Source organism: Falco rusticolus, chromosome 6 (assembly GCF_015220075.1).
Source record: "Falco rusticolus isolate bFalRus1 chromosome 6, bFalRus1.pri, whole genome shotgun sequence".
Lineage (NCBI taxonomy): Eukaryota > Metazoa > Chordata > Aves > Falconiformes > Falconidae > Falco > Falco rusticolus.
Window position 1 is genome coordinate 32,712,791 of NC_051192.1, and position 144,179 is coordinate 32,856,969.

General features: G+C 41.3%; 2 protein-coding genes across 2 annotated transcripts in view; both read left to right on the forward strand.

The window, feature by feature from the left end:
* The window catches only part of NKAIN2 (sodium/potassium transporting ATPase interacting 2), a 573,334-nt gene extending 572,934 nt beyond the window's left edge, over positions 1-400 (forward strand). Inside the window, exon 7 of the mRNA XM_037393060.1 lies at positions 1-400. This exon is cut by the window's left edge and continues 3,856 nt beyond it. The gene's annotated coding sequence lies outside the window, so the exon portion shown is untranslated.
* Positions 401-54,943: 54,543 nt separating this feature from the next.
* RNF217 (ring finger protein 217) lies at positions 54,944-118,449 on the forward strand. The gene is made up of 7 exons (XM_037391776.1): positions 54,944-55,588; positions 87,323-87,556; positions 95,358-95,522; positions 96,157-96,210; positions 102,790-102,991; positions 110,795-110,866; positions 112,868-118,449. The coding sequence occupies exons 1-7, from the start codon at positions 54,944-54,946 to the stop codon at positions 112,939-112,941; spliced, it is 1,446 nt and encodes a 481-aa protein (XP_037247673.1). The 3' UTR covers positions 112,942-118,449.
* Positions 118,450-144,179: the final 25,730 nt, after the last annotated feature.

Consider the following 144,179-nt stretch of genomic DNA (forward strand, 5'->3'; position numbering starts at 1 on the left):
CGGCATGCTGACAAAGGCTAGTGCAGTATGTATTGATCCCTGGATGTCTCCAGACAGGACCGGCTATTAACTTCGTGTCTGAAGGTTTTGATCACTTGCACTCCCACCCTCCATTTGAGCACACTGATAGTAAGCAAAGCAAAACTCCATACACCATGAATCCTTCCAGACTGTAATATTTTCCGGTCCTCTGTTTTATATTTAAATGCAATTACTCAGAGGATGAGGATTTTTCTCACAAAGATGGAAAGCCCTATGAATAGCTTATGTGTATGTTTTGTTTGCTTGCTTTTTACTGATGAGTCTTTTCAACATAGCTGAGACAAAATTGATAGACTTTTTGAGTTTGTTTTCTAGCTAATCTTAATCTGGCTTCTTCCCAGTGCATGTGGATTGCTGACAGACACTAAAGGTAAGCCAGGTTTTACTGAAGAACCAATGCACAGAAATACTGCAGACAGCACTGTGTCCACTACTCCTTGGAGAAAGATCTAGGCAGTTGTTTTGCTAATCAGTCTGCTCCAAGCTATGTGCAATATTAAATGTAATTACCATGTATAAAAGAAACTGCCCTTTAGACTGCAGTTATTCATTCGCTTGGCAATGTTGGGTTAATGGTTGGACTTGATGATCTTAAAGTCTTTGCCAACGTAAATGATTCTATGATTCTAGAGAAGTGACATGGCACAAAATGAGTCAGTAAAAGATATTTCCTTCCTGTAGTCACTAAAAAGCTTAATCCCCAGCCGTGGACTGAAGAAATTGGCTCTGTTCGGTCTTGTGCCCTGACAAGTCTGTCCAGACCGTCACCAAGAGGGGCAATTGCAGCTGGTTGGAGTTGTGACCTTTGCATAGCTGAGTGGGATAAAAAGAAAGATATTATACCAAATGTGGAGTTTTATGTAGCATCATACATGCATCTGTTGTGCATCTTTCTCCATATGTACAAAAGAAGGATCTTTTAAAATGCACTCTTCCTTTATCTCTCAGAAACCAAGTGAGATGGATAATCTCTTTTACAAGCATCTTCCAAATCCTTCCGAGGTTCCTAAAGAGGTTTTTTATCAGGTCCAATCAAAACACCATCTTTTCTGCTCTCTGTTGTGTAGAAGACTTAGCTCTTGAGACTTCCAAATGCCTTGGGATTATTATTTTCGATAGATAGGAGTACTGTGAAGCCTGAGAATTAAAAAAAAAAAATTGCTTGTGGTCATCTCTGATTCAAAATTAAATCTCCTGTACAAAAGCCAGATTTTGCATTCACCAGTGCAAGAGTATCTTTGCTGCCATCTGTTACCTAACCACTTCCTTAGCTTTGCCTTGTCCTGCTGGGAAATAAGTTACATGGAGCTAAACATGAAGAAGCACGTTTATATTCAGCTTGCACTCTTCAACAGTCTTCTGTTCTGCCACACAGAATGCTATTTCATATATATTTCATTTCTTTCTCCCTGTCAGCATCTTCTTGTCCCATTCTAACTCTTCCCCTCTGCCTGAACACAACCCCAAATACTCTCCCAAAATTGTGTACTGCTCTTTGTCTCATCTAGTGTTCCAGACTGTTCACACAATGACAGCGATGGCAGTCATGGAGGACGGCGTCACTGTGGGTATATGCACCACTGGAAGAAGAGGAAGCACAAAGGTTGTGTATACCTTCCAAAGGCCCCAAACACAGGGAGACACTTAACAGAACAGTAAAGGCTGGCAGTGTTACAGAAGCCATGAGGTACAGCAAGCCCTGGTAGGAATCATTTTCAAATGTGCAATTACTTTTGCTAAAGCTATAGTTCAGTGAGTACACAGAGAGTCATAAATATCTGGAGCTACAAGAAGCACAGGTGAACTAGAAGAAAATTCATAGAAAATGTGTTTGTGAACACGTTGGCTGAAACAGATTCACATTTAAGTCTCTTCAAATTTGTCTCAGGTTTGTTGTTTTTTTTTCCTCTGGCAAACATTTGGATGGTTGTTTTCTATGCAAGTGAACTTTTTGTTCCTAGAAGAACACGTAAGTATGTGCGATTGCATTAATTTACTTGTGATACTCAGTATTCATGCATCTATGTGCATTTGTGCTAAATGTTGGCTCATTTCTCTGTCCATACATACATACACACATACATAGTTTTTATGTGAGTGTATGGTGAGGATATAAAAACACACACACGGCCTGTCCCCTTTTCTGCTTAGCTTTTCCTATCCCTCCTCTCAAGACGCTCAAAGTCCCAAGTGTTTATTTTCCAGATGGGCATTCTGTATAAAAAACCTGCAATTTCTGATACTTACTGGATGCAGAAGCATGGTACAATCTAAACACAGTAATAAGACAGTCCTTTCTGCAAAGAGCTTATAGGAGTAAGTAGATGAGAATATTTCAAATTAGAAAAAGAAAAAGAAAAATACAATGTCACAGTTCCACTCTGCTGTTAAAATTTGATAATCAAAAAAGTGCACGGCAAAAAACTTCAGGAAAAGGAGAAGGGCAGGGAAAAGGGAACTTGGAGTACAATTATAAGGTGATACAGTTAGTTTAAGCATGTATCTATGAGAGCTGAGTAAAAGAATCAGCGAATTACATCTCACTAGAGTATCCAATTAATTTATGATAGCTCAATATAGATGTATTATATCACATGCTATATCTTAAAGGCATCTAAAACAGTAGCTATGGAAGAGGAACAACATCGAAGGGATTGCAAATTGATGCCATCACAAAAGGTTGATGAATTGATTCAATTAATCAGTAAGTCATTTCTAAGAGTTCTGCAGGGATTTATTTACCGAACACTTACATTGTTTATTTTGCTCTCTGGAGGGTATGTGTACTGTCGTTTTTCTTCATTATTCTTCCTGTTTCATTCATCAATTTCTTACAAATATTTTCATGCCAATATGTGGCATGTTACGCATGTAAAGGGACCACAGTTACTTGTTTAAAGCCATACACTCCAAGCTTCCAATAGCCAAGAACTTTTGTTTATTTTCCTCAGGCCTTGAGAAATACTAGCCATCTATAATTACTAGCCACCTCGTTTCCTATTTAATCTTTGCTTTCACTGTCTGCTCAACATGACAGGAATGTAAGGTTTTGTCTGGCATAACATAGAGATACCTGCTCAAACTTCAGACAGAAACTTGCTATGAAAAGCATTTTGAACACTGTTGATGCTATATAAAACAACTGTTCCATCTTTGGTTTGGCTTTATATTTTCTAGCTCAAATCCAGGAAAGCAATGCAAGAATGTTTGAAGAATGTCAGCAGTTTCACTATGTTTTCCATAGGATTAGATAACTTTTTTGTCTTAGTATTGTTATAGTATGCCCTTCAAAGCCAATACATAGAAATAGCCAAATTAGATCAAATCACAGATTACAAAATGACAGATGCTGGGCATGACAGAGGTCTGTGAAGGATGAAGAACTGAGACAGAGAGGAAACCATGCTTTGAAAGTATTGTCTCATTTGGACAAATATTTTTAACTATCAGGAACACTGAACCTCAAAATAAAAACAAAGATAAAAAAACATTTCCCATGTGTTCATTGCATACACATATGCAGTGTGGGTGTGATTTTCAGGCATCTTCAGCACTGGCCAAAATCTGACCGCACTTTTAGGTGGCTAGGAGCAACTTCTCAGGAAATGTAAAAGGTGACAGTCCCAGTGACAAGAGCCATGGCAGCCTGAAAGGTGCGACAGCCGTTCCCAGTGGATTTAGAAAACCACCCAATCTGTTAAACTGGAGGGCATCAGAGGGCTGGAGGCAAAAAAAAATGAAAGTACATTTAAAGACTAATGAAGATGTTAGCAGAGTGAAACCATGGTACAAAGCTGACTACAGTCAAAAAGTTTGTGGTGCAAACCACAGTGGGGAGACTGCCAAAACCCAAGGTAAGGTGTCAGAGGAAACTATGTCAGCATGAACGAGGGCTGAGCCCTATACCACATACCCTAGCTGACCTAAAGGTGTAACGCTACCTGGACTACATGAGCAATGATACTGTGCCACTCCTTGTGTCTGCAAAGGTGATCTGGAATCAAGGAAGGCAGCACATGGTCACGTTGTAGGTGATGGTAACACGTAGGCAATGATTTCAGAGCACCATATAACATATGGTCAACACCTTTTGTCTCTATCTTCTCATTTTTCTCTGTCCATCAGTTTTATTCTCTTGGGTTTGTTTCCAATCATGCAAATAGCTGCTAGAATTCTTGTTATTAGCTTAGATTTATTTCATTTTCACATCAACAATCAAAAATCGTTTCCTTCTTCCTATCAAGTTTGAAAATTGTGCCCCCTAAAATAAAATGGGCTGTAGCCTTAGGCACAAATTTTTTTAGTTCTAACCCCAGGTTTGGTTTATGACAGAAGAATGGACAGACGGAGCCAGACATTTCTCAGTGGTACCCAGTAACAGGACCTGAGGCAGTGGGCACACGCTGAAACACAGTAGGTTCCCTCTGAACATCAGGAAACATTTTCTTACTGTGAGGGTGACTGAGCACTGACACAGGTTGCCCAGAGATGTTGTGGGGTCTTCATCCTTGGAGACAGCCAAACCCTGACTGGACATGGCCCTGGGCAACCTGCTGTAGGTGGCCCTGTTTGAGCAGGGTGATTGGACTAAATGATCACCAGAGGCACCTTCCAGCCTCAGCCATTCTCTGATTCCGTGATTCACCTCTCATTTAAACCCCATTTGTTTCCCATTGGAAATATTCCTAGCATCTCAAGAGGATGCAAAAATATTGCTTGTTGTGCTGAGGGAGTCTCAGAATTAACCTTTGTAGTGAAAACAAGAGGTTTATGTATTAAAAAAAAAAAAAAAAGGGTTTCAGGGAAAACATCAGTTTCTAAAATGTTTTGTCTTTTAGTTTTCCTTTCTTTTGAGTCTCCTGCAGTTTGATACCTGGATGAAATCCCAGCTGTTTTAAGGTCAGTAGGAATTTTGCTGTTTGTTTCAATGAGAATTGAGGATTTCATACTGCAATTAAGATGCCTGAATATTTGTTTTGCTTGAAAAACAAAACCCCACAGCAATCGGTCCCATTAATTTTTTAATGCTCTAGAAAATTTCTGGTTTCTTCCCCTTTCATGCTCAGCATTTGCAAAATGCATGGTCTGGTGATATAAAAATTTTACTTATACTCATTTGTGCTGACATACATAAATTGCTCATTGCCACATTTGTGCCAGTAAAATCTTTCTATCATTCCCACTCTTCTGTGTATTTCATTTCATGTGAATGAATATCACTCCAGGGGATTAGCACCCTGGGAGACTCTCTGCAAAACATAAGTATTAAGGAGGAATCAAAAGACATTTGCATAGCTATCTGGCCAATGTGATAGTGGGAATCTGCTACATGACCTCTTTTCCCTTTATAAATAAATTTTAAATATTAGTTGTAACCTACATTTCTCAGTGTAAGTATTTCACATCCTTCTAGCTTCTTGCTCAATTGCACAGAGCTCTTCAGACTTGATAAATTTTCCATTGAGCAAACTAATTCAGCAGCAGGGAAATTTTTGCACATAAACAGAAAGATAAAGCACAGCCTCAAAAGATGGACTAATAATATTCAGTGCTTCTGGAAATCCAATGCTTTTGCCAAAAGCATCACTCAGTCTGCAGTGTCTTCCATGCAAAAATGCTTCTTGTTCACTAATTCACAGCCTGATTTGTAATTCCTGACAAAACTCTATCCAAGTGAGACCTCCACCCTGACAGTCACTGACACGTACAACCTCATATTCTACTCCATGGAAGGAAATATATGAGAAACCAGCACCGCTTCTTCAGGCTGTTACCCTGAGCTTGTCTTTCTCCCACCTGGATGCTTGAGACCGCTGCCCCATGACAGTCTCAGTTCTCGTGGGCATGCTGGGTGGTTAAACTGAACCTCTGGTGAGTCCCACTTAAAATCAAGCAAGGTCTCTATGATCTTAGTGACAAAGCATCCAGTGTGTCAAGTGGTGCTGTGCCACCTGAGCAAGGACAGCTCTAGGCACACATGAAGCAAAGAATTCCTTCAAGCAGGTGCAGCCAGGAACGGCAGCAAGATCTACCTCCCTGCTCTCTGCTTCTGCCACAGCCCCAAACACCCACACCATGCATCGGCTCCATCACCAGCACTACCCAGAGGTGACCAGCAGTACCGTCCAAGAGGCCACATCCTCCTGGCACCAGCAGGAAAAACACATCTGGATCTGCTGAAATCTCTTACCAAGACCCTGATTTAACTCAGATCATCTCTTTCTTGTAGGAGAAGCAGTCAGACTTTTGTCTGGCTTCAGTTTTTTATATTTCAGGTGGCAAAGCCCTGCCTTGCTTCACTCCTCAGAGATTTTGCGCTTGCTAAAGAGTTAGTTCAATCACGGGAGTTATTTGCTTATTTGTACTATTTGCTATGCACTTATTTGCTTTAGTTATTCATTATTTTATAATTCCCCATCAGTGGGGAATGTTTTACATTTAGAAGTACATTTTACATTTAGAAAAATCAAAGGAAGTAGCAGGAAATATTGACATGGAAGTGTCACACAGCACCAGAGGAGTGCCATGGTAACCATCAGGATCAATCTCAAAAGCCACTCCCAAGCTCAGACCTACAGACCGTTTACACTGAAAAAAATCTTCTCAGTCCTGGAAGCCATCCAAATTATGGCCAGAAGCTCTGTTATATTCTGTTTAAATAAGTTGACTGGTCTCTCCCCTAGGTTGTCTTCCAGTCCTATCACCTCTGCTGTAGCTTGCTCTCTAAATGGCACCGGGCTTGTGAAATGGAAGTTCATCATTCAGTTTTGATTCCTGAGTTATTCCTTTTCTACACTTCACTTACCATCTGTATCGTCCGTAACAGAACCTGGAGAGAGAGACCAGAGAGGCACCTGTTGGCACGTAAAACTACAGGACTTTCTGGGGAAATACAGATGGGTATACATGGTCTCTCAGGCTGAGCCTTCTCAAACCTTACAGGGCTGTTTGCAGCTGTAAAGAATTGGACTCAGCAGCCCAAGCCATCCCTTCAGGCACCTTGTTTCTGTGGTGTCCGTGAGGAGAGTTAACTTCAAACCAGACCCCCAGTTCCACTGAAAGTCAGCGGATCTTAAACTCTTCTTGGGTATTTAGCTTCTTAGGCCTTTTTCAAAGCCCCACTGCTGTTTATTTTCATTTTCAAACTCCTCTGAAATGGAACAGAAGGACCTTTGAAAATAAGCACTCTGTGATTAGTCCCTGTGGACAGGTACACTTTGCTCATCAGGCTAAATAAATGCAGTAATTTGATTCAGCCCTTGAGTTTCAGGACTCCACATGTATTACACCCTGCTAATTTCCCTGAGATTTTTCACAGCTTGTATGGAGACAGAAATAGAAACCTCATACACATCTGTGCTGAAATTTTCATTTTGCCACTGGTAATTTTTGTTTGAGCTCCCGATATAACGGATGTATTTCAGTAATAACAAAAATAGCTGATCTGCAACAGCCCACCCACTGCAACAGTTTGTACAATACTTTCTTACCCTCTAACTCCATCTCTCCAGAATCCCTTCCCCTCCCATCTGTCCTAAGCAAGTGGGAGAGGGTTGTTGTTAGAGAATGTATTGTTTTTTCAAAGTACCTCTCTGGAGGATAGCATGACAACTCTGCCTTAAGAAAAATGCTGTTAGCCCTTCCCATGTGCCAGAAGGGAAGCTGCTACTAATTATAACTAAGATCCTGTCAGTTATCTGAATTCACTGATAATTCTCGTAAGATCCTGAAGAAAGTGAGCAAACACATTAACAGGAATGTGCCAGCAGCAAGTCACTATAATTCCCTTCCCAGCTTTCTAAAACCTACTGTGGGCTTACAGCAGTCGCGGCTTTGTGCCGCAGCCCACGAAACACCTGAGGCCGGCGCGGGCAGCCTGATCCAGGCTAGCAGCTGTCTCGAAACAGGCACATCCATAGCAGGAGAGCAGTGTGATAGCTGGTGATTGTTTTGACGTATTTGGAGCATACTGGAGATTTGGACAACAGAAGGGAAAATCTGTCACTCAGGCTTCTTTACCTGAGGAGCTAAGTGGGGAAAAAAAGCTTAAGTAAAACATGGTGTGCATTAAAGTGTCACACTATCATCCCTGGGGGGTTTGGTATAGTCTGTTATACCATGCTCTTTGTAGGATCCAAAAGGACAGAAATCTTCCTGATGGGATGCCTAGATACAGTGAGTGTTTCTGCAGAGCCAAGTCTTCCCCAGGGATTATTCCTGCAAGCCTGGGCACACAGGATATGCTTGTAAATCAGAAAGGATGAAATAATAGCTGTCTTCATTACTGGGACCCTCTCGTACCTCTCTGGAAGTGTAAATGGCCCTTCATGGGAGCAAGAGTTTAAAACACACCCCTCTGAAGGCTCCGGCACTTGCTGAAGAAGCACAAAGGGAGCTTAGTGAAAATGAGCACCTGGCCCAATGCTCAGCAGGAGGGCACGTTAAGCACCCTCCTTCTTCAAAGCTTTTTATTACTATTTATTACTATTCTTAAATAATAACAGGTGCAGAAGGTTGCTTTTTTTAGCCAAAATACACACCAACACATAAATACAACTATCTGGAAAAGGTTTGAAAGATGGGATTTCTCAAGCCTAATGCGACTGTGGAACCTCCCTGCCAGGTGCCGGAGCACGGCAGCTCTCGTACCCTCACCAGAGTTTGATACGATTCACATTCCTGCACAGAGAATTAGGGGAGGCGGGGAAGACCAGCAAAGATTAACAAACAGTGAAGAGTGCAGTATATTCAGTAAAAGCCTAATGAGAGAATCCCATGGTAACCGTCAGGCTTTGGCTTTTGTGCACAGCTCTCTGCAGAACTGCCCCTGGCATGTGTGCCGTTTGCGGCTGACACTTTCTGTTAGAGAAAGATTTTGTGAGAAGATCTGAATCACTCACAGGTTTGGCAACAGGACATAAAGTTAGGGGCATGGCACATGTGTGTGGGCATGTGACAACTACTCTGGTCCTGGAGAAGATGATTTCAAGGTATCAAGTAGTATGTACAAGAGCCATAGTATGGTATGGGCAGTTAAAATGGTAGATAGTGAGCTTAAACTCACTATGGAACTTCCAGCAGGCTTTGGAAGTGAGTACAAAGAGATTAAATGACAGCACACCTTAAAAGTGCTTCATGTGCTGGCTGAGTCTTGAGCTGTGTTGTCCAATTTGCTCAGCTGGCAAAGCTGACGTGACAGCTTCACACTCGTCAGAATTAGGGCCTAATTCCTTAGACAGATCACCTCCCTTGGGTATTGTCTTTCCAAATAAGACCCTAAGCTGATGTAAAAAATCTGCTGCTATATCTTCTTATTCATAAAGAATCCCTTGGACTGGAAATGCATTCCTTCCTTCATCCCATCGCTTGTAATTTTGGTACTTAATTGAAAATTGTGACACCAGCTCTGAAGTTTCTTGTTAATGAAATGCTATCTGTCACAACGTAAACCTCTAATATGTAAAGGAAGTCCAGAAACTCAATGAGAAACAGCCCTGGGCTACCTGCTCTCCGTGTCCCTGCTCAGTTGGGGTTGGACTAGCCCATCTCCAGAGATGCCTTCCTACCTCAGCCCTTCCGTGATTCAGGAAAACATCTTCTTGCTGGGCAGCAGTGGGCATCCTTGTCAGCCAGTAAACAGAACTTTTCATGTAAGATTAGCATGGCCTTTATTACAAACTCAGGGTCTATATACTTCTTTTTACATAAATTTAGGCATACAAAATTGTAAAACGTGCTATGCTTGTAGAGGATTTAAATCAGAATGCAGCTCAGTACCTGCCTTGAATGCACAAATGGTGATCGGAAACCATTCAACCTTTAAGACAGTAAGGTGTCTGGAAGAGGCAGTACCCCAAATCCTGCCTGAGAGATTTGGAGGACCTGATCACAGTGAGTTGCTAGATCTTGAGCTCCTGTGTAAATTAAATTCTCCTAGAAACCCCAAGGAGGCAGCTAGTGCCATTCCAGTTCTTTCTTAAGTGTACCAGAAAGTCATCAACAGCTAAACGATGAAGGCAAGTGCTAGAAAGGAGATGTGTGCATGGCAGAGGAAGATCCTTAAAGAGTGAAAGACTCCTAGAGCAGATGGAAAAGCAGGTGAGCATATATCGAGAAAGAGCCTGGTCAGGTTTTACAAGATCAAAACATGAGTTGCCTCACTACTTATTCAGGTGCAGGTGGATACAACTTTCATCAGTGGATGGGACAGTGAAATTCACTCATTCAATGAGTAACACAAGTTCAGGCATGGGACATTGCATTTAGGAAGCTTGCTGTGTGGAGTAAATAACTCATGTTGTAAGTAAATGCATCTTTGGACTCTGAACAAAAGCTCTGTATACATGCTTTCATAGGGAAGATGAAGCTCAAGGAAACCTCAAGGTCTGAATCAGGGTTAGGATGCTAAGAATTAATGTGGTTGAGCCATGCAGGGGAGGCACTCAGCAGATGCTTGTTGTAGCCCCCCTGGCTTTTAAGTTTGGATTTCCTCCCACGTATGCATCAAGATCTGTTCTGCACATTCTTACATATTAGTCCTAGATCAGCCATGGAGTGTGCAGGCTGTGAGCTGTGTTGCTCATTTTCTCCCAGAGGTAGCTGGGAATCGCCTTCCACATGTAACAGGGCTTGTGTGGTCACCACCTACCACGCTCATATCGATACAAGCAGCTCCTAAGCAACTGCTATTTCACCCAAAGAGGAACCCCTTCTTTGGTTCACTAACACCCACCAAGGGGTGTTCAGTTATCTCACTTCAGTGGCACTGACCCTTATAAACGTCTTTTGGAAGGGGGTTTGTATACTGGCATTTTTATCGTTAATAGTATTTCCACTTTTTTTTCCCCACTCTGTTCATTCAGCTGTTTCATTTCAACTGTTCTAACCCCAGCCAGAAACTAAGTACCACACAGCCACTCAATAACTCCCCCCTGCTCCCAGTGGGATGAGGAGGGAGGAGAATCAGAAAAAAGGTAAAACCCATGGGCTGAGATAAGAACAGTTTAATAATTGAAATAAAATATTATTATAATAATAATAATGATAATAAAAGTAAAAAATAAAAATAAAGATAAAGATAAAAATAAAAATAAAAATAAACATTATGGTGATGATGTAATTAAAAGGGAGGCACCAAAAAGAGAAATAAACTCCAAGACAAACAAGTGATGCCCAATACAATTGCTCACCACCTGCTGACTGATGCCCAGCCAGTCCCTAAGCAACGATTGGTCCCTCCTGGTCAACTCCCCCAGTTTACATACTGAGCATGACATTCTGTGGTGTGGAATACCCCTTTGGCTAGTCTGGGTCAGCTGTCCTGTCTCTGCTCCCTCCTGGCCTCTTGTGCGCCTCCTCATAGGAAGAGCATGGGAAACTTGAAAAGTTCTTGACTCAGAATAAGCACTACTTAGCAACAACTAAAATATCGGTGTTATTAATATTATTATCATACTAAATCCAGAACACAGCACCATACCAATTACTCAGAAGAAAATCAACCCTATTCCATCCAAAACCAGGACATACCCTGACGTGAGGTTTGGAAAGGAAAAGAGTTTTCACAGGGGTTACAGCTTTGCACTTTCTGCTTGCTAGAGCCTGTGAAGATGACATGTTGGACTCCAGAGATGCGTTTTAGCAGCTAAATAAACAAAGACGTAGTAGCAGTCTTGATCACCTTCAACAGTATCAGAATCTGCTTGCTGATCTGCGTGTGCTTCAGCCAGCCCCTGGGACAGTGGGCAGTGCCAGTGGCTGGCTCTGCCTCTCCTCGTCTGTGTATGCCTGCGCATGAATGAAATGCCAGTGCTCTGAAATGTTTTAAATGCTTCTCGTGGTTCATTTTGTGAAGTGAGGTCATTATTGCTGCTTTAGCTGGTGAACGTCACCTTTGTGTCACCCAGTCCAGAGATTAGCAATGCATTGTCTATTGGAGCTACTTCAAAAATACTTTTGTAATAATAATCTAGCATTGGGTTAAGAGTATCCTCTGGATCAGTTGTCCATTGCTCCTGGGCTCTCTAAAGTACATCAGCTGTTAGCATAAGAGTCTTTGCTTCTGACTCTAGTAGTTTCCATAATGGAAATATCTATTAATTCATTAATGCAGATTAGCTTGTTTAAATGTTTCAGATGTTTCTATACACATTTTATTGCCTTATGAAAGAAAAAGGTACAAATTGTCAACATGTCCTACCCATGTCTAATCTTTCGCACACCTTTGGGACTGGTGAAGCATGTTTGATCCTCAGACTTACCATAACATCCTTGTCAGATCCATAAATCTTTTCAGATGTCTGGAACGAGTTTTCTTCAGTGTCACTGCTTTCTTTCTTATCAGTTTCCAGGTTAGCTTTAGGATTTTACACTCCAAAAGTCCTGATAGGCCAGGAGAACTTGGTTTTAGGCAACTCATCCTGACCTTTTGTTTTAAAAGATTCATCACATTAATGCTATTTTCCCTCAGAATTTCTGCTCCTGTGTTTTTGCAGACACCAGTACGTGTTGCTACAGGAATTTCTCTTCTGGGCTTTTATTTCACTTTGAAGCCATGTCTTTGTAGGTTTATGATCACGTGTGAAGTCTAGATGGTGCAGAAGCTTAAGATTTCTCAAGAATATCCCCTAAGGTTTGTGATCTATTTCAGCTATACTGCACAGTATGTACTGACACATCCAATGACAGTGGTAAATTCTTTTGTATTTGAGTATAATTTTCTTGTGATAGTTCTACATTCTCAATCCTTATGCCCCCAAAGTGTCTCCTGCAAAATACTGCTTCATCCACTGTTTACGGAGTATCTGCCTTTGCAGTGTTGTGACCTGAATTTCTGGGAAAATACCCTGGAACACATCCAGTGACTTTGTTGCTGCCATTTATTGTGGTTTTAAAATGATACAGCCCTTGTGTTCTCCAAGTTCCCGTCAAAGTTTCCCAGCAAGATGTACTTTTTTGGTTTTTATTTTGGGCTTCACAGCAAGGATCTGTATTAATCTGTGCTAGGTAAGCTACTGTGATTATTATGGATTCTGATTTCCACCAAGAAGTTGGAGATTTGAAAATGTTTTGCTTTCACTTTGTTTGAACAGTTCCAGCAGTACTTTTTTCCAAGGTCTGATCAAAGTAATTCACACAATACCAATTTTGTTATGATTCAGTTTTAGATGGCACTCCATCTTATGAGAAGTGCTGTTAGGTTTTTGTTGAGTGTGTCTATATGCTAGATGATCAGCAGTGAGGACTCCTACTCCACCTAATATTTCACTGTACCCTTTCTGGACTTGTGCAGCTGCTATATGAGTATGCCAGAAAGCATATTCTGGAAGAGCCATCTTCTAGACAGACGAGCAAGTATACTTCAACTCCTTCATTGTTCAGTCTGGCACAGGGTGCAGAAGCAGACTAATTGCTGAAGAGGGCCTGTAGGTGATGTCCTGTGTGGTGGTTAGACTGCAGCTGGCTGTAGAGAGGAAGAAAATACAAGTGAGACACTTGCCCCAAGGGCCGTGCCTTGTGCTATCACATAGTCTAGCAGAAAAAGGGATGAGAGTGGGAGTTGCACAGTATCTCAGGCTCAGGAGAGACAGTCTCCTTAGTTTTGATGCTGATTTTGGTAGTTACAGAAGGCCCGTGCCCACTTATCTCATGCTAGTGTTGGTAATCTCAGCTTCTGGGTTTTCCCTCTCTTTCAGTTGCGCTCAGCCATGTGGTGCTGTCCCCTGTCACTAATGGCGGTCATTGTGGCACATGTGCTAGTCACACTGTATTTGGAAGTAGCTGAATCCTTGGAGTCTGGGAGGCATCAGTTACCCTTTAAACACACCAAGAAAAGCTTCCTCGATCTTTTCTGATGGAAGATCAGTTCATAGGCATCCCGTAGACTATAAAATTGATATCATGCTTCCTGATGTTAAGGTAGATGTTCCTAGGAGTGACTCTGTTGTCATAGCTATCACACAGGCATCAAGTTTTGTCCAGATACTTACATCTAAACCTGCTTTTCACCAGTATGCCTCATGACATTATCATCCTTGCTGATACAAACTATATGAATGTTGTACATTCTGAGCTGTTCTGCCTATTCTGGCAGGCCAGTTTAGGTAACATAACCATGTGGCATAAGTACATTCCCTCATACTGCATTGCAGCAAAAGTGAAACTGGCTATGCTGTTGCTAAATTCTCCATCCCTGCTCTGCAAGGACCTGGACTGTATTTTTCTCTGTGCCTATGTTGTGCAGAACACTTTGCTCTTACACACTTCATGAATACCCTTATCTGACAACACTGGCATGGCTTTCTTCCTTTATTGACTCTTCCACCTTCCAGAAAAGGATGCATTTGGGCTGGCAGATGTCCTGAAATCCTAGACAAATGGTCACTGTCCACACACAGCGTAGCTTTGTCTCCTCCTAAAGCAAGTCTAACATAACCAAAGTGCATAAAGCCACTGGGCATGTGCTGTCCGATTGATCTGCACATGCACTGCAAATCTGGGCAACCAGTGCATGCATAGCCATTGCACAACACATGCACAATGTGTCAGATGTTTGCTGTTGCTACACTGCATTTGTATGCTTCTTGACTGGGGACTTTTGATCAGAAAAATGCAAGGCCTCTAGCCAACAGCAAATTTATCTGGTCTTGGAACATCAACTGTTTGGCAAGAAGCCCTGCTTGGGACATTTTTCTTTGAATGATGTGGTCTGGCAGATACTACATGCTTACTGTGAGTGTGCTCTGCTACAACCTTTCCTTCAACTGTTTTTCATACCTTGATGTTACCTTCATAGTTTTGGTTTGTTTGTTTGTTTTGGGGGGGTGTCCATTTTTTACATCTGCTTTCTGGCTATATGGCTCTCCATCATATATTTTCCATTAATTATTCTCAAGACCCAGGAAGTCATCTTTGGCTCCTTCACTGTCTTTTTCCATTCATTCATTCATTGTGTCCTACCCTGTCTGAAATTGCTCTTTTTTTTCTCTTAGAGATGTTTCATCTGACTGCTGCAGCAATTGTCGCTTTGCTTCCTCTATACATATTTTCCCATTTAAATTCATCTGGTGCCTGAGAACCACTATCTCTTTGGCTATCTCTTAAATTGTTCCAAGAAGTCTCTTTGCATCACCTTTGGATTATTTCTTTTCTATTTCCTATAGAAAGTATCACCTTGCTTGTATCTGACAAACAACTGGTCTCTTTTCCCATGTTTCAGTTTTTTTGTGTCACCAACGCTCACCTTGGCGAACTCTGACTAGACTTTTATCAGCACCTTTGTACTTTCTTCTATCCTAACCCTTAAGTTTTTTATGGACATCTCCATACTTGGCATCAAGTAGTTTCTTCTACCAAACCCTGCCTCAAATACTTTTGTCCTAGTCCTAATGGTCTAGCCATGAATAGCTAATTAGATTCTTCTTTTTTTAAGGAAATAATTAAAATGTGTCTTTTGACTTATGTAGGTGTCACTTTATGTTATTGTCATTCTCCAGTTTTTCTTCCTTCTCCTTGACTGCACTGCCTTTCATTTGTGCCTGTTTTAGTCTCAGCTCTCTTTCAAAATATTTCTGTAAGAAAGCATTATTTTTTGTATTGGTGGAATTATAGAAAAATCAAAATTACCTACCTGCGTGCATATGCCTTTTCCAAAAGACCACAAGGTAGTGAAATGAAGAGGTAATTTGATGAGCATTATGCAAAGTCAGTTCTCTTTGAACAGTACTTTTGGTCCCTGACAAATCCCAGCTCTTAAATTCAGTGGAAGAGCAGCTCAGACTTCATCCCAAAAGCTCAAATTCATCCTAAAACCATTCATCCTCAGTAAACTTTCCACAGCTACACTGACACTCTACCACCAGTGCAAACAGCGGCTCGGGAGCAGCCTTTGATCCGCAAAGCTGTATGAAGAAAATTCCAAATTCTTTCAAAGCAACTTATTAGGAAACATGAAAGTGTGAGCTGAGCAACTCAACTCTGGAGTACGCTGGTTGCTGTTAGGATGATTTAATGGCAGGAAAATAGCTCAGATTTCCCTGTAACTGTGGTAATACAGTCTGTGCAGCTGATTACCAGGTTGTCATCTTTAATGAAGTTGAAAACATGCTGACAATTCAGTAACGTTTTCTTTTCAGCTCTACAAATGCTGTGGCAACAGATTACAGCTGGATTGTAAGCACTTAACAAGAGCATTACAAAAAGAAAAGAATAATTGGGATGAGACAGGAAAAGAGTGAAATCATGGAACTAAATTAATTTAATGAAAAATAAATACTTTTCATTGCTGTAAGATTAAGAACTTAGCAGAAAAACTAGTTCATGACTTATTCCCTTTACTGTTTTATTTACCAATTTTAAAGCTGTATTTCTGCTTTTTTTTTCTGCTAAGAAAAAAAAGTAGATAACTGCTTCAAACTGTAACTGTTAAATAGAATGGCACACCAAACATTTCACTGGATGAATGTTGGATAAATGTTGCTATTATTCTGAGTTCTAGCATGACCTATAGTACTCTAATTTTGTTACAGTGGTGTGTGCTTTGGAGATCTAAAAGTCTGTCTTGAGGTCAGAAATTCTCATGGGTACAAGCACAAACCCCAGTTCTGACTTGCTGTAGAAATTTAAAGCAAAATTTAGTTAAATCCATTTCTGATTTTGTAATAGGGATATTTTCATCTCAGAAGACTGAATGAAGAAGTTCAGTGCAGGATTCAAAGTAATAACACACCTACACAAAAAGATTTTGAAAATATCTGCAGAAATTGAGTGAATGTCTGTGTTTGTGCATGCATGTGCATGTTTCAGGGGAGACAGTTAATTAATAAAAGTATTATAGATGATTTGTATATCAAGAGTACAATTCATCTCTCATCGCGGTGCTGATCAACATCCAGCCAAGTATACAGAACTTTTAGAAAGTTGGCAAAATGAAGAAGCTTATCCTGAGCATGGAACAAGATATAGATGCACAATCTCTATTCTAGCTCCTGGTATAATATAGATTTTGTCTACAGGAAGGCTTAGGGTACCTACACCAGTTTCTCCACTCCTGCGTTCCTGGTCCCTTGATGATGCCACTGCCCAGAAAGCAATACAGATATCTTCTCCTAGACCTTCCTAGACCACCTCTACCATCGTTGATCTGAGTTGCGGATAGAAAGTGTTCTTGGAAGCAGCTAAGTAGCTCTACAATAGTATATGGCATGTTTGCACCAAACAGAAGAGATCTTTCATTCCAATAGGTAAGAAAAAATGGCCTATAAAAAAACAGTGTATGTCTCTTTTGTCTAAGCTGCTTGAAATAGCTGCCACGCTGTGCTTAAGCAGTTTCTATAAGGACACAAAAAAAAAAAAATTCAAGCCACGTGTGCATCATGTTAGGAGGTTTAATCAGATTCTACATCAACAGTAACATAGCAAATACAGAGAATCCTCCATGCATTTCTGGGCAGTTACAGTACAATAAATAATGAAGTAACTAGTTGTACATATTTCAAAATGTCCTAGATATCTATCAAGGTCATTGAAATGGATATGAAACCATACACATCTAAAACCAAACAACAACAACAACAAAAAAAAAAACACCACAACAACAAACAGGGTAGATGTTGTAACAGGAAATGTTTCCTAGGCTGAAAAGAATGGTCAATTCGGAACATAAATGCAAGGAGTACACAATACAGAAGGCACTTGATTAATGCTGTTTATATAAAAGTTAACAGAAGTTGCTATGCTGTATTTCCCATTTTCTGTTTTAAGAGTGCCAATTGTAAAATATATTTACAGCAGAAAGCTAAATATGCTCCTTCCGTCCAACCACACTAGCAGGCAAATTACCATGCAAGGAGAGTTTGAAGTTCTGGCATGCTGTGATTTGCTATGAATCATACACAGTCTTACTATCTGACACCCTGTAAACAACTGTTTTAAAAACATCATCATCAGTAAATACATTTAATTCCCCAAAGACCCACTACAATTGCTTTGCTTAGTGTCAAGGAGTTTGATTCGCAAAAGAAAAAGTTGGCGCTTAATCTGTAAATCTGTTTAGCAGGAGAAGGCAGGCCACCATTTCGAGACTTGTTTATCAATTTGATATCAGATTTATTCAACTTCTTTGAGTATCGTGGGAGGGAGAAGATGCATTCTTGGGCTTTTCTGAATCATCCATCTACACGGTAAGCACAGGTGACCACAGGACATGCTGGCTCAGTGCCACCCCCCACCAGTCGCTGGAGAGGAGCAGCTCCCATAAGCTGTGGCCAAAGGGACCAGGACCAGGAGCTCAGCGCCGGTGGGGAACAGCCACAGCTGCCTCTGTGCCCAGCGCCACCTTGCAACCAGTTTTCATCACCCCGTCACCTCTTTTCTCCTGGCTAAAGGGAGGACACATGGGGCATGAGTTCAGAGGCCAGTTCAGACTTAGGCTGCTGGGCTTACAGTGCAATGTCACATTTGGTCTGGCATGTGCATTTGCAAGTTTCAAAATAACTGGGACAAGAGTTTATTCTTTTAGGAGTAATCCAAGAGCCTGCCACATGTTCAGGTACTTTGCAATTAGTATCTCTTAATACTCTGTCCCATAATTTGAGCGATGGCTCGCTGCTATTTTATACAAGATTGTTCTATAGTTTAATACAGCCTTTGGAGAACTCCATGTTTAAAGGGCTATGGCACGTATCAGTTGGAAAGAATTGCTGTGTTATGTTGCGGCTCAGGTTAAGCAACGCCAATCAGTCAGATGTCAGACTCAACAGACCTTTGTCATAACCCTTGGCTTTGCATGATTTCTGAATTTTCAGGGCATTTTGCAGGTATCCATAAGCAAACTCTGTCGATGCTGCAAATTGAACAAAGGCTACATAGCTGTGATCTACTGGTAGTTCACCTAATTTGTCTCCCTCAGGCCCTGTTTGCCTGCAGAATCATCTGAGACACGTGCATAGTTAATTTTTGCAGCTTGTGATTATCTTTAACATGCTTACCTCAGAAAACAAGATTTAAGCAATTCTACAGTCTATGTCTAAGTGAGAACTTCTGAATTTGTTTGAAATAAATTGGCCAGAGGGGCTAATTCAATTTGGCATCTCCAATGAAGATAAACACTAAAACCAGGTTTCATCAGTACTTAGAGAACAACTTCTTGGGCCTCTGTGACATTAGACATTATGTGATGCCTGAAAGATACAGCTGGAAACCTTGTGATACAAGGGTGGTAAGCACGTGTTGCAAAATATATTATGTAAGTTTTGCATATCGCTAATGTTTTAGTTTGTGTATTTGTTTCAGCAAAAAGTTGTTGAGGATACTGTTTCCCAAGGATGATTGGACTCTTCACAGCAGTAGTATGACAAGATGATCATAATATCAGGATGAACAACCTGTTCATAAATAACCTCTAGTTATTTATACAATGCCCAAATGTTTTAAACATTTAAAAATATGAGTGTGTTGAACAATGGGATATTCTGCCTAGAATATGCCTTGGTCATTTTATGGAATTATTTGTTTCATAGCTGTACTGTCATATATGTAGCATGAGCTTGTGAGACTCTCAGAGCAGCAGTTTTGCTGTTTGCCATCGCCCGTGGTTCTCTTTCAGTTGTGGTGCTTCCCACATTCCCACTGAATGTGCTTTTTTACACTGTGTCACGCTGAACGTGCTTTACATTGCACCCACCCCCTTCCCCAGTGTCTTACTCTGAATTGTATTTTGATGTTTTCATAGCCTGATCAAACCAAAGGAAGTTAAAAAGATTTAAACAAATGCATGCACACTCCCCATGATCTTCTTTATTTTTATGAATTTGGTTGTTATTACCATTTGCATTGTTTTCTTTATCTTCCTGGGTGTTTGCATTTATTCCCAGTATCTACATATGTCAGCAGTATGCATACTATCAACGTAACCCATTGTTGCATGGAAGATAAAAACTCCCCCGGTACTTCAACTTGCAGAGCAAGCAGATGAGTTGTTTCCAGCCCCCATTTGCAGTTCAGGTTGCATAGCGATCTCATGTTTTAACCCTAGAGTCTCTCTATTCCAGCCCTGAGTTTCAGCCAAGAGATGATTATAACCTTTGCTCCCCACTTGTTGAATTATATCACTCCCCAGGATCACCACGACCCTTTGGGTTTGAATGGGGTACATCTATCTTTGCTATCACCCTTTGTTTATGGTATTGCAGTCAGCTTTCAATCTGCATGACAAGTTTCCCTTTCCAACTCAATTTGAATTAATTTTGAGATTACAATTTTGTGCGACACCGTAATTAAAGGCGGGAGTGCAATCCAAACATAGAGCATCTACAGCTTTTCCTTCACTCATGAATGTTGCAATTCTATTTTTAACAGCAGTTAATGACTGTGGCAAAGTGTAATCCTTCCAAACTAAGGCTGCTTGTTGCTTGTAGCTCTTTTACACAAGAGGAGAAAAGCCAGACCCAGCACGTATAAGCAAAAGAAGGCACCTCCAGATGACTTTTTGATCTCCATCATTCAGATGACACCAGTCATTTAACAGTGTTAAATCATAATGCAGGAACAGTCCCTAGCACATGCTGTAGACAGCAGCAGCTGGAACAAGGAAGAGTTATCTCTCAGCCCAGCCCCGCATGCATTTAGACAGACCAAAATGCCTTGTCTTACTAAAATATTAAGCAAAACACAGAAATGTGAAACTTAGATCTTCCATTTTGAGCTGTTCATTATTTGATTCCAGGTCCTTTTGCACTCAGCATTGTGCTTGTGATCTGACACGCAGTCAGGCTCCAACACTCAGATTAGACTGCCCTAGAGAGCAAAGCGTGTGGGACAGCCTCATCAGAAAATGCAATGCCAGCAGCAACTCCTAGTATTATGTGTTAATCTAGTTTGGGGGAAAGGCAAAATTAAATTTGCCTTAATATTTTTATACACAAAACAAGCCTGCATGGATAAAATAGCTTTGGATCATTAACAGAGTGCTGCATATGCAGTCTGCCGAGGCAGCAGCTGGGTCTAAACAAACAGATTAAACAGCGCTTTGTACCTGTGTATTAGACACAAATAGAAGCTTCTGCTCCCATTGGTCTTATTGCACCTTCTTTGGGGGTTTTGATACACTTTACCTTGATCACATCAAAAAATATTAATCCTGGTCCATACATGTTATTGCACAAGCTGAACGTACAGTATCGGCTCTCCCCTTGCTTTTCTTTTAACAGTCACATAGTAATAGAGTGAATGAGACGTGCTGCAGAGGCATTAGCTACTTTGACCTCATGGAAAAAGCTATGGAGTTACGGGTGAGATTTTATTATCTGTCTCTTTTCAGAAAACCAGTGATATCATGTCTGCCTCACCCTCCTGATTGCATGTGATAGATTCACATTATTCATCAGATCAGTAATTCATGTTATTCCCCTGCTGTTTCTTTTCGTTTCCCCTCTGCTTCTTCATAAGGTGTTTTCCAGTATACACCATTGAACTGGAAAATGTAGCCTGTCAACAGCCTCAAAGTGTTCTTTGCAGCTCAAAACAGTGCTAAGAGGCTTGATCCCTTATTATGGGTATAAAAAAAATACAGGCAAATCAAGATTGGATCAGAGTTTTCACAGTGAAAACTACCCTTGCAGGCCATGTTTCAATCTTAATTAAAGAATCTTCACGCCTACTGTCACTGAGGCTCTTTGTCAGAACTGCCAGCTTCTTGTTACATCTTTTGTCCTTTATAACTTCAGAGACTTTGAAAGAGTGGTAGAATTTGTGAAAATATGATTTTAAGCCATATAAAGTACACGGTAGTGAGTACAGAAACAGTCTACTTACCGATCAAAAATGTCATGAGCAGAGATGGCTCTTGCTAACTGCCTAGTGCCATCTATTGATGAAAGAGAAAAAGTTGAAGGCATTTGTTGCAAAATGTGTGCAATGCAACGACCTTCAGCTAGACAGCACAGGGAGGGGGAACTGGCTGCAAGTCCTCCACGGTACTTCTGCTGAGGTCAGGCTTTATGCCAGTTCCTCTTCCCAGACTTGGAAGATCTCCTGGGAGCTGCAAGAGGCAGGAGCTGTCCTTGTGCTCACCATATGCCTTTGTACAGGCTCGGTATCCAGCCAGTTCCTGGTAGTACTTCTCCCTGACGCTCAATGTCAGTAGGCAACGGAGGGGTCAGCACTCCCCCAGGATCCATGTTGGGTGGCAGGAGGCTGTTCCCATTCCACACAGGAGAGAACTGCAGCCATACAGCTGTGCTTCATTTCTCACTGAGTATTCCCATCATCAGGAAAGAAACATTACAGGTATGAATCAGTTCCGGATTAGGAAAGCTCCTTAAGCCTCTGCATGAGCTACCTATCCATGGAATTCAAGGGTTCAGTACTTTTGCTGAAACATTTGTGCACAGAGTCAAGTAATACACCCAGGAGTGCCCCACTGGCCTCCAGCTGTTCTTCCAGAAAGGCATGGGTTTCTGCAGCTGGTGTGTCGTATCTAACAAACCACTGCAGAAATCTCAAGTGACATTAGACTCCTGTGCTCAGACCACTGAATCAAGGCACTAGACAATACCATCCATGGAGTTTTTTGGTTGATTCTTTGCCCCAGATGAGACACCTGTGTTTGCTCCATTAAGTGACACCCTAAAAGCCTTTGACAGTAGTGTAAGTCTACCTACAAAGCTCATGTGCAGACATTTGAATTCAGACACCTTCATCTGGAACTGAATCTGAGCTTATGGGTCCAAAAACCATCCAGCCACTCAATACAATGCCACTTGTTCGACACCTCCATATAATACTTTCCTTGGCACCTCAGTGTGATTGCTGCTCTGGCTCTGGTCAGAGACAGCAAATACCTCCACTGAACTGCTAAAGCTTCCCATCGGAAAGGTTTCATTTACCTATTAACAAGTGAGAAAAATAAAGTTTTGGAAAGATAAGCATAAAGCCTCTAAGATTTCTGGTGTACGTTTGTAAAACAACATTAGGAGCTATTCAATTCACAGCTCTTCCTGCCTCCATCACATCACAGGACTTGTTTACTGTGCTGGAGGTAGTCAGTGACAGCAGAAGGCTATAGATGGCTAAGCAGTGGCGGCTTTATCTACATGAAGAGATCAAAGGACCAGGCTAGATTTTAAATGACAAATTCCAGAGCAAAGAAACAATTTTTGCCATTACATAAGGCAGTATTCAGGGACTCAGGGCTTTGGGAAGTGAAAGTTGTAAACTAGGGTGAATGTGCATGACTGCATTGCTTTAAGGTCTGTGATTTTGTGTAATAAATAATAATGCAATAACTTTTCTTTCTGAAGCAAAGTTATTGCTCCCAGAGTGTTGCAGGCATGACAAATAAGTTAGACCTCTTGGGTAACCACAGGGGCATAGGAGGCAGCAGTCCAGGGCATGATCTGAGAGCAGTACAAGTCTCCTGTGAGAGAAAGATATTGATAGACATTGTACCGGGAACGCGTTCGGAGTGGCCAAGAAAGATCATGGAGGCAGAGGAAACAAGGCAAGGGCACAGAGTCAGCTGAAACTCTTTCTGCAACAGCCACACCAAGCATCTGTAGAGCAGGAACAGAGCAGCAGATGAGCTCTCCTAGTCCTTCACTAACCCAAGTGATTGAGTAGTTATTAAACTTCTTCAAACTGGTCATATTGTTTTGCTGCCAAAACATGCTGTCTTCTGAACCTTTTCATTCGTAGAGTTAGGTCCTTTCTACTAATTGAAAACCTTAATCTGTTCATGGCTAGCTTATTCCCACCAAATCTGATAGTGTGCAGTAATAAAATACAGTAGATATTTCTTTTCTGAGCTTTTGACTCTGCTTCTGTCTTTGAATTACACTAGAGACTCAGCAGGTATGAGAGTCCCATTGAGCTAGACACTCCACTGGGATCATACATAACAACACTCTGTCTCCAAGTTTCAGTGATGTGCTACACACATTATATATTTCCAGACCAGGGTCAAAATGTGCAGTTGCCAAGGCAGAATTAGTCTGGTTAATGAGGCTTTCATTCCAGGAAAATAAGAGAAAGCAATTCCTTATATCTCTATTTCCATATAATAGCTACTTTTGTATAATGATCAGAGTAGGGTAAAATATTTTTAGTGAATCAGAAGAACAAAGTAATAAAAGGGCTTGAGTAGCTTGGAGGGAAGAGAATGCACTGAACTTTAAAAGATACTTAATGTGCCCATAAATAAGCCAAGATAACATTATATACAGGTCAGGTAGACTCTCATAAGGAGCACTATGAAGTGAATAATAACTCATAAGAAAATAAAAACTAAGAAGGACAAAAATACACCTTTGTTCCCCTCCCCTAAATCTCAGTAAAGATCAGGAGGGTGTCCTAAAACTGTACCCTCCACAAAAACCCTGCAGTACTTATTTGGCAAATGAAGAAGTCTTTAAAATATTCCTAACATTACGTGTCATTGCTATGTGCTTTTTTTTTGTACTAATGAATACTATGATGTCCATAATGTATAATGTATAGAGACATTGTTTTCTTTATATGCATGAATTACTAGTCCAATTGGTTAAAATGTTTAAATGGCACAACAATTTTTGGTTTTGCAATGACATTTCTCTCAAGCAGTGATTTTTTAAAGCAATACTTGAACATCTCCAGCCTCCCAAAATCCAATGCGTTCACTAGAACTGAAATTTGTCCCCTATATATTTTTCCTTCAGTCATCACAGAGAAGAGAAGAAAACATTAGGGGAGGAGGGGAAGAAAAACCAGGAGAAATATGATAGGGATTGATGTTGACAGAGGAATTCCTGGGTTCCCATCTCTCCTCTAAGCACTCTCTATTCATGTCATTCATGCCTACATGCTCCACAGTACGAAGTCAGTGAGCAGTCCTTAGAGCCAAGAAAGGAAACCATGGAGTTATCCTAACTATTCAGCTACAACAATGCTCTCTTCGTCTTCTGTTTCCTGTGCAGCACTTGTTATTTCATGGGAAACAGGGTAACTTCAACAGGAGGGATTTAGGTTGTTACACTGGTACACTACCACTCCACAACCTAGGCCAGATGTTTCTGGAGGGAAGAGTTGTGTTGCTTCAGGCAGAAGAGGGTACTCTTCTGTGTCCCACGGCATCCTTTTAGTACTAGATAAATAAGGATACCCTCTTTTCATTTGTTTTTTAAGGTAAAAGGGGACTAGGCAGTGTACATCCTCTGCAGCCTCACTGGGGATCAGCTATCAGATTAGCTTCACTAGGACAGACCTATGAAGGAGCACCACGTTTGGGGTTTTCCTGAGGTCAGTGGATGAGATGGAAAATTAAAAACTCCATTCCAGAAAACTCAAGAGTTCATGTCTCATTTTTGCTTAAAAATTATTGACTTAAATCACATTCTCCAGAGTAGTTTTGACTCCAAATACTAACACAGAACATCTCTGATCTGCAGTCGGAATTCTCAGGGTGTGTGGTACAGGAGGGGGATGGGGCCTGGGAGGGAGCAGCAGGAGGACCCCCATTCCAGCAGCCTTGTGGCTAGCTGTCCTGCCAGCTACTTGGCAAAGCTGCCTTTGGGGACATGTGTGCTGTAGCTGTGACCAGCAGAAGTGACAAAGCCTCAGTGTCAGGTACCAGCACTGTGGCAGGAGCTCCCAGATCACAGCAGTTTCCTCCTGGCTGCCAACACTGGCTGTTAGCATCGAACCTCATCAGCCTTAGCACTGACCACGGTTTGTCCTCTTTGGCATTTAGGTCCATGCATGGATCAATAGCAGCGGTAATAAACCAGTTACCAATGACAGGCAGTAAATCAGAACTTTTTCATGGCCACAACACAGCTTTTATCTGCCCTGATGCTTTCTTAAAATTAAATGTCACTTTGCAGCTCTTCATATAGATCCACATGTACTGATGGTGCAGTCACTGCTGAGGTGTCCTACACCTAGGCTCAATGTAAGTCAAGACTTCCCTTGTTCAAAGCATGACAGTCTGTTCTTTGCAGTCACGTGTGATGCTGCAGCCCCAGCAGAATGGCACTGCCCTACTCTACCAACAGAAAACAACAAGGAAAATCATGACGGCATGGGCAGACTTAGGACTGTTCTGCTGGTTTTGGCTGGAGTAGAGTCAAAAGCTGCCAAATGGTATGCAACAACTGATATCACCAATGCAATTTTCTTGGTCCCTCTGGCAGCGGAGTGCAGACCACAGTTTGCTTTCACAAGGAGGGGTACCCAGCAGACGTGGAATCGACTGCCCTGGGGTGGAAACACAGCCCTACCATCTGCTGTGGATTGAGGCAGACTGCACTGGAACAAGGTGAAGCTCCCAAACACCTGCAGTATATTGATGACATCATTGTGTGAGGAAACAGTGGAGGAAGGGTTTGAGAAGGAGAGAAGAGTAATCCAGATTCTTTTGGTAGCTCGTTTTGCTATAAACCAAAGCAAGGTCAAAGGACCTGCACAGGAAATCCAGGTTTTAGGAATAAAATGGCAAGATGAGTGTTGTCATATCCCAATGGACACAATCCATAAAATAACAGCTATGTCTCCACCAACTAACAAAAAAGAAACACAAGCTTTCTTAGGTGTCGTGGGTTTTTGGAGAATGCATATTCCAGGTTAGTCTGACTGTAAGCCCTCTCTATCAAGTTACCTAGGAGAACGACTTTGAATGGAGCCCCAAGCAGCAGCAAGCCTTCAAACAAATTAAACGGGGGATAGTTCATGCAGTAGTCCTCGGGCCAGTCCAGAGAGAACAAGACATGAAAAATGTGCTTTACAGCACAGCCAGGGATAACGGCCCCACCTGGGGACTCTGGCAGAAAGTGCCTGGAGAGACTGGAGGTCGACCTCCAGGCTTTTGGAGCTGGGGATATAGGGGCTCTGAAGCCCCTTATGCTCCAACTGACAAAGAAACATTATCAGCATATGAAGGAATTCTTGCTGTTTCAGAAGCAGTTGGTACTGAAGCACAGATCCTTTTTGCACCTCTATTGCCTGTGCTCGGCTGGATGTCCAAAGGGAGGGTCCCCTCTATGCATCGCATCTGATGCTACACGGAGTAAGTGGGTCACACTGATAATGCAGTGGGCTGGAATGGGAAACCCCAACCACCCAGGAATCCTGGAAGTGATCACGGATCGGGCAGAGGGACGAGACTTCAGACAATTGCCAGAGGAGTTGACTCATGCTGAAGAGACCTCTCTGTATAATGAATTACCAGAAAATGAAAAGCAATATGCCCTGTTTACAGATGGATCCTGCCATATCATGGGAAAACATTGAAGGTGGAAAGCTGCTGTCTGGAGTCCTACATGACAAGTTGCAGAAACTGCTGAAGGACAAAGTGACTCAATTTAGTCTGCAGAGGTGAAAGCCACCCAGTTGGCTTCAGATGTTGCTGAAGAAGAAAAATGACCAGTACTGTATCTCTACACTGACTTATGGGTGGTGGCAAATGCTCTGTGGGGGTGGCTACAGCAATGGAAGCAGAACAACTAGAAGTGCAGAGGCAGACCCATGGGGACTGCTGAATTATGGCAATATATTGCTGCTTGGGTAGAGAACCTGGTTGCAAAAGCACATCACATAGATACTCACATACCCAAGAGTCATGCCACTGAGAAACAGTGAAACAGTGAGAAGGTGCACCAGGCTAATAGAATGGAAGTGGCTCAGGCGCATCTGGGTTGAGCTATTTATAACCTGATGGGCCCATGACACATCAGAACATTTAGGAAAGGATGCAACATACAAATAGGCTCGTGATTGAGGGGTGGACTTGACTATTGGTGCCATTGTATAGGTTATCCATGAATGTCAAATGTGCACTATAACCAAATGAGCCAAGTGGCTAAAGGCTTTTTGGTCTAGAGGAAAATGGCTGAAATATCAATATGGGGAAGCCTGGCAGACTAATTATATCACACTACCATGAACCCATCATGGCAAGTGCTACATGCTTAGAGTGGTGGAAGTGACTATTGGATGGTTGGAAATACACCCTATGAGCCACGCCACTGCCCGGAATACTAACTTGGGCCTTGAAAAGCAAGTTTTATGATGACATGGCATCCCAGAAAGAGTTGAGTCAGACAATGGGACTCATTTCTGAAGCAACCTCATAAACACCTGAGCCAAGGAGCATGGCTTTGACTGGGTCTATCACATGCCCTACCATGCACCAGCCTTCAGGAAAATTGAATGATACAATGGACTGCTCAGGACTACACGGAGAGTAACAGGTGCTGGGACATTACAGCACTGGAATATACATTTAGCGGAAGCCACCTGGCCAGTTAACACCAAAGGATCTGCCAGTCAACCTGGCCCTGCTCTATCAAAACCATAGTACGTATAAGGAACTTGTTGGGGAAAACAGTCTGGATTGTTCCTTCCTCAGGAAAGGGTAAACCTAATCATGGGATTGCTTTTGCTCAAGGACCTGGGTGCACTTGGTGTGTAATGCAGAACGATGGGAGAGTCCAACATGTACCTCAAGGTGATTTAATCCTGAGTGAAAATAATCCAAGATTTGAGTCGCATGATATAGGAATTACTATAGCAGGAACCCCTTGTTGCTAGCCAGACTAGGAGCAAGGGGAGGAGTTCACTGCAATATTAAACCCTATGACCTGGCTCAAACAGACCAGGGGTGGAGTTTGTAATGGATATGCCTTTAAATTGTTGTAACCTATGATCTGAGTTGTGTGATGCAGGATTTACTATAGCTGGAACCACCTGAACCAATGGAGGACAAGCCTTACAGGAGCAGTGCAAGTGCAGTGACCTGAGCTGAGCTGGCTTTGGTGCTCAATAACTCCACGCAACACACCACCTCTCCTGTCCTGAGTGACCACCATAACAGATGGAGCCTGAAGTCATGGATTGTTAACTCAATGGACATTTTTTGGACATTTATGGACATTTTACAGATGTTTCAGAGGGGTGGTCCATAGATTAAGGGAATGATATCTGTGTATTGTATCAAAGGATGAGAAGGGCAATGTTGGTTAATGAGGATATATTGGATAGTGTGGGACCTGAGCATGATGTAAATGGTGTGGAATAAGGGGTTGAGAATGTGCTGGGTTTAGATGGAGTAGAGTTAATTTTCTTCATAGTAGCTAGCATGGGGCTATGTTTTGGATTTGTGCTGAAAACTGTGTTGATAATACAAAGATGTTTTCATTATTGCTAAGCAGTGCTTACGCAGGGCCAAGGCCTTTTCTGCTCCTCACCCCACCCCACCAGCGAGGAGGCTGGGGGTGCACAAGAAGTTGTGAGGAGACACAGCCGGGACAGCTGACCCCAGCTGAACAAAAGGATATTCCGTACCGTATGACACCATGCTCAGCATATAAAGCTGGGGGAAGAAGAAGGAAGGGGGTGACATTCAGAGTGATGGCGTTTGTCTTCCCAAGTAACTGTCACACATGCTGGAGCCCTGCCTTCCTGGGGATGGCTGAACACCTGCCTGCCCATGGGAAGTGGTGAATGAATTCCTTGTTTTGCTTTCTTGCATGCGTGGCTTTTGCTTTACCTATTAAAATGTATTTATCCCAACCCACCAGTTTTCTCACTTTTACTTTTCTGGTTCTCTCCCTCATCTCAGCTGGGGGCGGGGGGAGCAGTAACAGAGCAGCTGTGTTGTGCTCAGTTGCCGGCTGGGGGTAAAACTTTGCAAGGAAAAGCCATATTCCGGAGTGCAGCTGGCCCCTCTATTTTAAACTCTATCTGATAGAGTTAGAACGCAAATCCCTTATGGACAAATGCTGAAACTTAATCTCCATTAGTGCTTCTACCATTAATGGTGAAGATAAATGCTTCTGTTTCCCTTTTTTCCTATCAGAGCAACTATTTTTCCAAAGGTGACTTCTTTTTTAACACCTGTGCTGTACAGATGTAGTGTTTTGCAGATGGGTAATTCAGAAAGGCAAGATTATTTGAATTGTGAAATGCAGAGCATTATGTCTAAGAGATAATCTTGTTTTAGACTAGAATAGATATACCTACGAAGTATGCTGTTCTGCAGAAAATGTGCAGTAAGACATGTCAGTCTGCTTGATCAATAGGTACAACATACACCCTCTTGGGCAGCAGGTGAGTACATGGGTGCAGCTCTGCTGATAACACTTGTTGGTTTGTGAAGCCAGTTAAGCAGAGCTGGTGGTATTGGTGTAGCCAGATGTTCCCAAATCTTCCTATCAGAGAGTTTATTTCAGCTGATTAAAGCATTAAGAAACTGTTTAAATTTTCGACCTAGACAATATCTTTTTTTTATGTGTCAAAAAAAATGAACTCAGGTGTCAATGTATTTGTTGGTATTAGAAATGTCTTTACAACTCTTTATTGAGACACTATAGTGATGCTGAGGTCTCAAGTAAAGACTGGTCTCAACATGCAATCTTTGATAATTCATGTGAAAAATTCCTCCAAGCTTGGTCAAATTATAAGACCATCACAAACCCACAAGTACAGCAAAGACTGTTGAGGTTTTAACCAAATAATTTTAATATTCCACCTGCAGCCATTATGTTGTATCTCTTTGTGGCTTTTTCTTACTTACTTTTGATATGCCATGTCCTCAGAATGAAAAATCTTTTCCAGTTTTGGGCTACAGCAACTGTATTATATTTTCTCTGCAGTCCTTCTGCCAGGGTTTTGTAGGATGTAAGAACAGAGAAAAGACATTATTTCACCTCTGTTTTCCATATGTGTTCGTCCACTCCTTTTCCTTTCCACAGAGCTCAGTATAAGGCCAGACCTCTGAGGGCCAGTGCAGTGAAGGGCAGTGGTATCCTGACACACCTGCTGCTGCAGAACTGAAACAGCGTGCAGCGAATGCGGCTGGCGGCTGCAGGAAGGGACAGGGTGGTCTCACAGGAAAGGGAACTGAACATTGTCCCAGTTCTGCCAGCTTCAACGCTGGGAAATGGCTTCTGTGCCACGCTCCATCACAGAGTTTATCCTGACCAGGGCATTTAAACCCAGTTGCTCACTGCTGAACACCCAATGTGCACAGTGTCTTTCTCTTCTTGTTAGTCATGAGACAGCCAAGGCCAGGCTGGCAGAAACACCAAAAGCTAACCTATGATTCTTTCTTCTTCCAACAACACATCACCTCACCCACTGGCACTCTGTTTCTCACTCTCTTTTTTGAACTTCCCATCAACAAGATGGGCCTTTCTGCAGGAATCCTGGATTTAACTTTATTGTAAGGAGTGTATCTAACAGTGGGTTGGCAGTCTGTCAGTCTGGCTGGGGTCACTTTTAGGCTGAGTAATACTGAACAGTGCTAAGTAATGCTGATGCTACCAAGCTAAGAGTTAGGTTAGTGAGGTAGTGCTGTCGACCCAAGCAGTAGTTGCATATAGCATTACAGATATCACTTCTAGCAGTTGTTTGCAAATTGGGACAGCTCCAGACCTGAGAAGGCACATGGCACCAGCTCTGTTGTATGTATCTGCATGTCACACACATAAGCATCCCATGAAAACAATGGCAGAGTAAGTAACGCAGTATATCGGGGTGAATTGAGGTATATATGAGGAGCTTGAGCCAGGGAACAAAAGGCTCCACTGGTTATCAGCCGGCCAGGCATTTGCCACCGTGGTGTTGCCTACTGGGCTGCTGGAGTGAAGGAAGCCACAGTGACAGTATTGGCCAAACTGTGTGTGACAGAGGGGTCAGAATCCCTGGCAGAGGTGGCTTTTGAGGGCAAGCTATCAGTACAGCAAATACAAGTATACAATTGCCTTCAGCTTCAACATAAGGAATGATAGGTTCCTGATTAAATTCCTGGTTTAATCTCTGATTCTACTAGGCCAGTTCTGATCGACTTTGGAGTGACGCTGAAAAAAGAAATCCCGCTGTCAACTAGTTTAATGCCTCCACCAGAGCCCAGACATTCAGCTCTTCTCCAGCAGACTTTCAAAGGTGTTTAGAAGCCCTAGGGTGAAGGCTGGCATTTAGTAGACAGAAAAATAAGCATAAACAGGCTGTAATAAACTCCCTTTGAAAATTAGATACTTAGCACGCTCATGTATTTCTGAATAACCCAGTAGGTGTTGATCCGTATCTTCATAAATTTTTGAAAAAGCGTACCTGCTTCTGTCTTATTTTTAGCTGCTCACTTTAATAGCGCTACCCTAATGCACTGAATTGCAATGGCTATTCATATATAAATAATATAATGGCTATTCAAATATAAAAACTCACTGCTAGCTACAAACTATACAAACCCGGAATAATGAGCAAACTTTTAAGTCCCTATGTACATATGAAAGAAACAAATGCAGAGCTGACCACTGCTGAATGTCTTGCACTGACGATAAATGCCCAGGAGAGGGGGCTATAGGACCAGATAGATTTTCATATAAGAGCCTGGCAAAGCTGAACACATGACGATGGCTAAAGAATGATAGAAAAAACGAGAAAACACCTTGAACTTTAATGTCAGCCATTTTTTAAAGTGTTTCTAAATAGTTATATGTAGCCAAGACATAAGGACTTTAACATCAATGAATTTTCTTAATCTTACCTGTGTGTTCCAATTGCAGAAATATGTCTTACAAAAGATTCTTAACTGCTTTGTGTGACATAAACACCTTCTAGGATTATGAGATCAGTGTGGCATAAGTGTTGGTGAGTGCAGAAGGGGCAGCCAAGTGGAAAACAGGCTTTTGCAACTGCTGAGATAGGTCACCTTGAAAGATGGAACTGGAGAGCCATCAGGATAATTTTACATTCATCCAGTAGAGACTGGGAGTTTAGAGATAAAAAAGAAAAATAAATTTCCTACCTTAATATGTCTGTTCTTGTCTCTTTGTTGGGTGCACAAGGTCTGTTACAGATTGCTTCTCTTTAGACTTTTTAAAACTTAATTTGCAAATAGTGTAGCAGTAACAGTTGCATCCCCCAAAATTTACAACTTTTGTAAGATTATTCCCAATCAGATTACAGTTGCTCAAACATTGCACCATGAGATAACTTTCTAGTTTTCTAAAAATTGAACCAAGGAGGTGGCTTCAGCAGATTTAAAGACAGCTATCCACCATAAATGCTCCCTCAAGTATGATAGAACTAGGAAAAGAAAGCTCCCAGCAACATTTACCAGGAGTACCTATCATGACTTTACAAATAATCTGAACTATTGCCCAAAACTGTAATATACATACTGATATTTTGTTTCCCATATGCAAGGTACTTTGTCTTGTTCAGACACAGCTTGGTTTCTTAAACTGAGCTTTTGGATGCTATGTCTTCTGTAGTGCCTGACTTACAGACACTGATGCAGCCTTGACATTGCATTTCAGTGCCTTTGATGGAATTATCAGAGTTAAACCATATATTACAGATCTATTTTGCTAATATTTATGATGTGCTTGGAATTACAGACATTCTGTCTTAAAAATCAGAGAAGACAGAAATTTAAATGTCTTTTTCCATAGAAAACCAATCCTGTGGAATTGTATTTTTTGCAGGTTTTATCACTTTATCTTCTGTGGTAACAACAAGCTGGTATTCTTGACCGAAGGGCTTGGCCAACAACTAATTCATGGAAGTGTTTTGGCTTTTTTTTTGTATCTCAGAGTGAATACTTCCGGATTTTTTGCATTTTTTCCTAAAGACATGTAATGATTCAGGGTTACTTTTTTCTACCACATTTTTCAGCCTGTGCATACTTCTAAGTTACAGTGCATAACTGTGAGACCATCTGAATAATAGATATTTAGTATCAGTGAAATTCTGCACATAGAAAGGTAGTCCTGGACCTGCTCTAGAGACTGGCAGAAGTGAAGAAAAGTGGGTTTCTCCTACCCCATACCTAAACAGGGACTTAGATGAGGGGATGACTTGCCTTCCTGTTGCAAGGTAGTTACTCCATTGCTTGGAGAATGGCAGGACTAGGAGTAGATTAGATGCTTCCCTTTTAGGTGACCAGTGTTAGATGAAAACAGATGCCTGGTCAGGGCTAAATCAAACCTTGTTTGAACTGAAAAATTTCCTACACATTTTTTTGGTAACCTAGGTAAATTTTGGCTCTTATTTTCCTTCTAAGCCCTGTTATAAGATAAGACATGCTGTGTCCCTGAAGGCTTGACTAAAGCAGATGCCATGGTTATTTTCATTAAAAAATACAGTGGAAGGAGGAACTGTACCCAGATTTTACACAGTAGGTGACTTATTAGATAGCTTCCTCAAGAGGTGGGGGATCCACATCAAAGCAATTCAGAGGGAAACAGAAAAGCAGGCAGCCAAAGCTGCCACCCAGACAGCATGAAGGCTACAAATACAGCTCTGTTAAGCTGTGGTTTTGATGAGGCCAAGTGATGCTAGAGTATGACGAAGACAATCAAATATACCACAAGACAGTCAAAGACACAGATTTTTTTATTAGTGTTTGGTCTTGGACATGACTGAGAACGTTGAAGCTGTTGTGAGCTGTGACTTGCCTTTCTATACCAGGGTGAATAAATCCCTTAATTCCTCCCTGTCTGCATTCCTGCATTTGTAATACGGCTTTGCAAATGTGGGACCATCCTGGCTATGCTTATACTGCTTGAACGAGTGAACTTCAGACAACTAAAGACAGGAGAAGCTGTGGCTCCTTGCCCACCTTTCACAGTCTCTGCACTGCCTGAGACAGCAGCAGCGCACATGAAGCCCACAGACTGCTCACCCCAGGGGGCTCTGGAAGACACACATGCTGGCTGCCCTGAGCCCGAGATGGCCACGACTCTGTCTGAAGGGGAGCCTTAATAATCTCTCTATGACTGGCTACTGGATATACCACATTTTTTGCTGTCAGCTTCTCATCTTAGGTTCCCTATTCTTTATTTTTATGAAGTCCTTGTCATAAAGCCGCCATGAAAACTGTACACAGAAGATGTTTGCAGAAAAAAATTAAATAGTTTTGCAGCATCCAAAAACGGTGCTGAAATCTCTTTCATGCAGTCTCCTGGCTTCTCATCTATAAGATCCCAAACAGATACAAGAAAGTTAAGTGAGGCATCATCTCCTGCACTACACCAGCTGGTAGAGCTGCAGAAAACAACCAAGCTTTCGGGCACAGAAGCCTTTCTTCCCATCTCAGGGAAAAGCTCCTGATTCAGAGCAAAGAAAGGCCTATGTGTCCCAGACAGAGGCATTTGTCCAGGCCTGAAGGAAGGGTTGTGTGCCCAAAGCCACGGCACCTGTGCACCAGCACTGCCCAGTAGGTTTTGCTGCTGTATCAGCCTAACAAAAGGTATTATTTCTTCTTCAAAAATTGCTGCATCTATACCCTCAGACTATCACAATTGCAACAGTGTTGCCATTTGTATAAAAGAAAACCCTAAACTATGCCACTAACAGGGAGTAATTTGTTCTCTGCCTCGGTCGCCTTTTGTCTTTCAGTGAATGTATCCCTGTCCGCTATTGCCTGTGCCTGCACTCCATGGTGCTAAGGGAGCATCACGCGAGACTGAGAATTCCCTTTTGGGAACACTTACCTTCAGTGATCCTGAAAGGTTTGTTTTCATCCCTCCTCCGAATAGCAGCTGTTGAAAATTTTAAAGGTCTGTTTAATTTTCAGCATTTTTACATAATTCTTGCACTAAGGAGGAGGAAAAAGGAAGGCAGGAAGACAGGAAGAATCAGTAAGCACTATGCTACCCATGCTCATGATTTATTTTGTATAATGCTTGCTGTGTAACAGTCTATCTAGCCCATTGTGCTCTTGCCAAAAGTAGTCATAAAAGATCGCTCAGGGAAGGGGAAGAGTAAGAACAGAACAAGTATGTGCAATGGATATCTCTAATGCTCTTCCAGCCATCAATTATGTCCAGCTTGGGGACTTTCAGGGCTAGATATAGCTCCTGTGCATTTAGTAGCTCCTCTATGAACTCGTTCCATCTCCCCTTTTAACATCTACCTCTTTTGGTTGAGAAGTTAGATCCATATCGCACAATGGAAAGAATCACCTCCTTCCTTCACATGTACATACACTGGATTTCATCTGCCATTTTGCTGTCAGCTCGCTCAGTCTTGTGAAGTCTTCCTGCATCCCACAGATTTCTGGATTGTTCTGAACTACATTGGTAAAGTCCTCTTGCCTTCAAGGATTGACTGTTTCTTCCAATCCTGTTTCCTATTCCTAAACAAGTTTTTATCTTTTCTATGGTAGCTACCTAGTTAATGTATATTAGACGTTTGGTCTGCTGCTAAACCAGAATATATATGGCACTCAAATGGCAAAGGGTATACAAGCAGGTATGCAAGCACAGGAGCAAGGTGAGATGACAAGGTTGATGTGATCTCCTAAGCTGTCTCTCCCAGTGCTTTCAAGAATAACTTCTGCAACTTCTGACTGCATCTAGCCTCCTGGAGTCAGAAAAAGCATTCTAGCTTGATTAATGGGAAAGAAACCTTGAGGGTACAATAGTCCTCCACCTTCTGAGGTGGTCTGCACATCCTGTAGGCTTAAGGACTGACAGAAGCCCACATCCACTGAAGCATTCATGAAGCAACCCAGCCTGGCCAGCCTGCATCTGCACCCCAGCACTGACACTGCTCACACACATGCTGAGCTGCTGAGCCTCTTTGTACACTCTGCGTGACAGTAGAGTCCCACTTCCCTGCCACATGCAGTGGCAGGAGAACAGCTGTGCAGAGATGTCCTGCTCACCAGGGCTGAGCCAACATGCTCTTCTCACCAGGGATGGGCTATGGATGGAGTCAGAAGATGCCTTCTCCACACCACCCCGGCAGAGACCTGGCTGGGTAGTGTGGTTGCAATGCCTGGACTTCCCCCTGCTCCTTGCCTTACACACACAGCATCTCTCCTGCCCTCTCCATCCTAAGCTCTCCTCCACTACTGGTGATTGTCAGCTGACAAAATCTCCCAGTAGAGCTGGAAAAGCTCTAGACAATAACATCATTACCCCACTGGCTGGCATTCCACAAGTGTGTGCATCTAACCAATTTTGTCCCCAGGCAGCTCCCTGTTTTCCTTCCCACCCCCAGTCTGAAAGAAAATAAAAGTCATTGGAGCTTATTCTAGACAGCTGGCCACCTTAAAAAGACACCAGACCTGCTTGTAGCCCAGATGCATGAATACTAAAACAGGGACAAATCTAACATCCGTGGTTTTAATCTGGATACAAAATATTGTGTTGTACCCATGCTGCCCCACTCCACTGCCACCAGTGGTAAGTGCCACCTACTATCTATCCTCATCCTCACCACGCTCCTCTTCCTCTGCTGGCCTTTGGCAAGGATCCCAGTCATGGTAAAGTCCTCTTCTCCTGAGCATAACTAGTACACTAGCATTCCTGTGAGTGAGGGAGTCCTCTCAGGCAATCAGTCTTGTTCTGAATAGCAAGGAAGGACATATCAACAATATACAGAGAACTAAGGGATTGCAGGAGAGCAGGTTTTGGACCAGTATTTCTTTCTTGGTTCCATACGTGCTGCTGAAACAGAGACCAGAGCCCTTGCCCTGGGATGCCTTGAGGACAGCATCCCTCTAAACACTCCTTGTAACTGAGGGTATAAAGCTCCTACTGGACCAAAGGAGAAGACAGGGTGGGCCAAGGAGGTCCTTCAGGAGGGGCCACAGACCCTGTTTTCCCCAGGGGACCCTGTGGTGCTGCTGGAGGCAGCTGATGGGGTGGATGCCCAGGCAGAGCTCACCCATGGCTCCTGGGGGCTGACTGGGTGGGCTGGAGGCTGACTGGATGGGCTGGGGCAGAGGAGCATGGCTATCCCTGCAACTGAGGGAGGTTTCTTCAGAGGGCCAAACCTGAAAATGTGCTAAGCCTAAGACCTGCTCTGTTTTCTTGTTAAATGACCCACTTCAGGCTATTCTAGAGCTGCTCAGCAACTCTTTTGTCAAAATCAGCTAGCATGACTTCTGCACCGCCCTGAGGCATGGAGCCTGCAGGAGGTTTCTCTCTGAAGCATCAAGGACAACTTCTTCACCTCAGCCTCTGTGGGAGAAAAGAACAAAGTTATATTGGGAACTGAATAACAACAACAGGTTTTGTCTCTTGCCAGAAATAGTGTGCAGCACTTGTCCCCAAGCAGACTTGCTACCCTGAGGAGAGGAGTTGCACTCAGAGCCCCAACCATCCCACGTTTACCCTGCATGTAAACCCAAGGGAGGTATTCACAGCCACGTTTATTGCACTGGTCATCTCTGGCTGATATATAGGGTATACTGTTAAGTGTGGTACCAGGTAGGGTCCCCAACAACTAAGAGAGAGACCCCGCAGGTCTCTGGTCCTTCGGCTTTCAGGGGGACAGCTAGGTTCACAAAGTGAGCACTCACCACGTGCAAGTACAGACAGATTCTGAGGAAAACTCCTGAGGAAGCAGAACGCCCTGTGCAAGATCCTGTTTCTTCTAACCGGTGCCACAGAAAGGCTGGTACTGGTAGAGGTCAAGCAGAGCCAGTTCTGTAGGTGGCACCTTAGGTTATGGGCTGACCTTGGTGCAGATAAGTGTTTCCCTGTGCTAATTGGACTTTCATGAACCGGGCTGAGAGGAGTATCTGGTAGCCATAACAGCACCGTGACTCCAGCTGGACATTTTAATGCAGCATAAAGGCTGTAGGACAGACATGGATGCTTGGGCCTGGATAGACACAGGCCATGCACAACAGTATTTACCTACACTTACAAAGCAATCTGAGATTTATCGAGAGCTCTTGCATTCAAAGTCTTGAAAAGCAATTACAAAATCACTTTCTTTTCATTTCTAAATAAAATAACAGCACTGCTTAGCAAAATTCTTTTGGGCAATGTACCTAGTGTCAGACTGATCTCTGTGTGACTGTTACAAAGTTAAACATGGCATAAGTCTGACTCTTGGACTCTTTTAGTAAGTTAAGATAAACCATAGCTAGGGTTCTTTCCAATGCTTAAGCAATATAACAATTAAAAATTGTTAGTATTATGTTCCTTCTTTTCCAAGTGTAAAGAAATCAAATTAGGACATTTCTACCTGCTTGCAAATTAAAATAAAATTCAACCATGTTCTTTCCTTCCACTGATGTAGTGATAATTTTTTTTTAAAAAAAAAATGTTACATTAGTTGTTTGGTAAATAAAAACTTAGGCAAACATGCCTGTTTAATAGGTAGCAAGAAAGTCATAATTTCTTCATTGTTCTGCATTGAAGTAGATAAAAAACACTTACGCATGTTTCTCCTTGGCTACCCCATGGCTCTCCATCTTGGCCTTATATTCAAAACATATTCAGTTATTTTTACTACAGATTCATTTATTCTTATTCTGCAGCTAGCAGTACACCACATGTGAGTTTGGTACTACTACTGAATTTCACAGGGAACGGAAAAACAGACAGAAAACTCAGATTACTCACCTATAAATCTTTTCCAAACAATTTAGCAAAAGCATCCCACATTTTCTGCCACAAAACAAACAGAGAGGACAAATGTTTTGAAGTTTCAGTTACTAGGGACCCTCAGTGACCTGAATGTTCCTGGAATGTCATTTGACTGGTTATATCAAATTGAATGTTTTCTTCATCCCTGAATGGAGCTTCTCCTTTAAATAAAATAGTAAACAGTAATCAACGTTACAATTCTTTATAAAATCTTCTAAAATGTAATATTAAGATTTTACTGTCTTGTGTGCTTTTGGGGATGTTTACCTGAATGTACGAAATGGAAAAACTCCTACAAAGCAGAAAACACACCAGGGCCAAAGGGATGCTGAGGACAAATGACTGAAAATCATCTCTCAGATCCTAACTGATAGTCTTTTGTAAAATGAACTTGGAGCAGAAAAATAACCATGGAAACCTCTCCACTCTGATCAAATCTGTAGAAAAACAGGGAAAATACCCTTTAATTGTATCTGCAGCAGGAAAAACAAGTGCAGTACTTGTTGCCTGTGCCAACTGAGCAGTGATTCAGAAACTGATTTACCGGGAAGGCTCCAGACCATCTTTCATACACAGACACACTCTCCCCTGTGGTGCCTATATTGTCTCTTCCGTTACAGAGTGAAGGGTGGTGGTACAGCATCACTCTGCTCCCCATTCAGATCCTGGCTTGCTCTGCTCCCGTACCTGGGAGGCTGGTGCCTGCCATGGGGGAATGACCCAGAGGTTGATCCCGCAGAGCAGGAAGATGGAAAAGCCCCCAGTTAAAAAGAACATTTAAGGAAATTTACAGTTGAAGAAAATGTTAGACTTCTTCCATTGAAAGCAAAAGGACTGAAAGAACATTTTTAAACCCTATTAGCTTCAATGAGATTTAAATAAGTGATTGAAGGTAAGTGCATAATTTTGTGAATAAAAATTCTTTAATGATCCTTAAACCTACAGCTGTCTCATCAACGTTATCTAGAGTGGAACCAGAAATTACTTCCGGTAATCTGAGGCTAAACTACTTGAAAATTAGATTTTACGAGGAACAAGGGACAATGATTCATGTTAGAGATCTACAGTTCCCTCTCTTCCTGTCAGTCAAAAATGAACCTAAATCTTCACCTCGCACATACAAAATCCTTAAGGGTTTTTATTATTGCTAAACTACTTGAAAATTAAACTTTATGATGAGCAGGGGACAATGATTCATGTCAGAGATCTATAGTTCCCTCTCTTCCTGTCTCAGTCAAAAATGAACCTAAATCTTCACCTCATACTCACAAAATCCTTAAGGGTTTTTATTATTGCCCGTTTTTATTACTTTGTTTGTAATTTTTATTTTCTTCTTAAAACTAGACAGAAGTTACCTAATAACTATGTTTGCCCAGACCAAGACCTCATAAAACCCACTCAAAAATTGTTAGCCTCATAAAGTAGCAGTCAAACATGCAGGAATTGTATTTTTCATAGCTTAACTGAGCTAACCTATCCAGGAAAACCTATGTAGCTTTAAAACAGCAGCAGCATGCAGTGTTCAGTTTTAATCCCACTACATGTCGGTGTTGCACCCTGCAGTGTGCCCTCCACCAGAGCAGAGCCAGAGCAGACGCTGCTGTCCCACAGCACTGCTGAGCAAGCCGAGGGCCGCTCGTGGGGCAGGTGGGCACATAGGCAATGCCCAGAGGTGGCCAGGGGCAGAGCCCTCATCCTGTGTTCCAGCAGTATGTGGGAAACACCCCAAATCACAGACCCAATAGTCAAGGTCCTGTATTCATGAGCAGTGTTAGTCAACCTTGCCATAGTGCTGGCTTCTTATTCAAGCCAGGTGTTTTTGGGGTGTTCACTACTCCCTACATACTTGCTGAAAGTAAATAGTGAGGGGGAAAAACCCTAATCTTACAGTCTTTGACAACTTTTCATTCTATAACTATACTAGATTTTTTTTCCCCTTTAAAATTGTAAGGCAGGACTAGAACTGTAGCTCTTGTCTTTCTGGTCTCATCTCTAAGCTTCATTCACTTTCTGAGCTACAGAGATCTGTTAATAAAACAAAAAATTGCAACAAGAATTTTAAAGTTATTGAGTGTTTGGGGGTTTTTCAATACAATAAAGAAAACCTAAATGTTTATACCTTTAATATTTCTTGCCTTTGCCCTTGTACTCCACATCTACCTCTTTTCACATCACACTTTGAAGAAGAGAGGGGGAAAGAGCTGCAGTAAAGAATGAGAGTTCGTTAGTATTTTTGGCTCTTCCTAATCTGAAAACTGAAAAGTTTTTATTATTTTTAAGGAGAAAATTTGCTTTTTCTCCTGAAACATCGTATTCTACAGCATTTTGTTCGATAGAGTTGTACACGGTTATACTGAGGAAGTCTGACTTGGTTGTTTCCCAACAGTATCCTTCTAGTAGTTCTTACCTTAAACATGAGATGTCAGGTTTTCAGCCCAAACATCTTTAAGCAGGTAAAAAATGGTTTTGGCATTGGATAAATTCCAGTATTACTGGAAAGAAGAAAGGCACTAAAAAATTAAGCAAATAATGATTGCACAATCTCTTTGACTGCTATGACAAAGCTTTGACCGTTAGTTATTTGTTTCTAAATTACTGCCATGGTGGAGATGTCGGACTAGGAAATTGGATCTGACCTTTCATATCCTGAGACTGGCAAAAGGCAGAACATTGCACCATCATTCGATCTTGGGAAATTTTATTTAATCACTGGAGGCCTGCTGTGTCCTTTCTATGTCCTCCTGAAAGACCGTACAAATGGCAGAGAGAAGACCAAAAGATATATGTAGAATCGTGGGTTTCAAATAAAACATACAATCTTTCTGTTTAGATAAACTTCTCGCTGAGAGCGGAGATTTTTAAAAATAGTCTATGATCCGTTGTACAAAAGTAACAATAGTCCTGAGGCATGAAGTCCGATTTAGACCCAAATGTTCCCAAAGCTTAAAGCTCTTAATGTACAGTATTATGGACCGAAACCAATGCTACAAGGGAAAAGTGCTTTTGTTCTTAATCTTGTGGTCTCTGATCAGATCCAGCTCTAAACACGTGCAACCTGGCTGCCAGCTAGGAGCAGGTAGCCCCTGAAGGAGTGCATTCCTGGCTTGAAACCCCAGAATGACTCTCATGTGAATTGTGCTTTCTTAGCTACTGCTCTATAGCTTTTACTATCACATTCATTTAATAAAATTGCTTTTTTGCATAAACTCCACGTTGATTTTACACAGACTCCTGCATTGACTAAAGGTTTCCTTTCTAGACAACTGATGTGTTTCACTGATGATTTTGATGACAGATCTCAGAACCAGTAGGGGAGGAAATTCAGCCTTGCAGGTATTGACTTGGTAGGTGAAGGAAAGCTCTCACACTGGGTTTTCATATACTGTTCTAGAAAACATTAACCACAGTACTATATATGTACTAAATTTGCTTTAAAATAAACTCTTCTGCATTTGGTTTCCTCTAGGCTACAGACAAATCTATTTGAATGCTTTAGGATTTGAGGTTATAATACCCTTCTGTCTGCAATGGAAGCTTTTTCTCCCAACCCAGAAGGGAACAGAATTAAGGCACTCACAGTGGTTCTTTACTTTGGTGCAGATCTTAAACGTGATCAGTGGAGGAACAAAAAGTATGAGTACTACAAGGAAAAGCTGCAAAGCAAAAATCTGTAGCAAGCCAACAACACAATCACCTAATATATGGCAAGATACCAGGAAGGGGAATAATGTTCTGGAAACCTCCATGTTAAAAATTGGAGGAAGAAAACTGAGAAACAAAGAGATCTGTACTGATAAAGTCACAGAAGTGGCGATTCAGGAAGCAAACCTGTAGTGGGGCGGAGGCAGGACTTCAAAAAAAGGGGCAGAACAGGCAACCTACTTGTTTTCCTCCTGAATTCTCTGCAGCAGGATTTCCTCATCACATCATGTGGAGCCATGTAAATATGCCCCCTCTGGCTACGTGACAGGAATCATTTCCTCCACCGTGCTTGCAGGGAAGGAAAGCAAAAAAGAGAGGTCAGGATCTTGGGGATTTGTATTAGCAGATAGCACTTAGTCAGGAAAGGGATAAAGATTACGGGGGAAGTGGTGCTATTGGTTTGTAATCCTTTTCTGTCACACATACTTTTTTTATTAATCACAAGGAATATGTGGAAAAAATTAAGCTTTACTATTCTTCACTTTCAATTTCTAATTGGTGCTTAATGCAGGGTATAAAGGTTTCAAAATGTACTTAGAACAAGCTTACAAGCTGAAATTTTGTTAGAATCCAGAAATGTGACAGAAAAAAATTTTCTGCCCAAGTTTTCAAATGTGTCTCTCCATATCTGCACCTAAAATAAAGAAACATGGGAAAACAGGTGTTTTAAAACATGGCAAGTTTATTAGCATATTCTTAGCTGTGTTCTCCCTGCTTCACATATTTAAATGTTGAATAATAGCTTAGATTAGACAGTCTAGTTTTAGTATTACACATTGTACCACTCAATGAAGCAGTGTTAAAATGTGTGCTAAGGCATCTTTTCAGTTTCTGAACTGAAAGTTCAAGACAACCATTTTCAGCAGCCTAAGAAGTGTGGACATTGCCTAAATGAAAGCAAAGGCAACAGCTGTGCTGGAATCCTTCAAGTGCTGCAACCCCATTCGCACGCACACATTTTTGCCAGTTGAAAAGCTTAAGCTTTCTAAATAGGAAAGAGAAAAGACTGCTCCCACATAAAAGCATCCAACATTATCTGCATCCACACTAGGAACCGCATCAGTATAATGCCCAGGCAAAAAAACTGCACTGCAAGCAAAGCGGTTAGCCTGGAAGAAGCACATCGGCTTCCTTAGTGGTCTGCTTGCAGGAGTTGTGTGATTCTTTCCAGTAACACCTCTCTGTGTATCTCAGTGCTCCGGCCAGAGCTGGGACTCTGATTCTAAGCACAGCCACGCAGGAAAAGCCCAGCCTGCTGCAGCAGCACCATGCCTTAGCACTCAGGTGACATGAACAACTGATTTCATCAGGTCTGGTCAATGTGCAGAAGTTTTGCTGGTTGCAAATGGATTCATAAAAACCAAAAGCAGACAGAAGTCTTCTAATAGATTTGAGTCTTATTTCCTACCGATGTAATGAGTACAGAGCACACAATGTACATTCAACAGAAAGATAACTTCCAGAAAAACATCCATCCTTGAAGCCTTTAAGCACTACAAAATCTATTACGTACTAGACATGTATGCTGAAACATACTAGTTTATTTTTTATTATATTAAGACATTTTATTGGAACAAGACTAACACACTCAGGTTAAACTCTTTTGTACAACTGCTCTGCCCTTATTCTTAGTTACTCACTAGCTTTTAGTCATTTTATTTATTTCCATCCTGCTCATGAAATTATTGAGCAATGCCAGGGATCGCACTAATCCCCATTGAACTCTGCTGGAAACAGCCCCACTTGATGATCCTTTCCTACTGATAGTTAGGCCTTGTCCCCCTGTACTCAGCACTGGTGAGGCTGCACCTCGAACAGTGTTCAGTTTTGGGCCCCTCACTGCAAGAGGGATGTAGGGGTGCTGGAGCGTGTCCAGAGGAGGGCAATGGAGCTGGTGAAGGGTCTGGAGCACAAGTGTTATGAGAAGCGTCTGCAGGAATGGGAGCTGTTTAGCCTGGAGATGAGGAGGCTCAGGGAGGACCTGGCTCAGGGAGGTTGTTTAGTTTGGAAAAGAGGAGAGTCCTGGGGGATCTTATTGCTCTCTACAGTTACCTGAAAGGAGGCTGTAGGCAGGTGGGTGTTGTTCTCTTCTCCCAGGTAACAAGCAACAGGAGAAGAGGAAGCAGTCTCAAGTTGCACCAGGTGAGGTTTAGATCGGATATTAGGAAAAATTTCTTCACTGAAGGGGTGGTCAAGCACTGGAACAGGATGCCGGGGATGGGTGTGGAATCAGCATCCCTGGACGGGTTCAAAAAATGCATAGATGTGGTGCTTAGGGACATGGTTTAGTGGGGACTTGGCAGTCCTGGGTTAATGGTAGGACTTGATGAACTCAAAGGTCTTTTCCAACCTAAATGAATCTATGATTCTTCAATTGTTGAATTCAGTTACCAGTTTTCTATCTATTTTACATGTGTACTACTTCTGTTGCAATGTGATGTGTTTTAAAACAAGAGTATCATGCAGCAGTAAGATAAACACTTCACACATTTTCATATGCAAGTATACTTTGTCAATTTTAGACATTTTAGACCGATTTCTTGCCCTGTTAATGTGACTAAGGAAGCTTGGAAGACACTGTGTAAAGGTATTTGATGTTAATATATGCTGCTAACTGATTTATTTAAATAAACGTGTCTTCTTTTGGGCATTGTCTCATTGGCATTGACACAGGTTATACCAGTTTGCCTCCACTCACTCTGAATTGCATCAACTTAATTTCATTGATTTGCAATCATGCTGCTAATGCTGTGTTAAGATCAATTCTTAGCTTACAAAGATTTACCACGTACCTTATAGTTGTGTCCTGAAGGAACCACAGATAAATGTTTTCACTGGAAAATAAAAAGCAGTCAATAAATGCACTTTATTAGTATCGGCAGCATAACAGAAAGCCTACAGCTGTTTCACATATGAATTGCTTAACCAGTGATCTTCTACCATTAGACCTTTTCACAGGCAAAAAGTTCAGAGGTGATAAAAACTTAAAAGACAAATCTGACTGCAATTACACAGTTATATGTCAATCTCCCAGTTAATCTCTTCTCTTTATACTCTCTTATAACCAGGTTGAATCACTCCAAGTAGGAGGTGAGGTCATACTAATTCAAGCAATCTTAAGCACTCAGATATCTCCTGATCTAACTAATATAAGGAACTCCCTTTATTGCAGTTACATTTACTATTTTTTATAAAATTTGCCACTGTTCATGTAAAAATGACACTCCTGACTTGGCACTGAAGAATATGATGGTGAGAATTTTCACCATGAGTCTAATTCAAGTTTGTCTGAGGCTCGAAGTCACACCAGTGCTTTTCATACTGGTGCTCCTAAGCTACATCAAGTGAGCTAGTCTCAGTTCTCATGGACAGAGATTCATGTAGCAAGAGCCCACCACAACTGTTGGCTTCCCAGCAGACAGGCACATGAGTGGCTCCTTGGGAAGGCTCCTGTGATAGCCTGGAATTTCTGAGATATTTTTTTTGTTTCTGATAAGAACACCAGATCCACAAAACAAACTGCAGGGCTTTTGCCACAACCTTGGCTTGCCAGCAGTCTGAGATTCCACTCTGACAGACAAAGGATTTTGTTTTCTGTCCAGATCGTATCTTCAAATGTTACATTTTTTCCCTCAGTTATGCTTCCCTAGGATAAGAGGTTTACTGATGTCCTTTCATTACTCCAGGGATTGTTTCAACATACCTTTTTTTTTTTTTTTTTTTTTTTTTGTAATTCCATCCAGGACTTAATTTGCAAATTAAGCAACTAACCTTATTGTTCAGGCAAGACTTACTAATGCTGCTTCTAAAATGGCTACTAGAATCTGTTCTACTGCAGTCTCTGGGTTGCCCTAGCTGTCCTGCACTTTTTAATATTATTACTTTTGGCCTTTTTTAAAACAAGACAGGTTAGATAAGAGAATATAGGAAAAGGCTTTTAGGAACAGCTTATTCAAGATGGTTTTCAAAAAGACACGTGATGTTGTATGCAGACTTGTTACTGGCATATGTACAAATGTATGGCCATTTTCAGATGTATACAGTAATTCCTGAGGCAAAATGCATGCCATTCACCAATAGTTTTTTCAACATATGCAATGAAGTCTTTCAGAATCTGCTGTTAGCTTAACTATGAGAAAACAAAGAACACCTCACACAAACAAATAGTCCATAGTAAAAATAGTGAAATTACCTTTCAAGGAAATAATTTAACTGATTCCCTGTTAATTGCTGTGTCCTAGCAGCCCTTCAGAAAAGACGTGCCACCTGACACTGTTGTGCCACATATTGGATGTGCATTGCAGCGAGTTTGAACTCTACGATCTTGAAGGTCTTTTCCAACCTGAATGATTCTATGACTCTAAGAAAACTGTTCAGTTTTGTCAAGGCAATTTGCTGCCTGTTCCCATTTCTGATGCTTCTCAGTCCCCACTGCAGTCAAACCATCTATAGAACAATCAATACAACATATAGAATAATCAATACACCACTACTTTAATTTTACAGAATCATAATTTGGCCACCTTTTTTCCATCCAACTGTGAAGATTTTCTGAGCAGAGCACCTCTACAGTGAAGCTACCCTTACACGCTAGAAAACATAGGGAGTTTGCAAATTAGGGAGGGTCAAAGTTGTAAAATGAACCTTCATTTTGACCTATTATGGTATGAAACTGGCATTTATGCTGACTTTTCTTTCCTTGGTAGAAGTATCACACATGTTCTACCAAATATTTGCTTTGGTACGCTAGGTAAAATCCCACTGGAAATCTGGACACGTTATCTAAGCAAGGGAAAAGGCTTAAATTCCTGCCTTCTTACACAGAGTGTGAGGTTGAAGGTGGATGAAGTTCCTGGTGTTAGCTTATGCGTGTAAAACCCTGACAGCACACAGGTGCCATTCAGGAATGACTACAGCCCAGCAGAGAAATTCTTGTGAATGTGGTGTTCCCCAGTCAAACAAAGTAAAAATGGGAGAAGTATCTGAACATACATAAATTTACTTTTAACTATAAAACGTGTTATTAATTAGCTAATTTCACATGACGTGCCAGATGTTGAAATGACTGTGTTTTGCCTGTGGTATAGCAATACCTCGAGTATGAGCTCAGACCGAGGGATTCACCGGGCCACACAGTGCCACGGCTGCAAACCCTGCTTGTCACACACCGCTTACAGTCTGAATAATTGAGACAGGCAAAGGGTAAAACGGGAAACAGAGATACAGCAGTATGTTGTCTGAGGTCACATGGCTGGTCAGTCACAGAGCTGAGATTAGAAAGGGGGCCGCCAGGCCCCCTCCAGCGCCCTCGCCGCAAGACCCTGCTGCCCGCCCCTGCTCAGCTGGTGAACGTAGCTCCATTTGTTACAGCAGCTCCTTGCAGAAGCGATAAGTCTCAACGGAGTCACAAAGCGTGTAATGAGAGCCTCTGCTGATAACAGCGGGTTTTGTTGAATTACAGAAACAAGCATACGGAAGCCTTCAAAATAATTCTGAAATTTGGCTTTAAGAAGTACAAAAGCATAATTAAAAAACATCTAATTTGAATAGCTCTATGTATCCCCACTGTCTGATCAGGTTAATTACTTAGTTTGATTATTTTCTGAAATCCTTTTAAATTATTAACATATAAAAAAAATAACCCTCCAGTACAAAATGATAAAAGCATAATTTGATAATCCTGTAATAAGGGTAGACAATTGCTTTAAGAAATGTTCAACTGCTTTTCAGGCCTGAGGCTAAGTAGGAAAAGATAGCTATTTGCACATCAGAAAATTGTGATATTTTAAACGTAGCTGCTAAGTCTTTATTTTACAAAACATTCTATTTGTGCGTCATTCTGCAGAGCTAATTAGAACAATAATAGCTATAAAATTTATTATTAACTATAATATTTGCCCTTCGGCGGAATTTGCTCTCGCTCCACTGTTGTCAGGTAAACTTGTGGCCAGCTATTACTATAAAAATAACTTCAAAGGCATATTAATAAAAATAATGCAGTAATGAAGAATTATTTCTTTGGGAGAGTCTAAAAATGCTGATGTCGTTTGGAACAGTTTCATGCCTGTACTGCTGCTGATGGTGGTAAATAACTCCAGCCTCCTCAAAATGACTGCATCACATCCAGGCGGTGCATGAAGGCATTTCATTCCAGATTAATGCTGATCAATGAGTCAGGTATTGTCTGCTGTTAAGGAGAAAACCAGTGATTGTGGACCACATGGAGCTTAGCTTGATTCAGGTGTGGTTCTGGGACTAAGAGTAAATAAACCCACTTGGGGAAGCAATCTGCGATCGCGATATTCCCAGCTCAGTCCCTGAGTTTTAACATCAAGAACTTAAAAATACATACCGCTGCTCTATGAAAAGTTTGACATTTAAAGTATCTTGCTTTACTCAAGTGGTTCTTTGGGTTTGCTGAAGATGAAAGTGATTTCCAAGTTAGGAAACCGGGTGACATGAGGGATGGTAATGTGGTAAGAAAGTTGAGGAAGAATAAAAGGTTTGGGTGAGGGGGAGGAAGTTGCTCCCATCAGCTTAAGCTGCTGGTGAGTCTACCCCTCAATGAGAAACTGGATTCAGCAAGATCAGGAACAGAAACATGGTCATGAGTCTGTCTACAAAGCTGTAGGCTAAACACAAGAGCTTTGTTGTATTTTTAGGAAGAAAAGATGTGTTAGGAAAAAAAAAGAAAGATACTAAAAAATAGTGATGAAGGCAGAGAACTAAGAAAAAAAGTGTTGCAGATGTCAAGGAGGATTTTGAAGAAGTGTGTAGGATACATCATTCCAAAGCAAGAGAAGTGTTAAGGAAGATGCATCAAGATTGTAGGTGCCCTTTAAAAGATGACTTGAGACATTGATAAGATCTGTTCGGAAAGCCATAAATTTCAGAACAGTGTTTTCTCTCCTTAGCCCAGATGTTGATAGTAAGCACGTATGCGGTCCAAAAGGTTGATTTGTTTAGGCAATGCTTTCTCTGCTTGACAAAACTCAGATACCTAAATATATCTATCTTGTAATTCCAGTGATGGGCCAATGACTATGCTCTCCCAAAGCTTTCTAAGAAATGCATATGCAAAAGCTATTTATTGGAATTTCTGGGGATACTTTCAAGATACATAGTTATATTTTGACGGTTGTTTCCATCATGCTAGATAAAAATAATGGCACAGACTGTTTCCAAAATAAATACTGAAACAGTTAAACTAGACACACAGTCATTCTTCCTGATTTAATTAGGATAATCATAAGAAATTATGTTAGCACATGCCTTTTTCTAACCTACGCTTTCTGTAGAACATACATGCCCCTTTCAACTCACAAGATGAACAGAAGCCCAAGGAGTTAACCATACTTTCCTTCTAGCTGCAGAAACGTGCTGCAGAAACGTCCTGCATAACTATTAAAACCTAGTACATGTCAAGGATATTTTCTTTTGTGGACTGTAATTCAGAAATTAGGAGGAATTTTATAGATGAGATATACAACTACATCTTCTTTACCACCATGCATCCCAACTAGATTCAGAACTGCAGATGAAGGAGAAGCTCCAAGAGTTCTGTTCTCACTGGGCGGTCCCAGAAAACTGCTGTCATGACTGCTGTTTCACTGCCACAAGCTTTTGTCACAGAAGGTTATAGGTGCTTTTTGGTGAAAAATGTCAAGCCAGCATAGTCAGTTTATATATATTTTGAAGGCAGGACCATGTCCAGAGTGTAAGTGGTATATACAGGATATATTCTGAAGAATGGAAGACAATATATTATATGTGAACTGCACAGAATACTGAGAATTGCAAGTGTTGAGGGGCAAACATGGGAATCTGATTTTTTATTTCATTTTCAAAATAAACATTCGGATACAGACATTTCATAAAATAGAATACATCTGCAATGGTAGGCAAAACAGAAAATGAAAATTTTAAGTACTTTGAAAAAACACTTAATAGTAAGATTAAAAAGATTCTCTCCCGCCCACCCCCAATTAAGTTCTACACACAATGACCCAGTACCATGCTGCCAGTTACTTACTGCTTTACTAGGAAAGTAAGCCTTCAAATATCCTCAGAGGCCATCAGCATAAGCCCAGAAAAATGACTGTTAATTAATCATCTTAAAAATATTAATTATTTTTAGTACAAGTAATTTTAATGAAGTCTTAAGAACTACAGCCTTGGGAAATTGACGACTCCTTTTATATATGTGCAGACACACACAGAGATTATATATAGGTATATATACAGAGCTAGTACAGACAGCACAGCCTGCTTTAGCTCTCCTGTATTTCTAAAAGTATCCAATCAGTTTATAAATTCACTATAGAAATGCTTCAGTGATTGTGCGTAGTAATGAATTCTGCAGTGTGCTTATATGCCACATAGCCTAGTACTTTCTTTTGCTGGAGTTTTATGTAAGCTTGTGCTCTTTGATTAAAGGAAAGAAAGGAAGGGAGGACAGAAGGAATTGAGGGAAAATAAGGAAGGATGGAAATTCTCAGGCAATACTTTGTAAAAATTTGGAAATTGGGTAAAACTGAATTAATTGATGCAATAGACACCATGACTTCCTTTTTTTCAGTGTGAGTTAAAAAAAAAACCAAACACCACAAAACCCAAACAACAACCAACCCTAAATTCAGGCATTACCAAAACCATGGCAGTAAATTACATTTATTTTTTTGAATATACAAGTGTCTGCCCTGGATCTCAGCTGTGGAATTTAAAAATCAGGCATGAGTAAAAGGACCACCCAAAAACATACCTACTCAAACCAAACCCTCCAGTAGTTCTAATAAAGAAGAAAAAAATGTTGTTTCCTGCATTCCTGGAGGTAAGCTAATGCAAGTTCTAGTGGACGACGGTGGATAGAGCTTTCCAAAACTGAGGATCCCTCACAGAGAATGAACGCCCTGCCAGCTGCTTCCTCATACTTCATTTGCAGAGCTCACATGTGTGAATCTCTGTGGAGTTTGAGTTGATGGTATATCACAGGGAGAAAAGTAATCTTTCAAGCAACTAGACTCAGTTCCACACAACTGTGCTCAAACACGAAAAAGTTCTCATAAACCAAACAGTTTGGTGAGAAAAAGATTTATCTCTGTAGGATAATTTCTTTTAATCTGTTATGTAAATCAGTAGCACTGCTATCTTTTTAGTATCTTCCATAAGGTTTTATTTAAAGTCTAGACATGCTCTACAGAGAGTGTAAAATGTGTGCATCTGAAATCGCATTTTAAAACAAGGTTTTAGGCCACAGAGTCATTCTGGAAGCAGAACTGACTCATGGTTTCTCAAAGCCTGGGCAACAGCCAGCCTAAGGTACATCATGCAGGCTGTCAGTCAGCAGCAGAGCAGGAGCAGCCTGTTTGGGAGCCATGTGTTCAGCCCCGTACAGGCTGCTGCTACACGCAGCCTGGCACCTACCAGCAGTGCAGCCAGCAACGGAACCAGCATCCCTTGCTGACCGCCTGTTCCCCCACCGGCTCTCCTGGGGAACGAGCAGGTGCCATGCAGCACAGCATCCTATCGTGTCAGGTTGTTGGGGGCTTATGGGGGGCTAGGTGGTCTTTTTTTGAAAATTCTTCTTCCCTGAAGTCATTTGAATATGAATCTGTGTGAAGGTACAGTTGGAAAGGCAATCAGTTCGTACTAGCAGGTCGGGTTATGTTTACCTCAGCCCAATATTTCTTTCTGTCTACTACTATATAATTTCATACTTTTTTAATGTGCCTGAGAGAATATATACAGAATATGGCAAAGACTTGTTGCAAAGCATACATATGTCAAGGAGCCTGGTGGCAGGGAGTGGCAGGGCTCCCTCAGGGGCTGCCAGGCAGAACCACAGAAGCAGGGCTGGTCCCATCATCCCAGCCAGAAGCTGGGGCTGGCACATCTGCCAACTGTTCACAGCTGGGACCAGCAGGACCCATGGCTGGACACAGGCCACTGAACGATGCCCAGTCCATAGCCTGGTAGGGCATGTGCAGTTCTGTAACTCGTGTTTGCCTAATGCTTCCTCCCAGCCAAGGGCAAATCACATTGCCATCCTGGATTCCCCAGGACCATTTTCCCCCTGCTGTGCTTCAGCACAAGCACTTCTGAACTAACAGCTGAGCAATATTGCTTGCTCTTGCAATGACATTGTCTCTCTAGGCTTCTTCTTTAAACTCCAGCTTCCTGAGTGGCAGGAAATTCTGATGTTCACTCATTCATTAGAAGTTTTGCACTTTGTATTTTCAAAGTAAGCTTTGGGAGCGTAAACTCTAGAGACTCAAATAAGGGAAGCTAAATAAACATATTGTTTAAATGAAATAAATAATCCCTCTGTATGATCTTCCTGCAGGGACAACTACAGTCTGATATTACACAAATCCGGTCACAGACATTCAGGTCAGCTTGGGTCTGGAAGAAGTACAGCATTTTCCAGCCAAAGAGCCCCCTGGCCACCAGATGTTGCCAGCTGCCACCCAGAGCACCTGGGGTGCCCCATCACCAGCCTCCAGCAGGGCCGGGCAGGCTCCCCGTGCCGCGTGCTGGGGGCTTAGCTCCTCTCCAGAGCACGCACAGGCTCCAGCGCCGCGCAGGGCCCGCCAGAGCTGGGCTGGCCCCATCCAGCATCCCCGACGTGACAGCCACGGCTCCGGGCGGCTGGGGGGCTGCTGGGCTCAAGCACAGCGCCACACCAACGCGTGGGGCTGCGCCAGGCCCCCCAGGACCTGTGTCAGCCTGAGCTAATGGGCTCACTGGGGCTGGGGTGACAGCACGCAGACACCCACTATGGCCTGCTGCCACCTTCCCGCTTGACGCCCCCCCCCTCCTCCTCCTCTCACTCCGGTTAGCCCAGCCCCTCGCCCTCTCCAGCACCGCAGCTGAGTAACTTCCGATTGACACGCCAGGCGGAGTTCGGGATGGAAACTGCCCGCCCGCCCGTCGCCGTTAAGCCGCTCAGCTGCCGCAGCACCGGCTGCACGACACCTGCCCCGTGTGACGGTGTAACTGGGGATGCCAAGGCCTGGAGGTGCCGTTCCCGAGCGCACCGGCGGGCTCGGAGCAGAACGCACAGCCGCTCCTCTAACGCCCTTCACTGCGAGCACCCGAGCAACCAGGCACCAGCTGGGACCTGCGGGGACCCACGTGTTTGTAGTTGTTCCGATTATGTTTGTGACCGCCACCGCATGGCCCGGCGTCACCGCGCTGCCCCTGCTCGCCACGATGTTTTCCCCCAGCCGGCCCGCAGCCTCTGCCCCCGCGCACAGAGGCGCCGCGACACTTCACACGGCGCCCGCCCCCCGGGCTCGCCCTCCCTGCCCGCGCGTTGCAGCGCAGCGCGGCCCCGGGGCGGGGGAGCGGGGCCCCGCCGGCGGCGGGCGGGGGGCGGCGCGGGGCAGGCACGCGGTGTTTACGGGTGAATGAGGGGCGAGGCCGGTAGCGCTGCGTCAGAGCGGCGCGGGGGCGCGCGGGGGCGGGCGCACCCGGCGGAGCGGCCGCCGCGGGCGGGGGGCGGTGACGCGCATGGCGGGGCGGGGCGGCTGCGGAGCGCGGCCGGGCGCGCTGCCCCGCGGCACCGGGGGCGGCTGCCCGCGTCCTGCCCGGCCATGGGGGTCGGGCTCCGGCCGAGACCCCGCGGGCGGCGCTGACCGGAGCGGCACCCGCCGCTCGCTCCCCGCGCCCGCGGCCCCGCAGGCAGGAGGCCGGGCGGCGGCGGCCGGCGCCCGCGGGCGGGTGGCGCGGGGCTTGGCGCGGCGGGCCGCGGCGCGCGGGGCTCGGGACCCGGAAGCAGAAGCGGGGCCGAGAGGCGGCTGGATGGGAAGGCGCGGCGGCGGCGGCGGGCGGCGATGGGAGAGCAGCAGAGCTCGCTGAGCGCCCCGCGGGCGGCAGCCGCGCCGCCGAGCCCGGCCGGGGCCCCGCGGGAGCTCGGCCCGGACGAGCCGCCGCCGCCGGAGGCGGCCCCGGGCGGCGGGGCGGCCGGGTCGGAGCGAAGCGAGGAGCCGCCGCCGCCTGCCGCCGGCCGCGAGCGGCGAGGGGCCGAGGAGGCGGAGGCGGCGACCGAGCCGGAGCAGCCGCTGGCCGCAGGAGAGCCGGCGGCCCTGGCGGAAGAGGGGCCGGGGCCAGAGGAGAGCAGCGGCGGCCGCCGCCGCCCCCCCCGGCGGCACGTGTACTGCACCGTCTACTGCGTGGAGAACGACCGGCCGGCGGCAGCCCCCGTCTCCCCCGGCGGCGGCGGCGGCTCGGGCGTGGGGCAGCCGCCGGCGCGGCGCGGGGTGGCGGCGGGCGACGACCCGCTGTCGGCGGGCGGCAGCATCGAGGTGGTGGACGTGTACCTGCTGCCCGAGCCCTTCTCCGGGCTGATCGCGGGCGAGTTCGGGCCGCTGCTGGTGCTGAGCTGCCGCGTGTGCCTGGAGGAGAAGCCTATCAAGCCGCTGTCCTGCTGCAAGAAGGCGGTGTGCGACGAGTGCCTCAAGCGGTACCTCAGCTCCCAGGTACGGCCCGGGCGGCGAGGCGAGGTTGTGCCGGGGAGGGGGCAGAGCGTTAAGCGGGGCGGCCGGTACCGGCAGCGCGGGCCTGAGCATCGCCCCGCGCCTCGGGGCGGCGGGGGGCGGAGGAGCCTTTCCCGCCCCACCGAACGCGGCTGGCAGCCGCACGCCCGAGAGCTGCGGATTTAATGACCATTTGTTCTCGAAGCGTTTGCGCGTTGGTACGCAGCCTGTCGGGTTGGTCACTTTAACGTTTTCAAGCTCCTTCCATCTTCTACAGGATGTTCTCTTTGGATTGTCAAACTCTTGCCGTTACGCGGCCGGCACCGGTCTCCTGTAAAGAGGAATGCAAAGGGCGATGGATGGAGTCCGGCGGCAGCGTTAGCAGCCGCCCCGGAGGCGACCCCCGAGGTCAGGTGCCGGGGATCCCGGCTGGCATCCCACAGCCCCGCGCACCCCGCGGCGCTTGTACCCGCTGTCATTCGGCGTGTTCCTCTGAGAATAATGCGTTTGGTGTTAGGCCAGATATGTAGGCTTAAAACAGTGAGGGGGGGGTGTCTGTGTGACTGTTCGGTAGGAATCACAACAGTAAACAAGAACTTCCTTGGGGAAAAAAAAAAGTAAGCCCAAAATGCGGTACCTAGTCTGTGCTGGGCAGAGAGCTGCTCATCCTGGGTTGGTAGGTAGCTAATCACATAGAGGCTGCTTGTATCTTCATCACTGCTTTGTCAGTCAGAACTGCTTTTTCAAACCAAAATCAGCATCTTGAAAGCAAAGCTCCGTCTTAGTGTTTTTAGTAGCTGGAATCACAAAACACTTGTGTGTTGTTACTGACACTAGTGCAGATGTGCCCTAAACTGAAAGCAATGGGTGAAGTATGGGTATGTGGGAAAAACAAAGCCAAATAAACGCTTTTTGTACCACCTTTATGTTTTTATTCAACATAAACTTTTGGGACGTGCCCACTGGAGAAACGCTGGTGTGTGGTAGAATGAATTTTTACACCTGTTGGAGCTGAGAGTTGTGCTGGGGCAGCCTGTGCTTCAAGCCTGGTAACACTTGTTGTGGCTAATGGTAAACTCACTAGCATTTCTATGGATTGCCTCTGTTCTGTTTAGGTAACAAGGAAAGGCTTAATGTGGGGGCTGATGGATGGGAGAAGCATAATTTTGTTTTGTACATCTCCCGTAACACTTAAATTCAGGAACATTATCTCGAGGCTTTATGTACAGAGCCCAGAATGGTTTGGTTTGTAGTTAAGTGGTCGGCTGGAAACTCTCAGTCGTTTGGTTTTTTTTGTGTATATTGCCACTGCTCATTTGCATATTTGCTGCTGAGGTCCTGTGTCAGGACATTGTCTTGCTTTGAAGCTGGAAACTGCAAAGTGGTGTGATGTTAGGGTGGTCTTCTCTAGCTTCTGTTGGGGCCTGCAGCTTACAGTGATCTAATGGAAGTTACATGATCTGGTAGCTAAAGCTACCCTGAAGAGCTCTTCTGCCTGGTTTAGGCTGGACTCTCAGAAGTCGATATGGGAGCTCGGTGGCTGAAACAACTGGTTGGCCTGGGAACCATGGGTACATGCCCCATGAAGTGGGTTTAGCATTAGCCAGCTGTTGGATGTGTATGCAGGGATGCCCTCTTAAAGGAAGCAGCTAGTATTGCTGAGCACTCTGCAAAGCTTATCCCAGCATTAAAAGGTGGTCTTGGCAGATAGCCATATGGGTACTTACTCCTGTACGTGTAAGGTGGGGCAGGGATACAGATGCAGAGGAGGGGATGTCTGCAGCAAGGATGCTGGTCTTCAGGAGGGAGATTCACAGAGCACTTCTGTTGGCATGTTGTTACAGAAACTGTTATGACCAGGCAGAATTTTAGTTGCTTGATAAATTTGTTCAGGGAAAAAGGAAACAAAATACCCTCAAATAACAGTCCAATGTGTTCTTCCCCTGTCTTCCTTTTTTGTAAAGAACAAGAAAGTGATGTTTCTTTGAGAAGGACAAGAAGCGATGTCTCTTTCCTTTGTGCTGTGGAAGGACCCTGTGACTCATCCTGACGAGAGAGGAGAGGCTTCTACATGTCAGTTACATTAAAGGAATTTCTGGGAAGGATGAGTGGAAAGGCAGTATAGGATAGAAATAGTTGCCTTTCATCTTTGAGACTTAACACTGGGTGTAGCAAAGAAAAAAGGAAAATTTACCGAAAGTTCAAAAGGAGTAAATGTTGAAAAGCTGTTTCTGTTTGAAAATTTTAACAGATTTTCAGTTTGGATACAGTCAGCTTGATTTAGGAATGAACCTGACATTGAAAAAAAACCCACCCAAGAACAAAACCCCAGGCAGCAATATGCATTGTTCAGATCTGTTTTTCCTTGTCAGAGAAGTAGCAATCTGTGGCCTTGACTCTTAATTCTCTGGAGGGGTGGTCTTCCATGCTGCAAATGTGGAGCTGGCAGAAGTATAATGCTTAAAATAATTCATGTTACCTTTAATGTCTGTGTGTTTTCCTACTGAAGAAAGCTGAATTCTTGATGATGGTTTCATTGTGATTTCTGAAATGATGCTTAATAGAGTAGCAAAGTAAAAACCCTGTTAATGCATTCTGCCCTCTTCTATGCAAACATAGAACAGCATTGAAACTTCTGCCTTGGAGCCCTTTCATAGATCAGAAAATCAACTGAAGTTTTAGGCATTGTTGAAAAGAAGATTATCCAGATGAGACTATTCCAGCTGCAGAGTTTACTAGTAACGTTACCAGCATGCTGGAAAATGAGGGTAATTGATTTAGGACTGTTGCATCTGAAGGTCCTTAGAGGTCAAATCGTGGCTTTCTTATCACTGGCACAGCACCTTGCTGTATAATCCCTTTCAAAGATTTAACGGCTGGAGCAGAAGCTTAGCAGGGGAGCCTGGAGTGCCCAGGCTGATCTGGAGTCAGACTTTTGGTAAATTGCATAACTTCACCTCTGCCTCAATTTAGCTATTCTTTCTCCTGGCCTAATAGCTGCAGACCCTGAGGGCTTTTCAGGGTCTAAGACCAGTTTATCTACCATTCAAAAAAACTCTATGACTTCATTCTTTTGGTCCCAGAGAAATTGAGGGGTTAGCCTGAAAGAGGTGGTGGCTCTTGCACCTCAGGACCTGGTGAGTCCCACAGAGCCTGGGTCAGTTCACAACAAGCCCCATCTCCAGGAATCAAGGCAGCCTCAAAGCTGCTCTTTGTTGTTACGCTTAAACACAATATAAAACAGATGAGCCCGAAGAGTGTGAATATTTGAACTGTCAGTGCTCTTTCCGGACCATGGTGCTCACGGAGGCAATCTCCATGGGCTCTCAGGTATGTGCAGCGTGAGGTCGGGGTCCGAAGGGTGGAAGAACAGTTTTCTCTTCAGCTGGGAGCTGTGGGCTTCTGCACTCATGCATCTAGTATACAGGTTAGGGACAGGGGTGGGAAGAACGAGGACGCTCAATCTCAGGTGCAATACTGCCTTCACATCCCCTTCTCTTCCCATCCTCCTCTCCATTTAACATGGCACCAAAGCCATGTTATTCCAGAGACTGTGTGCACAGTGCACACACATAGGTTTGCTAAATGAGTGATTCACTTCCTAACCTCTCCTGGCTGCTTCTACATCTGCGTCAGAGGGAGTATTTGTGCCTGGTTTTGCTTTTTGTCCATTTGTGTGTCCGGAGTGGGGATAGGGTTTCTTTGAAATTTTCTTTAAAAATTGTAGGCAAATAGATACAGGATGATTTTTGACTTAAGAAGAGAGGGAAAAGACCTAAAGTATAACTAGGTTTTTATATTTAACTTATTCTGGACTGGTAAAGAGGTTAAGATTTATATGTGTTTTCTCATCTCCCTAATCTGTGAACTTGGCGAGTGCTATTCAGAAGAACAGTATTACTCCTCACTTTTCAGCAAGTATTGACTAGACCAAAATAACATTTGCTGTTTCCTAACATCTATAAAGTACAATATGTTCTCTAATAAATATTTGAAGCTATATATATAAAATTGCATCTATACTTGTTTCGCTTTTCCTATAAAGTGGCTGTAAAAGTTTTATAGAAACCTTGGTGATTTGACTGCCTGCTTTTTCTACATGCAAATTAGGAAACTTGATAATCCAGTTTTGATCCTATGGTTATTAGTGATGCTTTATATTGTAAATCTTGTAATTCTCTTGAAGCAGTTATTCTTATATTAAAGGACTTTGGGTAAGTTAATTTTAAACAGCATACTATATTCTCAATCAGATATTATGGTGCTTTAATTATAGGAACTGTAATGAGATTAGTGGCCGTGAGTAAATTGGAAGGGATTGTTGGGGGTGGGGAGGGACTGCATGCAACAGCGTTTTGTGCACAGCTGATTTTGGTGGGACTAAAATTCTGCTCACCTCTCCTGAGCATGGAATGTGGAGATTGTCCTCCCTCTGCCCAGGACCTGTTACTAGTCTTTCTTTCTCAGTGTCCTGACATCTGGGTTTTGACCCCTTTCCTTTTTTTGTGCATGATCTCTTTCTGAAAGACCTGGAGAAAAAAAAAGCAGCAGACTGTTAGAGTCAGGATTTTTGTGGGGAATGTGATTATATAGCCATGTAGTGAAGAGGAGAATTTAAGAGCAGGCTGTATTGCCTAAAACTAATACTGGCTTGGAGCCGGAGGGACTTGACACCTGCGTGCCTCTTCAGGTGTCTGATGGTATCTTATAAATGATACATCTTCAAAGCCGTAGTCTGGTTGCTGATGAAAACGAGCTAGCAGAAATGTAGGCACCAAGTGCTGAATCATCTGATGGTTAATGAGCTGCTAGTGCCCTGAGTCAAACCAGAGCTCAGAGGGCCACTGTCATTCCCTGTGGGAGCAGCTCGGTGTTTGCAAGGGTTATTAATCCAAAAGCATGCTCTGGCTGTAGTTAGTGAATTAGTTGCTAGGACGGCTGCAGGCTGCCTGCCAGGGGATGATGGTAGGGTGAGCGACCACTTGCCAGCTGATATTGCAAGAACACAGAAGTTTCTAGAGGAGGAAGAGAAGTGCAGGAGGGGAAAGGAATATATTACCTGCTATATTACAGGCCTTCTAAACCAAACCAGCCACTTCAGCCACTATAAGGTGGCTATGTTCCTGAGTAGGAGGAGGAGGCAGCAGATAGACCTGGTCCATTAGCTGCAAGCAGCCTGTAAGCCGCAGGAGCACCTAAACTACTTCACTGTCATTTTCAGCAAACGGCTTCTGAAGGTCTGTCCTGTTCTCCTGACATGTTGTATGCAGTGCCAGTGCTGAAGTGCTGCTTGTGTAGCCGGCTGCCCAAAGGTTACTGTCACAGTTCAAGATGACACCCAAGTACCTTTAAGACTGTAAACATGAGCCTTTGAAGTTGGCTGGGCATATAGCTGGCTTTCAGTCCTTCTTGAATACTTGTTGCTGGATCCAGTTTGAGCCAGACTGAGGCTTGGAACAAAGTTTTACAAAATTAAGCATTGCAGGAAATACATTTAAATTCTTTTAAAAGAAAACTAGTTTTGAGTAATGTTCTTGAATACAGCCTAGTTGTCCTAGCGCATGTCAGGCTTGATACTATGTCAACATACCACCACTTTGTGTGGTGGTTTTGTTCCCTATGCAGGAGTAACTGCAAGCCTACTCTGCATGGATAGCTATGACTTCCTCTTGTTTAGACAAGTGTTTGCCAAAGGTAGACCTGGAATATGTGGCCATCATTTCTTAGCCATGCTGTTACGGAGTGAAGGGGGGAAAAGAGTGGCTGTTTTTTCAGCTAATAAGATTTCCATTAAAACTCTAATCTGTAGGATCAGAGATGTTAGGAATTGAAAAGATTGTGTCACCTTTGAACAGTGGTAGGAAGGGTTTGCTAATGGGGGAAAACCTGAATTTCTGGGGTGAAGATAAATGATAAAGATAAAATTGTTGATGTTGGTAGCAAGGGGTGAGGATAAATGGCGAGTCCTGCAGTGGTGAATTTTTTGATGTTGATAGTAAAGCTGGTTTTGAAAGGTGAAGGCTTCCTATGAATATGAAATTGCAGTGGGAGATGAAGGGGAACCAGTTTTGGTTTAGCTTGAGTTGAAATCTAATTTCAAAAATGTGAAATTTCTGTGAAGCAGAAGCCCTTCTTGTCAGCTGGCTCAAATAGCCAGCATGGTGCACCTTGCTGGTTTGTCAGGAGTGTTGGCATTGGGGACCACGCATAGGCTGAGCCACGGGGACATCGCCTGCTGTGTGCCTTCCCTTGTACTGCTCTCACCAGCTGTTCCAGGCACAGGTATGGACTCAGGCCAGGGGTTTTAAAGTGAAATGAGTTGAAAACTGAACTGAGTTTTAATTGCCCAGACAAAGAGAAATGAAGGAGTTAAAGGGGCGTTGGGAAGGCTTTTGGCTCACCTCTGTCCCTATTCCCCTGTTTTTCCAACCAGAACAACTGTTCCTCCAGTTGCTTTGGGGCCTCTTGGCCCTTCATTCCTCTCTTCTTGTACAAATATCTTGCTTCCTGCTGTCTAAACCAGCCAGGCTCAAGGAAGGTACGACTCTTACGTGACCAGGATGTGAGTACGTTGTCAAAATGATTTAAGAGTTGTAAGGGATGTAATTTCTTCAAAATTCTTCTGGTGAAGAAGGGCTTTACTTACCCACCCAGTTACCATGGTTTATCTGTCTAGTATGCTTTAGCTGCTTGCACTTCAGGTTTCTCTTGCCTTTTTTTGTATATTTTATAAATTCTATTAAAAAATCCTCATCTATTTGATTTTGTTAGTCAAATACCTATGACTTTTTCTAGTATAGAAGAAGTGACAAATTTGTGTAGTGATGAAGAGGCTATTAACTTATGAGCCCATTTTTAAGTACTTGAAAAAATTTTGATATGGTATTTGGAAGCTAACATGAACATAAAAATAACAGCATTCTTGTTGAATAGCCAGTTCTTAAATGTATGTTTTTCTGATATGGCGTGCACACATTTATTGTATAGGTAAATAAGCCTTGTGAGAGCAGGTGCTTAATGTAAGTGAAATAGGAAAAAAATAGGATGGAAAACAAATTCAAGACTTTACTTGTAGAGAAGAAAACTTCATGGTTGTAGGGTTTCTCCTATTTATTTACTTAATTGTGAGAAAGGCTGTGCACTCCCTAGATTACAATTTCACAAAAAGATGAAAGAAATTTCTAAAGCTGTCCCACTCCCTTTTCTTTATGAGCTTGCTGGTAGACCATAGTGCACTTTGAAAACTGCAGATGTTTTTTACAAGGGATGTCAGGTTGAAATAATAACAAAAGCACCTTTCCCCTTCTGTGGACTTTCTTCCCAAGTGGTGTTTTTATTAAGCACAGTACAGACTATACTGGATATTGTAGTGGAAGGTAGAAGGGACAAAGTTTAACTTTCCCAAGCCTAGTTATGCTGATGCCATTGTGTATTGTTTTCTACCATAGACATTGTACAAATGGCAGCAAAGGCAGGTACCTCTCTAGTTTAATTGGTTTGGCTCCCTCATCTCATAGGAGTGGTGGTGTATCAGCTTGGGGCCGCGTGTAGGACGGGGATCTGAATGACTGTCCCTTTAGCTTGTAGGAAAGGGAAGTCCTATCCAAACTGTTTCAGCTGTGATGTGGCTCTTTGGGGTTGTGCACACAATACAAGGAAGGAAGAAGAGCGAGAAGAAGGTTGCCAGGATGGGAAGGGCTTCGTGATGTGATAAGAATTGGTTTGCCCCAGAAGATGGGCCTGCTCAGGATGAGCTTTCATAAAACAAAAGGGAATCATGAAGACTGGTGTCCTTCATGTATGAGGTGCATCTTTAGCCTCTGTTTAAACCTGCAACTTAATACTGGCTAGTTATTCTGGTAAGTGGTGGCCAGAAAGTGAAATGGAACTAGCTCTATTTCTGGTTTCTTATTGGATGGGGGCGGGCAGGAAATCTAACCTTAAAAAGGAAAAAAAAAAAAAGTGTTTTAAACACAGTTTAAAATAAAGAACTTCCAAGAAAATGGTGGGTTAGTGTTTTACTGGACTGCTGGAAGACTTTTATACCCTATAGGCAGCAGAGAGGGGTGGAGTAGGTAGGTACAGCATACTATCTGTGACACCATTTTAGAGGTGCTGAGAGGTGGCCGCTTTCCTGAACAAGCAAAAAGAAGGGCTTTGCTATTGTCAGTGCCATTGCTGTTGTGTGGGGGTACAGAAATGGTGGAGGTGGGCTTCTTAAGATATTCAGCTATTTTAATGTTGCTCACTGTGTCAGTGCACTCTGGGGAGAGGACAGCTTATGCCTTTCCATTCCAGTGCACCTCTGCAGTGCCAGGTATGATTTGTCTCCTTAGAAATACTCCTTTAGCAGCCTTATGGAAGCAAGTATGTAAACTGCTCGGTGCTTTTTCAAGTGCATGTGCAGCTCAGTTGTGCAATAGCTTGGAAACTCTGCTTAGTTAACTTCATGGTATTAGTGTGCAGCTTAAAAGAGGGAAAGAATGTGCAACTTAAAAGGTTTTTTTGGAATGGACAGATTCACAGAAGAGCAAACATGTCCCATAGTATTTAGATGCTAAGTTGCGTACCAACTACAAAATATTGATGTTAGGACTCCAGGCAGAGTTATGGTGGTGATAGTATATTTTATTGTGGTGAACTAATCCTACTGAGATTAAGGCAGAAATTTGGTTATAATACACTGGACTTCTGTCTAAATGTTGTTGCTGTTAGAGACTTACGGGTATTGACATATACATGGCCATGTAGACCTGAAAGTGGCTGAACTGTGCTATTAAAATCTGGATATTTTAAAGTATGTAGGTATCTGTGGTCACAGTTTTCCTTACGCAGGGGCAGTGGAAATTAAGCAGCCTCAGACATTTTCACCCATTTGTATAATGGAAAGTAGATTCAGCTTTGCTTCTGTATTTCTTTCTCAGTAACACTTAGAGTAACTTTCAAACTTCTGAAGATGCGCATTCTTTCAAGGCATGATCTGAAGTTGTAACTTTAAATGACTGGCATCTTCGCCATTTCTAAGATTTTAAACTTTCCTTGCAGTGAGTTGTGACTATTGCTAATGGACATTGCTGAGTGCTTTTGCCTCAGTAAAGTAGTTATTTCATGTGAAGACTTGATTTGTTGTTCTTTTTGTGAGAGTAACTTGGCAAACCCTGCCTAAGTGTCCCATAGTGTAATGCTTCATGAGGACCTCACCCAAGCCAAGCCAACTAGTCAGACAAGGCCAAGCAATCACTTCTGGTAAATTAAGGATCTAAAATGAGTTCTGGATCTCCTTATCAAGAAGAGCAGACCTTGTCTAAAGCTGAAGGTCTACAGTCATTTTAGCTGGCAGTGCTGCTTACCCCAACCTGCAACTTGTTCCTTAGTGTTCATGCATCATCTGATCCACCAGCAGAAAAAAATGGTCTGGTTTGAAAGTAACCTTTCACAACCATATCTTACTGTGGTTGGTTTTGGGTGTTTGTTGGGGTTTTTTGTCTTATCCAGCACCTAATTGTCTCATGCATGGTGTGCAAATGTTTATTCCACCACAAGGCAATACTAAATAAAGTGTCTGTGGCTAAGCAGGGCCACTTATTTTGGCAGCTGTGACAGCCTGTCAGAACAAAGCAACTGAAAAGGCAGTGCAAGGGAAGGAGACAGAACATGTTCAAGATGACAGCACATGGGGTTTTTTATTGGAGCTCAATGAAATCAAACCTGCAATTTGGTCCTGTTCTTGCATCACTTCCTCTTTCACAATCCACATGGAAGCCACGGCTTGTCCAGTGCCCAAAGGTGCGTCTGCACCTGTAGCTCTTGGACAAGCGTGGTGGTGTGGTCCAGAGTGTTTATCTGAGCTTGCAGCACTGAGGTTCCCAGTCCTGCCGAGGCTGGTACCCATTTATGGTACCTGTGGCATCATTAAATAAGCAGCTCTCAACCAGCTAGAATTTTAAAGGATCCCCAAGTGTTTTATAACATAAAATAGATTATTCCTAAGGCCGTTTTACAAGTGAAGGTTTTTCATGTGAATATTCTTGCAGACAAGGAACCTCTTCTTTTGATCTGGTTTATTTCAACAGCTTTAGTTCGCTGCAGCCAAGCAGTGCCAAGTATGATCGTTATTTTCTTGAGAGAAATATTTTTGAGAGCTCTTGTGCAGGAAATAAGTTCCTCATTGCCCCTTACCTCTTTGAATAACAAGTGAAAAGATGCAGAGCTCAAAACAATAGAAGGGGGGTTGTTTTTTATTGTGTGGGTTGTGGTGGTTTATTCTGGGGGGTGGTGGTTTTTTGGTGTGCGTTCTTTTTTCCTTCAAAGACAAAATACCTGGACTGTTGTTAAATGGGATGTTATTTTAAAATGCACAGCGGAACAATGTACAGCACTGTCATGGAAGAAGTAGTATGCATAATTTTGAGATCTTTGTAGATGAAGGGTTTTTTTGAGCTTGGTTGTACAGTCTCTTGGTAAAAGTACAAAAAAATAAACTTATTTTGGAGACAACAACCAAAATAAATTCATTACTATTCCAATATATCATTTTCCACTGTGATTAACTTATGTTTCTGTAGGTGTACTGCTTTTGACCCATAAAAATTTTAAGCCTATTTTTACAATTAATATAGAAATTTTTAAAGTTGTATATAACCCATGCTTCTAGCATGTGCATTGGCATGAATGGGCTGTAACTACAGCTTTCACAATCTAGAAGCATGTTTCTTAGTGAGAAACATTGAGATATTAGTTTGGGGGAAGGAGAGAAGACCAGGAGGCAGTCCCCTCTCCTTGCCTCAGTAATTAACTGGGACCAGATGGCCAGTTTTGTGATGCTAGCTTACCATTTAGCTTCTGTATCGAGTTTTGATTTAGGAGAATTTTGTTTTATCAGTCCTTATGGTGAAAAGAAAGAGCAAGGAAGAGGTTTTTTGATTTTAATTTTTCAAGTAGGAGCTCACCTGACTGTTGGAACATTAGTATGAGGCAGCAGATCTGAGTTAATGACAACAGATGATGCAAGCAGCTAATAATGGTGGAACCACTTAAAAGGTGAATGCAACTTGAGGATGTAGCAGAGAGAGGAGAGCAGGGATGCTGTTGTATGTGACAAGGTTTTATTTGGAATCTTGGGCACCAGGGTTTAAGAAAAATGGCAGGAACCAGGAAGGACTGCAAGGAGAAGAGAGCTGTTGAACAGATGCAGAACTGCATAAGGAGATCTGGCAGGAGAAATGACCACTCTTCCTAATTGCAAGGAAGGGGGTAAATTAGGTAGACACTTGTAAAGAAGTTTTGGCACAATGCAAACTATAAAATTAGCAGTTAATGAAGGGAGGATGGAAATTGGTGTGAGCCTGTGTGTTTGGGATGGAAGGGAGGGACCTTGGAGGGCCCTTCTAGTCTCTGAATTTGGGAAGAAGGGCGCAATATCTGAGCAGTTCTCAAAGCCAACACCTTCAATGCTGTCAAAAGGGACTCACTGTGTGGCACCATTATGTGCTGAATTTGGCCTGGTTGGATGAGAAGGCTGCCTGTGCTTCTCCGAGTGCGCTCTGTTGGGAAGCTTGAGGAAATGGTAGAAGAGTTCTATGGCCTGCTGTTACTGTTTTTTTAACTATTGCAAACAGCAAAATTTCCTAACGCCCGACGTGTATCTGCAAGCAGTGCATTTCAGACCATGCTTTGTGTCTGGCATTTCCTGGTCTGTAAAGAATCTGAAGTCAAATGTCTTGCACTGATTTTAAGAGAAATGGCTTTTAAATAAATCTCAAAACTGTGTTTTCAAGACTGTTTTTGATTAGACTGATCTGGCTTAATTGGAGCAATTTCCAAGTGGTTCCCTCCCTCCGCTGGCAGAGGACAGACTGCATTGCCGTTACCTTGGTTGACCTAAGTTATAGAGGATGCCTTTGTGAAATAGCTCTCCAAGGGAATTCATGCAGGCTGTTGTATAAAGTTATGAGAGAAAGAACAATTAGCAAAGACCAGTGATTGTGTGTTTTCGTCTCCACAGATTGCTTTTATGTGAAAACAATGAACAAAACAGATGGTTAGGGTACCAGAGAAAAACAGTCTCTGAAATTGGGTGGTTTGGGTGTGGGGTTTGCTGTTGATTTATATTTTTTTTATGAAACTACTGTTAGTGGTTGGGTAAATGTGCTGTAAGTTACTGGAAGGTGGTAGCTGGTTGTTGTTGCACTTCATTGTTTTCCTCTTGGTCCTTAGTTTAGCTGTATGCTTCACTGGACAGGCTGCAGCATCATCATTCTGGGTTTATCTCCTGATGGGAGATATTCTAGGGGGTTTTTTCCTTCCAGTTTTTGATACCAACGTCTGACAAGTTGTGGAAGGATTTTAGCATCCTTAAAGTGCTTATGTTGGCTTCCAGGTAGTCTTTTGGTAGCTCTAGGTAGTTGCAGGGTGTTTTATTGGGGATTCTGGTGAAATCCATTCTGGTTCTGGCTGTGCCTGGCCTGGTGTGCATGGGGAGGGCTTTGCTACTGAGATGCAGTAAACATGAGTTTCTATATTTATCACAAAATATGCTTGCACGCTGCTTGAATGAACTCGTTAAAGCCATTGTGCTCTTTATATATGCAGGAGCTAGATCCACAGGGAAAATAATCAAGTTTTGCACAGAGATTGTGCTCAGCTACCCAGCCTCTATGTGTTAAGTCCATTCTTTAATATCCTGTATGTGTTTGTACCTTTGAAGACTGTGTAGCCTTTTATTCAATTCTTGTTAAGTTAGGTTTATACCTGTACAACTAAACTGGTCTCCTTCAGGGTTTTAGTTTCATGTAGTGTCTCTGAGTTCAGGGGTGAAGTCTGTCTGGGAAGACAAATTTCATGGAAGCACTAATTGATTCAATTTTTGGGTCCAAAATCAGTGTTGTGTACTAATCATGAAAAACCTGCTTCTGGATTTGGACAAACCTTACAGCATGAAGACTGATACATGCTGAACCAACGGGCATTGAAACATTAAAAGCACTCTGAAAGGTGTATGATTTTTAATAGATTCCTTCATGTATGTAAGCCATGGTAGAAAAACTGATGAGAACTAGATCTGGAATATGTCAAATTATCATATATCTTGTGTAATGGTCTATAGAGACACTTGAAAAATGCAGAAGTACTGCCCAAGGAGTAAGAAAAGGTAGATGAAATGAAGTTAAACAGCTGGCTGATAAGTTTTGAGTGGGTTATAAAACCTTTATTTATGTCAGGAACTTGAGCTTCTTCAAAAGGTGTATGCTTATCTAATGAGTGCTGTGAAGATCCTGGAGAGTGACCTGTATTCTTGCCAGCTTCCAACTTTTGCTGTTTTTCTTCTTGCCTTTCCTGGATGAGCTTCCTTTCCACTGTCAGGAGCTTTTTAAAATGGTGTTTCCTTTCCATGGCGATCCCGTAGTTTACAGTATTTGCAGTTGTGTTCTGGAAAGGTAGAGGTTTATACAGTTTAAGACTAATTTGGTCACCTTGTGGATTATTCAGCAATGCCACTGAAAGTAAAGGATTTGTACTGGAAGAAATCTAACTTCTGTCATATGCCGTGTGACTTTGGGGGAAGGAGTTGTTACTCAGCCGTGGACTCTTATCTCTGTCATGTTGTTGGAGTGTTTGTCTTGTTTTTCTTCCTGACAGTGTATAATTGACCAGGAGAGAAAGACCTCCTTGCAGAAGAATCTTTGTAATCACCTATCATGTGCTTTTGTCAGTCCAGCTGCTTTTGAGCAAGTGTGATCCATGTAGCAGATGACTCAGAGAGCTGGCCGTGCTTTACACTGGTGGTATCTCTCTAGCACTGAACTGAGACACTTAAGCCGAGGCTGAACAACCTTCAGGACACATCAGTTAGAGCTGTCTTAAACTCTTCACTGTTCCTTGCTATCACTGTACACCTGTGGAGGGGGGGCTGAAGTATGTTCACGGCAGTGAAATTACAGCTTTTTTTGCTTTTCTTCCCCCTACTACTGCAGAGTCATACGAAGCGTTCTTGTAGCTTGGAGGAGTTCTGGACTAGCCTATGCTATCTGTTACTCAACTGTGATTTCAACACAGTGATTTTGAAGATCAAGCTCAGTAGCCTTGTGTTTCTGTTACACAGATACCTTTAGTGGTAAAGTGGAGCAGTTGTGAAATTTGGAAGTATAAAATCATAAAAGCCTGTAACAGATTATATTACTGTATTGTGCATTACAAAAAGTTTTTTGAAGGCACCCCCCCCTTCCATCAAGTAGCAGAGAGATACTGATTGTGTTCTCCCTTTTTTTACCTGTTTCTCAGGCCCTGGAAGTGGGAAGAGGGTAACCATGAGATTAAGACTATTAGTTTGTTTTTATTCCTCCTCTCTTTCTCTTTGAACATCATTTGTTGGGGGGGTCATGGGGGGTGTGGGCATTAGGAAAAGGACTTGGTGTTTCTCTGAAGCAGTAGAGTTCCTATGCTGAGCGTTTGGCACACGACACCCTTACGTGTGATGGCACAGGGAACAGGTTTGCTCAATTGCAGCTTTAATGTTTCAGTTAAACCTGTGTACTGTGTTGGATGTAGTAGGAGGTGTTTTGATTCCATGTAGGTGTTCCAAGTGCTCATCAGGAAGTGACTAATACAGCTGGGCAGGTAGGGCTGCACTAATGAGACCAGTAAGAAAATGGGCTTTATTTAAAAAAGAACAGCTGTCACTACTCAATGTAAAGCACACATCATATAGCAGTAGGAAATTTACTGTTGATCTAGCATACTATTGCTTTGATCAGTTACTTTTTAAAATTTTGGGGGGTTAGGATTTAGAGGAAATACATATTTCATGTCTTGGGTTGTACAATAGCTATATTAATTGTGCTAATACTGCATATTGCAAACCCAAGCAAACAAGAAATTGCTCACAGCTGTGATTTTTCTTAAACTAGAAAAATACAGAATTAGGATAGCTGATCAATCTTAGCTGTCTTATAGTGACCACAATGGAAAAACCTTGGAATCATGCTTCCTTGTAACTCCAGTGTAAACTATCTTAAATATCAGTTTTGCCTCAACTTTTGGGGGAAAAGATGGTGAGTTTTGATATGGTTTCATCTAAAACTAGTTGCAAACTTGTAAAATTCTAAAAATGCTTTTTTGCTCGAAAATTAAATTCAGGGAAGCAGTACCTAATTGTTGAGATTTTTATTGAACCTGTAAATACTGTACTGAATGAACCCAACTACTGTAACAATACAAATACCTGTGACGATAATTAATAAGTTTCATACTGAAGTTAAGCTACAGATCACTCCATGAAAGGAGCAGTAAATACATTTTGCATAGCTTCCATTCTCTGTTCATGTTTCCTCTTAGATTTTTACGTTTTGGCCCTTCCTATTAGTTTCCTTCTGAATTTGCGCACCTCAATAAATGGAAATATTCTTGGAAAATAGGCGGAATGGTGATGCTCCAATCTTAGTGGCAGTTAAATAAAACAGTCAAAACAATCCTAGGCTGCTCTTCTGAGCTTTTCCCTCCACTTTTTTTTGTTGTTGTTCCACTTGCCTGGTTAGATCTCTTGAGCCCTTTCTGCTGGTTGGATAGGTTTTCTTTGCTGTACTGCTCTCAGATTTGCTGCTCAGTGGGTTTTACTTTCCAAGCATCTCTTACAAGTACCTTTGTTGTGCCTTAGTGAATACTGCATGTATGCAGTTTGTCTAGTCTCGTGTAGGACATGAATCTACCACCTCCCATCATCATGTTTATTGGCTGTCATAGCTAAGGGGGACAAATCATTGAAATCTCATATGAATTCAGCAAGTGTATTTTTTTCTTGAGTGAAAGCATGTTCCGTGTATCACAGTTGCAAGTAATTGTCTGCTGTTAGAACAATCCTGACAGAGACTTCTAACTTTTTCTTGGTTTCTTCCAAATAAAATTGTTCCATCCCACTTGAATCTGTGGGGAAAATCCAAGGTGATCCTACCCAAGTACTCTAGAAATCCAGACTTCTCACAGATGACCACTTATTGCAGTGACTGTGAACTCACCTTTGGCATGCAAAGTCACTAGGAGCTATGCTTTGAGGTAAATCAGGATGACGTTAGGAAAAAGACATTCTTATTTGCAAGATGTTCATATGTTGTAATGAGAAATTAATAACTTTCTTTAGAGGTTTGGTGTGCAGAGGTGGTTGAGGATGCATATTAAAGAATACTTTTATGATCTCTATTTATTTTATTATTCTTCCTGCGTAGTGAAGGACTTGCTAACCTATTCTTTCTTACTGATTACGATTTTGCAAATGTGAGTCAAATGGAACTGTAGTTTGCCCTTAGTTTTAATCATAGCCATTTGTACTTTGGAGAGTTAGTGCACAAAATGTGCATAGTGTATGGTAATTATCAATGGTGCGGGGTTTCTCACTTTTCCCCTAAATTTAATAAATGTTTGCTGTTTTCCTGATGTATATAATTTTGTCAGACTTCTTCACATGTGATAATTTGTTCATTGTGCAATTGTTTTGCATGTGAAAGAATGAGATGTAAGTGATCATTTGGAGGAATCAATGATCGGTTGGAAGACTCAAGTACTTTTTTATTCCATGCAAACTATATACAACTCTTTGTTTCAGTCTTCTGTAATTCTTAGCATACTTAGGTTAAAATATTTGTACTAAATATACATTTCAGTAGAGGTTGAAAGTAGACTCCGGAGACCTCATTATTAAAAATTTGGCTTTATAATTAGAATACCCTATGCACCAGAATACAACAAAGGATTAATTTTGCCTTTAATAAGAGATGTTTTATTAAATCTAAACGACTTCATAAAATGTTCTTTAACTTTCCCTTGATACTGCCTTGTCACTGCTTGACAGCAAGTGGCTTGTAGATTTAAGTGTAAGCATCCTTTGGCTTTTTCAGATTTATCAGTTTTACCTGAATGACCCAGGTTTAAAGGATTGTATTTCACCAGATTTGTTTAGGGTTTTTTCCTTGCTGTTTGGGTAAATTACCCTGTTCCCAAATGAAGTTTGACAAAGAAGTTAGTCATTCATACAGTCGTTCAGCTGTTTCAGCTATGTCACCTTCAATTTATGTAGGGAATGCATAGGGTATGGGAAGGAGGGAAGTCAAAGAGTGGCTTTCATTCAGTTAACCACTGAATTTCAGAGGTACCATCTTAATGTTAGTATCATTAGTTACAGGCTTACTAAAATTTTAGTACCAAGTGTGTTGTAGGGAATGATGGAGTTGCATAGACATGTGGTGGGACATCAGCTGATTGTATTGGGCAGGGAGGAGAGCCAGGGACAGCTCTGGAGAGATGCCGCTGTCATCCTTCCTTATCAAGTTGGGATTAAGGGGGTGGGAATGTCACTGAGCCTGATCTTTTGCCACTAGGGAAGGTGCTGAGACATGTTTTAACAAGTACTCAAAGTCTTAACTATCAGAAAAAGTCCTTTCTTGGGCACTGTCAAGCTGTTTTTCTGTCCCTCTAGTGCTGCCAGAAAATCTCGGCTTTGATGATGGTTCAGAAACCTATACCGTATTGGGGGAGTGGGGGCAACAAAAGTAGGCGCATGTGGACAGAAATTCCCAAGGTTCTGAATTTACTGGGAAATTAACACAGCTATGTTTTGTTCTCATGAAGCCACGTTTTGGTTCTTTTAGGGAAATGTCAGTACAGTTCAGAATTTAGTTCTACAGAAGGATGCTTTGAGTTTCCGTTGCTGCAGGCAGCGTTTTGTTGAAAAGTGCGTAACAAGCGCCTCGCTTATGTTGGTGTTTGGGTGAGCTCCCAAAACCACAGAAGTCACAAATACAAATATTACTTTCTTTTGCACAGAGAATCAGTGTGGTTTGGGGCAGCAGTTTCCTGGGCAGCAGCAGCAACAGCAGTTCTTGGTGGTGGCTCCCACTGTTTGGAACAGGTGCAGGTTAAAAGGAGACTTTACAAGTGTAGAGCCTTCCCTGGATGAAGGTACAGGGCAGCAGGAGCAGTTCAGAGGGTAGCTAGCCTCTGTATGTGTGTTATTAAAGTGAGAGAAATTAGATGGATTTAGAAAATTTTGAAGAGTAGATTTTATTTTTTTTTTTCCCCTTGCATTCAGTAAGAGGATGTTCTGTTCCAGGGAAAAACTGCAGAATAGGAAAGATGTGACTTGTGGAAAAGGCAGGGACTTCCTAGGAAAGGTTGAAGTGGGTGTCTCTTCTTTCTTTTTCCTGAATTTTCCTTTCTTCTCTTACTCCTCTCCTCAAACAAGCTCGAGCAGCCATGACTGCTTTCCCCTTTCCAAGTTAAATGACTGCAGCTAGCCAGGCCTCTACAGAAGCTTGTGTTGGTGGCAAATGGTTGTCAGGGATTGCTTAACCATAGAGGGCAATTGCAGTTTGCAACTACTAGTAAAAGTATTTGCTCTGGAAGGACTGGTGGGGTATTTTTCTAAAATACAAAGTAGTCCTTATCCCATTGAAAATCTGAAACATAACTAGTGTTGTGAGAGCTCGTGTTTGGATAGAAAGGTCAGTGGTGTTTAATATATAATGTGCTGTGTTTCCATTTCAATGAAAATACCAATGAAATGCTAAGTCGGATACTTTCGAAAAGTTTTGTCTCCTTGTTAACAAGCATTCTCTTTATTTTCTTGTCTGTCATGAAAGCTGTCAATCCTTTCTTTTTGGTCTTGCAGAATCTGGAGTTGGGGAGATGTGTGTCCTTGTGTACAAGCCCTCTTGCTCTTGCGTTCTCTATTACTGTGCTTTGTAATGATTCCTTTATCCTCCTGTGCTGCTTCAGTTCCTACCTGTTAACCTGTCTGCCACTAAGCACTATATATATTCTTTGGAAACACTTAATGAAACCAGAATTTCCTCAATTAATATTGAATTCAATTACTACTGGAGTCTGTGGTTTCAGAAGTGGAGATGGATAGAGTTGACTTGGTACCTCCTTCACCTCACTTCACCTGCCCACCTCCTGGTCCCCAAGCTGCAGTCCTTAGTGGCTCTTATACCTACTGGTAGGAATGAAGCTGCATCTTTTAAATAGTCAGTGTGGCAACCCAGTTTCTGGAACCCTGGAAAAGTTTAATGCTGGCAGAGGTGGTGTTTCGATGCATCTTAACAACCTGTTCATCCCTTTACAAACCCTCATAGTCAATCCTTGGTATTTATTTTTGGAGGGAGATGGGGAGGGGGTGGGGAGTGTTAGACAAGTTTGAAATAGGCAGTATCTACAGAAATGATAAATAGTGGTTTTTCTCCAATTGTAAGCAATTTTTTCCTACCATAACCATTCTTAAGTTGGAGCCTCTGCTGGCTTTACTCATGGCACAGAACAGTGAACTTTATTTAGTAAAAATTCTTCCCAGTGTATGGAAAGTTAATGAGGTGTGTCCTTTCATAGTGTATCTTCTACAATCATTGGTTTGTTCTTACAGTCAACTGCTTCACAGTGTTTTGTAGCATGTGTGACAGTTGTTGGTAGAGTTCCTCCCTGCTTCTTGCTCTGAAGCTAACTTAGTGGTTTCGTTACAAGTAAATGCATTTCTTCATCTTAAAAAGCTTGCTTCGTAACTATTCCCGTTGCTTTAGCTTCACAGATAAGACTCTTGTATCCTTCAGGGAGACAGCTGAGAGAACAGAAATAGTGCCAACAGGGAAGTGGGAAGTGTGAAGACCACATGAAGGACTGTGGGGCAGGTGTCAGGGCAGATGCTGGGTCCAGACCTGAAGCTTGGTGAAGGATTTCCATGCCTGCCATTGAGCGTTTTAAGTACTTGTACAGAATGGGAAAATACACATTAGTACCCACAAACCTAATAATCACATGGCTATGCCAAAATATGGACCACTTTCTGAAGAACAGTAATTTTTAGGACGTGTGTGGAAGATGCTGGTGCTTAGACTCAGATGGAGGAGGGATTGGATGCAGTCCTCTGGCCCTGGTGCTGTAGTTGCCAGTAACTGTTTTTACTGAGGGGAGCTGCTGAGCATATTTCAGGCTTGTAGCTTTCTAAAGGTAAACAGAGTTAACATGAGACATACCTGGTACGTGATCTGAAGGTGTAGATTGACATGACAGGTAAGATGACTGGTGGCCAGCTACCTCTGCAAGTCTCTTTCCTTGGCTGTGTGTTTCCCACTTTTCTCTTGGGTAGCGAACTAGCGATCATATGTCGCAGGGAGAATTAATTCAGCTGCCTGATCAATTGGAAAACTAATTAAAACCACTCCGGTTGACTATATTAGCTAGCTGAATCTTCTCCCCTTGCAGCCTCGCAATTGCTTTCTAAAGCAGAGAGGAAGAAGAGAAAGCTGTATTGACTTCTTCCGTAATTTTTTAGCCACTAGGCAGGGTGCAGTCTGAGATAATGGCAGTCTTGGCTGACTGTGACCTGATGGAATGGTTGAAGGGGTCTGAGACCTGGTGAGGGATACCTGGCCCGGTGGATATGTGACAGGTCTGGCTGGACCTGCTCCCCAAACATCTCGGGCCCACATAGGTATTTGGTCACATAACTGGAAATCTTGGGCTAAACTCCCAGTGATACAGGGTAAGCCTTCCTCAGCATCCAGAAACAGGAGGCTGTGTGGGTAGAAGTAGCCCCTGATAAAGAGACTGTAGAACCAGTAGAAACTGGCCTTTCTATTTGAGGCCAGTCTCTCTAACCAGCCAGAAGGGGTGGTTGCTGAGAACTGAATTCAGGGATTACAAGGTACTTCAACTTCTGTCTTCATATTCACACACTGGTTGGGACTGTTACACTCAAAGGAGCAAAAGTAGATAAAAACATGATGAGGAAGGGAAACCTTATTTCACCTTGTGGTTTTTCTTCTACATGCAAGTAGTTACACAGTCTTATCTGATCGTAACAGTATTTTTGCAAGAGTCAGTTCTCTTCCTTGCTATTAACTCTGAAATTTTAGACAGGAGTCTAACCTGGGGCATTTTGACTTTCTCTACCTCTGTTCTTCACTCGTGCCTCACAGAAAAAGTAGGCTCTTGGAGCATGGTACATGCTCCCAGGTTTGTCAAATCCTTATCAACATTTTGAACTGGTAAAGGGTTTGTAGGGTTTGTAGTAAAGGGTCATGTTATATTTTCTTTTAAAACATAGATTTATATATATAAACAGCAGATGAATAAGTCATGGGTTTTTTTTTTTGGTTTGGGTTTTTTTAAGATAATTTAGAACAAATGGGAAGTCATAATTTCTTCTCTTGTGGCAAAACTGATGTGAAAATGAATGTTCTAACAGCCCAGTCAGCTGATAGAACTGCCTTTAGGAATTTAAATGAGCTTGCTTCATGTTTTCTTTGCTTTATGAAAAAGTGGTAAGTGGAATATATTGTTCTGAGCACAGTTATGGTTTGTTTTTCCTGGTGTACAACATCTACCTTGTCTGCTTCCCCCATTGTTTTGCTGTTTCTAATGGTTTTGTGATGCTGTAAAGATTCTAGCTGCTTGTGACAAGCAAGGTCTGAAGCAATCAATACACAAACACGCTCCATGAATCAAGGTGAAAGCTGGCTTCCAGCTTCAGTTAGGACCCAATTCTGGCAGACTGTCAGGGAAACTGACCTGACACAGTAACAATCTCCAGATTACAGCCAGAGTTTGATCAGCAGAACTAACTCTGCTAGTTTGGCTGTTAAATACACGCTGTGTACAAGTCACTATGTGCTAGATGAGTGCAGCTCTCTACTGGATTAGATCAGTTGTGGGGCAGAATTGTTCTTTCAACTTTCATAAGGGGATTTTTCATCCATGCTATAGTTTTCTGCTGAGGTATCTAAAGTAACAGTTTTAACTGTTTGATGTGTGATTTGCTTCTAATCGCGGCAAGACTTTTGCTTTGCTTTCACTTCTCCAAGTATGGGTCAGAACCACTGCATAAGCTTTTGGCTCAGCTCCCTGGAGAAGATTGTGCTGTTTGCACTTCTTGATCTTGTACGTTTGCTCCCTGTTGTGGCTGTATCTGTAATTGCATTAAATGTGCATTAAAATATGGTTTAAACCATGGTGGATTATGAGGAATAACTTCATGTGAAAGACATGTGAAATTGGAGACTTGGCATAGTGTCTGGTCTTTGTCCAAATGATGGTATGTGGGGAGAAACATTGTCCCTTAACCTTTCCCAGGAAGTATTTATCCCTGAAAATAAGTCAGCATGCACACTTGCCCTCTTGTTGCTTAAGCTATGTAAAAATTATGAGTTTGCTTCACTTTACGGTAGCTTTGACAGCGTAACTTTTTACCAAAACCAGCTTTGTTTATTGTACATAGGTACTGGTAGGATGAAGTAGGTCTCTTTTCAGGAAGGCAGAGCAAAATAACTAGTCGTAATTAAAATCTTAGCTATTTTGTAACAACTTGATTGCATAAGAAGATTTTGGCTACCTTCTTTGTAAGGGAGGCCAAGTGATGGTATTTTAACAACATACATTTCACCTTGAATCTTAGAAATAAGATATATTACTATAATTCCTGTCAGTTAAAAAGGACTTTTCAGGCTTTCTTCTGCTTTTGTGTGTGCCTATGCAACTCTGCTGTTTCTATATTAAATTTATTAAGTAAAGAGGGCACAATTTGGTTTCGTGTCTGATAATCAAGAATGAAACATGGATGATTAATACGTGCACAGGAAAACTCACCTACAACCTCAGACCTAGCAAAGACATGGAAACTAAATAGTTGTAGGTAGCTTGCTTAAGGAAGCAGGGTGTTTTAGGAATGGCTGTAAAATGCCTGTCCTTTTTTCTACAGGCCAGGGAATGCAGGTGATCAGGGTGGTCAAGAGAACAGTTGAAAGTTTTATATTAAAAGTTCTTGCTGTTTTTGAGTCATCACCCACATTCACAGCAACTCTCTGTTAGGCTTTGTAGCCATCTTCTGGGATGGAATATGAGACAAGTAGGAATGTACTTCTACCCCCTTCCCTTGGTGGAGAGCTTTTTCTTTGTTTTATGCTAAACACCAGGTTTCAGTTGGAAATTAAGCACCATGAAATATGTCTGTGGGTACAACAGCAGTGGTTGCTGTTATGTTTTACTGGTGAAACCAAAGGTTTGCTAAACTGTTGCTGATGATGCCAGCTGGGCTTATCTGTGTTAAGAGGCTCAGTAGTACATTAGAGACTTGGATGTCCTTGTCTGTGGCAGGGGGATTGGAACTGAATGATCTTTAATGTCCCTTCCACCCCAAACTTTCCATGATTCTGTGAATGCAAGATTGCTGAATAGGTTGTGCAGACATACGGTAGTTCGGGCCCTGTTTTACTTGAAAAGGGAATGCTGTTTGGCAAATGTGAACTCAGGAGCCTTTTCCAGCTTTTGTGTCTGGTTGGGACCCTGCCTACTAAGTAGAATAATGAGCTAACTGATCTCTTCTTTTTCAGCATAAATAGTTGTATGATAAATTGTCGCTGTTGTTGATGGGTTTTGCTTGGCTCCACCTGAAGATTGAAGCCATGTATTTTCACTCTTCTGTATCAGTTCATGGGTGCTAACTTCATGTCCGTCTTTAAGAAAATCATGGGAAAGGATGTAGTTGTGATACTAATCATTGTTAATAGTTAACAGTATTATTCCGTTGGAATTTATCTCAATCTGGGTTAATCCAGTCTGAACCCAGTGAAGGTCAGAGTTTGTCTGTTGAGGACTTTATGTTGTAAGTGAGGCAAGAAAATGGCAGTGTACCTTTTTAAGCATTGCTCCTGTAAGAGAGCAGCACATGCATAAAAATTATCTGCTCAAGTAATGGAGCACACTTTGGTTTAATCGTCTTAATTAGAAAGGGGGAATAGGATTTGGGGTGTGTTGGTGGTTTTTTTTCTTTCTAATTTATTGTTTTCTGAGGTAAGTATTTCAATGAATTAAACACTTGTGCCATGACTTTCCTGCTTTTGGGAGGTCAGGCATGCTGAAAGCAAGGGATGCTGCCCTTGGCAAGGGGGAAGGCTCTAGTGCCAAGGTTGGTGGCTGCATTGTGCCTGTGTGTCATCCCGTTCAACCTGTTAACTCCTTGCCTTCCCAGGGTGCTGGCCTGGGCTGTGGCAGTTTGTGCCTGACCAGAGCACTCACATGTGCAGGTCAGAGCAGGGTTAGGCTTGGCTGGTAACAAATTCAAACAGAGACGACAATTTCTACGATTCTTATGCTGGCTGTAGGAGAACAGGCTGTTTTGCTCTGAATTTAAGGTTGTCAATTAAAAAGAGTGAGCTGATAGATATTTTTTTTTATCTTATTTTACAGGAATCGGCTGTTGGAGTTGGCTTGTTTTGGTTCTGTGTTATTTGGCTGTGATGTTTTTATTCCAATGCTGGAAGCCCAACAAACCATTACCTTCTGAAGGTCTTGTTTCTTTGCTACTTGTATTTCCTAATGGAAGAGCTCCTGCGAGCAGGGCTCACTCCTGAGACGGTCAGGTTATTAGAGCATATCATGGTATGCGGATGGTTTCCTGGCCCTTGCTTCCTTTCTGTAATCCCTTCCCATTCCTGCTGGTTTTTAATGTGGTTCTTTTGGTCCCACTCCTAGGCAGGAGCAACTGCCCCTTTTCCACCCCAAAAAGGGCAGGTATCCAGCTCAGTCTGCTCTCCTCAAAGTTCTTTCATGGACACCTTTGGGTCTTCTAGTAAAAGTGAACGTGTCTTCTAAGGAATAGAAAAATTAGCATACCTGTAGTTAGCTAGCATTGGTAATATGCATACCTGGACAAAATAAGAAAGCTCTTGTGCATTTCCTTGTTCCTTTTAATGAATGCTGAGATTCCTGTGGGTTTGGGTCAGATTCCTCCAAGGTTTGCAGTTTCTTCCATGCTTCCTCCCAGGTTACCTTCCTCTGCTGAGATTTCCCCCTGCCTCTGCCCCCACACATGCCTCGGGAGGAGAGATGAAAGATTGCTTTATCTTGCACGCTGAGGGCTCCAAGAGATTGTGAAAGCTTTCTGCCAGCTGATCTCTCTGGTGTGCCTCTTTTTCAGAGAGTGTCCTAGATCAGTGGGCAGCTGTCTGGGTGTACCAGCCCCGGTTTTGTCTTGCCATGGAACTAACCGTTGCCTCTGCTGTGGATTGCAGCTCAGCATGGATGACAAAGAAAGAGAATAGAAAGCCTGTAACCTCTGCCCATGCTAATGACATGCGCTAGGTTTAATGGGTAGTAGCAGACAGAGGCATGATTTAGTGCAGTGTAGTTTTTCTAAACACATTACTGAGGTAAGATAGTTTCCTTTTTTAATTTACTTGGTGCGAGAGAAAGTAGCAGGAGATGAAAGCGTGGAGGGGGAGCTCATGCAGACTGATAATTACTTGCTTATATCTTGTGAAGGAGGATTTCAGTATTAATTTTTCTACAAGTAATTTTCTGTAAATCCTATCCCTATGTGAATAGGACAAATTGATCTTGAATGTTCCTGTTGATATCAAATCTGTGTGAGCAGGTAGAACCTGGTCCTGTGGAAGGAAGGGAAAAGGAGTAGAGCTTCATACCAGCATGTCATCAAATGAGAAAGCAAATAAAGAGGCCTTTAAGAAAAAGGTTTTGGCTGACTTTAGGTGTATTCTGAAGAATATCTTGCTAGTTTATCCTCTCTCCACCTCTCTCTTGTCCTACATGTGAATGTGGAGGGAAAAAAGAGTTTGAATAGGAAACAGACACTGTGGTTTGGGGTTTTGCTCCAGGCTGCAGAGGCCAGTTTTGCCAGTTAAGGTTTTGGTTTGTTTCTGGGGGCTAAAGCTGCTCTGGTTGCCACCCACGCGGGTGGTGCCAGCTGTGGCCCTCACTGGTGTGTGCCTGCACCATCTTGCAGCACCCCTGGGGATGTGGGTTTGGGTAAGTGTGCTCCTGAAAGCTGAGACTGTGAAAACTAGATGAGCTTTGAGAATTTAAATTGATGCCACATTTAAATATGTGTTGTAAAGCATTCAGAAGACATGCTTTTGGAGCAGAAAGGTCAAACCTTTGATGTACAGGTGCTGGTTGGACTGCAGTTATGTATCCTGTGATTCCCTCCCAGCTTCTTGCCTTTGAGTGCCTTCCTCCTGAAGGATGAGATACTGGTATCTTCTTCAAAGGCCCTAAAACTTTGCTTTATGTCTCTTTTCTTTTTTCTTTTTTTAATGTCGACAATGTGACAGTTAATGCAAATTTTGGTAAGTGTGACTAGAAGAGGTGGCGCCTCTTCATGCCTGCAACGTTTGGGCCCAAGTGACTTTCTCTTTCTGAATGTCACATGGGGCAGGACCTACCACATCATTCATAGCTTCATCCAGATGTGTGGTACTAAAGTAAAAGGAGTACAGAGACCGTGTCCTCACAGAACATGTGAAGGAGGGCATCCTGATGGACCCTTTCAGGGTTGGTCCACATGAGCATGTGACACAATAGAAATCTGATAGTTTATTTTAATCCAACTCTCTGGTTGTACTTTTAATAATAGAGCCATTTTAAATACAACTTAAAATGGACATCTGTCACAAATATGTATAGAAATTCTTTGGATTTTTTGTCTTTGAGTACCTGTCAGACATTGGTGCTGGGAGAAGTGAGGTTTCTTAGCCTACTTGTAGTCCCTGAGGTTGGGAAAAGTGAGGGTTTCATATTTTTTTTTTTCCTCCTAGACAATTTAAAGGTACGATTGACATTTGCCACCTTCTTTGAATCATCTCAATTACCTTCTTCATTCTCCACTGACTATGAAGAAAGGCTGGTCATTCTAGTTGTTTTGGTGATTGCTTGGATATTTCCTGGTATAGCAGAAAATATGAATTAAAACTAAAAAATATAACAATAATTAATTCAGTGCCAGTGTGCAGAAGGTCCTCGCCACTTTGAACTCTTTCTGGATCTTTTTGTGGTCAGCAGTATACGTGCTTCTGAGGCTAGTGAGGTTACAGGTGGTGGTTGACAGAGGAGATGGTGGGGTGACAATGAGAGAGGGATTCAGAAAGTAATCTAAGTCCGCTATATCAAGAAGTGAATGAAAGGGGGAATAAAAGTGGAACATACCCTGTGGAGTATGGTTTGTGAAGTAATGAATGACAGGCAAGAACTTGTGTGTAGATGTCCAGTGGAGGAAGTGGCACAGAAGAAACCCAGTCTCTTTTCCTATTTCGTGGTGATACAACTTAAGTAAGCCCCTATGCTAATTACTGTTAGTTCTAGCGTTCTTTGTTGCTTCTCTTGAAGCACTGAGGATTTGTACCATCTGACAGTAAGGAGGGAGAACAGATGGACTGAAAAAGAGAATCTGTTTCATAGGAGGTTTGGGGGCTGGTTTTTTTGGTGGGGTGTTTTTTTTTTTGGGGGGGGTGGTGGTGGTGGTGTTTTTGTTTTGTGTTTTTTGTTTTTTTTATTAAAGAGGAGTTTGATGGAGAATGCCAGGATATCACTGGCACAAATCAGAGGCAGGGAATCCAGACTGCTAAGTTAGAGCTCAAACCACAGAAACGTTCATAAAACCCAACCTTAAGGGCAGGTGCAAAATGCTTAGTAAAAGTTTGCAGTATCTTAGGTTTGCACTTGAGCCATGTCTATTTGGATTTCATTTGGTTAGCACCTACCTCTGTGGAGTCCTGAACCACGGTGAGCCTTTCAAGTATTTTCCATGATTAATTTTTTTAAAGAAAAATTCAAAATTACACTTTCTGCTTCCCAAACAAGACAAGTAATTCTTCACTGAATTGCAACTTACCAGCAAAAATGAAAGAGCAATGTTTCCAGTGAAGTAGAAAGCAATGGGTTTTTACTTATAAATAAAGGGAACTTTAATCCATTTGTTTCTTCCCCTGTAGAACATGAAGGTCCAGTGGACCCAGCTGTCCCCTCAATTGCATCTGTACATTTCCAAAAATTTTTTAATGCATAACATCCTTGGTAGTTTAGAGAGGAGAATTTAGTGCACTGGTAAAATTAAATTTCTCTGCAGAGCTGCAGATTAGACATGGCACTGTTAGCTTTCAGCATTAGTAGGTGAGAAGTAAGAACAGTGTACTGGTTTGTTTAGCGTGTGGATCTCTGAACAAAAAGTGAAGTTTCAGTTGGAAAATGCTCATTTGTATGTGTCTATTTTTAAAGTAGAATGGCCCCTTCTGTAAGAAATATAAGCGTAATGCAGCTGCCCAAGTACAGCCTGCACAGGTTATGTGATATCCAGCTTGGGCCAAGCTAAATGACAGGTATAAATCAGTGCTTCTGTGGGGTAGTTTGAACTTCGTTTACTGTGTAGCTAACAAAGATTTCCTTTAAAAGAAAGCCCAGGGGTTGGAAGTAATTTTCTGACTTAAAAGTACCACGCCATCTGCTTCTGTTTTCTGTTGCTAGTATCCTTGCATTTTGGGGGAAGCAAGTGGACTAATGTGGGTCTGGTTCGGCTGTCCTCCACATATACCCACCACCACAGGCTCTACCACCCCAGAAAATCTTTTCAAATAAGATGTCAAGAAGTGGAGGGGTGGAGGGAGAGGTTAGGTGTTGCTCTTCTAATAGTTTAAATGTTACCGTTTTGTAGGATGAAAGTCACAAGAGCCTGTTTTCTCCTCATGAGTTGTAAGCAGAGGTAGCCCCTCCTGAGATGCTATACAGAAGTGAAGCACAGCTGGGCATGAGAGCTGGATGCTGCCTGACATTTAATACTATACTGTAGCTCAGCTGCTTTTAGACATACCTGAGTCGTTCTTCATGCTGTGAAAATACACCATGCTGTTGTGCATACTGGGAGCTCTGAAGTTCTTAATACACAGTGGTATTTTAAAATTCAAAGACTTCTTAAAATTCAGGGGTTTGACGACATGATAAGCTGATATTGAAGGATTAGGCTCTTCAAAGAAGAAAAAACAAGGAAAAGAATAAAACTTGTTATTTTCGCCGATGTTATAAGAGATTTTTTTCTTTCCCATTCTGTAGCACCTCCTGGGTCCGCAGCAGCAGGTAGCCTAGCAGCCTACCTCTAAAGCTGTACTTAGATCAATTGCTGATGCTAGTGCACAAACAAAGATAGGCTGTTTTGGTACGACAAGGCTCCATTGAAGTTACGCTAATAAGCAAGGCAGCTCTGTTCACTTCAGTCCCATTCAAAACACAGGAAAAGGATCAATCTTTGCCAAACTTGAAAGGCTGAATATTACAGAGGATAAAAATGATTTACTTCAGGTGGGTGTAAAACATATTTTCAAATTAAACACTGAAACCACACTTGATGTTTACCACATATTTTAATCATAGTCTGTGTGGCATGATATACAGCAAGTGTACAGCTTTGTATTCCTTATATTTTATAAATGCAGGTTTATTCTAACTAGCATTTAATATAAGCGCTTCTTAAGTACCAGCTTAGATGCTAGATACAATGTGCCTTGTGACTGTGAAGTGTTACTCTGTTGTAGTTTAGTTTACTCTTAGCAAAAGGTCTTGCTTTAGTATTTCCCTAATGCTTGAACAAAAAAACCTGAAACCCTGAAGTAGTTGTAGATGGGATTAATTTGACGATTTGGTTTTAAATTGTTGTACCTGTACTTCTTTAAAGAGAAGCTTGTACTAATCTTTGCAGTAGTGCAATAGCTTTTTTATATTTCTGTAGCAATTTGGTTTGCTATTTTAGTGTGTTCGAGTGCTCTAGTGCTAGATTTATTATCTTCTGCCTTCTAAGCACAGCTCCATGATGTACTGGGTGATTCTTCTGAGAAGAGTCACTCTAGTGGTGTCATATGCTTGAGTTCTGTTTTGCATGCTGCTATAGGTGAATTGGTGTCCTACAGGTATAAAATGGTGGATGTACCCTGGCATGTAGCTTGTGGAGGTTTGGTTTTTTTGGTGGGTTTTGGTTTTGGTTGTTCTATTTTGGTGGGGTTTCTTTTTAATACCTTTGAGTCCATACCCCTCCTGTACTTACTGGGTCGTGAAAAAGCTAAACTGTTTGAGCCTAGCCTTGTTTGCAGGTGGTAGAGCTCTGCTCACCTTTTAGAGCTACAAAATTAAATTCAAGGAAGTTCCCTCCTAAGAATGAGTGTGTTGCTGGGGGAGCTGCCTCTCCTCTGCCTCTCTCCTGACCTGCCTGCACCCTGAGCTGAGGCTGCTCAGGGCACCATGGCAGCAATTGCTTGCCGAGGCGTTCTCTGCCATGCTGTAGTCTGGGACAGGCTGCCACCGTACTCACCCTGCTTTTCTCTCCCTAACATACATCTGACTTCTTTGCTCTGCTTAGGTTTAGCTACATTGCTGAAAGAACAAAAAGAAAAAAGAAAAGAAAAAAAGGGATTTTTTTTTGAAGTCAGTATGAACCTTGGGTTTTATACCACTTTGTTATGACTCCTGATCCTCTGGCTGCTGACTAAATTATCATTCAGGTAGAGCCCATACGGCTCCATGCTGAAGCAGCAATGACAGGGTTGTGTTGTGTTGGTTTCTGGGGGTTTTTCCTCCTTTCGTAGCTTAAATATTGCATTAGTGAAGTCTCTGAGGTCTCCTGGTACCACTATGCAGCAGCAATATCTGCATCCAAATCTGAGGTGTTCCTATCATATTTAGTATATATTGTTTGACAGATTCCCATCATCGAGCATGTTAAAGAATAAGCAGACTAGGGAAATCAAATTTGCCAACCTTGAAACAGTAATTCCTAGAAAGAGATGCTGGGTGCACTATTAAACCTCTTTCTCTGCATGCAGATAGTAAAGAGGGAATTAGGCTGGTGGTCAGCTCCACTTGTGCAGTCAACTTTCATTCATTCAAGATTACTGGAGGCAGACACAGACATGCTCAAGCTGCGTCCTTGCAGATTCTCAAGATCCAGCAGGGTTTATTAACTCAGGCTTAGTGCCAAGCAAATGCAACTCTGCTGCTCCCAGACCAAGTAGGATCTGCTATTTTGGCATGGAGTCTGAGCTGTTAAAGCCTGACAAGTGTGAAGGTGCAGAGCTGGGTCCAGTGATCTTCTCAGATCCGGGATCTCTGGAAATACATTGTGGATATATGACCATATGGATCAGCTTGGGACCATCAGGACTTACTAGCTCAACAACAGTTTCAGCCCTGTTAACCTTGAGCTTGCTTCTGTGCCTGTTTTTATTTTGGTCATCTTTTTAGTTTTTATAGTTATTTTTAAGGTGGTGGGAGGGGGCATTGTTTTTAAACTCCAACTTTGAGTTGTGGGAAAACTTATGACCTTGGTCACCCCCAGGCTCAGCTAACACTTACTGTGCATGCAGCGTGGCATGTAAGGAGCTTCTTGGACGCCGTCTGCAGAGGCACAGAGCTTGCTGAGCAGGAACCAGCTCAGGGCTAGCACTGAGTCAGAGCTGTTAGACTCTGATGATCCTAAATTGACTTGAATTTCTCTGTGCTGCGATTCCCAGCACTTTTTGCAGTGAAATAGTATATGAATGTTTCCATTGCCTGCTTTCTCGGCCTGTATGAGCTGTGATAGTGGAGTGGTGAGCGTTACACCCAAAGCAGGGAGTGCTGTATGGGTGCTCCTAGTTAGGACTTGTGTTTTGGTTTCGTGGAGTACATTGTCATGGTACGTACACTGAGACTATATGTTTATAACTGCAGTTGTCTTACAGGTAATTAGCTTTTCTGTTTGGATTTCAAAATACTCTCTGGAAGAACTGCAGTGTGTTTGGACTAAGTCAAAATAATTTTAAGACTATGATTGATAGTCTGTGGATTGTTACAGTACTTGAAATTGAATTTCCTCACAAAATTCACAAATGCTTGCTTAATTTTTCCAAGCAAAAGGTCATACAGCTCTTCTGGTTTTTTCATACACAGGTGCAGCTGGGACAAGCGGATATAAAATGCCCGATCACAGAGTGCAGTGAACACCTGGATGAAACAACTATCCTCTATAACCTGCCCCATGACGACATCATCAAGTATAAATATTTCCTGGAACTCAGCCGCATTGACTCCAGCACCAAGCCATGCCCTCAGTGCAAGCACTTTACAACCTTCCGGAGGAGAGGCCACATTCCTACCCCTGCCAAATTGGAGAACAAATACAAAGTGAGCATGCTTGCCAGGGCCGTGGGTTAGATGACACTACAAAAGTAGGACAGCGTTTGGTGGGCATTAAATGAGCTTTCTTGCATCGCTGGTGCTATGTGCAAGTTGTAATTAGGAATATGAATCTGTAGTACGTAATTGATTAACTACTTAATTAGTTTCTAACAGTTCAAGCAGTTGAACTGCAACCCCTTTTTCTTTGGCAGGTGGCATAATTTTGTCCTGAGACACATTTTAATTTAAAGAATGTATTCTCTCTGGCATTCAAACAGTATGGTCACAATCAGAAGAGACTAGGGAAGGGGAGTTATCATTGTAACTGATAATTTTAGGTACACGACTAGCAGAGATGATTTCTTCCTGAAACTCTGGGCAAATGAATTCTGGGCGTTTGTGGTGTTAGGCTGTTGGCTTGCTCCTTAGAAATAGAGCTGTTGTCTGTCCTGCTTCTTGGCTTTGTTTTCTTCAGTCCCTTACCAGAGGTTGTACATTCCTGTAGTCTCATCACTCATAATACGAGAAACTTGAGAAACTGGAAAAAAACACTTTCATAGAATTTCTTTCAGTAGAAGATTTGCTTATGCTGTAACTTCAATCAAAGATAAAAAGCAAGAGCTTACAATTAGAAGCTTTGAGCTGCTGAAGGTCCATCTCAGTTCCAGAAGATGAGGGTTCTGTCTGCAGCATCATGCTCTGTATTAGTTTTCCATCCAATTACTAGATTTCTTGTGGTTAACTTCATGATTGAGCTGGCCTTTTCTGGACAAACCAGTTCCTGTTAGTAGGAGTTTAGATGACTGTTTAGATAGCCCTAATTACACAGCATAAGATTCAGCCCAGCATGGAGATTAAAAGGTAGAAGGTTGTGCATTCAGTGGAGTTGAAACCTTGGTAAAGCGATCTTTGAGTTATGAGCTACTTATGTATACCTGTGCAGTGCATGAACATGCCACACAGCCTGTGGGACTCAACAATTCCAGATTTTTTGGCATCTTACATGCAGGTGGAGAAATTCGAAACTGCAAGTGAAATTCCTTCTGCCCACAGCCATTCTTTCACCCATCCGCTTAGCATTCCCTCAGATGCAGACAGGATGTAGAGTCCAAGGTAGATGAGAGGTTGTAATGCTTCTCCAGCAGCCTCTCAAGATGTCAGAAGCTGTTACTGTTCCACAGATGTGGGTCAGAGGTGGTGCAGCTGTTGTCATGGGCATGTTGTCTCTGAGACTGTTCCTCAAGGTGCAAAATTGGTTGTTCTGTCCACCAGTGCTTTTTTTATGCTATAGTTAAAACCTTCCCACTGCTTCCCTACAAATCATAATTGGAAGGAATGGAAGACTGTGTGATGCATGAAGTAATGCTAGCCAGAAGCAGGTCCCTGGTCCCTGGTAACGCATTGTGTGTAGCTCTGATCTGCAGGGGTCAAGGCTCCTGGGAGCAGGCACTGGCAAAATGTGCCCTTTGAGCTGTGCCCAGGTGTTGCCTGGAAGAATGTCTAGTTGATGCTGGGCAGAAATATAATTAGGAAAATACAAGCAACCTATGGACAATCATAGTTCAGGGCTTCAGCCTACTCTCTGAACCTGTGGCGTTTTCTGGCATAGGTACAATCCTAGTGACTGACTTTAAGCTTAGCACAAGGAAATGTTTTGCTGCAGGGCTAAGGTTTAAAAAGAAAACTGTATATGAGATTCTGCATATGTGAGTGATTACATACACATGTAGCTGTGAACCATTGTTATCTTAGTGTTCTTAGATTCTCGTGTGATTGCTTGCATCTTGTCTGTGCCTTGAATTACAGGCTCTTCAGAGGTAAAGACTCATTTTCTTCTGCATATAGCGTAGGAGACATCTGACTGGAGACTGGAAGGCTCACGTATTCACATGCAAGCAATAATAACAGCACTTGCACCAGATGAATTCTGTGCCAGCACTGGAAGTGCTGCCTTCAGAAGAACTGAGTCATGTGTGGGGAAAGTCTATGTGTAAGCCTACTAGATCATTGCGCACGGGGCCTCAGAGCCAGTGCTCTTGCTGTCCTATACACTGCAACAGGAAAACACTGTAAAACCCTTTTGAACAGATACTTTAAAAATGTTATTGATGGCATTCCTAAAATTTGATACGCTGCTTAAAATTATAAATAATACCTAATTTTAAAGAAGTAGTAAAGTTATTAGGTAAATTAGTTTTTCTTACTATAGCTGTTCTGTGTCAGCTAAACTGACCTAAGCCCAGCAGTTCAGTTTGCTGGTGCTGTTTTTCATTTTTGAGATGAAAGTCTTGGTGTGCTAAGCCTCAAAGGTTGGCTGGTACATGTATGTTGGAGGAGAAGGAGGGGAAGAAAGGGGAAATTTGCTATGCAAACCTTTCTTCTCCCATTAATGCCACTTATGACAGCATGGTACAGCAGTGTGACTAATTAATGTGACTATATCAAATATTTGTATCATAAATGGATCCAACTCTAAGAAAGGAAATATCCCTGCCCCCTCTCTTATGACCTAACTTGGGAGTGTTAAAACTTTTTTGTAGACAAGATCCTAATAAACCTTTGGTCAAAGCTGGTATACCAAAGTGCAAAGAATGTGGGCAAAAATTGAAAAATTGATAGTTCTTTTTTTATGCATGGAGCAGATATGGGTTGCGCAACAGTGAGTATGTTGGCTTGTTCTATGAGGGGCTGAGAGGGTTGTGTTCCCTTAAGGCCTGGATTTCATCTGTTGTTCTAATGTTAGTTCCTTGACCAGCCATCTGCCATGAAGAAGCAATTCTTGGACTGTATTTCTGCATTGTCAGCCTGTGAGGTTCGTAATGTAGTTTTCTTGTGCGCTTCTGTCAAGAGGTACACATCACATAAAAGAAGGGCTTGAGTGCTTGGCTTTGGAAATGTGTTTTTTCAGTGCAGTTGTTGCATGAACTATCTTTAGTTTGGACTGCTTGAGTTTCTGAAGCTGGTTGCTCTGGAATAGTAGGAATTTATACCTGCAGAGGTGCTGTGATAGAGCAGACCTGTGTAGTTCGTATCAATTAGTTCCCCCCTTTTGGGATCAGATTTTAACCTTGAGTAGCACGTACCTTCATGACTACATGTCACTTCAGTCTGCCTTGAGCCTGAACTGCTGCAGATGTGATTTTGCCATGCTCTCCCTGTTTGCTCTCAGCTGTTCATTTCTGCCAGGTTGCTTTTGCACATGTTGATGTTTTGGTGTCAGACTGGGAGCTGGATCAAAGATCAGCTCCAGTGGGATACAAGATCTGTTTGTTTTGTTGTTGCTTATTTTCAGCTGGTACAAGTGAGGGGACAAGTTGGTGATGACAAGGAGGCAGCTGTTTTGACAGGAGCCCATATTTATTTTGGAATAAAGTGACTGTGTAGCTGTAGCTAGAGATTGTAATTAATGTAATCAGTTAGTTGCATGATTAATTTGGCTATCCTGTAATATATCTGGCATTCCCGAGGAGCAGAAAAATCCCACAAAGCTTTCCGCAGATTCAGGGCTCTCAAGAAGATTTTTTAATGTGTAGTCAGTTTTGCTATCATGATGTCACATCAAGCAGTATTTTGTGTTGAAGTTACCTACCAATTTTGAAGGGTCTTTTCCTCGTAGGTGAGGAAAATGATAGAATAGTTTGTAGTAAAAGGGCTAGCTAAGAAAATGGAAAATGTTAGCCTCAAAGATCAATGTTTCAGAAAGCTGAGAACCAAAAAGGTTAGCATGAGAAGTTGTCGTCTTTTCTATTGCAAGGGAGGCTGACCTCCAGATGGCATAGAAGTCTGCGTATATATCTGTCCTCTTCATTCTGATCAACTGAAATGGAAGGCATAAAATAAATGGAAAAATGTTTGTGTGAGGAAAAACATACTTGATAAAAACCTAGATTAATGTTCTGTGGTGTTTTTTTTTCAGATATAGTTTGTCTGCTTTGCTGGACTATAATATATTTTACTGGTTTACATTATATGTAGATAGCATTTCAGTGTCCTTGTTATGATAATTCATGCACTAATACTGAAGCATAAAGAAAATCATATTTGACTTCTTTCTTTCAGAAAAGCAGAGGAAGAATGGAATAAGAATCTTAAAGACTGATATAATTGCCCTGTTGTGTTCCTGTTTCTTAAGCACACTGGTGTCACGCTGCATCCAAGTCAGAATAGATTTAGGGTTGTGTTTTGCAACCACTAGTTCCAAGAAAAATAAGGTTCATAAGTACTTAAAAATATAGTTTTCTTTGCCTGTTTAATGTTATGTTCAGACAGTATTGAACAACAGAGAAGTCAAGTGGCCCATTCAAAATGTAAAAACTACTTAGCAGTTTGGTTTTGAGAAAGCATCTGTCAGGGGTGGCAAGCAGAAGAGGGAACTAGGAACTCCAACCCTGGTACTGAAGTAGCCAGTTCCCACTAGTTTACTTCAGTTAGTCAGGGCCATTCATAGGAACAAGTGTTATTCGGAGTTCATGTGGTTATAGCTTCATCTTGTATGTCAGTGCTTTCTAAGTAACATATTTGGAAGCATCTGATGCCATAGTGTGTGTAAGAGTAATTATATGTCCTGGTGGTTGCTGTATTTCTTGCAGTTATAGACATGCTGCAGTAGAAAGAGAGCCTGCAATGAGTTTGTGTCAGGTTTTCATCCCCTACCCCCTCTCTCTCAAAAAAAAACCAAAACCAAAACCAAGAACAAGAACAAAACCTACCCACACCCCAAAAAAACAAACTCACAAAACTTACATCTTAACTTCTGTTGGAATTTTGTTTAAGAAAGAAACTTCAAATTGCAGCTTCCCAGATCTCTTGGTTTGGGTTTGTATTTTTTAACTTTCGTGTTCTATCTCAAATGTCTGGATTCTGCAACTGATACAAGGTTTCAGGTTGCAGAACACTTAATTATGGCTACAGACTCCCAACTTTGGCTGAGGCATAACAAATACTGAGTAATACAATGCAATGCTGGCTATAATCTGTCTTCCCAGCAGTAGGTCGCTGTGACATGTGTTACTGAAAAATGTAAATTCAAAGCTTAAAGGGGAAAAAAAAAGATACAGAGATATTGGGCAGAATAGCAGCTAGTAACCTAACCTATCTTGTTTGCATTGTTTTCTGAAGTATTGTGGAAACATAGATCAGTGCTCTGCATTAGTTTCGTTAGCAACGAATCTGCTATTCTTTAGGTTCTTCAGAGTGGGAATTTTCCTCTTACCTGTTTAAACTTTTTATTATAAGAATTCATCGGGGAAGCAGAGATGTAGGATAGCATGTTTTCTTTGGTTTAGCATCTGAGCCAGTAAACCAACAAATTGGAGAAGTGGCACTGGTTATAGTTTGTATTGCTTTTATTTTATACTTTATCTTGGCCTTAGATATTACTGTGTTTTCATGCAAAAAGTAATAATGTTTCTAATCCACATGTTGCAGCTTTAATGTGGTGTTCCCCTGTAGCATGCTTTATTCTTTGTCCTTTCCTGGTTTTTTGCTGCCTATCTGTGTCTTCAGTAACTTATCGCATGCTTCCTGTCAATAAAATAAGTGCAGTTTTCTTCTGTGTGAGGTGTCTTACTGCGTGCTCTAGCAAAAAATACCATCTTGTAGCTATAGAACGCCGTAAGTCATACTTGCACCAGGTACAGTATTTCTGAATTTCATCCATTTTAATATTATGCTTTCCTTGAGTCTGCTTGATATGGAGGAAATGTATGTATTCTAACACTTAAATGCACGTACTTTTTTTTTTTTTTTTTTACAAAGATAATGACTACTAGATGGTGACTGACTAAAATGTTAATGTGGTGTAATAAGAAGAAAATCTGTCAGTTTCTTGATGCTGCTTCCCTTCCTTGTGCTTTAGTCTTATGCCCAGGCAAAGGATCCTGGAGGGGGAAGTGCTGGTTTATGAGTAGTGAGAAAATTATTCTCTTCACCATTAACTCCCATTCTTGCACTTGCTGATCTGTAAATGTGGATTGACATAAAGAGGTAAGCTGAAGTGATACATTGACCAGCACATCATACAGGTAAACAGTGCTACACAGACAGAGAGACAGACAGAGATGCATCACTTTATACAAGTTAAGCTATGACTGTTACACACTGCTGCAGTGTAAAAAAAAAAGGCAAAAAACCTCTTGCGCTCTACAGCTGAAGTTAAAGACAAGCACTTTATGGGTCAGCTAGGGGCATAAAAATGCTCAGCTTGAGCCATTGTGTCGATTATGGTTTTAATGTGAAACATTAAAGGCAAAACCCTAAATGCTGTCTCTGTGTATAGAACTTGGGGAACAGCATTAAGGGTAGCAGACGGCTTCATTTCTCAGTCATGCATCAGAGATCAGATCAGCTTCGTATTAGCATGCTGGTAGTGACGGATGTAGGAATTGCACCTACAAATAATCATTTTGGCTGCCTCCCAGAAAAATACTTAAGGGAGTTCAGAGCGCCTACTTTGGACTCTTGACTGGAGCCAAGGCAGCACACCACCAGCTGGCATGTGTGAGCAGAGGTCACAGCAACTGGTGGGGGTGAAGACTTTAGAAATGTGTTCTGGGGGCTTCACACATGACTACACCCTAGGATGTAGTTTCCTGAGCAGCACCCCTACACCATGCATGGCCAGTACACATCCGTGGTTTGGTGGTGAACCAGGTCTGGACACAGGTAAAACCAAAAAGCCCTTTTTTGGCTGGTTGGATTCCTCAGTCTTGTCCATTAACTGGTACAATGCCAGGGCAGTGCCAGGCATGGGCTGCAACTGGAGCTGGTGGACAGGGCACAGCAATCGCTTGGGAGATGTGCCTTCCAGTCTTTCAGGCTGAGGCATTTTGTTGCCAAACACAGTAGAAATGAAGATTTTGCAGGCGCCTAGAAATGCCAGTCTAATGTGGCGTCAAGTTCTTTCTTTCCCTACTCACGATCCAGGTAGGAGGCCTGTCTTTCATCATATAAGCACCTGCAACATGCTTCTGTTTATTTCTTCTACAAAGATGGCAGCTGCCATAGCTTTTTTTTAATAAATAAATAAATAAATAAATTTAAAAAGCCAGACTCGGGAGGAAGACATGATGATGATGGTACCTGTTTGATGCAATGATTTAAAACCCAGAGAATGGTATGGGAAAAATAGATCCTTTCTCAATTTAAGGAGTTTGGGTTGTGGGTTTTGCTGTTAGGTGTGGTCTGTAGGAAGCAGGCTGTGTGGCACAGCCTCAGCTCGCCCTTACACAATCAAAAGGAAGTGCCCAACTTCCAGGTGGTAGTTGTGGCCCTTGGTTGAGAGCCTTGCTCTTGGCCCCTTTTCCCAGGACCATGTCTAATACAAGCTTCATAACCCATTCTGGGATCTGTGGAGCCCCTTGAGAAGATCAGCTACTCCCTGGTAATAGCCTTGGCAGTGAAGTTGAGAAGACTGAGATACACTGCACTGAAAACCGGCTGCTGGTTCTTGGGTGGTGGCACTCGTGCATTGGAGGCAACTGAATAAGCTTCCTGGATTTTGCCTTTTCACATTTGAGACGTGTTGAATTTAGGAAGCGGGTTCCTATGCTTAAACAGAGCTACTTGTGCTTAGTTTGATTGAGGCCTTTCCTGGCTTTAGCAATTAGTTCTGTATTTTCTGTCGTCTTTTAAAAGAACAAATTAGCTTCCACAACTTCTTGCATTTTTAAAACAGACCCTCAAAAAATGCTAAGTCTTTGCTGGCCAGCTATTACTCTCTTAATTGAAGAGCAGAGGTTTTAAAACAGGCTTTCCAGTTGGGTCAGCACCCAGCTTGCAAACCTGTGGTGTTTTCTCATTTGTACAGATCCAGTGTCCATCTTGCCAATTTGTCTGGTGTTTCAAGTGCCACTCTCCCTGGCATGAAGGCGTTAACTGCAAAGAATACAAGAAGGGAGACAAGCTGTTGCGTCACTGGGCCAATGAAATCGAACATGGACAGAGGAATGCCCAGAAGTGTCCAAAATGCAAGGTGAGCTGCTCTCCCTTGGCTTTTAGCTAGTGGAATCAAACCATTTAGATATGTATTTAAAGTAAATATTTGTAGCTTCTCGGTGTTGGAAATGAAATTCATGCTTGGTGTGTGGGTTCTTGTGAATGACCTGTCGGGGGGAAAACAGGTCTGATGTTTTACTTGCTTATTGCTGCACTGATTCTGCAGAATCTCTGCATGTAAAAGAAACATGGAAATCATAAGAGGAGGGCCTTGATGTATGCTTATAATGAATGTGTGTTATAGAATAAATTATTCCTAAAATAAAGCTTTAAAGAAATCGAAAGCTTTAGAGAAGCATGGTGCCCTTCTGTCAGGCTTTCCAAAGGGCTTGGGTGAATTAAATTTTGAAGGCAGAAAGTACTCTGTCCACCAGTTACGTAAGGGAAACTAAAATTTCTCAAAACCCGTTTTTTAGGATTAAATATCAGTTCTTCACAAGCCTTTCTCATGAATTAGTTTATTTTTAAACACTAAAAAATGTCGTTAATCTCTAGTAGGATAGGAAATACTTCCCACTACTCAAATGAGATGCAACAGCCCCCTACACCCCTGCCCTGGCTGCCCTTAGTGAAAGTGACCATTATGTTTGTTCACTTTTTTTTTTTCACAGCACTTATCTCCAGCTACTGACAGTATAGGAAGTCGAAACCTTGTGAGCACCATGGTGATTTTTTTTTCTTTTCTTTGTGATTTTTTGTTTGTGTGAAAGAGAGTACCTAATTTTAACCTAACTTGCTCTTCATGTACTTCATGGAGAGGACAAAGTAACGAAACTGGAACATTTGTTAGGAAATAAATACTGAATGGAAGGATTTACTTCTAAATGTCTGAATTACACTTTTGTCATACTTTGAGCCTTACCCTGTGCAAATCAGAGAATGTTTATCAGTTTACTAAGTATCTTATTTTGGTCTTGGGGAAAGAAATGCCTGTGATGCCATAGCTTGAAATATTTCAAAACACTTAAGAAAAATTTGGAAAGCTCTGAAATCAGCAATCAGTTGTTTACCTTCCTCCTGCACACATGACATTTTAGCAGAGTTTTAACAGCTTGCTGTTTGGTAAGAGTTGATAGGTTTGAGCCAGTTCTAAAAATGCTCACTTTCTGGAAAGTCTTACAGTAAAATACTTTTACAAACTTTGTTCCTTTCAGAGTAGGGGGTTCAGAAGTGTGTGTTTCCTTTTTAATTTTTTGACCTGTGTCTTTGATTCAGACTTTATGATAATGCAAATGATGTAACAAATAAGTTGTCTGAAAAAAAGAAGAAAACTTACCAAGCAAAAAGGTATGAATATGGAAAGCAGGGGAAGAGGGCTGCTAGCTGGAAAAAGAAAGGAACTAAAACTGCTAACCCTAATGTGTTTATCATTGTATGACTTTTAAATCTAAAATGCCCAATGTACAACTGTTTTCACTGTCTTGAAAAGAAAAGGAAAGCTGGACAGTTGAAACTTACACAGGTTAAGTCACTAATTTTGAAGCCTGAAGTCACATGACTTTGGCTATTCATTTCAAAAAAAAATTAGGTTTTTTAATCCAAAGCAAATAAACCCTCCTGTATGGTGGGAGGCAGTATGGAAAGTTATGAAACTAGCACAGAAAAAGAACCTTTCTTAGCAAGTCGTTTCTGATAATGTGGTATTATAAGTGAATATTGAAGAGGGAGTTCAACCTTTTCATAAACTGTATTGCTACCTCCACTCCTGATGTTTTTATTCGGGGGCAAAAAAAAATAATCTGTCCTGCCTACAACCTCCAAAATATTTATATCAACACATTGTTTGTTTTTAAATCAAATCTATAACTGGCAAGTATTCAAAAGAACCACTTACCCTGTGGTTAGTTGTACTGTTCTTTTTTTCTTCCTTAATCAGTTACTGAGTAGTTATGAAAAACACGTGTTATGCAGCATTCTTCATCAAACCATTAATAGATATCTGGGCACGTGGGGATAAACGTACCAACAGTTAACAGTTCGGAGTCAAGGACTGGAGCTAATACTTTGTTTTCTTCTCTCTCCAGCCACCCCCTCCAAAAGCTCTTTATGATATAACATTGAACTGGGTGACTATTCTATTTCCAAATAAAATCATGACAGGGAAAGCAGAGTCGGTAACATACCATTTGATTTATGCTTGTTATAGATCCACATAGGCAATGTTTCAGGTGTCGGCGTATTTTATTTTGAGATGTGCATGTGTTCTACTTAACCAAAACATGAAAGAGGTTCTTCAAAAATTTGCAGCAGCCAAAACTGACAAACAGATTGACGAAAAGTCAAGATTAAATTGTAAGTGTCAAGATATTAGTATTCAATCTTTGTGCTGAAACTGAAGCTAATGGAAATTAAAGGTAGAAACTTCAGCAGTGGTAGAATTCCTTTACTGAGATACCTTGTAAAATTACTGGTAACTTCCAAAGTGTGATATTGATTACAGTGTAAACTGTGACGATATTTTAGAGAGATCATCTTCAGATAATTATTTAAACAGACAAACACATATATGCACAGACTCTCTCTTTTAAGAGGTTGTACCATGGAAAAGTGGAATGCACAATTATCTTGTCTGGACATGCAGATGATAAAATGGGTACGCTCTTACTGTGTGTGTATAGGGAGATCCTTAGGCAAGTATTCGCAAGTTTTTCAGTGGTTTTGGTAAGTGCTTTGAAAGAACATAATCCTTTGTAATGTGACTACTAGCGGGCACTGTTTAGTAAGCTTAAACTTGATTTTTTCCTGTAGGTGAACACAGCTTTAGTGTTTCTAATAGTAATAGCTTATATTTACCTGGTATCTCTAAGATACACTTACATAAGCAAATAAAAATGTTACGCTATCAAAATACTTAATTGTAGAGTCGTGTTGTGACTGTATGTCAGTATGGAAATACTACAAAATGCTACTTTTCTAAAACTATATCTTAAATTAATTTTGACATATTTTTTAATAGAGCCTTTTCCAAATTTATTTTAATGCCATTTTGAGAAACTCAGTCTAAATAATTTTTCTCAACATGCCTTGTCCAAAAAATGCTGGTCTTGTTCAAGGAACTGGCTAATGGGTGCAAATTAGCTACATATTATTTGATGCCTTTTCATCAAATCTAAAGCCTGATTTGTCTTTCCCCACTACTGTTTTAGGGCTTTATTTTTTACAGTTTCTTTTGATAACATGTTCGCAGCAAAGTACCTTTTTTCCACAAGTATTTTTACAGACAGCAAACCAAGGAGGTACTTCATGTTGGTGTTATCTTACCACAGATTTCAAAAACAACACTGTCTGAGGAATCACCAAACTGGCTCTAGCTTAGAAAGCTTCAAACAGCAGCAGAGTTTTAAGTAAACAAGGATGTCAATGCAAATCAAGGAGTATGTACATCTTGTCTGTGGATTCACTGTTCTGATTAATATGAGCATTATGAAATTACTCGGGGCATAGTTTTCGAAGGTGCTCTGCAAATTTTCTTATCCTTTGGAGGGAGGAGAGTCTTTGCTTGTATATGAAGGGATGAAGCTATACACCAGGTTTTCTTCAGAACAAGTGGAGAAGAAATGGCCACTCTCATCCGCAGATCTCTTGGAAGCGATTTCCCTGGAAAATTTCTGTGAGAGGGCATTAACATGCAGAGGGGATAAAGTGAGGGTCTGAAAGAGCCACTGCGCTACTTCAGTTGTTTACTTAAGCTCAGAGCTCTGTGTGCTTTTGCCACTGATGTGTAATTTTCACCCCTCTTGTTCTGGGAGCCATTCTTGGGTTTCTGAACAACTAAACCTTTTCCCGCAAGGTGAGGGTACATCTTGGGGTTTGATCACGCTCTAGGTGCGGGATGGAGCCAGTATCACTTACTGAATGCTTGGAGGCAGGAACTGGGCTCGCCATCATGGTGCTCTCACCTTGCCTTCTCCACCCTCATGTGCTGTTGGGGAGCCTGCAGTTACAAGGCAGCCAAGCCTGCGCAGACACAGCTAACTATAGCTGCATTCCCGGCCCCGTGCGTTCCCCTGGCTGCCTGCTGCGTGCCGCGGTATTGCCAGTGGGGCAGGAACACTTGTGTGATATCTGACCCATCAGTGACCGCTTTCCCAACCTATAGATTTGTAATCCATCTATGTCAGTGGATTATCCTGAGGGGAGAGAGGTATGTCCATGTGAACCAGAGCTGAAGTTGATCTCGTGAGATGTCATGTTTTAGGCTTGAAAGCAGCCTGACCGAATCATACAAAGTTCCATCTGGCATTGTCAGTCTGTGTTTGTATGCTAGGGAGTCCAAGCCCAGCTTCTGCAGTGGTTGTTTTCTTTATTTTTTTTTTAAATGGAGTCTCTCCTCACTAAAAGAAAGAAAGTTTTTTGTAACAAAAAATGTAGACGTGTACAGCCAGTTGTTCCAAATCTCCAACTTTTGAAGACGGTTATATATGTGCAGCTAAGTATTCAATGGAAGTTTTTTAATGCTTTACTTCTTCAAGAAGCAAAGATAATGTGATATATGTCCATAAGGAAATAAAACTCACATCAGTTTCTTTATGCTTTAAGAGGACAGTGTGCCTGGAGGATTTAGTGCAGAAACAAGTAGATTCAGAAATTATTTATGAGTGGTGCCTGGCTAACAGGAGCTGGGGTGCTTTTAGGAAAGTCTGGGTGGAAGGGTGACATGCAGTCTCAAGTCACAAGAGGTGGATATTTCTAAAAGGTCTTGATGGTAGAATGCATAAAGCTATTACCAGAAACTCCTTGAAGTTCTGGCTACCAAAGAAAATAAACTTATTTTTTAAATAGTAAGTAGTTTTGGTTTGCATCTAGGGTTTTTATAGGCTCCAATATTGGCAGTTAGGACGGATGGTAACTTAATAGATTAGGTTGCTAAGTTGGAGAAGAGAAAGGAGAATTCAACAGTCTTGATTCAAAAAGAAAAGAAAACAACCAGTTAGGGAATTAGATCTTACGACAGTCATTTAGTTTTTTAAGATGGAGACAGGTCATTGAAGCAGCAGATAAGGAAAGGTACCTCTAAAAGTACAGTATTCTGTATAGTTGTTGTCTGAATTTCAGTCCCCTGAAACACTATTTGGAATTAAATTTTAAAGTTAATTTTATTAAGTCACTTCACTGTTGAAGTTCCTTAATTTCAATTAAGTTGATCTCATAAGAGTTGAATAAACTATGGCTCCATGAGTAGGGTCAACATTTTTTTCATATAGAACCTGAAAAGGAAAAGTCAAACTGACAATACGCCTTTTAGAAGAAAATAGTGTATAATTTCAGAAGTCATACTTAAGTTGGTACAGTATTGGATAGACTTTTCTGACTGTGATTGCAGTCAGTGCTTAAATGTAAAAGTTTTGAGATCAAGTGGCTTATAAAGCTCATCAGCAATGGTGTTTTTTCAGGTACTTTTGGAAAACAGGGCACCTTTGATACAGCAGGCTTCCTCGAGGTAGAGGGGGGTAACTGCTTGATCAGTCTGTTTGCATCCCTTCTATGGGCTGAATGCAAGTCCACTGGAATACCTGTCTACTAAAAGTAATGTTTCATAGCCCTATAGCTGATCCTCTCTTTCGTGAATGTCTTCCCCCTCTTATGCGTAGAAGAAGCGTTTGAAAGCATAGAAATATGAGTTCTGAGATCACTATTGTAGGCACAGGGATGTCGGCACCCTGTGTACCTGAAACTATTTTTAACTTTATCAGCCCTAGAATCTTTTACCAGAAGTATTGCTGGTGGAAAACATAATTTTGTTGTGTGCCAGTTTCAGTAACTGTTTGGGTGAGCAAGATTTCTCAGATCCCAGATGAACCTTGATCAGCACCAGAGAACAAGCACACTTTGACCCTGTCAGGAATGTCAGATACCCCAGGAGTCACAAGCCTCTCTTAAGGTGAGAGGCTTCAGCTGTACCTGAGCTTTCAGCATCTCTGGTGCTTGCAGGGCCATTGAGTGGTGATGCCTTGTCTTTACCTGTACCTACCTGAAAAATAAATACATGTAGATATGGGTAAGAATTTCAGGAGGCATTCATTCATCTTTTGTAAGTTTCAACAGAAACAATTCTAATTGGACGTAAGGGAAAAAAAAATATTCCCAGGGAGGGTGGTGAAGCATGGGACATGTTGCTCAAAGAGACTGTGATATACCCGTACTTGGAAATTTTTAAAATCTGGTGGGATGAGACCTGGAGCAATCTGATCTGACTTTGAAGTTAGCCCAGCTTGGAGCTAGGGGTTAAAATAGATGACCTTCGTAGGTCACTTCCAACCTCAGTTATTAGGTAATTTTATCTACCATTTCACTGTGAAGCGTGGTGTCAGGACAGGGGGAGTGGTCTTCAGCAGTTCTTTGAGCTAGGAAAAATGTGTTTACCATCCCATTAGCTGTATTATTAGTTGGCAATATTTAGAAGTAGCTGTGTAAATGTAGTTGATCTAGTGAAATACTCAACCCCAGGACTACCCTCTCTCCTAAGACTTTAAGAACTATTAACTGAAAATAAAGCCTTACAAAATCTGTGCGAAGTAGGTAAATGTACCAGTTTTGCAGAAGAGTAAGTGCACGGAGGTACATGAATGGAGCTATTTATGCAGGCGATGGGCAGAAAGAGGGATGTACAACCTAGGCAGCCGAGTTTCATGCTGTATTACGGGCATGAAAGCTTGGTGTAATTCTTTTGTATGGTTTGTGGAATCTTTCTTTTTTAAAAAAAACAACAACCTATACTTTAAAAATCACTCACTCCAACAGCAGAGTCTTTCTGGTGTTTATTACAAAATGCCAAATCAATTTGTGATGGTGATGGGATAGGGAGTGGGGCCACAGGTGGCATAAGAGGGAAAGCCATCTGTGAAGGGGTCAAACAGAGTTCATAACTATATTTAGTGTGCGGCTTTTATTTTTAATAAAGTTTGGTGCTAATGTGTCTACTTCAGTAATAAAAACAAATCTTCAGTGAGGGCAGGGATCACTCAGATTTTCATCTGATACAAAGAGTGTTTAAATGAAGAAGAAAAGTATGTATGGAAATCTGGAAACAACTCATCATTGATGCTCTGAAACATCCCTTAGAAAACCATTATTGTCTTAGGACAGCTGCAGTATTAACTGATGCAAGTACTGAGTTAAACAGGGAGTTGCTTGTGGTGGCTTCTCATCCAGTGCGTGGACTGCACCAGGTAGTGTCTACTTTCTCCTGTGCTTAGGGAAGGGGAAAAAAATAGTATTTTCTTTTTTTTTTCCCACTCATACAGATCCACATCCAGAGAACAGAAGGGTGTGACCACATGACCTGTTCACAGTGTAACACTAATTTCTGTTACCGTTGTGGGGAAAGATACCGCCAGCTCCGGTTCTTCGGAGATCACACCTCAAACCTCAGTATCTTTGGATGCAAATACCGCTACCTCCCCGAGAGACCACATTTAAGGAGATTAGTGCGAGGCTCTGTCTGTGGTGAGTGCATACATGTTCCTTGTGGAGAGCTGCACAATGAGGTGATGGGGTGGTGTTCAATAACAGTTAAATTAAAACTAATAGTTTAAAGTATCGGATGGGCAGCCTGTTCAGTTATGTAAATGGTGGTGTATTAAATATATCTAAATATATAGCATTTTCACTCCCTTTTTCAGTGGACTGTGTATGAATAAGTATTGCATACTCTTCTGATAGATTGTTTCCTAACATTTTTAAATAATATGTAAACAAACTGGAAAAATACTGTCAATATGCATGTTGCTGACAGTGATTTTACTCCGAAAGCATATAGGGAGAAATAGATCAGAGCAGGAACCTTTTTTTAAATGAACCTCTGTGGCAAAGATCCATTTGGATAATACATTGTTTGGATTTGAACCCGACCTGGGTTTGAAAAACCAGATTGTGCAGGTTTGCCTTTTTAAATAGGAAGACAATTGTCTTTTGACTCTTAGCTTTGGTTCAGATAAAATCCAGCTTAAACCAAAATACAACAATGTGTATTAATTCCTCTCACAGAAATATGATGCCAAAAGCTGGATTTTTTTTTTATTTAAAAAAACCCACCACTCTTAATTTGCTTTTGAACCAGATGTGTATCTGTCTCAACCTATAGAAGCACAGGAAAAATCACTAACACGTTAGATTATTACCTTATGTGGTATCTTACATATACATTAAGTTCAATCATTGTAGTGAGTTTACACCATTTAAAGCTATCTGTAACATTATAGGAAACGGTTGTTTTAACTGTTAAAACCTGGGGACCTATTAAGGAAAATAGGACTTCTTGTGCTTTGTATTAAGGCATAGAATTGGAGGTGACTTGGAATTCACCTAGGATGAAGAAATAACTCCTGAGTTTATTAAATGGTGATGTTGAATGTAGAGGTGGAGGTAAAGAGATTGAACGTGTGAAAATAGAAGTCAGCAGACCTTTGGTGAAAACAATACTCCCGAGTCAAGTGTGTTCCAGTAAGAAAACTAGGTGATTTCCATTTTAGAGTAACACACAGGAGTTGGCACACAAACTCATAGGCCTGGTAATAAGAATGCTGATCTTGCTGCTCTGTAAAGTTGAGAGACTCACAAACCTGGAATGCTTGTTTAACAAGTGACAGTAAGTCGTTGAGGCTCATTAGTTTAATTTCAGGAACTTGCAAGGCTTTAGAAGAAAATTTGAGAGGTGAATTAAAGATACAGAAATAAATAGGAAACTGAATGAAAAGTCAAAATGACTGGATTTGCCTACTCTGATGTATTTTGTAGAAATAAATTCCATCGCACGGGGAGATCTAGTGTAGATTAGACAGTGCTGGTACTACAGCACGTGGGTATAAACAGTTCATGAATAAACTTAGGTTTGAAATTCAAGAACAGTTTCAAAGCACTTGGGTTTCAGAAGAGCTTTTCGTAAAAGCCATGATGGGAAACAATATAAGCTGTTTTAAAATGGATCTTGTTACCTATGATGGAATTTGCAATTACAGATACTAGAGTCTGTGCTGAGAGACATTGCCAAGCCTGTGCTGCTCACATGCAGAATCACGGGTGAACCTTATTCCAAGATTAAACCTTCTGTGTATGATGGAGATACAAATATAAAGTAAGAGGGTTTTATCACAAAACTCGTATCAGTCTTTTCATAGATCTGCAAGATCTGAGATCTCACAGAACTTGATTGCAGATCTGCAAAAATGACATTATTATTATTATTGTCCTTTTTTTGGCAATAGTTTACATGTAAGGTAACTAAATATGCAGTTGGCATGTTTTAATGCCACATAAAATACAGGTGCATGTACATAATTACTATGAAAATTATTTTATATTTTCCCTCTTTGTTGTTTTAGGAAACAATAATACACAGCCTTTACCTTTTAAAAAGAAACAGCTTTTACTAGTAGGAAAGAAATTCAGTTTATTTGCAAACAGTGACTTGGAGGCAGTAAAGAAATGTGGAAGTGCATATGAGTTAAAGTTTAGTGGTGAAGATGTGGATGCTCGTATTTATAAAAACACAGAGAAGGTATAAGACATTTTGCTTTCATTTCCTCGTGATTTGCATTGATTAGTAAACTAAGAAAGACTAGCAATGCTCAAAAGCTTATATTTCTCATAAGGTTTTCTGTTAAAAATTTCTTTCCAGGACTACCTCTGTCGTATGGTGCTATTTCTCACAGGAATGGTCATCACTTGAATAGAGACAGAGGTAGCTGAACCTGCCAGCACATGTAACAGATGCCCTTGTTTTTACAATAGCTTGTTAACACTCAGGTTGACAACGATTCAAAGAATTCTGCATTGTTACTCATGACCTTAAATACCTGTCATCTTTAGAGCTCTAAATTTTAATATTGATCCTAATACGCTTTATGAATAACTACCAAAACACTCCAGAGCTCTAACAGCATGAAAACCAAAAAATAAAAGTTTCAACAATTTACATCAGATTAGAATTCAGGAATTCAGCTCACTGCTCTTCCTCTATTGGATTAGATTTTGACTATGACTGGCATATGTGACCCAGTCTAGATTTTTGTACTTTTTGCCCCACAAGAGCACGTGTGTGTGAACAAGTGCTTTTTAAGAAGACATTGTGTTGTTATAGGATTGTATCGCCTGACACTTTTCTTTCAAGATGATATAATCCCTGTGATACAGTGTCAGTCCAGTTTGTGGATTCTGCCATCTGCAATAGTGGAAATTTGGCAAGATCAGCTATCTTTGTAAAACTTCAGCAGAATTATCTGTGCCTGTTAATTTGGTGAGTGTAAAGGTCTGCCTCTAGTGAGTTCATCTTCAACAGTGGTCAATTAGAAATACAATCTCACTCCCTACTGCTAGTAAACATTCTTTTAGACACTTCCTTAGTTAAGGTTTGTATCTGAACCTTTGCTTAATAACTATCAATAGATGTATCTGTACTTCACCAATTCATACAGTTTTAGCTTCCACAACATCTCTGGTAGGGACTGTAGGATTTCACTACGTGTTGTGTGGAGAAAGTACTTCCATTCCTCTGGTGCTTTTTTTTATTGATTCCTGACAGTTTCATTGGTTACTTCTGTTATCATGAAATAGAGTAAGTAATAATAGCTTGCTTACCTTCGCATATCTTTGTTTTTTGACCCTCCATCACATTCTTCTTTGTCATGATATTTGATTTTAGTTGGTTGGGTTTTGTTCCTGTTTTGTTTGGAACTAAAGTTTCCTAGTCTTAATCATTTAAGACCAAACTGAAAACCCAGAAATGTTTAATTCTAGTTAGGGATCATACCTAGTATGTAGGACTGTAAATGTAAATATATTACAGCTTTATCAGGTAGAAGGGGAGCATTATCATCAGTAGGTGTTACTGTACAAGCCTAGAAAATAAAGTTCGTTCTGAGAGTCAGCAGAAGACATTAGAAAGAGGAGATGGCAGCAGAGACATAGACTATTAAAAGCATAGTAAGCATAGCCTCTAAATTTTAGTAAAATGTAGCAAGAAATAAACGTTGGGTTTCCTGTAGTGAATTGCCTGTCCAGTTAGCTAAATCATGGAAATTAAGAGAACATTATCTTGGCTGTCAGTGGGAGCCTAGTGAGGTGATGCTAGGTACGTTTTCTTCTGTTACTTTACTTTCTTGCTATGGAGAAGAAATACATTTAAGTAAATGTGATTTTATAGTCTTGTGCAGTGAAAGTTTTCTTGGCTTGTTTCTACCAAATCTGGGTGGGTGTGGTGTGTAGAAAGGAACAAGCGCTTCATGGCAAGCTGGCATGCTGTCCTGGTTTCTGTTGAGAAGCAAGTGTTTGTGCCTATAATCACACGCTGTTCTGTAATAAATATAAGGGAAAAGCATTTATGGGAGCATAAATTTAAACACACTTCTTCATAAACCAGTGGTTTTGTAAAAGTAAGAAATCACAGGGAGGAGAAGATAACCTGGGAATAGAAGTGGTCTGTGAATTTGACAATTCTTTTCCTTCTTTAGCCAGCATATTTTTTAGAGAAACTTTGTACTGTGGCCAGTACAGTAAAGGTGAAATTGCTTTTATCCTTCAGTCCCAGCAGACTTAGAGATTTCATTCTCATAGTAATTTCATGCAATTTTACTTCCAAAGCCATTATACTAGTTGGCAGTTTACCAAACTGAAAGATATGTTTTAACCCCGTGAAGCCTGAGTATAAGTATAATAAACATGCAACAAAACTGCGCCTCAAGTATTTACAACACAACAGTTGAGAGGTGAATGTTTATACTATAGCCAGAGTGCTGTACTCATGTTCCTCTGTGTCCAGAGTGCCACATTCACGGCTATCTGAAAAATCAGAAAATCAGAATGAAGGAATTTAAGCCACAGAAACTCAGTTCCCATGTACTTGGTTTTAAGTCTCCATGAAGCTTGTTGTTGAATTGGCAATTGGCCAAGTTGTTGAAGGCAGAATGTTTGGTTATAACTGGAGTTAGTGATGAATTGTACAGAAAGGAAAAATGTGTTGAACTGTCTTAAATGTACTTAAGGTGCTGCTTAAGTACCACTTGAAGTCAGTTGGGTGAATTATATTCAAAATCAGTTGCTATGTACTTCATGGGTATGTAACAGAACACAACGTGTAATGATGCTATTAAAACAAATGAAATTTTTTGCATGGTCGACAGCATTTCAAATAGGATTCTGAAAGCAGCATGTTTCGGATCTGACTGACCTGTACTTCTGTCCCAAGACAGAGAGCAAGATTCACTCTGTGTGCATGGCTTTGAGCACCACAGGAGGAAGCTTGCATTTCTAGGATCCAGCCTTCATTAGCAACTTTATTAAGTCTGTTGTGACTTGTGAGAAGTCACCTACACATACTTGATAAGACACTTGTAAAATGGATGCAAATTTATATTAGAACTTGACTCTGCATAGATATAACTGTTTTGATTTGTAAGTAGATACTTCTAGTGGCTCTGTTGTTTAAACATTAGAATGACATTTAGACTTAGAAGACAGAACTTTATTTCTCTCATGCTAGTGATCAAATTTGAAACTCATATGTTAATTTTTTACATGGCAAAGAATTCTCTAAGGATTTAAGCGGGTTTGTGTATATTACCCTAAAACCTGCAACAAACCCAGTTATGCAAGGGAAAAATATTCCCTTGTATTTCCCTAAATATTTTCTCATTTTGCAGGAAAAAATCATTCTGTGTGTCACAGGTAATGCAACACCTCCGAGACACCTACAAATACAGTTATCGCATTACCACTTCATGTTGAGTAATCCAGTAGAGAAATTGTTTACCATTAATTTGAGTAGAACTGTGTGTGAAAAGGTTCCCTTTTGAGGCTTGTTCTATTTACAACCATTTCTTTTTAATTTGTCCTTAAAAGCTAGCTTTGAACATTATCAAACTGACCCTCAACCTACTGCTGAGTTCACCACATATACTAATGATCCAAGATTTTATTCAGCTCTGAGGCATGTTTTACATTTGCTCTCTCTGCTAGTAGTCTTGGAGTTAGCTGACATAGGATGGTGGGTTGAGAAGTTTAGTGCCTGCAATAAACATCCTTAATCTCAGCAGCATTTCTTGTTGTCACAGTTCCCTCTAGGATTAAGAGCCTCATAATCCTTCACACTATAACAAACTGTGTGTGTCAAACTGGAATCTGATAGAAAGTAATGTTCAATTCAGAGCATGTTCAAATGGAGCATTTTATAATTGTTTCATACAATGCTGATAAAAATGATTGGAGTAAAAGGTACGTATCCGCTGCTTTGCAGTGATCGCTGCTGTTTGTACTCTTACTGATGGTAACTTGTGCAGCTCTTGTTCACCTTGTATTAACTTGTTCCTTAATTTCAGTTTACAGAGGTAAAAAAAAGATAAAGGATTTAAATATGGTAGATATATAAGGAGAAAAAGTATTTTGTTTTGTTTTTTAAAGTTTAATCTTTAGAAAGAATGCACTGATAACCAAAAGAAGATACCGTCCTATGACGATGAAAGGTCACGTTATCCTGTAAGATCTTGGAACTACACAATACTCATAACTGTATACTCAAAGGTGAAAGGAAAAAGACACTCAGGCTTTATTTCAGCTCTGAGTAGTTTGTCAAATGCAAGTAAACAAATTCTTGAACTGAATTAACTTAGGAACCATTCTTTGTGGCTGCAAAGAAACTATTCCAGTCAAAAGCTATCTTAGCCCTTTCTGCAGACTCTGTTTCTGTGTACTTAGTCACCAGTTCAGTGGTTTGTTTCTAATAATTTTGGTACAAAATGTCATAATTTTCTAGCATTTTAATTAGCTATTAATAAAGATAGTTCATACTTTAAAACAACCTGTTATAAGGTTTACTTTGAAATGGTTAAAGGCTCTGGTAATTTTTTTTACATGTTTTTAATTGCTCATTTTCAGAGTTTTCTTGAGGTTTTCCAATGCTACATTCCTTCTCCTGTCTACACTTGAATAATTTATTTGACAACGTCTGTGCCTATAGAATGCAGCACAGTGGAGTCGTAAGAAGGTCTGCCATTAGGATGCCTAACAACTACAGTAATACCAATAATTTTGCTAGTTTTTTTCTTCTAGGAATTAATCTTTCCTACCCACAACACTCCTATGAAATGTAAAAGCTATCAAAACAGCATGAAAAGGACCAATTCATTTAACTGCTGTAAATATTTCCAAAATATCTCATTTTTCCTTCACACTGCCCAAATTAGTGGCTCAGGTTATGGAGAGGTTTGCATCATTACTGAATGAAGTAATGCATTTACTGAAATCTGATGCAAGTGACTTGAGAGAGGGAAAAGCAGGGAAGAGAGAGGTAACAAACTCTCTTTTCTTCCCTTTCTAGAGGTGATCTTTCAAACACTTGCTTAGCTTAGGCAATTGCTTTATTTCAAATCCCTGATCAGACTACTGGTGTACCAGTAAAAATGCCTGCCCTGCTGCATTTTCAAACAGTTAAGACAAGTGACATCTCTGAGCCAACCACTGAGCCAACACAGCCAGGGAGATTCTGCTGTTCAGTTGAAAGCATGCAACACAAGAAAGATAACTTGGATTGAAAGTGCAGATTTCCACTTCAGTGTTTCAGAAGGAGCTCTGCCTTCCCTCCATGCATTTCCTCAGATCATGAACTCATCGCAAGTAAAGAATATGAGCACACTTCATTTGTTCTTAGTTTTATGCTCTAGCTGGTACCACCTCACTACTTTGCTCACATAAGAGTGGCAACATATCCTTTTAAATGTTGATCCAAAATAGACTTGGCTGTGGTTTGATTTAGACCTAAATCACAGCTGTACATGAGGACTTCACCTTTGCCTTTTAAAGCAAGCAGAAGCATATTTAGAGGAGATGGTCTCATCACCTTGAGCTGACCTAAAACTCTTCAAGATGCTGGTTTGCCTGGCACCTTTCCAAGGTCGTTGCTGTGCAGTAGGATTCCAGAGAAGCCAAATGATAGTAGCTTTATAGCTATCGTGTTCCTGTCGATGCCTGATGGATTTCAGAATGGAAACAGAAGTAAATGCAGGCTAACTGTTAATGTATAAAATGAGCTGTGCTTGGAGATTTGTGGTGGGTGAAGAGGGCAGAGAGAAATGAGTGCAAGAGCTGGCTGAGTGGCGATAGCTCCTAGCTGGGTTTGTAGGATGAATGTACAAATAGGAATCCTGGTAAAGTTTAAAAAAAATGTACCAGTTTTTCGGAGTCTGGTATCGGGATATTTATAGATGGTTGGAAAGGGAAGAATAAAGTGCTCACTTTGATTTAATGAATTTTGCATTTCAGCTGGAAAACTACTCATTACACCCCTAATACTGGTTCTGGGACTGGCACTGGGAGCCATAGCTGTTGTAATAGGTAAGACTTACATATGTGGATGAGTCTTATACTGATGTTGCAGTGACTTTCTTTGTGACATCTCAGTATTTTCATTGCAGAGAAGTGGACACAAAGTGCAGTTTTCATAGATAGTGTTTTAGTATGAAGCATGTGACTTTTTTTAAAAAAAATTGTCTTTAGAATCTTTTTTTTCTCCTACTTGCATTTTATGCTTATTAATTAGTTTTTCCCCCAATTATTTGGTTTTCTGAACCAAAAAACTTCAACTAACATAGTTAAACTAGTAAAAAGGCCCAAGTAATTTAAACATAGTCTTGGGGCCTGGCTGACTTGGGCCCACCCGTTAAGCACGGATCACAATTTTAAGATCTTGGCCCATGTGCATGGTAAGATTTTTGAGGCACTAGGCATAGTCCCAAAAGCCTTCCAGCTTGAAGATGCAACAGCAACAAAAAAGCAGCAAATTGTGATGAGTCAGTCTCAATCTTATTCAGTGCATAGGCTGCCAGATTGAATTACATCACAAAAAACAGTTCTGTGAACTCATTTCATATAGTATCAAAGCTCTGTTAACACAGTTGTGTTAACGGGGATGTCGTTATACTAGAAAATCTGCTCTTTGCCTGGCTCAGTTTAATTCTCCTGCAGAAATGAAATAAGCCATAATAAAGAAATGTATGATTTTGCTCATGTAAGTGCATATCCACTATTTATGTTGGCAGTAGTATGTCAGCTGGGGATCATGCTCTTCACAACTCTTCACCGATCTACTTAGTGCATTGAAAACTTGCAGTGTGTGCCCAGCCCTGAGGCTTGTTGGAATGTGGCACCTTTATTTTTGTATAATAAAGCTGAAATATAACAGCACAGTTACATTAACAAGATCAGTATTCTGAGTTGGATTCACTGAAGATAGATGTCTATATTTAGTTATCCATCTTAAAAATTTATTCTTTTTAGTGGCATTTTTATGCCAAAAATATAGGCAGTAAAGATTCTTTAATGCCAGTAAAGTTTTATTTTGTTCAGCAATCTGGTATAATCTATGCTGGGAAAAAAACCACTCTTTTGCTTATATTAAAAATGAAGAGGGCTTTGCAATAGTACAGTAGCAATAATTGCAGTAATACCCACTATTCCATTGATGTCCCATCCTAGGTATGGCCAGATAAGGGGACAAAAAAGAAAAACCAACAGTTTCAAAGTTTTGGTTTTGAGGTAATTACAGCAATTTACTGACAACACAAATTTTAAAGTAGTCTCAGGATTTTAGCTGAGAACCATTTTACACCTTTTAAAAGGCTATTGAGCAAAGCAGGGACCCTGGTGACCACTACTCTAGTAGTCTTTTGTTACATTTTGTTACTGTAGTGGTGTCTGAAAAGGAAATCTTTCACCATTTCAGCTAGTGGCAAGAGACAGGGGAGATGCTTCTCGCTTAGTTTTGAAAGAGTACCTTATGACAAACTGTTTGTCACTTGAATAAATCTGATTCATGTATTTTTCCTTTTACAGTTTCCTTTCTCTCAAAAGACTTTTAAGAATAAATAGTTCTCTGCCCAGGCAAGGGTAAACATTTGGTATTACTTTGCAATGATTAGGATGTTTGTAAAAATAAATACTTTAAAAAAAAATATATATATATAACATGCTGCTTCTGTTGCATGTGAAACTGGTTGAAAAAGGTGTAAACCCAAGACTGATTTAACTCAAAGGATTGCCCAAGTGCTTTTAGAAGTTTTAAGCTTGTTTCTTATACAAAACACCACGGTTCAGGGATTAATTTGTCAGAGATGGGAGTAGAGTTAGCAGGAACTTGTTGTAAATGGGAAACATAGCTTAACTCATTACTAAAGAAACTGTTGCAGGCTACTGTTTTTTCTGCTTGTGCAAATGCCTCTAAATTCTCTTGAAACATAGAAAGCTGCATCTGAATACTCTGCATACACTGAAAGAGCATAATGCATGCTCAAAGGATTGGATTTAATTATGGTTTCATTCTTATTTTTCTTTTGGCAGGTTTATTTGTGTTTCCTATCTATTGCCTTTGTAAAAAGCAGAGGAAAAGGTCACGGACAGGTATGCCCTGGTAAGGATGGACCTTTACTCACGTGGACTGAGCTGGTCCTGCAAGGGCTATACCCACTTTGTGCAACAGAGCAATACAGTGCTGGTAACAGCATCAAAGCCACCGCCCTGGAAGAAAAATGGGGGATTGCCTGCCATCTTCCCTCAGCTGAAAACACTACTGCAGACCAGAAAGCCTCTTTGCTCTGGTGCACTCTGAACAAGATGGGCCCCCTGACTGCTGCTTTTTAAATGTTTTGGGGTTTGTTTTTTTTTTTAATTATTACTTTGGAGGATTTTTTTTGAGTCTTGAGTTTCAGAACTAGACAATCAAAGTCTGTATTGTAGCCACAACTCTACTACCGATTTGGCCTGTGAAGAAAGCATTTAACTGCTAACATGTGCTCCATTTAACTTCAGTGTTGGCCTTTAAGGGGGAAATGCTTAGAAGTGTTTGGAGTCTTACTGTGTACTGAGCATACTACTTTTGGTATTAAAAACTACTTCTGTAAATAACTTCCATCACACAGCATTCTGTTCAGCATACCAAAACCCCATCATGAGCCAGAGCACGACAGCTGGTTATCTTCAGAGTCCTCCTGCGAGTGGGCAAGAGCGTAGATTGCCACTGCCAAACTGTAGTGCCTCAGAGGGAAATCTTAGTATTGAAGCTCCATGACACTTATAAATATACTGATTGGTTTCACTTCGCTATTTAATTTATGAGTGTATTAATATTGATTGGGGTGGGGTGGGGTGTTTGACAGATTTGTTGGAAGAGTACTGCGTTTTTAAATTCTCCCAGTACAGAAGAAATTTAAAGGGTTTAGATAACAAAAAGTGTCAGTGGCCTGTTCTGTTCCAAGATATCCCTGAAGTATATTTACAGGGAAGCTGGAAACCTGCTCTTCTATTCTGACATGGCCTATAATACACATGCTACACTCTAGTTGTGTGAAGATTGACTTGATAAAATTTTTCCAACCTAAATAGCACAGGGGTTTTTTAAGTAGGCTACATAAGGCTGAGAGCATCTACTGATGTCTCGGGAGGAAAATCTCTGAATTTTGGGTAAGGGGAGGGGTCATGAATTCTTAGGAGACCATTTCATTCTTACTCTCTGCTTCTAGTGTTTCTCTTCCTGCTGCATTACAGATCTGAAGAGAATAGCTATCCTTGCTCTTTTTTTCCTAACTTCAGAGTACCACTGTTTGCTACCGGACGTCTTTCTCAGCACGTTGCCACAAGAGCAATGTAATTCAGCATTAGGAATTGGCTACAGCGTGTTTTCATTTTCAGTTATAATCCAAATTTATTGTACAAATATAATTTAAAAGAAAAATATGAATAAAACAAATGTGTAAGTAGAACACTGAAACCATAAAGGAACTGAATAAGAGAAATATATATATACTTTAAAAATACAAGCTGATCTTAAGAAGATTGGATTTATACTGTGAAGGTACTTTTTTTTCAGTGTGTGTGTTTGAAGATAGATATATATATATATATATGTTTGTATATATATGAGGAGACGGGAAAGCAGGGAGATGAGTAATGTCCTAAAGAGTCTACAGACTTCAAAATGTAGGCCCCCAGATATCATAGCATTTGAGAGTATGTACTTTGCACCGCTTTCTTTGAAAATTATTACATCTGAATTTAGTTGTAATTTTTAAGTAAATAGTATTCTGCCCCACCAACATAATACTGTTGTAAGATACTCACTTTGACTTCAAGAAGACTGATTTCTTGTGGAAGAAACTGATGAATTTTCTTTACCTGGCAACACAGGTGTCAGCTTACCATAGCTGGCTAGCATGCTTGTTTTGTGTCAGCTTCTGGGTTTGGGTTTTTGTTGGTTTTTTTTTTCTCTTGTTGAAACTGTGTACAAGCACACCATAGTAGTCAACAAGTACTTAATATTTCCATTTAAATTCAAGGGCATGTTGACCCAGTTGTCCTAATGGTAGAAATAGTACCTTTCTACGATTTTGCAAATTAAGTGGGGAAGCAGTGGCATGTAGAAGTAAAGTTCAAAGCCTATTGTCAATGCAAATCCACCTGTTAATTAGATTTCTTTTTCTGTGACACAGCAGTTTTCTATTTTGTTCTGTCTGAGGTTGGAAGCTGCCTTAAAATTGGGCTTGGTTTTGAGTGTGTTTTCTGAGGCTATACATATCAGTTGTCTTTGGCTTACTCAGGGATTTTTATTCCTCTCTTTAAATGTCAAATAATGAAGATATTTTTGTATTATTTAGAAAAACCTTCAGACCTCAGAGAGCGAGATATATATGGATAGATAGATTTGGGTTTGCAATGCAGTCTGTAATATGGTGTCAAACTATTCCACTTGAGAATATTTTAGTACTTGAGATTATCTGTAATTAACTCTACAGTGGATTAATTTCCTTTTTTCTCCTGGTTCTTTATAAATGTGTGAGGTATTCTTACAGTCTTTGTAGTTGTTTTCACTCTGCTGTTTGCCATTTTCAGTTTCTGATGGGAGTTCAGTAAGATGTGGAATTAAGATGGTAGATAAAGAGCATAAAAGGGAAGATAATATATCTGCACTTATTTATATTCAGAAAGCATGTCATTGTGGGTGGAGGAAAGGAACACATAGCTCCTACATTGTCACTTCATCTAGGCCATTTTGATTTTATCAGAACAGATTAAATCAAAGGGAAATGGTTCTTCACTTTCTACACTTAGCAAAAAGAGGCATCTTTGAACTTGTAAAGATGAGAGACTCTAATCTTGCTTTCTCTGTTGGAAAAAAAGAATGACAGTAATGTTTGGTTTTGTTTTTCTGTAAAACAAGAGATTTCAGGAGCCAGGCAGAGTAGGGATATGGAAGTCTTTTTCCATCCATATAAAAATATTCTCCCTTTAGTAGTACAAAAATACAATTTTTCATCAATATGCAATATAACCAACTGAAAAATTAAGTAGTTTAGTACCAAACTTAATTCAATAAAATGTTAGCTTTTAAACTACTCCTCTCATATCACAGGAAATCTTACATCAAAGTCATGTAATTTGTTTTACAAGCATTAATTTATCAGTGTGAAAGAAATGGAATGAACTTTGTTAAGGAGATTCAGAGATGTTTTTACTATGTAAACGTGTTTTGGGTTTTGTAACTGTACTCTAAAGAAACTGTCAGACTGTCCTACTCCATCTTTATTAGCAGAAAACTTCATGAGGCAGCTGAATTAACCTGCTAAGGCAGATTTCACGCTATTATATGCTGATCATAGTTGATCATCAGGTTTGCTTTCACCATATTTAATATTTAAGAATATTTATCCTTGTGCAAAGTTGTTACTCACAGATACCTATATTCAGACTAGGAAATGCTTAAATCCATTCTACGCTAGCTGCCTTTTGCAGGCTTGCCTGGAAACAGATTTGCCCATGCCCTCGGGCCTCGGGGCAGGCGTGCAGCTGTCGCCCTCCCTGCGGTGCCCTGCTGTGTGTGCCCCATCCTGCTTCTGCTGGGGAGGGCTGGATGGATGGGCCAGTCCGGAGGGGGTGGCTTTTCCTTTCTCTACTTTATTCACAAAGAGTATTTTGTTGTGTTTCATTAATTGGGTCAAGTTTCAGGGCTGCTCAACCATGTCAGGGGCAGGATGATTCTGATTGCTGCAGCATCTCAGAGCATAGTTAGCTGTATTTGCAGAGCTTATCCAGGAGCTGGTGACTGGAAAATAATTGTGCTTTTCCTTGTGTCAGTCTGTTAGCCAGGGAGAACAAGAAGCTGAGTAGGAATAAAAGCAAGAGGCAGAAGTGCAGTTCAGAGTAGCCTTGTGCTGTTGCTGTGACCCATCAGTTTTAGTTCTGTACATCGAAGTCTATTAGTTTTCAGTTCTCCCCACCTGTGTATATTTATATCTTTTAAATGTCGATTAAAATACAGTGCACTGAGTGATCTGTTATCTTTGGGGCAGCGCAGATGTGTAAGTAAGGGAGGATTTTGTGTTAGGTTTTGATGTAACTAATTCTGACTTCATAACTCTTAGTGGTATGTTAGGGATTTTTTAATTTATGTCTATTTATTGGTTCGGAAAGTTTGATCAACATGAAGTTTCATTTCATTAAAAATATTAATTTGCAGGGACTATTGCCAATTTAACTAGAAGGCATTTTGGATCACCGTCGGGTATTCTTTTCAGCCAAAGGGCTTTCTGCTCTTCCAAAGACTGCCTTTGCTTGTGTGATGTTAAGTGGTGTGTAAGATAGGGCAGTAATTCTGTCAGAGGATACAAATTCGTCAGTGGTGGAATGGTTTCTCCTGCTAGTTAGATCTGAGAAGCTGCTTAATATTCAGTGGCCAAACAGTTTGCCATACAGACTGAGATTTTTTTTTTTTAATTAGTTGTGGTGGTTTGTCTCTTAAGCAACCCTTGCACCGTTCATAATTCTTCATGTGAAAATTGTGTAGGTCCAAGCTGTGGATAAGAACCATGGATTACTGTTACAATCTACATTAGATCTCTGATTTTGCTGATGGAAAGAATCCTTCCTGAGGAAACTTACTAGAGAGATAATTTCTTAGTTTCTTGTAACGTTGCAGCCTTATAGTTGCGGTGGGTCAGTTTTATTCCTGATACCGGTCATAGCCCCATCAAATCAGAGAAGTTGTATGCATTTTTATGCCAGTATGGAATTTGGTCACAAATATTTAGATAAAAATATCTGGAAGTGTGTTGGTAGCCATTGGGTAGCAACTTGAAAATCTGGTTCACTTTGAAGAAGTGCAAAACACTATGGAGCCAGTCCTCTCACTTGCCCAGTGAAGCTAGTGCTGTTTAGTACATGCAGGAGAGGGCAGGGAGTAGGGGAGAATTTCAAAATGATGTTTTTATTAAAGCAAATTATCAGGGGAAGGAATACTAGTTTTTTAATATAATAAAGAGACTTCTTAATGCTTTGAGTCACTAATAAAGTTAGAAACAACATCCGTAGACAGTGTTGACTAAAATCTCTTAGAATTCTGCTTTCTTCGTTGTAACAGATAGTAAGTAGCACAGTGTAAGATTTGGAATTACAGCTGTTCATTATTTTTCAGGCTTAACACATAAACTTGAAGAATAGGGCACACAACATTTAAAAAGTTATATTGCTGATATATTTGATAGCCTCCTGCTACTGTTACATGAAAAACGAGCTGAGCCTTGATTCAGCTGCAAGACTAGCAGTGTTTTCACTTAAGTACTGCTCAAGCTATAACACAACACCACACTCAAACTTCTGTCTTAATAAAACTAACAAATGCAACTTGTTGCAGTTGCATAGGACTGCAGCTTCCTGGCTGATTCTTATTTTTCTGTGCATATGGGCTCAGGATCTATATGTTCTCTGTCCACTAAGGAATGGCGTGCTCTTATTAGGCAATTAATCACTCTTAGCCTGACAGTGAAGTACCATAAGGTAGGAAAATGAAAATTGATCTTAGAGTGCATGCTCTGATTTCAAAGGTAAAAATGTCTTATAAGCTTTAATTACTTACTCCCTAGTAAAAAAAAAAATACATTTCTAAGCGTAATTGCAGCTGTTTATTTCTAAATATATGGGTTTTTTTAAAAAAGTCATTATAATAGCAATTAGTTTATTAAAAAATGCATATTGTGCAAAAGAAAAACTTTTGGAGCTTATTTGGTTTATCAAAACTTGAAAAATTAATCTGAGGTGTTCTGGATGGATAAAAGAAGAGGAGAAATTTATTGCGTAAAAATATTTGAATTGTTTATTTTTAGCATAAAGATGGATTTTGCACATACCTGCTTAAACACAGTTGCATGCTAACCCCATTCAGTGTTCACCTTGTTGAAAACTTGTCAGACTAAAACCAGTATTGTTGAAATTTTATACTGCTGTCACTGAGCATGATGTTACTAACAGGATGCCACGTTTACCTCATTTTTAGAAGGAAAATCTGCTTACAGAATCCTAACAAGCTGTTCAGATATTTTAAACCTGTCCTGTTAAAGTGCTGATGCAGTCAAGAAACATTTTCATGCGTTATGCAAGCTCTGGGTAAGCAGATGGTTTCAGTCTTTAGTCATGGACTATCTTTTTGCATTAAAAATGTGCTCTTAAGAGTTCTTCAGTCCAATTTACGGTCTGCTGTTGTATGTCCAGAAATTGCAAGGAAAGGGGTAGATTTACATTTCACTGTTTACCATCTCATAATAAAATGTTTACCATATTTCCATTTGTTATACATTTTTATTTATAAATGCTCTCCTTTTTCCTTCCAAATTTCATAATTTGAAACTTGAGTTGCAAAAATGACTGAAGGTGAATTTGGACTGGAAAATGTGATCTCATAAGAAGTTGTTTCAGTAATGCTTTGCTGAGCTATACCAGCAAAAATTAATTCTTTTGTATTTAAATTACTTAACACAGATTTCAGCATTTTATATTTTCTTCAGGGCTTTTAATTTTGCATATTTTTTTTTAAAATGCAGTTAAACAGCACAGCGGTCTTTGTTATGTAACTAACCATCTGAGTCCAAGTAACTTTTTAAGGTATTTGTTAATTCTTGTGACTGTGGTAGTGACAAGAATAATAGGTGCTGGAAAAAAGAAAACATGATCTCTGAGGAGGTTGTCCAAGCTGAACTTTTATCTTAATTCCATGACAATTCAATGAGAGATCTTCCCCTGCCCCCATCTTTTTTCTTTTATACATCTTAAGGTGAAGAATTCCCTTTAATATAGGGTTAATTTGAATGGCAGGAGGTAAGGGTAGTGAGATGACAGATCGCATCCTTTTTTAAGTGTACAGGCTTCTGGCACGACTAGAGCGCTGGCCAAAATGCTGTGGATTCATTAAGAAAGCAATTTCTCACTCCATGTTTGCGCTATATAAAAACTAGATGCACCAGTGATTAGAACTTTCTGTAGTATATTTATTTGATGACTAAGAAGTCGTAAGAACTGGAGGTAGGCAATACTCATATAATCGATGCTTGAATTTCAGTATTCGGTGTTTTGTATAATGAGGAATTTTAAACATGTAAGTGCCTTATTGCTTGTAACAAAGGAAAGTTGTTTGTTCCCCTCCATAGAGCAATATGGGAATTTCTGTTCCATGGACTCTACAGACAGGCATGTTAAGCCAAAGTAACCAACACTAGTTTGCTCATAAAGCTGAAAAATGTTATGTTAGTGAAGAAGTTATCTTTTTACAAATCCGGCATGCCTATTTTAACTCTGATCTCATTTCTGAGTTTTTTAACTTGCTGTTCACACACGCACACACACACCCCCCATCTCCCTTCACACTTCTGCAGAAATGCATCTTACGTTGTTGTCAGCATGAGTTTGGTTTTCCAGCAAAACCAGCCAGGAGTTTTCGACCATTTAAAGAAATGCAACTTCCTGAAGAAGACAATTCATCTGAAGTTAAGTTAGACAACCTGTGGTATTTGTACCTTCAAAGTCCAGGGCTCAAATGGGCCCTGTTTGTAGCAATTCATGAAGATGGAAGCACTGAGTGTGGTACACAGAGGTGCATGGTGGCTAGGTCGGGACTTAAAGCGTTTTGACAGCATTTAGTGGTATCCAACTTGAACTAACATATCCTGTTAATGTAAGTTGGTAATTCCTCTGAGGTGGGTATCTTGATGGACTAAACCATCAAACAAGCTTGGTGGAGCAGCTCTGGGACCTCTGTTCAGCCCTTCAGTGTGTGGTGGGAGGTATGATATTTAAAAGTATTATTCATTTTACCATCTTCGGATAGCTTCAAAATGGATACTCTAGGCTTTATGTCTTCTTCTGGGATTACTTCCTTTCACAGAAGATAGTGGAATTTTACCTTTCATGATCTAGGTTTTCTAAAGGACTTGGTTTTTCTTACTAACATTGCTCCCACTTTTGTCCATCTGTTGGAAGTCAGATGCCAAGAATAAGCTACTTTTCTAAATTTGTCTTGAATTATATGAACTTATGGTAAAAATTATCTTTTAAAAAATACTGAAGTTATAAAAAGGTATTTATCAGAAGGAAATAGAGTTGTTGGGGGGAGGGGGCAATAAGAAGAAAAAATAATGCTTAGAAGGTCTGTTGTAGATTCATGATGATAAAATGGTTTTACTATGTTCCATTTCCTCCACTAAGAAGTTGGGAAGGAAGGAAGAAGAGGGAGAAATGAAGATGAGAAGAGTATCTCTTTGAACCTCCTCTTCTCTTGAAATTTCAGAGTTTTATCAGAACTGTAGGACAGGCACTTTTTTCCCCCCAGAGTTTTTAATTGGTAATAGAGCTGTCACTTGCAGTGTTATTTCTTCATGAAGCATCACACCCAAGTGTTTAATCAGAATTGAGCTTGCTTATCTGAAGGTTTTGATTATAGAGAATTTGATTTAGAGCCATACTGCAATAAAATTAGTAGGTGAATTACCACGCTTACAGATATCCTAACTTTTCTTTCAGTATTATCTCCAATTTTTAGGCATTAATTAATTCTATAATCTGCTGAATAGGAGGCACCAGGTATCAAAATACTTCTTCGGTCTTACGAGTTACTGTTTATTTTTAAAAGTTATTTCCTTAAACGAAATTATTCACTTTTACAACCAGCAGGCACGCAACCAAAACGCTGATAAGGTTTTTCCATTATCTTGCATTTAGCTGATAACTATATTTTTTGTTGCATAGTATTGCAACAATGGTCTTCATGCTGTAATAACTTGACAATACTAGTCTGTAGTCTTGGGCAATGTTTTACAAATAATCCATCTTCAAGTTGGTATTTGAAATGTATACCAGTTATCACTGTTGAGTGTGCTACCTTTGTGGCTGCTTTAGTTTGTGTCAATGTTTTGTAAGGATTATTTCTTGCTACCCTCTTCAGAGTGCCTTTTAATTTAGGAGGTCTAGAAATGATTTACGGAAGTCTTCTGTTTAATCTACCGTAGTAATGTCTGATTTTTAAACTTGTTCTGATGAATGTATAACTAAAATCCTGTTCTTATAAAAGCTTAGTAGACACAGGTTGTATATATGCACATGTACATGCATGGATACAAGGGAAGGTGTTCTGCCAATGTTGGTCCTGCTGGACAGGACCTTTTGAAAGTTAAGTGAATTTTTTAACAGTTTTATTTTCAAAATGTTACCTCACTAGTATTCAGTAGTAGATATGTCTCTGTACTGCTTCACTTTGCTAAATACAATCACGATCATGGTAGGCAATTTAATGTAAAAGACTCTGTGATGAATCAGGTGTCTGTATTGAGACTGAAGTTCGTAAGTCAAAATTTACAGTACTTCATTCCCTTTAAAGTCATTCCTTTCACTTATACTGATATCCCAAGTCCCTGTTAGCAACAAAATGAAAAAGTGCTTCCCCGTGATGAAATGGAAGAATGTAAAGTAGCATTTGAATGCACTCCACCTGTCTTAGAATCAATATTCAGAAATTGGGGGGTGGGGGTGACGGATTTAATGAATTGTGGGAAGATGTATATTGTAGAGTTCATTCACTTGCACACAAGGGATTTTGCAATGTCATCTAGTAACGTCTACCTAATAAAGTTTTGAAAAAGAAAACTTGTCTAACTCTTTTAATTATATGTTTGAATGATAGTTGACCAGCTCCAATGAGTCTTGCTTAAATCTGTATTTTTTATGATTCTTATATAATCCTAAAAAAATCCCACCAGATTATTTCAACTTCAGAATCTTTGTGTTCACAAACACTGTATTACAGTCACTTCAGTCTTTGAACTGCTTTAACGCTGAAAATGAAACCAGAGGTATAAAGGCAGTGTACTATTACTATGATGAATATTTGAATGTAAAATACTTCCTACTATGTGGTGTCATTTCTAGGCTACTGCTTACTTTTAAAAGCATCTTAATATGCAACACAATTTTACCTTCTCATGAAATGTTAAAATTTTAGCTTAAAATAACCCAATATAAAATGTATTGGAATCCAGTTTTTCCATTCCCTTGTTAGGACTACATCTTAAAGCTGCATAAGGTAGTTCTTGGAGAAGGCAGTCTGCAGCTGTAAACTTGAAATATGTAATCCATTAATTGAACTGGGTGCCCTTTCTCTGGAGAGGAGCTCTTTTCAGTTTCCACACTTCATGAACTGACAGTATTGGTGGAATGTTTTGTCTGATGTGTTGGGGGGGTTTAACACTGCCTAATTATGAAATTGTGTTTGCATGTTGATGCACTGGCAGAGAAGGTAGCACACTTGCCTCTAGTTTTTCTGTAGGAAATAAAGCCGAAAAACAATTCACTGCAGCAAAAATCTTGAGGCCTATGCTAGGTGCCTCTGGCCAAGGACAGGCCTTTCTGCCCTCTCCCCAGCACCCTCCAAAACAGTCAAGATGTGCAACCAAATGTCAAGGGCATCATACCAGAGGTTGCTTATCTGCAGGAATTCTAGCATACAGTCTGCAGCAATGGAAGGATGGTCAGGTCAAAGAAATCGATATGCCTAGAGCTGAAACTGAAGTTAAGGGCTAACTTCTCACTACAATCTCAAACTATTTGACAGAAAAGTTGACTTTGTTTATAAACATGGTATTTCCCTAAGTAAATAGGACTAATGTGCTCCACAGTGATTACACTTATGCAACTGTAATTTTTAGATGCTTCCCTTCAGATGACTGATGCAGTTTTGTGGGTACCTGAAGTAGTGATTAGAGGAAATATAGGTGTTTTCCCTAAATCATTAACAAACTTGTGCCTGCTTATAAGAAATTACATTTAACCATTAATAATTAAATTAACATTCAACAAAATTTGAATTAACATTTTAATTTCTCATGCATTTGCTTCGTAGTTTGGCTTCAGCAGGCAAATGAGGTACCAGTGTATTGGAATGTGGGATACCTGAAATACCAGCTAATGAGAACAGAACTAGAATTAGCAGCCATGTGGCTAAAATTGTCATACTGTGGAAAAGTCACATGGCTTTTATGAAGGAGTCATGCCTTGCCGATCACAAAGTTTATTTAGCAGGTCAGCAAGATCTAAAAAAGTTTGATGGAATTCCTTGCAATAGCATCAAGTGAAACCAAGTAGATATGGTCTAAGAAAGAGGGTCTCGCATGGACAATGTGGATATTGTATGGTCAGAAGATAGAAAACAGTTGGAGTAAATGGCTTTTTGTCATGAAGGGAGAATGCCAGTTGACCTCTGCAAAGGTCTGTGCTTGGACTTTGTTCTTGAACATATTTACAAATGATGTGAAGAAAATGTAAGTGATGGCACAACAAATGATGATGATGATGGAGGGTTACCCAGGACAGTAAAGTCAAGAGCTAGTAACAACGATTAATGTTTTTTGGACAACAAAATAGAGGCAGGCTCTTCAGCATGGGAATGACACAACTGATATGTAATAGTTACCACGTTTGTAACAAAGGTCTCAGTATTTGAGTGATGCAGGGAAGACAAAATAGTGACAGTGGGAGCTGTAACAAAATAGGGGAATCTTGAAGCAAACAGTAAAAGACTAGTGGACTCTCCTGGTGAAGGATATTGTAGAGGCCGAGGGTTGAAGTGGAAACTTGAAGCAGTCTATAGGAGAGAAATTTGTGGCAAGTTGCAAAGAGTATAGAATCTTTGTTTGCCTGAGGAAGTCCTTGTATCAAAGATGCCTGGAGACCTAGACGGTAGTAGATAGTAGTAGTTGTTTGCTGTATCTTGCATCTTCCCCAGACATCAGGTTTTGCTTACTGTCAGAGAGAAGATACTGGGCTCCCTGAAGCGTTCTTCTGTCCCAGTATTTCTAGGTCATCCTCTTTTAATTCTTATATTGAAGGTCCCTAGGTAGGGAGAATGTCATGGTAGATCCCAGCAGTGATCCACTGGGGGTGGTGGGGAGATGGGTTCTCCCATATTATTTGACTGGGAAAAACACTTCTCGGGTGGAGACGTTGATAGGTAAGATACTGATAGGCAAAGTTGAGAAGTGATGCAAATCCTGTTTGTTTTCTAGCGCATTATTCTTGCCATCACCTAATTTTGTGCCACCTCATCTGAGCAATGTTCTTGCCTCAACCTAATTTCCACCTAGTTTGTTCACTTACTCTCTTTCCAATGCACTCACAGTCACCTCGGCCTCTTCCAGGCTGTTTTCCCTCTTCCAGGCTGTTTTCCCTCTTCCAGGCTGTTTTCCCTCTTCCAGGCTGTTTTCCCTCTTCCAGGCTGTTTTCCCTCTTCCAGGCTGTTTGTTTTTCCTCTTACTTAACACTTACCCTACTGGAATACTGAAATGAGCTGAAGCTAAGCTTTGTTTTCATGACCCTATAAGAGTGATGGATGCATCCAAGTCCATGTCCTGTGCTGAGCCAGACTTCTCCTTGATCAACTTGAACATAAATAAATAATACTGTTCTTCTAGAAACATTTCTAAGTCAGACAGCTCCATTTTTAGATGCCTGTTGCCCACTTCTGTCTGCCTTCCATCTCATCGATCCCATTTTATTTTGTAAATGATGGTTTATGTTTTGTTCTCTTTCATGCCAAAAGAAAAAGCTGGACAGTCTCCCAAATCTCCTAGCAGACAGGAGGAAAAGTGCAATAAATAAAAATAAAATTATAAAGCTGCAGTAAAACAAAATTATAAAGCTAGTTAAGCCTGAGAAGCAGACTTGTGTGAGTAAATAGGACTGTTACAGATCCCCCTGTTGCTAATTGTGCACTCCTCATTTTGTGTTTTTTACTTGTATTTTTTTAGCATGTGTATGATGCATGTAAAGAATTACCTGCATGCTTGTTTTGGGTGGGGTTTTTTGCTTTGGGTTTGTTTTTTGTGGCTTGGGTTGGCGGTGGTGGTGGTGGTAGTAGTTGGTGGTTTAGGGGTGTTGTTTTTTTGAAGACTCCATATGAAGCTGTTGGTTAGTGAGGGGTGGCGTGGAGCGTGAAGCCCTGCTGTGGGTGGGCTTTAGCGATGGCAGTCGTGATGCGCAGCTTCCTGAGTTACGGTCCCAAAAGCTCAATCTAATGAAAAAAGAACCGTTTCAGCACCTACACCTGGCATCCAAGGCACCACGGCCTTTGCCTGCTGGGGCAGGAACGCGGCCCGTTCTAGCAGCAGCTGCAGAGGGCAGGATTGGCCCGGGACCTGCCAGCAGAGATGGCCACTGGGGCTGGCCAGTGGCACAGCGCAGTTCCCTGGGTCCCAGCCTGCCTGGCTCCCAGCAGGGGCCAAGCCCCACTTCTTCCTGGGGCAGGCATGGGGAGGCACTGCTGCCTGGCCCCCCCGCTTTGGCAGGGAGGGCAGGGGCCTGCTGCTGCCCACCTGTGTGCCAGGCTGCATACTGTGGCACCCAGTGGGCCGTACCATGAAATGGTCCCTCAGGGCGGTGGAGCCAGGTGGCCGCCTGCAGTGTTCCTGCTGCTGAGGGGGGCTTGGCCCGTCCTGCAGCTGAACAGCAGCACGTTGCCTCGGCATGATGGACACAGCATGGTCCCAGGCCAAGGCAGACCCCCACCTGCGCCTGGTGTTGCACAGTGGCCTTGGCCGCAGAGGAGCCAACCAGGCTGATGCCTTCTGTCCTGGGCTCCGCACATGATGGAGGTGATTGTCCTGGGCCACCCCGATGCAGGTTATCTTCTTTTAACTCAGATCTTGTCAAATAAAAGTAATGGTGGGGTCAAGTCTTTGGGGCATCTCACTAGAACACTTCGCGGAGCACACAGTGCTGAGCAGGGAGCGGGGACAGTGGGGTGGCCGTCCTGTGCTGGCAGTGTGGCAGCGCCCGCCCGCAGCGCCACGGGCTCCAGGTTCTCACAGGGGCTGTCCACAGGCCACCTTGATGGCAACCTTTCTGTTTTCAAATAATGCCTGTTTCAACCCTTGCTTTGACCATGTGTTTATTATGTATTAAAAATAACTTTCAAAAACATGGCTTAATTTTCATTTCATCTGACCTTTATGAAGCGATGGACAAGTCAAAGCTGATAGTAAAATGCTAGTGGCCAACCTTTGCCACATCAAACAAACATTAATTCAGCAGAGCTTTCCAATAACACCCTCAGTGTTTCAGACCTTCAGTGTCTGCTGTTGCCTATTTCTCAAATTCCTTTATGACAAGCACTCTATGTCATCGCTCTCCTTACAACGTTGTTTTTAAAAATCAAGTTACTTACGTTACAGGCAACATTCAGCCTCCATTTAACTATCATTCGTTCATGCATTCACTGTAATCTTAAGTTAGCTATTTTTCAGTTTTGGACCGAAGAAACAAACATAGTGAAGTTATCTTTCCTGTAGCAATAAAAGGAGACAAGCTAGAGAAAGGCTGGCTTTTCCTCTCCTACAAATGAGCATTCAAGGACTAAACACGATTGTCAGAATTGTACTTCAGAAAAAACCACCTTTGTGGGGACCCCTTGTCAGCCTGATTGGGGATAAAGGGAGCAGCTGTCCCTGCCAGAGCTGTTCATTCAGCTGGCAGCCTGGCAGATGGGGAGTGCTCCAAAAAAGGTAGCTGAGTGTGAGCTGCAGTAATTAATTGCTTTGGTTGTGGCAACCTGTCCTGAGCTGCCATTTTCCCCAGCTACCTGAGGGGTAAGTGTGGGGTATGTGCATGGGAACTCCAGCAGGTCCCAGCACCCTGGGCTCGCTGTGAGTAGGGTGCCTGCTTGCCCTGAGCGGTGGGTCCACTCAAGTCACCACAGAGCTTTGCGCGTCCCGGTCTTGCTGTTGGAAGAAGGTGTGGAACCCAGTCCTGTCAATGTGAGTAAAAAAGGTAACATTATTCAGTATCATATTTTGGACTGTTGTCTTCTCAGAGCACTATCTAGACAGGAAAAAAAGTGCATCCTTCAGCATAAAGTTTCTCCAGCTAACAAATATTTCCTAAGCTAAGACATATAGATTTTAGAAGAACGCGTTCATGTGATTCAGTTTATGGTGTATATGCAGTGTCATATTACTGTGGTGTGAAAACTTTTGCTCTCTCATGTTTTTTTAAAGATATGTGTGACAATATATGTCATAATGCAATAATATATATAATTATCTATGTATTCATATATAGATACATAACAACAGCAAACCAATAGCATTATTCATTTTTTGCTGGTTTGTCATGTTACAGAAAAAGAATTGCAGTGAAATAGTTTAACTCCTGCCTGTTTTCTTGTCCATCTACCCTTCTAGGGTTTTATTATTATTTAGCTCATTTGCTTATCTCGGTAGCATTCTTCGGCACTGAATTATCTACATTCCAATGTGGAAATGTATTTCTTTGCTTTGGTAATTGCCTTTTTATATAATTATTATCCACCGCCTTTAAGATAAGAACAAGGAACTGGAAGGTTGTTGTGAATGTGAATTTGTGTGTATTGAAAAGTGAAACAAGAAACAAGAAAAGGCTTTGACGTTGTAAAGATAATGTAACGTAGAATCACCAGGGAAGGAAAACGACTGTTGTGAAGGCATATAGGATGAGAATCGTACGTTGTTTAGGTTAGACACTGACCACATTAGACTGATGTACCTGAAAACTTTAATACAACTCACTGATGAAAAGCAGAGTCCAGTCATTGGGTTCCTGTGCTTGTTAGGCATACAATATGTAAAATTAGTTGTCCCATGAACACAAAAATTAACAAACTGTGGTTTCTTGTGGATTTATTTTCTGTGCCACTCCACCATAACCTGTCTGCACCTCATACACCCTATATGAACTCAATCCTCCCCATTAAATATTTCTAGTTCTGCCTTGTGTTCCCTAAATTCTCACCCGATGCCTTCTCCCCCTCTCTAGATGAGCAACAAGTAGAACATGTTCTACCTTTTTCTGAAGTATGTAGGTGTCAACTGAACATCTACTAGAGCTTTGGTGGTTGCCCGGCCAATTTTCAGGAGCTGGCAGGCAGGCTGGCTGGCCTTCCACCAGGGAACAGTGACCTGGTGCTTCACTCTTTTTCCCGAATGAAGCACTCCTACTTCAGTCACTCCTGCCCAGATACTGATTGTCAAAAATCATACAGGATTTTGACATCTCTGAGCTGACGCTTATTCTAGCCCACCACAGTGTGGTGTTCTAAGCTTCATTTCTTTAGAATCCCTGGATAAAGTGCAGATTTTCACATGTGCATATACAAGTTTCTCCTGTTAACTTCAGTTGAAATTTCATTTTTTGAACATTAGTGTTCAAGCACAGCAATGGTAATTAGACGATTGAAAGTGTGCCAGCTATATGCTGGATACCACTACTAGCAGAGTTATGAAAATGTATAAAGATGAGGGGAAGAGGTACATAGACAAACACAGAATAAATTCTGGAGCTAGGAATAGGAATTAGAAGGTACTGATAGTTTTGACCTGATCTTTGCTGGCTATGGAGAGTATTTCTTCAAGCATCGAGCCTGAATATATCAAGAATCTCCAGCAAAAATTTCCTGGAACTGGAATTTTTTAATCCCTTTGCAGTGCTGTGTGTGTCACCAGCCAAACAATTGCTACAGAAGGATAGAAAAGAAAAACGACTAGTACAAGTAAATTGGGTTGCTTTCCAATTTGTATTAAATGAACCTGATTTTCTTTAGCTTTAAAATTAAAAAAAAAATGTGACATTTATATAGCAAACAAGGAATTACTTAACAAACTTAACTTCCATTATCACTGTTGCACCGACTAAAAAACCATGGATCTTCAGCCATGGTTCATTGCTGAAACTGCACAAATGTTTCAAAATCTCCAGAAAACTTTTTCTCAGGCATTTGTATTTATTCCTTGAAAATAAATCTGTAGGTTAGGTTTATTCTGTAAATCTTCTAGCCTTATATAATTCAGAGTTGTGTTGGTTTTGTTTTTTTCTAGAAAACTGCTTTAAAAGGATGCTGTCAAATTCTAAGAACCTGTTAGAATAGTTTCAAGTTACGGCTTTTCTACTAAGCTTAATTGTGTGTTTTTATCATTCAGTTTATCATTTTATTTAGGTCAGAAGCAGGGATTTTTGGATTCATAAGGCTTTGGTCTGCAAAGATACCTAAGCAGCTGGGCTATCTGTGATGTTGTGCTGTGTAAACATCTGTGTACAGCTATTGTCTACATGTAATAAATATGCATGTAAAGACTATACAAAAAGTGATGTCAAATGCATTAAGGGGCCTGCCTTCACCATTTTTTCCACTGGAGTATTTCTGTGGTTGTAAACTTAAATGCTACAAATAATCTTATCAATATGTATTTTTCAATGTATGTTCTTAAAATTATTTTTCTACCATCATAACAGTTTCCCCTCCAAGATTTTCCTACACTGGGGAAAGAGACAGTTTTCAGCTATCTCACCTGACCATGTTCAGTTAAGGCCTTGCTCTAATTAAAAGAACTAGCCAGAGACAGTAACTAGGGACTTAAGATACTGAGAAAAAAGCAGTAGACCAGCACAGCAAAAATGGAAGTTATGCTGTGATAGCTATGCCAGTGTAAGTGCTTCTTACAACCATTCTGCTCTGGAGTAAAGTTGCTTTGCCTTGGAAAAACCCCTGTATTTGCTTTTTCGGAATACAAGTGTAGAAGCAAATGTTCACCCACACATTCTTTTCCTGCCTGGCAATAGTGGAATTACAGATTGACTATAACCTTGCCTGTCGTTTCGGCCTAGTAGAGAAGTATCCACAAAATTTTGGCTCAGCAGGGGCTACACAGTCCACCAGAGTCTGTCTCTTTACTCAGATGGAGGCTAAAACCAGTAAGCTAAAGAGTTCACTTTCAAAAGCCCTGGTATAGTGCAATGTAACTATGTGTGGGAAAAACTTTCTTATTCAGTCTGGTTATGTTGGCAAAGATGTGAAGCCTTAGGAGACAAAGCACTTCATTTTGTTAAATCTTGATGTCCATGCCCACTTATTTTGTTGACAGCCCACCATGCCAGAAAAAGGAAATGATCAAGTGGGTTAAGAGATGTGATATTAGATTTATTGTGTGTTAGTGGTTTACATCATGTTTAAGTAATATTGCACGACATGCTCTTCTGTAACCAGGCACTTAATGAATCTGTGCAGGAGTTAACAAAAGTTAAAAACAACCCAGTAGAAGAACAGCACATTGAGCATATTCATTATTATAAATCAAATTAAAGCATTTTTATGAGACATTCTGCATGCCATGAAAAGAAAAAAATGCAGCTATTTCACTGGATAAGAATACTGTACTCTTTGCTCATGAACAGAAAATTAAATTGGAGTAGACCTAACCAGTACTGTTCAGAAATGCATTGAAATGGGATAGGGTCACTATATGACCAACCTTAGTGGATCTGATGGATGCAAAGTATTTTTGAAGAGGTGCCATGTACTTGGGAGCCCACCGCAACATCATCTGTTGGAAGAATGCTGCCCAAATTCATATTAGAAAAGGGCAGGAACTGCTTGAAAAGTGGGTGGTAAAAGCATACATCTTTGAAAGATTTTTGCAAGATAATGGACTATAATTATGTTTTTGAAATAGATTTTAGCCTGATGCATACTCTGCATTTTATTGTGCATGAGTTCAAAGGCAGTTGAAGTTAGAATTACCTCCCTTTTTTGTGTGTAACTGCACAAGAAAGATTTATTCACCCACCACATGATCCTTCTGAGTTTTATCAGAGGCAACATACCGTGTCTCTCATGGTCCTTAATGCGTCACTGCCTCCATACACAGGTTCTGGGTCTCTGCAGACTTTACCTAGTGCATCACAAACAGAAATTTTTGCCTGCTTCACTTCTGGCCTCTGAACACATTTCTAAGCCAGAGACCCAGAGCACAAATACTGCATCTTGAGAAGCCTCGGGTATCCATTGATGTAGTTTGGTATGGTGTGTACGAACAAAAGCTACTCCACATGCAAGTTGTGATGAGCCACAGGCAGATGCGTTCAAGTGGTTTGAAATCTAAACAAGTCCCATTCCAACTCACCCTGAAGAATCAGGATCTTCCTAGAGCAACTCGTAGCAGCCAGGAAGGGCTCTTAGCTGTAAGCTGTGTAGCAGCAGCTGGGAATAAACGTGAGTTGAGGCCAGATGAAAATGGCCCAGCATTCTTTAAGTGTGAGGAAGAAAATGACTTATCACTCCATTATTTATTCTAGAAATTGCCTTGGTAGCCAGTATTTTTTAGACTGATGTGTTCAGATACTATGTCTAAAACTGTATTTTTAGATAACAGATACAACTCATAAATAGCAATCCTTGTGTGTCACTTAGAACTGCTTTAGTTGAAACATCACTGCAGGTAGTACAGAGGCTGAAAGCAATGTTATATATTCATAACTGAAAGTTTTAGCGTGTCTGAACATACAGCTTTCAGCAAGAAGGTGACAGCATCTTGATGTTGACTCTGGAATGCTAAGCATGCAAACTTCTATCTGAATGCATTTTTTTAATATGGTGTTGGGTTTTTTTTAAAGATTTATTCGTTTGACCTGAGAGGCAATAAGGCAGATGACTGACTGTAGAGAGCTTTATGGTGTGGGCTGGGGCTTTTAAAGGACCTTGAAGGCTGAAGAAGAAGAAAGTAAGATAAGGTTGGCTGAATGCCCAGAAGAGAAAAAGGAATTTTGGCTTAAAAACAGTATCTTGAGCAAAACGTTCAGTGTGTTTTTAGCTTAGCAATTCACCAATGACATGTAGCTAAGAAGCACATGAACAGTATTGATTAATCAATGGTATGTTAGTGTGGTGCGCGTGAACAGCGAATGAGGATACATAAGCGCAGGTTTTGGACTAATAAAGGGTCTTCTGATCAGCACTCAGGAGTCCGTGTCGTCAGTCTCCTCAACTGACTGCTTGCATGGAAACATCAGTTAAAGAGATGAATGAAACTTCCCCATAAAATAGCCTAAATATTTTTTTCTGGGCATTACGATCTATGGTTGGTGACCTTTTCTTGGCAGTGACGCAAAAAGGAAGTGGTTTAAATATACTGCAGAAAGAAAGAGTAGGAGTTATTAATCAGATTGTAAATTATAATTATTTTTTTTCAATCTCAGCAAATGCATTTTTACATTACCTGTCCCCTGTCCCCTGCCCCCCCCCCCCCCCTTCATTTGATGGACCACTTAAGATTTTTGTAAACTGATCTCTCCACTGATCATAAATAGCCTCTTCTTTGCTACCAGAAGGCAATGGATTTGCTTGCAGTCCTTGGTCACTCACTTGTCATTTTTCTAACAGATTTTCAGTCCCTTTCTAGCTCTCAATTGGAAGTGACCAATATTTTACACCAGACTCTGGACATTAGAACAGCACAGGCGGAACAGAGTCAGAATGGCCACTCTGAGGCAGATTTCTGATCCTCCAGGGGCTGTTGTGTTCAGCTGAGGAATAGCTTGCTTGCTCACTCACAACAGTCTTCCTGAATCAGTAACTTCTGTACTTGGGAGCTTGTATGAACAGCTGTGCTGGAATAGACAGTCTGGTAACATATGACTGGAGTAGTGTAAGAACTTGTTAAGCGCTCTTGGAGTCTCTGCAGGGTCTTCTGGAGGAGAAGTGGTATTTTCATATTTTGTTGGCCTTACAGGTATTTTAAAATGAAATTTCCCAACAATTTTGAACAATTTTCAAAATTTCAAAAGCAGATTTTCATTAATCACAAGATCCCAGATGCACAGCTTAGCACCACTAGAACCAGCGTGTCCTCATGATGGCTTGGAATTTTGAATTAACAGTAGATACCAATATGTGCTGTATGGGAACAGACAGTGAGCTGTCAGCCCCTGCTCACTGCCTCCATGTCACTCATGAGGCTTGTGTGTCCCTGCTGTCTATGTTGTATGTATATTCCCCCCATTCTCCCTTGCGCAGCATGTCTTTTCCAAACAGAGAAGCCCTAGCCTGCAAGGTGCTCACACAGCAGAAATTCTTCCAATACTTTGACCTTCCTTATTGCTATTCTCTGTTCCTTTTTTCAGTTCTGTCAGGTCTTTTTTGAGATGGGTGGTACAGTACAGAAGGTAGATGATACATGCACATGGTCCTGAATATATGGGAAAATATGGAATTGTATAATGGCTTTATGTATGATTGGCTTTTTTTTACTGCTAATGAGTAAGGAAGTGGAAGTTCTTTGACAACATCTGCTCTGACAACAGGGTCTCAGTCCTGAATCCTAGTTAGTCTGTACTAGATTGAGATCTGGGCAGGTTGCTTAACACAGGGAAGAGACACCAGTGATAGAAGGTTGTTTTAATTTCCTTCTCGATAAACTTTTTTCTTCCTTATGGAAAAAAGAAAATTTGTTCTGACACCATTTTTTTAGATTATTTGTCACTCCATGTTTCCTCAAATGTAGATTTTTTTTTTCACCTTATAAGCTTATATATATGTCCTGTCTCCTCAATATTATGACCTGAAGAATAGCACTAGTGGATTATAGCAGTTACTCTTTCTATGTCAGAATTCCATTTCCAGCAGTGAAGACCCTTCTTGATTTTTTCTTCCAAAACAACTGCAAGAAACTATGTACTGGGCAGATGCTAACTAATCTGGCAAGAGAAAAAAAATCTTCCTTCTAAATACCAATAAGTAAAATACTGATATATGCCCTGATGGGAAAGGGCCTGGGTCCTTCCCAGTCTGTTTTCATAGTTCTGGTATTCTTGTATAGTCAACCAGTTTTCAAAACCAACTTGTATCTTACTTACAGAGATAACCAATGTTTTGTTAAATGATTCAAAATGTTCCCCTTTCACCTATCCACCAACTTCTTATGCAGCCTGAGAACTAAAGGACAGATTTTTTTCCAGAAGGAAAATTCCCTGCTTGTAATTTTCTCCACCCACAGTAGGAAGTTAACTCATCGGAAAAACTTTCAGCCTGCTTATTGACATTGTGGACATAAATGTATAGCCAGACTCTTAGACTGAGTGATTTGTTTTGCTTTGATGGTTATGTAAAATAGTAGAATAATGAAATAGTCTATTCTTATATGCAGATTATTTTTCCAACTAGTTTATATATATATGCATTATTACATGTTGCAGTATCCATTATTATATTAAAGTATATGTTACGGTGTACATATTATACATGTACATGTAATTTGAATCCTGTTAAGCGCTGAACTTTTTTTTAGTCCTTTTCATCTGATTGCACTAGGTTCATACGTTAATTCTTGCAGTCCATTACATTAATTTTCACACACTTCTAAGCAGCAGCCCCGGCAGCAATGCTGTATTGAACTGTACGTGCAACTATGATGAGGCACGTATGCTAACAAATCCTTCTCATCATAGGTGACCTAAGATTAGGGCAGCTCTATTTATTAGCCGAGAACGGAAGAGCCCGCTGGAAGTGCTAGCCTGAAGCAAGGATCCCAACCCAGATAAGCAGGTGGGTGCTAAAAGGGAGAATTGGGTAGGAAAGCAGTAACTGCTGAGGTCTTCCACAGAACAAACAGCAAAGTTCTTTCAAAGGGCAGGGTAGCAAAGCCTCAGAAGTTGAGCTTTTCATTACTACGTGCTGTTTTCAGCACAGCAGATGAAAAATTGGAGCTAACTGAGCAGCTGGAAGCAAGAACTGTTCCAGGAAAAACCTGCCTTGAAAAGTGCTTTGTGTGCATGTTGGAACTGGGGAGGGAGCCGTGTGATTTTGAGGTTTGATTCTAATTGTGCTCTGACAGGCTTGTATCTTCAAGCCCTTGGGTAGGGGCAGTGGCTGAGGACAGGCACTGTTTAATATGAGTCAAGTAGACATCTGCGAAGCAGTTTAAAAATACAAAAGTAGCAGATAGACACTGTGCATAATAGTGGTGAGTTTATTGTGCCAACACAATACTTCGCAAATACTCCAAAAGTTATGTAAGTAATAGGCACTTTTTGAACATGGCTTCCGATCCAGACATTCCACCCTGATCAGAAATTAATCAGAACTAAAGATGATTGCAGACACATGGCTGAGATACTTCTACCGTAGCGCAGATGTCAGAAACCCTTTCCCAAATTGCAGGAAGTCACAAGGCATCATTCAGAGGACTGGTAGATAATTTCCCATGTGCACAGAATGGTGGATGCTCAACGCCTAGGCCTGCACCTCAGTGTAAGTCTTGCAGCTAGACAGCTTCCTAACATCTTCAAGGTATCCTCAAGCCAGGTGCCTTCTGCACCTTCCCTCCTTACATTGTTTTCCTTCTGCACTTAGCATAACTTTCACAGTTTCCCTTTACGAATCTACTTTGATGTGCATTTTTCTCCCTGCCTCCAAAGAGAAAGTACAGCCCATAAGGGCACATGTGCTGCTGTGCAAAGGACGAAATCGTTCTCCATTGGGTTGTTCCCTTGGTGCTGTGGCAGAAGGGTCATGACACTGCCTGATCCGAGAAGGCGTCAAGCTGCGTTCTCTTTTGCTTCTCCAGCTCTGGTGTTCCCATGCATCCTGTATGTCATCCCGCCTGGCTCTGTATTGGAGGCTGACAAAACAGTCATTCTGTGCATGCAGTTGCTCAACTTCTTTTGTTACAAATCAGGAGCGTGCAGGTCTCCTCCCTTGGCTGGAAACACCAAACACCAGCGATGCCTTGGGAGCCTCAGTGAAGGCTGGACACATGTTCCAGAGAGCAGGAATGGATTCCACTGGCAGGGCATGAACCCAGTGGTGTTTCTGAGGCGCAAGAGCCCCATGCATGCTGAAACAAAAAGATTAATGATAAAAATTCTTGCAGTTAGATTCACCAGGTCTGTGGGGAATTATTCCATGCTCTCAGAAGGTGTCTACAGACTTTGTTAAGTATATAGCCTACAGACTCTCTGTGGGCTTAAAAGAAGGTCTGCACAGGATGCCTACTGCAGCTGTCATAACAACTCTTAGGGAGATTGTGATGAGTATTCAGTAGGAGTTTGTAAAGGCACAGGATGTTGTTCATGTCCATCCCGAAGCAGAGCAAGCTGGTGGAGACCTTTTTTCTGAGGCCTAAAAAGCGCGATGTGCAAAGGGTTAGGAGTAGCAGCACCTGGGTGGGTCTCCTTCCTGTAACTTCTCCAGAGTAGCCACACTACAGCTTGCCTGCAGATTCTGCCTCCAGCCTCCTTAACACAAGTACGTACAAGCACCTTCTCTCACCTCCTCTTTGCTGTCTTTCACCACACCCAGGTGTCCTAAGAACCAAGCAGGGATCCCCACCCACATCCTTGCTAATTGCCAAGACTGTTCCTTTTCTAATGCTGAATCACCCCTAAGCCCCAGTATTGCTCACCGTCCGTATCGAATCGAACCTACCGATTGCACTGTGCTAACCTAAGCTAAGAGCCCCCTTGAAAAATCTTGCACTTGCTCTCACCCAGCTCTGCTCATGGTGATGCTCAGCCAAGGGCTAAGAGTCAGTCTTATTCCACTGCTGAGCCAACCTGATATGATCAGCTGATTTTATCCTGGGCTCAAATATAAATGAGTCTTGCAAATGGTGAGGCCATGACACTGATTTGGGGAAGGAGATGACTGTGGGGCACACATTCACACTGACAGGGATGTGCATGGGCAAAAGGAGCACATTTGAGACCTGTACATGCCTAGTTCTCCTTACCTACAGGGTGTAAACCCCAAGTGGGGGGGCATCTGAAAGGGGGAGGCCAGTTGAATCACTGGCAGATAAACATATTGAGAAGAGTTTTCAGTGCTGAAGTTACAGCACGTAACAGTAACGCCTAATCTTCAAATATCGATGATATCAAATAATAAATGCATGTTTCCTATGAAAATAAAGTAGGATTCAAGCTTCAACCTAAACCGTATTTCAAAAGGTGACCTAGTTTTAAAGTGGTTTTGGCTTTAGTTAAGTGTGTAAAACATTTGGCACCATCAAGCGGTAAAACGGTGTACTGCTTTTTCACAGCAGCCTCGATAAGAAGGGGACAATTCTATAATTGTACATTAGAAAGGAGCCTAAAGAAATTTTTGAACACATTTTACGGAGGTTATTTGAAAAAAGTCCCAAGATTTTCTCAGGAAAAGTACTGGATTTATACATTTGTCTTTCCAGAAAATCTAACTTAGATCAACAACTGTTTCAGCTTCAATATATCATAGTAATCAATGTTGGTATTCTACAGTCTAAAATAATGAGGTTGCATTTATTTACAGGTGATCAACATGGAAATAATATTCATTTTAGGATGAAAGCTGGTATCGAATTTTCTGTTACTGTCCTTTCTTTCTGATGCCTTAAAAATGTTAGTTCCATAGAATGGGAGCAGAACTAGTAACCTGCATTGTGTTACCAGGTTTGCTTAACTTTTCCTCGCTGGCCATTGAATGGGCTTGAATAGGCCCAGGCACTGGTAAAGGCAGTCTGTAAAGGAGACCACTGTAGGCAGACATAATGAGTAGAAATGAAATACAGAATTCAAAAGAGCACAATTAATTTGGCTCTAAAAGAATAATAACAACAAAGTCCTTCGCAGGCCAAACCCAATTCTGCAATCTGAAGAGATTTTAAATTATGCAGTAATCATGCGTCTTTGCAATTAGTATCAGCCTTGGTACAGATAACACAATATATGCATAACTTGATTAAAGAAATAATTGACCTACCTGTGGGGTAAAATGATCTGTAATTATAATTTAATAATGGTTGATTGTTACATAAATGTTTGTAACTTTGTCAGTGTATGCTTATCAAATAAGGATTAAAAAAAAGGCCTTTTTGTTCTACTAAAAAAAGAACCCCCCCCCCAACCCAACAAAACCTTGCTCCCATTAAAATAACCTTTTTTGTTATTTAAAAATTTATTTTAATGAGAAGCAGACTCTAGTGGATGAGATCATACAACTGAAGAGAAAGAAGAGAGACAGATGAGCTGATCTCTGAGGAGGAAATGGAGATAATTTGTGCCAAGCAGGAACTAAAAGAGCAGGAAACCAACCTGAATAACAGTGAACAGAAAATCGAAAATCTTTCTCTTACAGTCAAAGGTATTTTTCCTGATATCACTGAATAACTCAAAGCATTTATTTGGATTGACTCCTCATGTTCATCTGATGAGAAATGTCTGATGCAGAAAATATTTCTCCATTTTGCTGTGGATACAGAAGATAGAATTCAGCTTGTCAGAAAAGGAATTATTACTGTTACCATTTAAATGCTTTTCTTTGAATCTACTTTTCAGTCACATAAGCACAATATTTTAGTGACAGATGAAGACTTAATTCTCTACTGTTTGTTTGAAGTCAGTGTTAATTGAGTCTAGTATTCTGACAATGGGAAGTAGAGAGCATTTGCAGACTCTGGTAGGCTCCTTGAAAGTCGGGATGCTCAGCATCTTCCTGCATCCATAGCTTGTAACGTTTCATATATGTCCTGGACTTCCAGAAAGAGGCAGGGAAATTTGAAGGGCCTTTTGTGAGATCTCGACCAAATTTTAGGAAGTTACATGCAGAAAAAATCCTCCAAATTATCTTTTTAAGTACTGAATACACTTGACTGCAGTAGCTTGTCCAGCATCAGGGAAGGAGAATGCTCAGAGAGAAAAGGGCTGGTGATTCCAGCAACAGGCAGAAGTGCACAAAACCCCTCTCCCGGTTTGTCCTAGTGTTAGATGCTAGAATCCCAAATACAAATGCAAAGAAATGTGGTACTCAATAAAATGGCACTCCTTAACGATTAATCAACACCAAAATAGATATGGGTGCCTCTGTTAAAGCATCATAAAGAAAGAAAGACAGACACCTTTCAGAGAACATTGGGGGCAGAGACAAGGGAGCTGGGCTGAGTTTTATGAAGCCTACAATTCTTTTGTGTAATTCCCTTGTGTAGACCTCAGCCACTCATCACAAGAGCATGATTGATGGCAGCAGTCTGCTGTCATCCTCCGAAACGCAGCACTTAGCAGGGAAGAGGAGGGGTTGCTGCAGGCTTTGTTGTCAGCAGGGGAAGATGATCTGGGGAACGGCAGCACGGTGCTCTGCGGGCAGAGGTGTCGCAGCTCCACCCAAGGCCAGCTGTGAAATGGAAGCCATGTGTCCCCACGTTAACACAGCTCTGAATCCAAGCTAACACGCTTTGCCCTCAGCTCAGCCTTCTGGCTGGTGCTCTGTGTCCCTCTGCGCTGGAGCGCAGGCGGACTGCTCTGAAAGGCAAACTGCTTTTCATGTCTGCCCCTGAAAGCTTTTGTGGGCATGCTCTGAGTAATGGACGGTTTCATTTCACACCTCTGAAAGGAGTCTGCTCTATAGATCACACTCCTTCAGCTTGATCCTCATCTCATCTTGACTCTCCCTGAATTTAGAAACTGCCACACCAAAGGAGTGTGCAGGGATGTCACTTTATCACATAGATAAAACCATGGCTTAACAAGTGGAACTTGCTTTAAAAAAAAGCCACAAAAGTACACAGACAGGTCAGAAAGGAATATATAGCCTGTGATTTAATTGTATTTAGAAATCAGGTGAAAAATGAGGAACCATTAGAGACTTGCTCTCTTTCTAACTGCTTATTATTAAGCAAAGGATTAAATAGAACATGTGGCAGGGTTTCAATAAGCAAGCTACCTCTTATCCCGGAGTACTGACATCCCAAATTAGTGGTACATTTTACAGGTAAGCTGTCAGTTAACCAAAAATTGAATTATCATGGTGATGTTATTTTGCCTCCTTGTATGTGTACCTGTCATGGTTTAACCCCAGCTGGTAACTAAGTGCCACGCAGCCGCTCGCTCACTCACCCCTCCCCCAGAGGGATGAGGAGGAGAATCGGAAAGGAATGTAAAACTCAATGGCTGAGATAAGAGCAATTTAATAATTGGAATCAAATAAAAATGAAAGCACAATAATAATAATAATAATAACAACAATAACAGTTGTAATGAAAAGGAGGGAGGGGAGGGAGGAATGAAACCCACAGGGAAGGGAGGAAAGAAAACAAGTGTGGCACAATACAGTTGCTCACAACCACTGACTGATGCCCAGCCAGCTACGCTATGCTAAAGCAATGTACAGCACAACAAACACCCATAGAGCAGCCACTTTCTAGAAAGAGAAGAGAGGCTCTGAAATTGCAAATAGCTGTCTGTGCCTGACATGGAAGAGGAAATACTTTTTTAAAATAGTGGTAGTACAAGAGTAGATAACCTGCGGTATCAAGCGATTTGGTTTATAGTAGTTGGGATTTTGAGGGCATGGGATTTAATTCTAGACCCATTCTATTTTCAGTCATAGGTCATGTCCTTAGGGAGGCTGGTCACTCTAACTGGGCATCCAGTTCTCTGAATGCACTCTGCTCATTGTGATGGATTGCTGACAGTTCTTCCTTAATCACTTTTCTTTAAAGAGAAAAAATAATGAAACTTTATTCTGATGTTTGGTGATTCTACAGTTGATTCTACAGAGGCATCCTTTCTACTGTGAACCCCTTTAAAGAAATCTTAATTTTTCCATTTTTTAGAAGAATCAATCTCAAGTGTTTTGCATAAACTGGAAAATCTTAGAAAATCTAATCTTTCAGTGAAGTGTGATTTGTATCTCTGCATCATGATGCTAAATGAATGCACATGTAAGGACATAAAATAGTTTTTACATATATAAATCCATTTCTTGTTGGTCAAAGTTATTTTTTAAATAATTTCTTTTTTCTTTTGGCAATCTAGAAAAGAAATAGACAGGAATGTTAGGTTGTTTCAGTCACTCCAGCCACGTGGCAGGATGCACTTCTACTTCAGTCTGGATATGTAAGATTTGAGTCCCAGAAATGGGCATTACACCCAGCAGCACAGCAATAATTAAATGTGCCAGGCTTTACATCAGTGTCAAAAGCACTTCAAAGTAAAAACTCCTTTAAAGGCTGAATTAAATGCTCCTCAGTGATAGCCCGTGTACCACCTTCCCAGTGCAAACATACATAGATAAATGCTTTCTAATCCAATGAAGAGTCTAAACTAGTCCCAGTCAAGAATTCCACTTCTAATCTACATGTGAAATATAAATTCTATCCTTCCTTTTAGGATAGCTTCTTACGTTTTGGATATAAAGATATCCAAAATATATAGATATTTTGATATATAAAGATCTTTGGATATAAAGATATGAAGAAAACACTATGAGAAGACACAAGTAACTGCATCACTTCTGCTGAGTTAAAATTAAAGTGCATTGGATCTGTCATGATTATTTTACCAGATTTTACCATTATATTTATCAGAGGTTGTTTTGACCCATTAAAATTTTAATTGTCATAATACAGATTCACCAAGTTGGCTTTCTTAATAAGGCATCATTTTGCAGTATTTGTCAAAATGGGAAGTTTATTGCACAGCAGGATTGGCACATAACTAGATAAATGGACAAAGAGGTGGACTGAAAACTGGCTGAACTACTGGGCCCAAGGAGCTGTGATGAGCAGCCCGAAGCCCAGCTGGAGGCCAGTTACTCGCGGTGCACGGGGCTGCACAAAGCAGAGTGGTGCCAGCAGGTCAAGGCGGGTGATCGTTCCCCTCTGCTCAACACTGGTGAGGAGGCCACACGTGGAGCGCTGGGTCCAGTTCTGGGTGAACATGGACATCCTGGAGCAAGCCCAGCAATGGGCCATGAAGGTGACTGAGGAATTGTTATTTGAGGAAAGTCTGAGAAGTCTGGGACTATTCAGCCCAGAGGCTAGGAAGGCTTTATCACTGGGTATAAATACCTGATGCTTGCAGTATTAGCGGGGCAACCTCTGGGCTTTGCATGGTGCTGTGGGCCACAGGCAATGCTGTCTGCAATAATGGAAAACCTGAACAAAATGCCAATGAAGAACATGTGCATGGGGACAATACAGAGGAGCTCCAAAGGGGTTCCAAAAACAGACCACGTGAACCACAAGAACCAGCTGATGGGCCTGTGAATCAGAAAATACACTTTTCAATTTCACAGAGGGTAGCTGGTGGGGGGACCTCCCCCTGCCCTGCTACGGGGTGCAGGCTGGGGTGATACGTGTTTCCTTAGCCTTGAGCCAATGTCCTTGTACAAAGTTTTTGTCTGCCCAAATTAAATTGATTGGCCAGTGTTTCACTTCTTATGTGTGTAGCAGCAATGTGTCAGTAGACATGTCTATGCCACTGCTTCTGAGGAAAGCTATTTGCTGTGCTCTTGGGGAAGTGGAAAGTTTTGGGGGTATAATGCAACTTTTTGAAGCTACTAAAAGGTTAATTGCTGGTCTGAACAACAGCCTAATGGCAATCTGACTTACCAACCAGGACACTTACAGTTTACACAAGGTAGCAAGAATGCCCTTTAAAAGAAAGGAGGTGATTGTAGCAGAGATGGATGCACAATGGCATGCAGACTTGATAAACGTGCAACAGTTCTCCAAACACAACACAGCATTAAGTACATCTTAACAGTGACTCTATCTGCAGACATTTAGCTCACATCTAGCTACACAGAGCGGGATTCAGCTGTCTGAAAACAGACTCTATCATGTTAGTTCAGATATCACAAGGAGTCTTGGCCCAGAGCTGCTGCTCCAGAGCAGCACAGGCTTGACATCAGGGTGGTGCTACACCTCTCTGTTCTAGCAACATGTCTCAGACTCCACAGGAACTCCCAAATGACACTGGATATTTGTCTGTAGGTAACTGAATGTTCTCCATACAGAATAATTAAAGTGCTTAAAGTTAAATGTCTAGTAGTATTTTAGATATCCTATGGCATCCCGCCTGTCCCAACATGCCATTTCACAGATCTCCTACAGGCCCTGTATCATACTTGCCAGCTCATGTGGGTATCTCAGGTCTCCTGGAACACCTCAAATTGTTCTACATATGTATTTTTAGACATTTTAATTGCCTTCCTGTAGAGGAATGAAGGCAGTGGGTTGATTAGCATTGATAATATGCAGCTGTGGCCTTGCCTTGAAGGCAGTGCGTTGATTGACGTGGATGATGTGCAGCTGTAGCTCGTTCCTGCTAAGTAGTTAAATAGCCCCGAGTATTGGGGGAGAGGGAGTTGGATGGAGGAGGGGTAGTGTGGTGTGGCCTCTGGAGGAAGGAGGAACAGCATGGACAGTAGAATCTGACTGATGGTAAAAGCCTTGTTGCAGCCTACTAGTTTGTTTGTGCTGCAACAATTGGTGCCCCATGTGAGACTGAGTTGGACTCAGACTACAGCAACTGGTGCCCAACATAGCTGAGGCAAGCAGGAGAACCTGTGACCCATAACAGACACTGTGAGAGGTGAGCTGTTGAGGGCTAATTGATATGAGTGTATTGCAATATTTGTTGTTCATCTTAACTCAAATAGCAACTCCTTCCTACGTTTAGACAGCTAAGTTTAGTCGTATGCCATCTGGTGTTGAAAGATACCATGAGGGATTCA

Bases quoted from the DNA above. Each gene is read 5' to 3' on its own strand.
- RNF217 (XM_037391776.1), top strand. From the start codon at position 54,944: ATGGGAGAGCAGCAGAGCTCGCTGAGCGCCCCGCGGGCGGCAGCCGCG. The intron at 95,523-96,156 runs GTGAGCTGCTCT...TTTTTTTCACAG, and splicing joins AGAAGTGTCCAAAATGCAAG to CACTTATCTCCAGCTACTGA. The intron at 110,867-112,867 runs GTAAGACTTACA...TTCTTTTGGCAG, and splicing joins AGCCATAGCTGTTGTAATAG to GTTTATTTGTGTTTCCTATC.